The sequence below is a fragment of the Durio zibethinus genome, chromosome 16 (genome assembly GCF_047325235.1).
Source record: "Durio zibethinus cultivar Kanyao isolate XHJ-2024 chromosome 16, ASM4732523v1, whole genome shotgun sequence".
Lineage (NCBI taxonomy): Eukaryota > Viridiplantae > Streptophyta > Magnoliopsida > Malvales > Malvaceae > Durio > Durio zibethinus.
Window position 1 is genome coordinate 6,567,578 of NC_143177.1, and position 144,179 is coordinate 6,711,756.

Sequence of the window (144,179 nt, forward strand, 5' to 3'; positions counted from 1 at the left end):
ACAAGAACCCAAAAGCTTATATGGATTTAAGAAAGCATGAATTCTAATGAGCAATAAGGTTCAATTATCATCAAGTCATAACAAAGATTATATAAGCATGATTTTTCAATCATGATAAGCATATATGCTATAGCAAAGAAATAATGAAAGCATAATTATTCAATTATAATCCAAATTATTTCAATGTAAAGCAAAGTACTTAACTCAAACATATGCAAGTATTCAATCATATATTTCAATCAAAATCATACAAGCATATATAAAATACATAAGCAATATACCTAATTGAAAAAATATGCAAGCATTTGGGCATAATTTGGTACTTGCCATCTCAAAGAACTTAATCAATAAACATGTATATAAATTTCAAAATTGTAAGTTCATAGTTCATAATCCATGAGTCAAGGCAATTGAAAGATCAAGAAATCAATTTATTCAACTCCTATTCATGTTCAAAGATTCAAACAAATATTCATGCAATAAAAACTATTAATCAAAGCAATCAAAGAACTAGGCATGAATATTAATCGAAGTGAATTAATCAATCCAGGCTTTTAACAATGTTAAGACAAATTCTATCAAGTAGCTTGGTGATTAATTTCTACAAAGTGTCCATAGGTTCTAGTACAACATCTCATTTTTGCACACATTCAAAGCAAGCATTTGTCAAATCATGCATTAATCATTATAAATCATAGGCACATAGCATAGATTCAATACAATTACCTCCATCCTTATCAAGCTATGTTGTTGTGCTCATTGTGGTTGAATGAGGCTTTGAATCCTCTATTCCACATCATTTGAGCTAAGTCTTTGATGTACTTGGGCTTGATTGATAAAGATGACATGCTTTGCTTGCTATGCTTAAAATTTCAAAAATGTAGGCTCATTCATGCCCATTTCAAGTTCTCTTAGCATAGACCTAAAAAAATTTCTTGACAAGGATTTTCATTAGAAGCACTAAGAAAATCAATTGATAAAAATTATACCAATTGTTAGAAAACAATTCCATATTTAAGTCATTATAGGTAAAATAAAATTTATTCACTAAGCACAAGTTGCCAATTGCAAGGGAGATATACACTCAAGCTATAGGCCATATATTAAGTTAAGCATCAAGTATCACAATATTGGCACTAAAGCTAAAGTTCTCATGTAATGTACAAAACATGAATCCTTTCTAGATCATTTAGAAATATTGAACACAAAGAAGACATATTTAATATTCATGTATATTCAATAAATAACCAAAGAATATGTCAAAATAAATTTTAGGCCATATGAAAACTAAAAACTCAAGAAAGACATATTTATTATCCAAAACATATTCAAGAAAATTTTAGCACAAAGGCACAAATATGCCTACACAAATTATAGGCCATAATGGATAGTGACTTAAGGTAAAAATAAGCATCATAAGAAAATCACTCACTTAAGTCATATTGCAAGTATGTCAAGTAAAGCTCAATCATATTCATATAAGCACACATTTGACAAGAGTAATAGATGGACTAACAACACATATCATTTAACAAAAAATAGTTCATCAATTTAAAAATACAAATCAAGAGATAAAACATTTGAGCACAAGAGCAAGTATATCACAAAGGTATTTCACAAATTAAGATATAAACAATTTAAGCACTTTTCAAATCACAAGTATTAAGGTCAAGTTGAATTATTCATCATATGAGCACATATCTTGACCAAAAACATAGAGATGAACCAAGAATCAATATATTCTATTTAAGCACATAAAGTTCATCAATTCATCAATCACAAGAAAAAAATAGATCTTGAATTAATAAGGATAAAGAATTAAAGCATATTTCAAGACTATTTCATAAGAAATCAAAAGATGAACAATCAAACATCAATATTTATGATTTAAGCACAAGATGATAATTAATTTTTAAAATCACAAATCAAGAGTTAAAACAATTTAGAATATAACAATCAAGTTTTAAAAAAAAATTATTTCACACGCTCCAAGCATTAAGAACAAATTGAGTAATTTAAATCAACATGGTCATATAGGCATATACAAAATACATCTCAAGCATTAAATGCAATATCAACAAGCATGGGGAATATATTAAAATCATATATTCAAAAATAAATAAATAAATGCATACTTAACTCAAGCTCATATTTTCTCAAGATTATGTAACATATGTCTTGTAATCAATGTCAACCAAATTTTGCATAATCAATCAAGCATTCAAATTTCATTAAGAATAGGTAACCAAATTCAAATTCTCTTCAAATAAAAGTTTAAAGGTTACCTATCTCCATTATGTGTCTAGAGTATTCAATCTTCAATCTCACATTGTGGCTCCTTGCTCTAGCACACCTACAAAAGACAATCTCATTTGATTTTTTGTACCCAAATTGCTTTGGGTCCTTGAGAGTTAGTGAGCAAGTCTCTTGTTCCTTTAGGACCCATACTTGCCTAATTCTAAATGGAACTTTTCTTTTAATAGGACAAGTATGTATAGTATGACCATGAAAATTATAAAAATTGCATTTAATCATTTTAGTACTTAATGAACTTTTTAAAAGCTTTTGTTTTTCATTCATCAATTCATTAAATTTCTTTTTCAAATCAAAATTTTCTTTTTCTAAAAATTCATTTCTACTTTGCAAGGTTTTTAAATCTATTTTCAAATTTTCATTTTCTTTTTCCAAAACATTTTTTGCATTCATCAAAAGATCATTTTCAATATTCAATTTTGAAATAATTTTCTTATGTTTCAAACACATATTTTCAAACTCAATTACTAGATCATTGTAAGCATCTTGTAACTTATCAAAAGTATAAGAGTTTGAATTACAAGAGTTAGAGGTTACCTTTGGTTCCTCAATAGCGATGAGACATGATGAATGTTGGTTGAAAATTTGTTTTTCATGTAGCTTATCAAACTTTCTCCATATCTCATTTAAGGTTGAGCATTTTGAGGCCAAGTTGAAGTTGTAATCATCTAAAGCTCCATATAGAATGCACTTGGCCTTTGCATTGTCTATTATTTGCTTCATGTATTTTACATCTTTGGAATGAGTATTAAGCCCTTTTTCTATCACATTCCATGCTCCAAAATCTTGAGCCATAATGAACACCTTTATATTTATTTTCCATTCACAAAATTTAAATTTATCAACCATAGGAGCTCTGAGGACTTCCTCACCATCTTGGAACCAAAATTGAGCCATAGGATCTTTACTCAATGTGGTTAAACCTATAAAAAGAAACCAAAGCTCTGATACCAATTATTAGCTTTATAGGTGAGATGGTGATCCAAGAGGGGGTGAATTAGATTTCTCCAAGTTTTTCTCAAACAAATGATTTCAATATAATTGAATGAAAAATAAAATAATAAGCACTTTTGATGAAAATATAATGCAAACAATAACAATTAATGAATTTAAAATCAAATATAAAAATTAATAAATTGTAAGGAGATAGGGATAGAAAAATCAAATATAATGATTTATAAAGGTTCGATCTTTCTCCACAACGCACCTACATCCTCTCTCTTGGTTGTCCACACCAAGGCTTCAATCCACTAATTAAAGAAAAATTCTTACAAGATACAAACTTATCTTGTACTAAATCTTTATCTTTTTCTTAAGACTTAGATAGCAACCTCTACCTTTACATTATCAAGAGAATACCTCTTCTCTTATTCTATTCCAACCTTTATATCAAAGGTAATTTTGCAAACAATAGAACAACCTCTCTAAGGCTAAGTGTTTGCTAAGTTTAAGTACAAGAAAACGATGAATGAACAACAAATATACTTTGGATACAATAAATACAAAGATATGGACTTTAAAGCTCTAAAAATTTTTTATTCTTTAAGAGAATGAAAATATGGCTTATTAGCTCTTTCTCTTGATTCATCAATCCTCTTAGTGTGTTGGAGTGCTCAATTTATAGAAAAATTAAAGAAGTAGCCGTTAGGGAAGCTTGGAAAGTGAAAGTAGCCGTTGAATGCATGAAAAAAATAGCCGTTGGTGTGATTTTGCCCAGATCCGATTGATCCCTTCCTTGAAGGGATCGATCATGTCAATGGCTGGGTGGTTGTCTCCTGTTTTGCACTATACTCACTAATTTGATCATATCTTGAGTTATATAAATCCAAATCACAAACCGTTTAAAGATTTAGAAACTAGACTTAAAGGGCTTTTTATCCATATAAAATTCATCTAATTCATTGAGTATGAATTATATCAAATTTGAAATTTACCCCTTATGCAGTTTTTTTGACAGCTATAGAGTATCTAGTAAAAATTCAAAATCTTTTCTTAAAAAATTTGGATTTTAATTTTGTTTAATCCATTAGAAAGTAGACTCAAAGAGCTTTTCAACCATATAAAATTCAAATATTAAAACATTGTAAATTAATACATAAAAATAAAATAAGTTCAATGTTGAAAAACTTTGTTCTTGTAAAATAGCTTTCTTAAGTTAATCTATTTCTCAAAACCAATATTGTCAAAATTGTATTAAGTCCAAAATGAATAAGTTCACTTTAAAAAAAACAATTGAATTTTCATTTACGCTCAAATAAACAATCTTTAAAGGTAGATTTGGTTTGAGAAATATGAAAACAAAGAAAGGTTTGTTTAAGCTTTGAAAATCATATTATTTATTTAGTACCAAAATATAAAACTTAAGAAGATGTACTAAATAAATCTTTTTCAAAATCTTGATTAAACTTATTTAACTTAATGTTTTATCATTTCAAAATAAGGATCAATTCAAGGCTAACAGTATAAATGAATAAAAAGTGTTGTAACACATATTAAGAAAGAGCTATAACAATTCTAAACATATAGAAAGTAAGAACAACTGTAAAAAGATATTATAGTCATGTAAATAATTAAGTAAGCAATGCAAAATTTTAATTAATTATTGTTTTGTAAATATATAAGAAAAATAGGTAAAATTTAAAAAAAAAAAAAACAAATAGGTAACGTAAGAAAAAAGTGTAAAATTCATATCATTTGTGTAAAATGGGTAAAAAATGTCATAACACACTAAAAAAGAATTATGCCAAATCTAAACTTATTGGAATGTAAGAACAAGCATAAGAAAATATTATTGTAACATAAATAATTAAGTTGGTAATGTAAAATTTTAATTAATTATTATTCATGTAAATATATAAGAAAATTATTTAATAAATAATAATAAAAAATTTGGTAACTTAAACATGTGAGAGAAAATATAAAATTCATATCATTTGACCTAAAATATGTAAAAAGTCTCTTAACTCAATAAGAAAGAACTATAATATTTCTAAGGGTAATGCATGGTAAGAACAGTTGTAAGAAAATATTTTTATAACATAAATAATTAAATCAGTAACGTAACATTATATTTTAATTAATTAATATTTTTGTAAATATATAAGAAAAAGAAATAATAAATAAATTTTTTTTTAAAGTAAACAAGTGAGAGGACAGTAAAATTTCTCTCATATTTGAAAGCTATCATTATATCATTTTTAGTCTTAAAATTTTATTAACGTAAATATTTGTGTAGTAATTTTTTCATTGCATAGTAACAATATTTGTGTAGTAATAAAAAGTGTCACATCTTGGTCAAGTGGCATTTCGTATATACTGAATTTTTTTTATAAAAAAAAAAACAAAATTTACAATTAAAGTATCGATAAAAAAAATTTATACAAATAAAATGGTATAATGGTAACTTTTATTTATATGATTTATGTTAATAAATTTTTAAGACTAGAAAGAAAAATTATACAAATAAAATCATAAAAAATATAAACAAAACAACTAAAAAATAAATTAAAAATTAAAAAAGACAATATAAAATAATTGATTTTTTAAAATTAAAAAATTATTTATATGAATAATAAAATTTATATTAATTATTGTTGTAGTATTGTTATTTGCTAATAATGAAGAAATACCAAATTATTATTTATTAAAATAATATAAGACATAATTATAGTTGAATTTTTATTTTAATGTTATCCTTTATAGATGAAAATAAGTATAAAATATGTAATTTATAATATTTTTTATTTGTTAGAAAAATAAAATGAATAAAATTATTTTTATATGTTTTTAATTTACATGATAACCTATTCTACTATTTTTTATTATTTTTAAAAATTTTATAATTTTTCAAATTTTCATAAAATATCATAATATTTTATGATCTAACAATAAAGTCGATAAACTGCAACCTTACTATAAACAAATCTGTTATTCAAGCATTGGCAGATTTTATTTAAAATTTTAAAGAAAAGAAAAAAAAAAAGAAAAAGAAAATCACTCAAGCCGCTTGTGTTGATTATAGGAATTCAAAATCATTGCACACTTTACATTTACACTCCCTTTGACCGAAAGGCAAGACATTAACCATAAAATAGGCTTAGATGCAGGACCATTTTCCCAAAATGTACCAAAATCCAACAACCCAAGAATCCGTTACTTTCCGCTGAAAACATCAAAAAAGAAAGCCATTAACAGCAAGACCTCAAAACTAAACTGACGCATTAATTTTCATGATAATATATATAGTACTGGTAGTGGTTGTAGCAGGTAGTGGTTGTAGCACTTTTTTACTTTTGTGGCAGCTATTAAAAGAAGTAACCCGATGAAGAACCCAAATCGAATCCGTCAGTTGCCGTATCAGGAACCCCTGGCATCTTCCCAAAAAGTGGGCTGTGTTGCACAAACTCGTAAGAGTTAAAGCCCATATACGGTCCACTCATTCCTGAGTCAAACCCATTTGATGCTTGATCCGAGAGCCCGAAAAGTCCTGTGTCATTCCAAGCTCCATAACCCATATTGGAAGCATCAATTCCAGACCCATAACAAGTAGAGGAGACGTCAGGAGGCAAAGGTGGCAGTTCAGAGTCATCGCTGAACTGTTGTGAACCACCATTTCCCGCATCTGTGACACCAGTAATGGGCCTGTAAGACCCAACCGTATCACTTTCTTGGGTCCACCCATCCCCTGCTGCTAACCCGGAAGAAAACTGGCATGCATTGAAAGGGTCTTGAGTGAGGAGAAGATGGTTCTGGTTAGCATCATTTTGTTGGTGGAAAGGGGGATTAATCGAAAAAATGGACGACATGTCATGCTGTGATTCGTCAGGGGAGATGATGGAGGTGACAGATGAGCCAGCTGGCATATCGGAATAGACAAAATTGGTTCGAGCCTTGGAGCCACGCATGGAGCGAGCGGCACGGTCGTATGCTAAGGCAGCTTCCTCGGCAGTGTCAAAGGTGCCAAGCCAATGCCTTTCTTTTGTGGAAGGGTCTCTTATCTCAGCTGCGTATCTGCCCCATGGTCTTCTCCTTACCCCCAAGAATCTTGTTTCTTGTTGCTGTTGTTGCTGCTGAGGTTGCTGCTGCTTTCTTTTATTTTTAGAAGAGGAAGGTGAGTTGGTTTTTGAGTTGCTGAAATCCATGGAGATAAAAGAAAGCTTTGAAGTTGATAGACCGTTAACAAAGGAAAAATTTTGTGTTTCTGCCTTTCTTTTGCTCTGTCTCTGTCTCTCTGGGCTTTAAAGGGCAGTTTTTTTTTGGTCTTAGACAGACAGAAAGACAGTAAAAAGGGCGAACTCTTGGTCTTCTCTTGAATGGAATAGAGCAATATTAGATTGGTGATTTTAAGAAGAGAATGATAGTTGGCCTTGTTTATCACCCGTTTGCATGTTGGGTGTTTAAATAAAGAGATTGTACCATCACATTCTTCCCCATTTTTTTACCAAAGTTGCCCTTGGAGAAATTTTCAAATGTATTCATGGTTTTCTAATCCAAATTATGAGTGAGAAATGCTTGCTAATGATCCTAGTGTGGGCCCTTGATTCTGATTGGACCATCATAAACTCGCATGATCAGCATAGTTGCCCTTCATTCTGAATCATGAAGTTTTGGGCGTTTAAATAACAAAAAACAGCATAATTAAGCATTAATTACACGATAAACGCTTTCTTCATATGCCAAACTTCCTCAGATCAGTTATCTCCTTTCAAAAGAAGTTAAAATATGAGTTAATATTTAATGTATTGATAGGATATAAATATTATATATTGTAAATCAATTATATAATGACACCTTAATAATAAATAAAATAAAATGTAACTAGATTTTTAAAAATAATTATAAGGAAAGTTATCATATACTTTATTAATATTTAATTTTAAAGGTTTGATTATTTTTTATTTATTAATGAAATATTATCATATGATTGATTGATAGTATATAATATTTATATATTATCAATGCATTAAATATTAACTTTTAAAATATTTAATCTATTTTGCTTATATTTTAGTTTGGCTAATTAAGATAAGAGAGGTATTTCCAATTTACAATAATCAGATGACGCATACAAACAGGTCATTATTCATGGCATGAATATGGCAAAGATATCATAATTGACCTGTATTCATGGGCTTCGAGGATCAGGTGATTTGATTAGTCCCGCTCATTATTCATCTACCTGGAGTTCAATTATATATATCTCCCTTGGGCCATAAGACTAAACTTTCTGATGATTTCTCCTGCAGTCCTGCCCACTGACCATTCAGTGCAATCATGGGCTCATTAGCAGCTTAAAATCTACCCATGATTGACATGTGCTTGCTCCTTCAATGAACTTTTCTTGCAATTTTTTTTTTTTTAATTTTCAAAGATTCTGACATGCGAGCTTGGACGAAAGACCGAGAGAGTCTCAGTTGAATCAGGAACTAATGATGGAATGTAGTAATAAAATCAATAGTATTTATGAGCATGCATGACTCTGAATATAACTTTATCCAGACTCAAAAAGGTTTGTAATAGACTAACCTGCACCGTACGATTGCCTAATGCATGATCACAATCCAATTATCATTCCCATGATCATTCAATTGTCAGAACCCATCATTTCCACATGTATATTTTTTACAAACCTTTTATCTTTCAGCCTTACAATGCATGTCTTAAAGCTTTTTCTTTCTGACAGAAAACAACACAATCTATACGATATATAATTATATAATCTAAATTAGTCCTCTCCTACATGGAAAAGGTCATATTGCCCTAGACTAATGCAGATGGAGCCTTTCTAAGTGGGAAAAAAAAACACATGGAATATCATAATCTCAGCCATGTGCATCCAATTTAAGCCAAAGATAATGATAAGTTCCACAATCTTCTCAGCTTTTGAAGCTAAAATGTGTGCTTTTTTCATCTTTTTCAATCCAATAGGAATGCCTTTTCCCCTATTTTTATAGCATTTGTGAAGTTTTGGAGCATCCTTGTTGCACATTAGTATGTATGAACACACACAAATCAAATGAAGGGGAAGGGATGTTGGGTTGCATGTGAGAAGGATACGTAGGCATGCTTTTTTTGAGCAAAACGATTCACTATGAAGACCTATACTTAACTAGTAATTAAAATCACAAGAAGATTAACCAGCATGCAGCTAGCATGCTTTGACCCAAAGGGACCCACATAAATATAGCTAATAGTAGTTTTCTTAATATATAATTTCATGATTTTTTCTCTTTATTTTAAAAATACATACAGTAAAAAGTAAACTTTAAATGAAGAAATTGAGGTGTATTATCTCTGCTTACGGAATCCATGTGGCTAATAAAAGAAATTCATACAGCCTACTATTGTCAATCCTCATTCTAAGATGAATTGCTTAAGAATTAAAAATGATGATGATGAAAAATAATTTAATGAGAGCTAAGCTCGTTTAATCTGATTAATTTTTCATGTTCTAAGGTTAATCTTGAAGAACATATATACATTATCAGAAAACTTATTAACTGTAATAATAAAAGCAATTCGAATTCAAGGTTTAATTCAATTATTCATATAATTATTTTAAAAAAATTATATCTAATAAATTTAAATTAAACTTTGACACATAATTTTTTTCTCATATATTTACTCTACAGCTCATTTTATTTAAAAGAAAAGGAGTGACCATTAATCAGGATACAAGAGTTTTTCTTCTAAAACAAATTTTTTTTCTAAGCAGCATCATATTTCAAAAAGATGTGTCCCAATCCAATAGCATATACGATTCTAGATAATGTATTTTCAAAGAGTTTATATTTAATGTATCATATTTTATGTATTGTTAGTATATAAATTTTATATACTATTAGTAAATTAAATGATATTATCTTATTAATGAAATAAATCAAATGATGTTACATTATTAATAAATAGATTTTTTAAAGTATTAATTTTTATATATTTATTTTAAAAATTAATATTTGTTCATTTATGAGATATTATCATATGTTTTATTAATAAAATATATAATTTATATACTAATAATGTATTAAATATAAATTTTAATTTTAATTTATAAATTAATAATGTGATAACATATAATACATTAACAATATATAAAATAAATATATATATATATATGTGTGTGTGGATAATGCATATCTATAAACTCAATTTCAAATACGGGAAACCGGGTATCCCATGTTAGACAAACGACTTTGGGATCCTCTTTATCATTTGCAGTACATGGCATGATCTGATTCCAATAGACCACCCCCCCCCCCCCCACCCCAAACCAAAGTCATAGTATAGGTCAAAAATCTGCAAAGACTTTTGAGGAGAGACATAATATCTTTTCTATCAAAATGAGCGCCAAATTTTGTGTAAAGATGCGTTGGGATTTGGATTAAGAGCATGCATGCATTATCTTCTCATCATCTAATTATTGCCACTTTGTCTAATTATTTTCTTCAATTTTAACCTCTTTAATTTGGTTTTCCTCAAATAATACCTTTGTTTCCACAGCCCATTAGGTCCATTACTTTGTCTATATGTTATTTTTATTTAATGGTCATTTTTATTTTAAAGATTGGGAGCTTACCTGTTTGAAGTTAACCATTTTCTTGTTTTACTTTTCATAAAACATGTTGTAAGAAAGATTGTTAAGTAAACAGTTAATTGTAAAATAAAATTAAATGAAAAAAAACCCTGGTATCACATATTGTATGGAGAAAATTCCTATCTAATTGAAAAACTATTATATTATAGCTTAATTGATTAATATAATTATTTTTAAAAAATAATATTTAATAAATTTAAATTTTAAATATGAGTACTTATAACTTTTGCTTTTATTTCTAATCTCTTATATATATATATATATATATATATATGTATATTTATATATACAAACTTGAGATTATAGAAGCAACTTTTCAATCCTGAGTATCTAACTTTGGAGTAGCTAGTAGTCGTAATAAAGAAATAGAGTGGAAAGCCAAGCATAAGATTTTGTCCCTCAGCGATACCTAACCTAGTTAACTTTGACTATATTAAATGGCAATGTTGCATTATTCATTATAGGATATAGAAACCACGCGATAGAGGAATATTATATTTCTTTATCTGTCAGTATGACTAAAATTCAAAGATGGGCGACTACAACGAGTAAATTTTATTGAGTTGCATTTGACTGAGAATACTGTAACCTGAAATGATTTTCTTTGAAAAAAGCAAGTTGAGAGCCTTTTTTATAGGCTACAGTATTTTTTAGTAGAAATTGAAAGAATAATTTGTTTTTAAAGCCTCACTTGGTCTATCCTCAGAACTGTGAAGAATATTAGAATCCGATGATACTGCCCCTTTTCTATACTAGCTACCAGCTTCTGAGGTATATCCCTTCCTTAACACAAAGGAAAAAAAACTAATAATGAACCCAAAAAAAAAGAAAGGAACATTGTATGCTTACAGCAAAACACCAAGGTTTGATAGTTCTGTTTATGTCTGTCTTTGAGATTTCCTAAGCGAAAAATGTTCAGGATGACATAACAGACATTAACAACAAAAAAAATTTGCCAACAAGGGTTGATTAAGTTAGAAAGTTTCAAATATTTCACTTATAAAATTTAAATTCAAATTTTGTTGTCAATAATTTCCTTTGATCTATAAATATAATGTAATATTCTTTAAAACCTATGATTTGTCCAAAAATGGAATGCATCTCAACACCCTAATTTTTTTTTTTTTTTTTGTAAAAAGGAAAAAATGACGACTACAATAATAACAATAATAATAAAAATAATAACAACAACATAATAATAATAATAATAAATAAAAAAAAAAAAGCAAGCAGCCATGCCACAACGTGGAAATTAACATGTCTAGCTAGAGCTAGTCTAGCTACCATTAATCTAAATATTGGATACGGATCAGTGGTTCTCAAACATTGGTTCTCGTACATTCCCTTGTAATTAAGATGTAAAACAATGGCCAAATCTGTGCGGGTAAAATGAAAATTAACGTTTAAGGAATTGCACAATCAATTATAGCTAGGTAGTTTTTTTCATAATTTAATAGTGGTCAATTTGATACTTAAAGAATTGAGATCATCAAGACAAAAACAATAGGTGGGAAATTCAAATGAGGCAGCCAACTTGGTATTGTTCCCCTTGAAAATCCCATGAATCTCAATTTCCTAGGTTCAAATAAAACAGATGATCATGTTAAAAGATGTGTTAAAAAAGGAAGAGTCAAAGGGGAACCTCATCCCTTATTACATGGAAGTTGGAACAAACGGTTATCTTTGACAGAGAGGCATCAGTGGAAGTCCATCTGGAAACCGCGCACAATCCTTCCCTTGGCGTTATTTTGCTGGTTTCCTATTTCAAACCAGGTGCTTGTAGCGTTTCCATTGAAGAAATTGCTACTAAGTATGGAAGCTAAGACCGAAGCAACATTTAGGTAGAAAATTCAACACAAGAACTAACTAATGGCATTAAAACAGTCTTTTTTTTTTCATTTTAGGATACTCTCCACTGCTTAAAATTAGTGATATCTCCATTGATTTTACAAACCAATCTATGGCTAATATTATTCCATATCGAATTTTTATTTTATTTTACCTTAACATTCCGTTTCACTAAACTTAATCCATTTGCCCAACTTCATCATTTCTCCCAATTTACCGCTTCTTTTCCTTTAGCTCTATTATTCGCCGAGCAGTATATGTCATGAAAGAAGCACCGAAGTTAAAATTACATGTGCACTTCCGTATATAAGGAAAGTAGGGAGCCCGCCGCTTGCACCATTAAGTTTGTCAAAATATGATACAGTACCATAACATCCTGTCAACAGAATTGAAGAAAAAAAAAAAGCACATTGGGTTTAAGTAATAAGCAAATTGAAAAAAAAAAAAATCAAATCGAAGATTCATTGACAAAAAAAAAAGCGCAAACACCTTAAAGACATAACTTTTATTAGGACCCGAATCTTGTATGACTAAATAAACACTTGGCCAGAATTTATCGAAACACAATCAAGGGACCGTAGCGCTAGCTTTAAAACAATTTAAAACCAAGGAAGGAAAAAACAACAGCCCATTAGCACATGAATCACCATGTAGACCAAGTTTTAAAGACAAACGATCTTAATGATTGAATGTATACTCCAAGAAATGTATTTATAAATTAGTGGTTATTTTTTACATATTTTCTCTTGTCTGTTAATGATGTTAACTCCATGAAATTTTGATCAATAATGAAACAAAAAGTACTCAGGCCAAAAATTATGCACAAGAATTGAGTTGGAGCAAAAAAAAAAAAGTGACCAATGACTAGGAAACTTAAGCCCCGTCAGAGCCTTGGTAATATTCTGGCGAAAGGCTTTGTTGATCTCTGTATTATGATCTTGATGGTTAGAAAAAAAAAAAAAGTAATTCTAAATTTATTAGTTTGAAAAAAAAATATTATATTGAGTTATCCTCATAGCATATAAATCCATAAATCTATAATTAGATTTAACAAATAGAGTTGCTATCAATATTTTTATTAGATGTGATTAGCTACCTAATGAATTTATTTTTTTAAAAAGCTCCTAAACTTGACTAAAGATTCCTAAAAAAATTGTTCTAACCTTCTGAACAGAATTAGATTTGAGAGTTCAATTAAGTGTGGAGAAGATTATAGCACCCCACAACGCCCATCCTAAGATGATACAATTTAATTTTAAATTATCCTAACAATTACTTTGGTTCTAATGGTTTTTATTTTAATATTTTAATATTGAAAATAATTTTTTAAGATTTCTCCATCAATTTGAAATAATTCTTAAAAAATACTTTATCATCTCAAGAGTATTCAAGAATTTTATTTATTTTCTTAAAAAGGCTTCGTCATCGAAAAAATATTTAATCATTTTTTTATTAAAAATATTTCTAATTCATCCATCATTTAGGTCAAAATTAGAAATATTTTCTCACTTATAAATTTTTTAGATAATCAATCATTTGCGATTACTAAGAATTTCATCATCGAAATTTATTTTTATTTTTATTTTTCATTTCTAAATTTTTCACAATTTAGGCTAATTTAGAAATTTTCTTTTTGATTTTTAAATTTTTCACCATTTGGTCAATTTCGAAATTCTTTTTTTCATCCTTTTTGTTCAATCTTTGGAAAGAAAATAGAATGACAATTATTTTCTTGAAGTTTCATTTAAATTTTTCCTCAATTTGAAACAAATTTAAAGAAATTTCTCACCTAGAATTTTTTTAGAAAATTTACTATTTGAAATTTCTAAGAATCTTATCCTTAGATAATTGTCAAATATTTTCAACCAAAATTTTTTATTTGAAAAAGAATACAATTACTTTTATTGAAATTTCATCTAAATTATTCCACAATTTGAGACAAATTTAAAGAAATTTCTCACCTAAAGATTTCTTAGAGAATTTATCATTTGAAATTTCTAAGAATCTCATCATTGGATAATTAATATTTAATTCCAAAATTTTTTAATTTTTTATTTATTTTGTTTTTTATTTTTTAATTGAAAATAAATATTAATCATTGCTATTGAAACTTTATCTAAATTATTCTATCATTTGGGATAAATTTTAAAAAAAAAAATTCTCACCTTGGAATTTTATTGAAATTTATCATTTGAAATTTCTATAAATTTCATCATGGATAATTATTATTTATTCTAAAAAAACTATTTTATATTTTCCTATTTTTTATTTTTTTCTAACTTTAATCATACAAAAATATTTTTTTTAAATAAAAAAATTAATTAATTAATTAATTTAAAAAATACCAAAAAAAAAATGGCTTGGCTTGATGGCTACGACGCGGCTCGACTTCAAGAAGAAAAGCTAGAACGGCTCGGCTCAACTCGACTTGAGACAAAGGTTGACCACAGGTCAAACGGGGGTCAAAGATCAAGTTAGGTTACCCAAATGTAAAACATGCGGATCTTGATTGAATAAAACATCCAAAACGATATCATTTTGAGATGATATAAAAGGCTAATTTTTAGCTTTTTCTTTAGATTTCTCTTTTTCTTCTATCTTTGCTTCTCTTTGCTTTCTTTCTCTCTCTAAAAATCAAGAAATCCGATTGAATCGACTCATCCAAAATTGGAAAACCCTATTAGAAACTGAAAATTTTCACCAAAAAAGATTAATCTTGTCGAAAAACTCGTCGGAAACTAGAAATTTTTCAACAAATTTCTAGAAAAAAAGTTTTACCAAAAATTTTGCTAAAAATTTTCACACTTCTTGAATGCTTTTGCTTTCTCTTTGATCTCTTTCTCTCTCTTTATGTTTTGTGTATTTTCAATTTTCTCTCTATGATCTTTCCCTGATCACTTTTCGTGTCCCCATTGTTATGAATTACAATGATTTATAAAACCAAGCTTATAGAGTTTCAACTTAATTCTAATTAGTGTCCAAAGCTAAAGATTAGCACCTAATTATACTTTTTGATAACAATCATCACCAAGCCTAATCTCAAACTTCTAGCTTTTTTATTAATTAGATAATGAAGAAAGAAAAAGAAATTAAACTAAAGATAGACCCTAAAATAAATATGATAAATACAAAATAAAATCTGAAATAGTAATGAATAAAAATCCCACAATCGAACTTGGATCGATCTCAATTGATGAAAAACTTCAGACAAAATGAGATATCTAAGCTGTCTCTCTTTACACATTTTTTATGCAATAGGAATTGTGTAAAAACAAAGACACTTCATTACGTCTGGGTGCGACTTAACAACAATTACAAAATCTCAAAACTTTCAAGATTCACAATTTGAAGTATTCAAAAATTTTATAATCTGACATTTGTAATTGACACTCAATGATTCACAATTTGAGTTCAAAATTCAAAAGTTCATAATTCAAAGATTCGTAAGAATTTTCAGATTCGCAAGAACTTTCAAAAAATTTTCAAATGCAAAGATTCATAAAAATTTGATTATCAAAATTTTAGATTTACAAGATGTTTCAACTTTGCAAGAATTCAGATTCATATTTGCGAAATTCACATAAAAAATTTTAATTTAAAGATTTGCATGCAAATCGTAAGGCTCATACTCACATTTTGAAGATTCACACTCAAAAGTTAAAGATATATATTTTTTTAACTTTAAGGATTTACTTCTAAGATTTAAAAGATTTTGATTCAAAAATTTATCATTTAAGAACTTTAGGATTCATCCAAAGTTTCAATGCTTCTCATTTGAGTTCAAAGATTCACATTCGATAAATTTTAGAGTCTCACATCTAAAATTCAAAGATTCTCATTCAAAAATTTAAAGGTTCACATCTAAGAGTTCAAAGCTTGTCATTCATGTTCAAAGATTCACATTCAATAAATTTTAGAGTTTCACATCTAAATTCAAATATTCTCATTTAAAACTTCTTAAAGATTTTCATTTGAAAACTTAAAGATTCTTATTTGAAAACTCAAAAATGTTCATTTGAAAACTTAAATATTCCCATTTGAAACTCAAAGATTCTCATTTGAAAACTCATAATTTTATCTTAAGAGATTTCATCAAAAGATTCAAAACTTCTATTCCAGATGACTTTCAAACTTTTATCAAAGTTAAAATTGTATGCAATGAATGTCATGATCAATGATGCAAATGCAACAATCTAGATTTTCACAATAATGTAGATGCTATATTTTAAGCCACAATTCAAATATTTACTACTTGATGCATATCCAAACAAAGTTTTAAATATTTACCAAATTATGTGCATGTATTGTTTAAACGACGATGCAAGCATAATGCATGTAATGTAGATAAATGTCATGAAATTCTAATTAATTGTGGTAATATGGTTCTCAAGACTTTTCTATCTCATATCTTTTCTTTTTAACTGCTCAGCACTAGCTATCCCAGAATAAATTCTATCAACTGATCCATATCATTTGATCACTACTCACAAGTTATATCAACCAATCCATCACCATATTCATCATTTGGTCATCCTAAATGTCTTTTCAAATCATCTTCTTAGGCTTCTTCCATCATTTTTTTTTTGCCCCTATCATTCGGGATTTCTTTTTAAAGGAATGCAATAATCTTTTATAAACATCATCATTTATCATTTCAATTCTTGACAAATATAATGCAATCATACATTTTCTCGATTGATTCTAGGGATGCAAAAATAAGAGAGTACAAGGTAAATTGGGAGAAAGATAATCAATGAACAAAGGAACAAGTTCAAAGCATGTCATTAGGGATGGTATTGAATGGTGTAACAATGTCTAAACAATGAATATTCATATAATTCTTAACATTAATCTAGAATTTTTTTCAAAAACTTATTTTATTGACTTTCAAAATCATTTAAGCTTATTAAAATTTGCCCTAGCTTTGGAGGGATCTTCAAATATCTTTGATCTTTCATATATTTGAACTGTCTAACCAATTTTCAGCTTAGAGGTTTTTCTACCCAAATTGCTCTTCAAGTTTTTAATTTGAGTCTTCCTTTTCTCTTTTTTTTTTCATTTTTTCTTTTTTTTTTCACTTTTTCTTTTCATTTTTTATTTTTTTATCCATTGTTGATATCTCTCACACATCAATCTTTGAAATATATAGCATGATTTCATTATTTTATCATAAGCATGCCTTAGCTCAACATATGATTATTCAATTCGAATATTCATATTTGATCAAAATAGACATTTAAAGGTTGTAATATAGGCTATGGTGAGGGGTAATGGAAGAAATGGATAAAATAAGCTTAAAATATATGTTTAAAGGGTTCAAAACCAAAGGATCATTTCTCATCATTTGATGCAATTTGATATTTTACCTCATTTTACATCATTTCACTACTTTTCTTTTTTATTCATCTTATTCCTCACAAAAGAATTATCATTACTTTGTCCCAACTTATTTATGGCATTCGTTTTTTCTTTTCTCTCTTTTTTTTCTTTTTTTTTTGGTAAAGGGTTCTTTTTTTCTTTTTTTTTTTCTTACTCTACATTTGAGACCTTTTATGATCTTTTACCTCTTTCCTTTTTCAAGCATGTTCTTATCAAAATTTGCTCCCCACTATAGAGGGTAATCCTTGGTTGTGATTCTTTAGAAAAAAAATTATAATAGGCTCAAAAAGGGGTAGCAATGGATGGTTTTACGAATAGTAAAAGAAATATGACCATTTTTTATCTCAAATATGAATGCTTTCTTTAAAAATCATCTATTGAACAAAAATAAACTTATGGATCTTTATAAAAGACTACATATCTTCAAAACATATCTATTTCATATCTGCTAGCAGCTTGCTTCCTTTGCTTAAATTATCTTCACAGATTATTGTGAATGAGTTCTTAAAATTAAATCTCATAATTCTTGTTATCATTTTCTAAACATTCATCATTTGGAATTTAAGAATAAGGATAAAAGATATGACAAATAACAAAGCATAAAATAATGACTTGGATGAAAAAAAAAATGTAATGAAATGCATCATACTTACCTTTTATTGAAATGATAAAAAATGAAATCTTATTACATAAAAAAATTCTAACATTACTCTGAAAGAAATCCTACAATAATAAGCAACTTTCAACCAGCCTTAACATTCTTTTCAGAATTTTACCCTATGTGATGAAGTGAAACATTTTTATTGACATCTTTTCCATGATTCGTCGAAGCTCACCAAGCTTTAGGATCAAACTTTGCACCTTGTGTTTGAAAGCAGGGCAAGTTTCAATAGAATGACCTACTCCCATTATGAGAATCGCATGTGACATTAGCATCGTACCATTTTAAATAGGTTGGCTTCAATGGTTTTAGAATGACTAGAGACACCAAGTTGTTTTTAACCAGTTCTAGGAATAACTCAGTATAGGTCATGAGGATATGATCAATGTGCACCCTTTTTTAGTTATTTTGAGATCTCTTTAAACCACTTGCTTGGTTGTTAGGCTTTGAAGCTGATGTAATGATATGACTAGACCTATATGTAGGTACATAAAATGCTGATTGGTAGGTTGATGAGTAAGCTGGTTGTGGATACAGTTGGTAAGGCACCTATGTAATATTATTAACTATGGGATAGTAAACAGGATAAACTGACGATGGATATGAAGCATAGCTTCTGTATCGTTGCCTATCAAAATTTATAACTTGGGTTTTGATTTTTTTCTTTTTAGTCAACCCTCATTTCTTAGTGATTTTTCCTTCCTAAAGCTTGCCACTCTTGATAGTATTTTCAATAATTTCTCTTAAAATTATCATATTAGCAAAATTGTTTGTTGTATTCTCTATCATCTTTTCATAATATGAAAATTTTAAAGTGTTTACAAACAATACTGTAGTCTCTTTCTCCATCAAAGGTGGTTGAACTTGAGTAGCTATATCTTTTCACCTCTAGGCATACTCTTTAAATGATTCAGTCACCATCATCTCTATATTTTGTAAAAATAGATGATCATGAGCTAAATCTATAATATACTGATACTGACTGATGAAGTCACGAGCTATATCACTCTAGGATTAAATACAAGTCATGTCTAACTAGACATATCACCTAGCAGTAGAGCCAATAAGGCTATCTTGGAATACATGCATTAATAGATTTTTATATTAGCAAAGGCAGTCATCTTTCAGTAGTTCATGGTGATATGAGTCTTTGGGCACTTTGTACCATTATATTTCTTAAACTTTGGCACCTTAAACTTTAGAGGAATAACCACATCTAGGACTAAACAAAGCCTAGCAACATCCATAAAACCATAAAAACCAATTCCCTCCATTGCTCGTAACTTTTCCTTTAACAAGTTCAACTTCTATTTAGCTTTTAAACCTTTTAAATTTTTATTCTCCTTAGGCCTCAGCTTCTTTTTCTCTTTTGGATTATCCAAGTTAGGGATTGGTATTGTTTCTACTGCCTTCTCAGTAAAGACAGGATTTATATAACTCTAGTATTGCCCTAGATTTGAAGCTAATGGTATTTTGGGTATATGTACCCAATAAGGTATGTGTATTGTTGTAGTGATGCATTTTGTGTGGACTGGGCTTGATGAAGCCCAAAACTAGAAGGGTATAAAGAGTCAATCACCTCTTGTGATAGATGGTCCTGCATTTTTTTCTACATTTTTTCCTTATTCAATTTATTTAAAGATTCTAAAATCTTACTCAACTCCCCTTTAAACTTTTCTTGGGCCTTCTCTATCTTCTCGAGATGATTAAAATTTTTTTATTTCGTTTGCCTAGCTCGAGCTCTTATATTATATTGGTGAGTTGATTGTGTGGGGTTCTTGCTTAGTAGAGCTACCTTTGAATCTTGAGTACCACAATTGCATTAGAAATGCTATGGTTTATGTTGCATGTATGTAATGTATTAAGTACATTTTTGTGGAGGCATGTATGAAATTTGATATGTGGCAAATATTCCCTATATAAAAATGATGCAAATGCATAATGTTAAATATGACAAAGAAAATTATGCATGACATGATAATGTAAATACACAAAATCAAACAAACAAAATGATTAGATCACAAACTGTTCCTTCTTGTGTCATAATTTTGGGTTACATTTATTAATGGGTAGGAAGGGTTCTATCTTAAGGATGGCTTCTTAAGTGTAGATTATATACAAGGTTATGTGATTTTGACCACTAAAGGTTCCCAAATTATTTTTTACATTATTGTCCATCACAGACTATTAAGGCATTCTAATCCTCACCCATCATAGGCTACAAATGGAAAGGATTTAATTTAAGTGAGAGTATTTCGCTAGCCATTATGGGGATTATCATCTCACAAGAGTGTAGGTACTTTACTCCCTCCTAAGAGGGATGGAGCCTAGGTATAGAGCTCATGTAATACAAATGCATGTGATAGTGTGTGTAAAGGAACATATAGGTTTTCAAACCCCATAAATAAAATAAAAGACAAAAAAATGTTAGTAATCAAATAACATAATCAGTACACTTTAAAACCATTAGACCAAAGGATAGGATAAATTTAAAATTGTTATGGCCTAACTCTCTATAGCAGTCCTCAGTGGAGTCACCAAACTATCATAATATATAAATTCGTAAATCTATAGTTAGCTTAACAAATGGAGTTGCCACCAATCTTTTTACTAGGTGTGATTGGCCACCTAATGAATTTATCTTTTTAAAGAGCTCCTAAACTTGACTAAAGGTTCTTAAAAAATAGGTTCTGACCTTCTGAACAAAACTGGGTTTAGGAGTTTGATTACGTATAAGAAAGGTTATAGCACCCTCACAACGCCCATTCTAAGATGGTGCCATTTAATTTTAAATTATCCTAACAATTACTTTGGTTCTAATGGTTTTTATTTTAATATTTTAATATTAAAAATAATTTTTTAAGATTTTTTCATCAATCTAGAAGAATTCTTAAAAAAATACTTCTTTACCTTAAGAGTATTCAAAAATCTCATTTATTTTCTTGAAGAGGCTCCGTCATAAAAAAAACTTTTAACCATTTTTTTATTAAAAATATTTCTAATTCATCCACCATTTGGGCCAAAATTAGAAATATCTTCTCACCTAAAAATTTTTTAGATAATCAACCATTTACGATTACTAAGAATTTCATCCTCAAAATTTATTTTTATTTTTTCATTTCTAAAATTTTCGCCATTTGGGCCAATTTAGAAATTTTCTTTTTGATTTTTAAATTTTTCATCATTTGAGTCTATTTAAAAAAAATTTTTCCTTTTTATTCAATCTTTGGAAAGAAAATAAAATAACAATTATTTTCTTGAAGTTTCATTTAAATTCTTCTTTCATTTGGGACAAATTTAAAGAAATTTCTCACCTAGAAATTTCTTAGAAAATTTACTAATTTCTTAAAAAATTCACCATTTGAAATTTTTAAGAATCCCATTCTTAAATAATTGTCAAATATTTCAACAAAAATTTTTTATTTGAAAAAAAATATAATTACTTTTATTGAAATTTCATTTAAATTATTTCACTATTTAGGATAAATTTAGAAAAATTTCTCACCTAGAGATTTCTTAGAGAATTTATCATTTGAAATTTCTAAGAATCTCATCATTGAATAATTAATATTTAATTTAAAAAATTTTTAATTAATTATTTATTTTTTTAATTGAAAATAAACATTAATCATTGTTATTGGAACTTTATCTAAATTATTCTACCATTTGGGATAAATTTAGAAAAAATTTCTCACCTAAGAATTTTATAGAAATTTACCATTTGAAATTTTTATAAATTCAATCATTAATTACTATTTATTTTAAAAAAATACTATTTTATTTTTTCCTATTTTTTATTTTTTTCTAAATTTAATCAAACAAAAATACTTTTTTAAAAAAATTAATTCATTAATTAAAAAATACCAAAAAAGAAACAGCTCAGTTTGGTGGCTACGGCACAGTTCGGCTTCAGGAAGAAAAACAGAAACAACTTGGGATAATGGCTTGGCTCAGCTCGGCTTGAGATAAAGGCTGACCACGGGTCAAACGCAAGTCAATGATCAGGTTGTGTCACTCGAATGCAAAATGCACAAATCCTAGCTGAATAAAACATACAAAACAACGTCATTTTGAGACGGTATAAAAGGCTAATTTTTTGCTTTTTCTTCAAATTTCTCTTTTCCTTCTCTTTTTCCTTTTCTCTTTTCATTCTTTTTCTCTCTAGAAATCAAGAAATCCTATTGAATCAACTCGTCAAAAATTGGAAAACCTGTCAGGAACTGGAAAATTTCTTTGAAAAAGATAAATTTTGCTAAAAACTCATCGAAAACTAAAAACTTTTCAGAAAATTCCCAAAAAATATTTTTGTTACCAAAAATTTTTCTAAAAATTTTCACACTTCCTGATTGCTTTTGCGTTCTCTTTGATCTCTCTCTCTCTGTGTGCTTTGTGTATTTCCATTTTTCTCTTTATGATCTTTCCCTAATCACTTGCCATGTCTCTATTGTTGTGAATTGCAATGATTTATAAAACTAAGCTGATAGAGTTTTAACTCAATTCTAATTAGTTTCAAAAGCTAAAGATTAACATCTAATTATGTTTTCTGATAACAATCATCACCAAGCCTAATCTCAAACTTTCAACCTTTTTGTTAATCAGATAATAGAGAAAGAAAAAGAAAATAAACTAGAGATAAACCATAAAATAAATATGATAAATATGAAATAAAATCTGAAATAAAAATGAAAAAAAATCCCACAATCGAGCTTGGATTGATCTCAATTGACGAAAAACCCCTGACAAAATGGGGTGTCTACATATAAAGAAGATTATCATTAACTAAGAAAACAATCTTATAAATTATTGTAATCATATAGTAATTCTAATTATTATAATATCATAATCCCTAATATTATGTTTGATTACATAATTATATAATATTATAGAATATTACATTAACACTCCATTCAAATTACAGATGTCAGCTTGAGTTTGTTAATTAACTCTTAAAGACAACAAAAAATATATGTCTTGATAAAAATATCATCAATTTGATTTAAAGAAGATATAGAAGTTAAAAAAATAGTCTTATGTGTCACATGATGGTGTATAAAATGACAATAAGTCTCAAAATGTTTGGTGCACTCATAAAACACATCATTATGAGCTATCTAAATAGCATTGCGAATATCATAATAAAGTATGGTGACAGATGATGGAGGATGCCCATATCTTCTAATAAACGTTGTCGTAACGTCTAGATCCGGGGATCTATCGCTAGACATTGACTTTCAGGGAGTCGCCACCAATCTTTTTTATCTAGGTGCGATTGGTCACCTAAGGAATCTGTCCTTTTAGGGAACACCTAAGTTTAAGGGTCCCTAGAAGAATAGGTTCAGGTCTGCTAACCAGAACAAGGTTCGGGAGTTCGGTTACGTGTGAGGAAGGTTATAGCACCATCACAACGCCCATCAAAAGATGGTACCAGCTTGAATTTGTGTTATCCAAAAGCCTTAAAATTTTACCAAGTAATTAATTATTGAAAACTTTTCTCAATTGACTCTAATACTTTTAGCAGAAAATTGAGAAAATTCCCTCACCTCAAGAGTATGCAAGAAAAACTACTGTTTCACTTACAGAGGCTCCGTCGTCGAATTATTTAAAGAAAAAAAAACAAAATCAAAATTAAGATAGAAAGGAAGGAAAGAATGATTTTTTTTTAGGGAAAATTGATACTTTCAACTTTTCCCCAAAAATATTTTTTGGAAATTTCGATTTTCAAGGAAAATTGATACTTTCAACTTTTCTTCAAAAACCCTTTTTTTTGAAAATTTATTTCTAAGGAAAATTGATACTTTCAATTTTTCCCCAAAAATATTTTTTTTTTGGAAATTTATTTTTCTTTTAAGGAAAATTGATACTTTCAACTTTTCCCCAAAAATATATTTTTTAAAATTTTTTTATTTTTATTTAAAGAAAATAAAATAATAAAAAATAAATAAAAGGAATATTACATAAACCTAATCTAATAAATAAAAAATAAAAAATAAAATAAACAAATAAACAAAGAAATAAAAAAAATTCAAAAAAAAAACCTGATGCGGCTCGGATCGCGGCTCGGCTCGGCTCGGCTCAAGGAAGAGAAAACGGCTCGGGGGAGCGGCTTGGCGGCTCAGCTCGGCTCGGCTCGGCTCGGAGGGGGGCTGGCACGCGCGGGTCAGAAAGCGGGTCGACGCCCGGGTCGGGTCGGGTTCGGCAAAACGCGCGGATCCTCTGGGTTACTTAAGGCCAAAACGACGTCGTTTTGGGAGGGTATAAAAGGCACCTTCCTCCGTTTTTCGGCAGAACGCTCCCCCCCTCTCTCTCTCTTCTTCCTTTTTCTCTCCCTTCTCTCTAGAAACTGAAGAACACCGGTGCCGGATTCTGGAAATTTTCGCCGGAATCTGGAAATTTCGTCGGAAGTTGGCCGAAAGATGGCCGGTTTCTGGGATTCGTCGCCGAAAACTGGGTAGGTCGCCGGAAACTTCAAAGTTGGCCGGAATTGTAGTCGAAAAATTCAAGTTTCGCCGGAATTTTCGCCGGAATCTGGAAATTTCCCAGAAATTTCCAGAAAAATTTTTCGCCAAAATTTCTAGAAAAAATTCTCCTCACTCTCAGAACACTCCTAAACCTTTCCTAGCTTCCTATACGCCTTTTTCTCTCAAATCAGTAGCTTTGCTCACTGTTTTCTCTGTTCCAGGGAGATCCCTTTTATAGGGGTTGATCAGGAGTTCCTGATCAATCCCAATTCCTCCTTGGACGGGAATTCAGTCTTTGAATCCAACTGGACTCTTCTGATTGAATTCCCCTCCAGAGTGGGATTCTTCAACTTTGAATCTTAGCCATCCAGAATTAAAATCAAAATAAATAAATAAAAAATACTAGATAATCAAAAGATATGATAGTATTAAAATAAAAAAATAAAATCAGATAATTCAAAAAAAAAATCAGATAAAATTAACAGATAATAAAAAAAAATAACATAAGATAAACCCAAAAATATATTACAAAAAAAAAAAAGATAATAATAATAATAAATATATAACTATATACATACAATACATATAAATCTAATCTAAATAAAAATAAATACACAAAGATATACATAATAATAATAATAATGAAATACATAAAATACAAAAGAAGAAAAAGAAAAGAAAAAAAAATACAGGATTGAAATGGGCCTTACCCCTTTGGGCCAGGCCCAATTGATCTGGGCCCGGACCCAATTGGGTGTCTACAGCTGCCCCTCTTTGCACATTTTCTGTGAAACAGAAATTGCGCAAAGACGTAGACACCCAATCAAGACTCAACTCAACATTTTTATTTTTTGATTTTTTTTTTTAAATTTTTGTATTTTGTTTTCTGTTTTTTGTTTTTTGTTTTTTTTTTGTTTTTTTTTTGTTTTTTTTTTTTTTTGCCGAAGTTCCTCTAAACAGAGGCACCACGACTTTGGAAAAATAAATTGCTCCTCTCAACAGAGGCACCACGACTTTGAAAAGTAAATTGCTCCTCTAAACAGAGGCAACGAACTTTGGAAAATAAATTGCTCCTCTCAACAGAGGTACCACGACTTTGAAAAAATAAATTGCTCCTCTCAACAGAGGTACCACGACTTTGGAAAAGTAAATTGCTCCTCTCAACAGAGGTGCCACGACTTTGAAAAAATAAATTGCTCCTCTAAACAGAGGCACCACGACTTTGGAAAGTAAATTGCTCCTCTCAACAGAGGTACCACGACTTTGAAAAAATAAATTGCTCCTCTAAACAGAGGCAACGGAACTTTGAAAAATAAATTGCTCCTCTAAACAGAGGCACCACGACTTTGAAAAGTAAATTGCTCCTCTAAACAGAGGCAACGAACTTTGAAAAGTAAATTGCTCCTCTAAACAGAGGTACCACGACTTTGGAAAATTAAATTGCTCCTCTAAACAGAGGCAACGAACTTTGGAAAATAAATTGCTCCTCTAAACAGAGGCAACGAACTTTGGAAAATAAATTGCTCCTCTAAACAGAGGCAACGAACTTTGAAAAGTAAATACTCCTAGACGATCATGTCTGAAGGAGTTGAAAGTTGTGTTTGAGGGAACTTCAGGAGATTATGCCCAAAGGTCTTATAAATCAACCCTGATACCAAGAGACATCCTATTTCAAGGATTAGGAACTTACCTGACAAGTTTCTTCTCAAACTTGCAAAGTCTTTTCATATCTGTCTTTTCCATGTGGGATGTTGGAACACCCCTGCTTCTTGAATTTGTACACTATACTTTCCTGAAAGTAGTGTATGCTATGCAAATGCATATGAATTTCAATGCATGCTATGCAAATGTTGGCCAATTAATTCCTGTTCAATGTATGGTACTCAAGTTTCTCAAGCTCTTTTTTTTCTTTCTTGGGTGTCAAGCCCTTTGATTCCTCAAGGATCTAATTGCACTGCTCTTCTAAGATCGAACCAGTGTAGCTCTCAATTGTCCTTTCCACTCACATTCTTTCCTTGTTCTGTTTTTCAATACTCTGGAATAAGCTTCATCAATCGATCATCCCTTGACCATCATTCAATGAATTTCTCAGCACTAGCAAATTTTAAAACAAATTTCATCCACCATCACTGGGTCCTTGTCTCAGCATCAACCATTCCAAAACAGACTTTGTCTACTGATTGTCTTCATCATTCAATCATATCTTGCAAGTCATATCGATCAATTCATCACTTTTCAAGATTTGCCCCATCATCTCTTTTAGGTTTCTACCATTTCTTCATCATCTTAGATTTCTTTTCAAATGAATGTAAGATTCTTTTAAGCACATATTCATTCATTCATTATCATTTCAAATTTTGACAAATACAATGCAATCAAGCATTTTCTCAATTCATTCTAAGGGTGTAACAATAAGAGGACAGAAAGTGAATTATGGTAAAGATAATCAATGGAGATCTATTTTGGTAGAAAATAAATGGGAAAGGAAATAAATTGGATGTCATTGAGGTAAATGGTATGTCCAAATGATGAATATTCAGACAATTTTCAACATTAATCTAGGATTCTTTTTCAAAAACTCATTCCATTTACTGTTGAAGTCATCTTGAGCTTGGCGAACTCTGCCCAGTCTTTGAGGGATCTTCAGATGTCTTTGATCTTTCATTCATGTGAGCCATTTGACCCGGATCTTTTTTTTTTTTTTTTTGGGTACCAAAATCACCCTTTCAGGTTTTCAATTTGGATCTCTTTTTTCATTTTTTCATTTTTTCATTTTCTCATTTTTTCTTCTTTCTTTCTTTTTCTTTTTCTTTTTTTTTTTATCATCTTTTTTTTTTTCATTCTTCACCTATTATTGACATCCTTCATACATCAAACTTTTAAGGTAATGTAGCATGATTCCATCGCTTCATCATGAGTATGCCTTCGCTCAACATATGATCATTCAAGTTGAGTATTCACACTTGATCCAAATGGACTTTTCAAGGTTGTAATGTAGGTTAAGGTGAAGGGTCATAAAAAAATGGATATAATAGGCTCAAAATATGTATTAAAAAGGTTCAAGATCGAAGGATCATTTGATGCAGCTTGGCATTTTGCCCCACATCGTTTCACTATTTTTTCTTTCCTCACACAAAGGATTCTCATTACTTTGCCCCAAGTCATGTGTGGCATTTATTTTTTTTCTTTTGCTTTTCTTTCTCTTTTCATCTTTGAGACCTTTTGTGGTTTTTTTTTTTTTTTTTTTTTTTCAAAAATTATCCTCCAGTGTAGAGGGTGATCCTTGGTTGGGGTTCTTCAAAAAAATGATAAGCTCAAAGGGGTAGCAATAAATGGTTTTTCAAATGGTAAAAGAAAGATGGCCATTTTTCATCTCAATTGTGAATACCTTTCTTGAACATCATCTATTGAACAAAGCTCATGAACTTGTATAAAAGATTGCACACCTTCAAGACATATCTATTTCACCTTCAGTAACAGCTTATTTTTTGCTCAAATCATCTCCTCACATTGACGTGGATGAGTTCTCAAAATTAAATCTCAGAATTATTGTTATCATTGTCTAAATATTCATCATCTGAAATTTAAGAATGAGAATGTGAAGTTATGGAAGGTAACAAAGCATGGAGTAATGGTCAAGTGAAAGAGAAAAATGTAATGAAATGCACTGACTTGCCTTTATTAAAATGATAACAAGTGAAGTCATATTGCAAAAAAAATCTAACATTGTTTGAAAAAAAAATCCCAAAATGACAGAAGAAACCTTCAACCAGCCTTATCTCCATTGATATCTTGCCCCTCAATTCATTGTGAATCTCCGGATCCTTTCTGTTCTTGACTTTCGCTCAGTACGCTAACATGAGGTGTTGTTATTTTTCCCTGATCAAAACTTACCATTCCATCATTGATCAACCGTTGCACCTTATACTTTAAAGCAGTGCAATTTTCAGTAGAATAGCCAGTAATTCCATAATGATAGTCACAACGGGCTGTAGGATCATACCACTTTGGATAGGGTGGTTTAAGTGGTTCCACATGGCTGGGGGCAATCAAGTGGCTATTATAGAGTTCTCGATATAACTCTGTATAAGTCATAGGGATTGGATCAAATACAGGTTTTTCTCGAGTAGTCCGTTGTTCTCGTGAGCCACTTGCTGGATGAGTAGGACGAATTTGGGTTCTTACAGGAGCTTGAATGTTAAGGCGGTAAGTGGATGAATAAGATGGTTGTGGAGCTAGCTGGTAGGGGTAGGATGAGGCATTATTCACAGCAGGATAGTATGGAGAGTAACCTTGGGATGGATAGGGTTGATAACCCCCGAATTGTTGTCTATCAAAGCTCACAGCTTGAGCTTCAGCTTCTTTCTTTTCTGATGTCTTCTTGGTTTCTCCTCCTCTCAACTTGCCATTTTTTATGGCACTTTCAATATTTTCTCCAGAGATTACCATGTCAGCAAAATTTTTTGTTGCATTCCCTATCATCTTTTCATAATAGGGAGGCTTTAAAGTGCTAACAAACAGCACTGTGGTCTCTTTCTCTATCAGTGGAGGTTGTACCTGTGAAGCTATATCCCTCCATCTCTGGGCGTATTCTTTAAAAGACTCATTTGACTTTTTCTCCAGATTTTGCAAAGATAAACGATCAGGGGCCAAATCGATGATGTGTCGATATTGGCTGATAAAGTCATGTGCCATATCGCTCCAAGAGCGAATACGAGTCCTGTCCAACTGAACATACCATCTGGCCGCAGAGCCAGTAAGACTATCCTGGAAGACATGCATCAAGAGTTTTTCATCATGTGCATGAGCCGCCATCTTCCTGCAATACATGGTGATGTGGGTTTTAGGGCACTTTGTACCGTCATATTTTTCAAATTTCGGTACTTTGAATTTATAGGGGATAACCACATCAGGAACTAAGCAGAGCCCAGCAGCATCGACTGACCCATAACAGCTAAATCCTTCCACAGCCCTTAGCCTCTGCTCTAGCATGCTAATCTTGGAACTTTCCTCAGCTTCCACCCTTATCTTTTCCTGTTCCTTTTCTTTTAAATCATCTAGATCAGGAATTGGTTCTACTGCCTTTTCAGTGAAGACAGGATTTATATAGCTATTATAATGTCCTGGGTTGAAAGCTGATGGCATTCCAGGATGTGCGAAATGTTGTGGCAGGACCTCTTGAGCAGACTGGGCCTGAGGTGGACCAAAACCTGGAGGGTATAAAGGGTCAGCCACTTCTTGCTGGCTTGTACTTCCTTCAACTCCTTTTCCTTTATTCATATTATTGAGGGCCTCCAAAATCTTGCTTAGCTCACTTTCAATCTTCTCCTGAGCTTTTTCTAGCTTTTCAAATCTATGAGAACTTTCTTCTTCCATTTGCCTTGCTCTGGATCTTGTGTTGTATCGATGGACAGGATTTTCGTTAGATGGAGCTATCCTGGAGCCTTGAGTACCATACTTCTGATTAGAAATGTTATGTTGTGCCTTATGTATTATGCTTTGATACACAAATGAAATGTACATTTTTTGAATGAAATCTAGTATGAAATGAATGCAAATGATTGTGTTAAAACATGGTCATGAAAGTAATGCGGATGCATACAATCAGACAAACAACATAGTTAGTTTCATGAATGAAATGAAAGTGATGCTGATGCATAACATTACAAAAAATAATACACAAAGTTAAGCAATCAAAATGATTAGATAAACACCTTTTTTGTGTCCTAATTTCAGGGTATATCTATCATTGGGTAGAAAGAGCTCTATCCTAGGTGTAGGCACTCTTAAAGTTCACTACATGCGGTTTTAAGGTCAGAGTCTAAAGGTACTCAAATTGCTCCTTACATCCCTGTCCATTACAGACTAGTAAGGCACCCTAATCCTCACCCATTACAGGCTACAAGCGGAAAAGGTTCAATTTGAGTGGGAGTATTTCGCTAGCCACCACGGAGGCATTAGACCTCACGAAAGCAATAGGTACTTTACTCCCTCCTAGAGGGACGGAGCTCGGGTGTAGAGCTCATGTTATGCACATGCACATGAATGACATAATTAACAAAGTAAATAAAATATGAATGAATAACAACACATATATACAACAAGGTTCAATTTCATTTGGCTTTTGGATAACACAAATTATTTGCTGGCCTGACTCTCAAGGTCCCCAGTGGAGTCGCCAAGCTGTCGTAACGTCTAGATCCGGGGATCTATCGCTAGACATTGACTTTCAGGGAGTCGCCACCAATCTTTTTTATCTAGGTGCGATTGGTCACCTAAGGAATCTGTCCTTTTAGGGAACACCTAAGTTTAAGGGTCCCTAGAAGAATAGGTTCAGGTCTGCTAACCAGAACAAGGTTCGGGAGTTCGGTTACGTGTGAGGAAGGTTATAGCACCCTCACAACGCCCATCAAAAGATGGTACCAGCTTGAATTTGTGTTATCCAAAAGCCTTAAAATTTTACCAAGTAATTAATTATTGAAAACTTTTCTCAATTGACTCTAATACTTTTAACAGAAAATTGAGAAAATTCCCTCACCTCAAGAGTATGCAAGAAAAACTACTGTTTCACTTACAGAGGCTCCGTCGTCGGATTATTTAAAGAAAAAAAAATAAAATCAAAATTAAGATAGAAAGGAAGGAAAGAATGATTTTTTTTTAGGGAAAATTGATACTTTCAACTTTTCCCCAAAAATATTTTTTGGAAATTTCGATTTTCAAGGAAAATTGATACTTTCAACTTTTCTTCAAAAACCCTTTTTTTTGAAAATTTATTTCTAAGGAAAATTGATACTTTCAATTTTTCCCCAAAAATATTTTTTTTTTGAAAATTTATTTTTCTTTTAAGGAAAATTGATACTTTCAACTTTTCCCCAAAAATATATTTTTTAAAATTTTTTTATTTTTATTTAAAGAAAATAAAATAATAAAAAATAAATAAAAGGAATATTACATAAACCTAATCTAATAAATAAAAAATAAACAAATAAAATAAACAAATAAACAAAGAAATAAAAAAAATTCAAAAAAAAAACCTGGTGCGGCTCGGATCGCGGCTCGGCTCGGCTCGGCTCAAGGAAGAGAAAACGGCTCGGGGGAGCGGCTTGGCGGCTTGGCTCGGCTCGGCTCGGAGGGGGGCTGGCACGCGCGGGTCAGAAAGCGGGTCGACGCCCGGGTCGGGTCGGGTTCGGCAAAACGCGCGGATCCTCTGGGTTACTTAAGGCCAAAACGACGTCGTTTTGGGAGGGTATAAAAGGCACCTTCCTCCGTTTTTCGGCAGAACGCTCCCCCCCTCTCTCTCTCTTCTTCCTTTTTCTCTCCCTTCTCTCTAGAAACTGAAGAACACCGGTGCCAGATTCTGGAAATTTTCGTCGAAATCTGGAAATTTCGTCGGAAGTTGGCCGGAAGATGGCCGGTTTCTGGGATTCGTCGCCGGAAACTGGGTAGGTCGCCGGAACTTCAAAGTTGACCGGAATTGTAGCCGGAAAATTCAAGTTTCGCCGGAATTTTCGCCGGAATCTGGAAATTTCCCAGAAATTTCCAGAAAAATTTTTCGCCAAAATTTCTAGAAAAAATTCTCCTCACTCTCAGAACACTCCTAAACCTTTCCTAGCTTCCTATACGCCTTTTTCTCTCAAATCAGTAGCTTTGCTCACTGTTTTCTCTGTTCCAGGGAGATCCCTTTTATAGGGGTTGATCAGGAGTTCCTGATCAATCCCAATTCCTCCTTGGACGGGAATTCAGTCTTTGAATCCAACTGGACTCTTCTGATTGAATTCCCCTCCAGAGTGGGATTCTTCAACTTTGAATCTTAGCCATCCAGAATTAAAATCAAAATAAATAAAAAAAAATACTAGATAATCAAAAGATATGATAGTATTAAAATAAAAAAATAAAATCAGATAATTCGAAAAAAAAAATCAGATAAAATTAACAGATAATAAAAAAAAATAACATAAGATAAACCCAAAAATATATTACAAAAAAAAAAAAGATAATAATAATAATAAATATATAACTATATACATACAATACATATAAATCTAATCTAAATAAAAATAAATACACAAAGATATACATAATAATAATAATAATGAAATACATAAAATACAAAAGAAGAAAAAGAAAAGAAAAAAAAAATACAGGATTGAAATGGGCCTTACCCCTTTGGGCCAGGCCCAATTGATCTGGGCCCGGACCCAATTGGGTGTCTACAAACGTCGAAACCAAAATAATTCTGAAATAGTGTCAACAAAAGTTTGATATTCTGATTCAACATTAAATTAAACAATTACAATTTATTTTTTACTTCACCAAGAAATGAAGGAATCCAAAAAAAAAAAAAACAATAATCAATGGTGGAACAATGATCTATAAGATCTCCCTGCTAGTTAGATTAGAAGAACTAGATAAATTAAAGAAGTGTGAAAAGAAAATCCTGTGAAATAGTTTGCCTTTGACATAGTGAAGAAGTCGTAGAATAGCTAAAAATTGAGTTGAACAAGGAATAGCCATAAATTGGCTATATAGATGAACATTATAAGCAATATCAAGTCTAGTTATTGTGAGATAAATTAGTCTATCAACAAGTTGGTGATACAAAGTAGGATCAAGGAACATAGTACCATCCATCGAAGTAAGCTTAATATTAAGCTCCAAAGGGCTACAAATAGTTTTACTATCAATAAGACCAACCTGAAAAAGTAAATCATATGTACATTTAGCTTGAGAAAAATAATAACCATCAAAATTAGATGATACTTCAAGTTCTAAGAAAAAACTAAGAGAGCCAAGATCTTTTATTTCAAATTGTTAATGAAAAAACTGTTTTAATTTAGCAATACAAGATTGACCTTATCATATCATCCACATAACGAAAAAGAAAAAGAAGAAAAAAAAAGAAAAATGCCCTGATTAGTATGTCAAACAAATTATGTTAAGTCATTTGAGCTCGAAGTAAAACCTACCTAAGCAATAAAAAAACTGAATTTTATAAACTAAGCTTTGGATGCTTGTTTCAAACCATATAAAGCTCACTAAAGTTTACAAATCTTATGCGGTGGATAAGAGTAACCAAGTGGAGGCAACATATATACATCTTAAAGGTCATCATTAAGAAAAGCATTTTTAATAACCATTTGAAAAAGCTTTCAATATTTAATGGCAGCAATGGCTAACAAGCTTCGAACAAAAGTTATTTGAGCCACAGGGGTAAAGGTTTCATCATAATCAATTCCATATCCTAAGTGTAACATATAGCTAAAATATGTAAAGTAATCCAAAATGGAGTGAATTGGATTATTAAATTTTTAAGCAAATTCAAGCTCAAATATTAGGAATAGATACAAGTGAAATAAATAATAATAAGTAATAAAAGAGTAGAAAAAAAAGATAAAATGCAATTGTATATAGAGATTCGACCCTTTTCCAACAATATGCCTATGTCCTTTCCGTCAACTTTCCTAGCAAAGTTTCAAATCCATTAATAAAAAATTGTTTTACAAATTACAAAGTCTATATTTTCAAGGTTCAAGATAACCTCTACCTTTGATAGGATTCTAGCCAATCTCATAACAAAATTTTCAAAAGGATATCACACCTCTTGCTAACTAATCTTCTTTGGATACAAAGGTTTTTGCAAATTAGTAAAAACCTCTAATCGGTGATTGTTTGCTAAATTTAATATTAGAGATAAACATATTATACGATAAGAATTTTGGCTTGAGTGATACAAGGATTGGATTTTTGCAGTTAGAATGTCAAAAAAGGAATCAACAGGTCAAAAGTACTAGGAAAATGACCTATCAAAATTGGTGACATGGCATATGGTGATGTGGCAAGGTAGGTAATGATATGTCAAATGCTAACATGGCAGAGATGCTGATCTGGTAGATGATGTTGTAGAGTAGGTGCTGACTTGTCAGATGCTACAGTAACTAAGCGTATCGAATTCAGGGCATTGTTTATGAGCAAAAACTATTTTCTTTCAGGAATTGCAATCATAAAAGAATCTATATCCGACGCTAAGGATTTGTTTGGCCTAACTGAAGCATCTACAGGGAACAAGAAATCTTATCGTAATATAATTATTTTAAACGTATTGTAAAAAAATTAAAATAGTATTTAACAAATTTAATATAAAAATGATAAAATATTAAAAAAATTATTTTATTTTTTGTATTTTTAATAAATAAAAAATAAAATAAAAATATTTTTGTTAATTTTAATAAAAAAATAAATAACATAAGAAGGTAATTTTATTAATTATAATTAAAATAAAATGAGTTAAATAAAAAATGAACCATATAAAAAAACAATGCAAAATAATATAATCCTTTTTATAATTTCGTGAATTATTGAAAAATAAAATCAGTATATAAAAATTTTCTTTGAATACTTATTATTAAAATTAAAACTTCTTGAAAAAAATTTTGATTCATATCAACTTCCGGCATGAGCTAAAATTTTTAAAAATTTTACTTTTGCAATGGATAAACATTTCTATAAACAGAAGCAAACACTTACTAAGTAGCAAGAAAAAGGTGTGTTTGAAGGCTTCGAAACTGTTTGATAAAGAGTTTCTCTAAACATTAAAAAGCAATTTTGTGTAAAAGGAATGTGTGGACAAAAAGCCACGTGCAACACATGACTTATCGATGAGCACACCCTCGGAATGAAATTAATCCATTAATATTAACAAGTATTTCCAATTTATTTCTTCTCTACATTTGCTATCTTTTTACAGAAATTGTAAAAGCAAGAGGAGAACAGAAGACTGAACGTGACAAACAGCTAACTGATCATGACATTTGTCTAGGACTCATTAACCCTGCACAACACATTTACTAGTAAAAGACTCTTCAAGATGCTGAACGCTGGATGGTTTTCCGGAGCAACCAGCTGATAACATCTGATGCTCTGCCCGGGCATCCGACGCTGGGAACATAGGGAGCTCCACCAACTTTTCTGCCCTCCCACTTATCCTGTCTTTCTCCATGGCTGTCAAAAATACTTGAAGAGCATCTCTCATCCAATCATACCGACAAAATTTATTAGCTTCTTCTGGGCAAAGCTGTAAAAGACATCAAACACCTCCCTCATGAACATATTTCAAATATGGCTATATGATCATCAAATTGGCAGAAATAAAAGGTAGTAATTAACTTCAAGTGCTCAAAAGGGAAAATTCATCTTGTAGACTGTTCCTCCAAACATGTTAACAAGTAACCTAGCCGCCAAGAAAATGTTCCATTTCGGGCATTTTCAAGATGATTTATCATAATAGGTAAGGCAATCTTCCCCATATGACCAATACGTGCGATGTGCATTGCTAAGAAAACCTAAATTTTTCTTACTGACCCATTTCCTCTTGTAATTAGTCTGCTCTGCCCATGAGTCAAGTTCTTCAGTCACTTCCAAGGCGAACATATAACCTCTACAACCACCTTCCAGACTGCAGCTGTTCTGTCTGCTCTTGCTTCTAAACTCCCAGACTCCCAGTGGATTCTCCTGAATAAAGTGAAAATGACTCCATTATATATTGAAAACGGATATTTATGTAAGGAATGTCAGTCCATTACAATATGATACGTCAACTGCATCTGTCTCTGTCAGCAGTTAGCAATGATTTTGTGCAGTGATGTACGACATACAAATACTGGCATGTAAATAATGAAACTAAAACCTCATATAGATTTCTACAATATCAAACGTGGATATTGGTAACAGATTACAAGACCAAAGCAAACCAAATTCCACTTTAAAAATATGGAAAGCAGGAACTATTTTGAATGTTCTTGAAACTTGTGCACCAAATGCTGAGCTATGTGTTTTCGATTACGAATGGGAAGTTGCTATATAGATTCATATTAGCATGAGTGGCACGCATATTTCAACAGCTCATTATCATTGAACTTGCAAAGAGAACAAAGATGTGCAGCGGCAGCATAACAATTTTGACTGCATCAAGAGCAGTTGTCCAAAACTGTATAGCTGCCTCAAGTCCCATTTTCCTTTCTAAGACAATTTCATCTCTTTTCATTTTTTTTGTCTGACCATAATCAATGATCTCATCATGCGATAGAGCATATACAACCTGATAAGTAAAACTTATGTTTCCATCCATTCATAAGTAAATCACCATTTTCATCAAATTCTATACCCTCCAATTGCAGGTACTGACTGATTATAACTGAAACCAGTCAAATGCTTTTAGAAAATATAATTCTCGGAAGAGGCAGGCATATGCGAACAAGAAATTTAGATGGATTAATGTATCAAATAAAGCAAGATTAGTCAGCGCCACTAAGTGAGCATTAACTTCATACCAAGAATTAAGGAACAAAAAATAGGTCCTAATCACTTGAATGAATTAACATCTTTTGGCTTATCTGGACATGACTGGTAAAGTCTAAACTGAATATTTCCCCATTACTTACTACCTTAGCCAACAGCCCATGGCAGTTTAGAAAGACATTATATATTCCTTAGATGACTAATTATAGCTGTACTGTCGACTACATGCATGAACTGTGCAAGTCAATTTAATAACTATTAGTTAAAAGGAGAAGTTAGACAACTCCAGTATGCTTTATATGAGTATTAAAAAATAAAAATTTCCTTCTAGTTCTTGATGGAACATTAAATTTAATAAGCAAGAGTAGATAGTCATGCCTACACCAAAAAGAGATATTCAAACCTACATCAAGTATTCCTTTTACTCCAGCTTCCTCCAAGGCCTCACGACATGCTGCTTCATGAACAGTCTCATCATCTTCCCATCCACCCTGACAGTCACATAACGGTGTCAACCTTGACATAACAATCTCATCCAAAGTACGGTTTTCATAACACATCAGATAGACTAAACAGTTTAGCATCCAATGTGGGAACAGATCGGAGTGGGAAGATAAGTATATACCTTAGGGAACACAAGATCATCACGATTTGACGTGGAAATCATGAGAACAGTAATCCTGCTCGTCACATGACTATTTCTATCCACAACATCATTCTCGAGTCTGTATGGAATACACCTATTTTTTGCACCAGAAGGAGCAACTGTGAGTGAAAAAGACCGCAGAGAACAGAGCAGGTTTGCAGCTGTTCATGAAGAAGAATGCATCTACAGAAAGTAGTGCATGAGGTAGCTGCTGACATTACGCCACTTCTTAAAGATTCCAATAATCAATCTCTTCAAGATACTTTGTACTAGCTTATAAATTGAAAACAGGGGTGCTTGTCATCTGCTATATATGATTCCAAACAGAAACTCTAAAATTTAAGAAAGGTAACATGAAAAAGTAAGCACCAAAAACAATATTACCCACTTCAAAAAAAATTTCAAGTGATCAGTGCCTCTAATTTATGCCAAGAAAACCTTCTTTAGTGTGTCCGTTCTTCATACTCATAGTAACAGTAAAGAAGCAGCAGAGTAAAATAACAAAAAAGCCTGTGAAAAGAAAGTTATTAGATCAATCTCATCATTTAAATAGACCCCTGTGCTATTCAACTCGGTCAATCCTGCATTTTTCCACCCCCACCTCACCGCCTCAAGCAAAAGAAAAAATACATAAATAAAAACCTTTAATGCATCAAACAATTTTATCATATCTTTCTGTTTAAAAACATGGCCACTGGTATCGTTCTTCTTTTTATTTTATTTTATTTTTTCTTGAAGTCCTTGTGGAGAAATTCAATATCAAGACAATGACAAGGGCCACAGAAAGTCAAGGCAAAGGCCCATCTCTGTTTTAGTGTTTATCAGCGAAAGTTGACATACAAGCAAAACCACTATCAGGTTAACCACGGTAATTTGGCACTTCTTATTGCAAATTTGCTCTCTTTCTGTTTGAAAGAAGAAGCACTAAGACAAAGAACGATGCTAGTCACTAATTCTTAACACCTTTAAGGGAGACATAGGCACCCTATTCACCTGGATTATGTTGTTATTACCAACACTAAGAAAATGGTTACTACAATCATATTAAATGAGCAGAATCCAACTAAGAATTTCAATTTTCACAGCCTAGAAACAAGGAAAGAAATTTAAAACTAGAAAGCATTGAAATATTGAGATTACCCAGCAACAAGCCTCATGTGATCCTCGTACCGTTGTCTCTGTCTCCCTTTCCGTGCTGGTAAAAACGACATGGTATACTATCTGCAGCATCCCAGAACACAAAAACAAAAGTTTATGAAGAAAGATGATCAGTTCTATTCTTATATTTACTAATATAAAAATATATAGGAACAATATATTAATAAAACTAATAAGCTCACAAAATTATATATATTCTATCAATTCATAAACGAGCATCAAATAATTAATTTTATTTAAAATTATGAGTGATATTTTAAAAAAAAATAATTTAAAAATTAAATTTGAACTAAATATTTTACCAATTTTTTTTTCATTTTAATTACATGAGAGCCGGGGAAGCTATCCCAGATTTGAAAATCTCAATTTATATATATATATATATATATATATATTTAATCTACAGGTAGCCCTTAAAAAATAAAATATGGTCTCCCCAGGTAAAAAATTATTTTTTTTTCTAATTATAAAAATTTATTTTTCAAATCTTAATCACTTTGTCAAAAAACTAATGGTTGATTTAAAAAAAAAAAAGCCTACCAAAAATAGCTTTGTTGATAATATGATCCATATTAAACTTTTTCAAAGGTTCTAAACATCTATTTAGATGGACGATAAAACTATTTTAAATAAGATTGAGATTGAAATTAATGATGAAAATATATATTTAGATATAAATACAATAGCGACGATAAATTAAGTTGTAATGAAAAAAAGGTAATTATTATGATATTAAATTAAAATTTATATATAATAAAAAAATTTTAAATTATTTAATATTTATAAAACTTATTTATTATATAAAATTTGTTAAGAAACAATAAAATTTATTTAAATTATTTATTAATATATTATATAATAAAATTTATTTATTATATTAAATTAAATTAGTTATTTTTATAATTTTTAAGTAAAAAATCAAAATAAAAAAATTGATTCAATTAGTATTAAAATAATATTTAGAGGACAAAAATAAAAATAAAATAAATAAAACTAACCGATACTCACTACATAAAAAAAAAAAAAAAAAAAAGAGGAAAAGTTGGTGACCGGCCTTCTCCGTATGGTAACTAACCCCTACGGATTGGTCACTTGCATCCAAACGAAGGTTAAGTAAAATAAAAAGTGAGCTTTTGGGAAAAACAAGAAAAAAAAAAAAAAAGGAAAGTGAGCTTGGAAGAGAAGAAAAGAAACACAAACTTTGAACCATAAAGTTACCGTAATCACTGTAAAAGAATGTGTAATCTTGTCTTTTTAAAAAGTTCATCACGATCACGATAAAACAGGATGATGAAAACTTCTTCGCAGGATAAATAAACTTTTATCTTCTGATCTTAAGTCATTAATATATACATATATATAATAAGTTATAAGCTTTTTTAATTTAAAACAAATTATCAATATTTATGATAGAATTGTACAAAATTGAGTAGAGGTGACAAAGCTGAATCGAGTCTGAAAATTTGTCCGAATAACTCGAATTGATTAAAAAAAGTTAAAAATTGAAATTTTAAAACATTTGATTCAAAAAATTCAAAGATCAAAAAATTTCAAATTCAAAAAATTCTGAATTTAAAAAAACTCAAAACCGTTATAATTCGAATCCGCCATAACTTGAATCCACAATAATCTTAACTCGAAATTAATTTGATATAAAATCAATAAAATATTGAATTATAATCTGAAAAAATCGAAACTATACTTATTTGATTTTTTAAATAAATAAAAAATAAATATTTTTCTTAACTAAAATATTTTTCTTATCTAAAAATCATCTAAATCCAAAATTATCTGAATTCAAGACGATCTAAACCCAAAATAAATCCTAATATGAAAACAGCTCAGTCCAAATTTATCCAAACCAACTTGTTTGCCATCTCTAAATTGGAATATACACATATAAATAAGTATGAAAACTAATTGAATTTTATTACATAGAAAAATAAAAATAAAAAATCATATTATTTATATAATGGAAAAAATTTTGTTTGATTATATAAGTTTAGCACTCAAAAATATTTTATATATTATTCGAGTAAAGTGTACTTATAGTCCCAAGCCTCTTATTTGAGTTTCATTTTAATTCTTAAATTTTAAATTATTTCATGATAATCTTAAATTTTTTTCAAATGGGGTCAGTACGGTGTTCTTTCATATTTTGCAAGAGAATTACAGTTTAAGATAATAGATTCAAAATTATTACCCTTGGTGTCATGCTAAAAAATATTTATTAAAAAATAAATGAATTTTTTAGAAATGAAACAAAACTATCATTTTTGCCCTTCATTTTAAAAATTTAACTTAAAATCACGAGAGAAATGATAATTTATTTTTCTTCATAAGAAATATAAAAATGTTATTTCTTTTCTAATAAATATATTTTGTTATAATAGTAAAAAGTAATAATTCTAGACCCACCATAATTTTATTTCCTTTCTTTATTTTTGTTTTATCAAATTTTATATTTCCTATATTTTATGAAATTTAATCAAAAAATATAAAGTTAAATCTTATTAAATATAAGCTAGAATTAAAAGAAATGAAGGAAATGAAACATATCCAAATAGTGTTTTAACACTTAACTTAATAGAATTAAACAATAATTAATAATCTTAGAAAGTATTTTTGTAAATTATTACTAGTATAATTTGAAACTTTTTAAAATTATGCCAACTTAACAGAACTAACTTATTTACTACTATAATCTTTTGAGAAATTATTTTATTAGAAGTAATTCATTCAAGATCACTTAACAAATGAGTATAATTAGCTTAGTGCTTAAGTTTAAAAATATAGTTGTAATGTAAATTTTATTTACTAAGTACTTTAGTACATACAAGTTTTTTAATTTTTTTTTAAAAATAAATGTCAATCACCTGAGAGTCAAATTATTTGCATATATTTTTTTGTTAAAAATAATTCCTAACTTTATTATTAAGAAGATTTAATTTATATTTTTATCAAAATTTATAAATATTGGGGAAATAAAATTTAATAAAACAAAATAAATAAAATAAAATCTAGATTTGAAATTATTATTCTTTGCTATCAGACAAAAATGTATTTATTAAAAAAATAAAACTTTTATAATTATTATGAAAGAAAATAAAATACCATTTGCCCTTGATTTTAATTTGAATTTTTAAAATCAAGGCAAAAATGATACTTTTTTCTCCTAAAAATTTTAAAATTATATTTCTTTTCTGATAAATGCATTTAAATTATTTGGATATGCTTCAATTTTTTTTGTTAAAAATAATTTATTATTTTTTAATTGGACTTAATTTTATATTTTTCATTAAAATTTGTAAATATTGAGAAAATAAAATTTAATAAAATAAAATGAAGATATGAAACAAATAAGGATAATTGACTCATAATTATTATTCTTTACTATTATACCAAAAATATTTATTATAAAGAAAATAATCTTTTTAATTATTACAAAGGAAAATAAATTATTATTTTTATCTTGATTTTAAGTTGAATGTTAAAATTAAGAGTAAAAATGATAGTTCTATTTTATTCTTAAAAATTTTAGAAGTTTTATTTATTTTTTGATAAATACATTTTAGAATAGTAATAATTTTGAATCTATTACCTTAAGTGATAATTCTTTTGCAAAATCTGGATCATTTTAAAAGGTTTGGAATTATAATAGAATAATTTAAAACTTAAGGATCAAAATGAAACTTTATTTGGGACAACAAATGTATTTTACCCTAAATTATTAATTTAAAATTTGTACATTATGCATATATGTTGAGAAATTATTTAATGCATTATTTATTGTTTTTTAAATACATTATTTATTTTTTTGATTGTTATGGAAATGCCATATTTTTTCTTTTTGGAATTGAAATGTCATATTTCATATATGATTTTTTATAACTTCTCATAAGATAACAGAATACAAATTATAAGTTATATGCAAAATTAAATTTTTTATGTTAGATTATTTTATTTTGGCCTAAGGTGTAAACAAAACAAATTACTTGAGTTTGATTTAACGAATATTCAAGTTTAATCCGTTCATTATCTAATTAAATTCAAGCTATTTAAATAACAAATTCAATTGACTTCGAGTACCTTAATTCTTGATTTCGATAGATTTGTGAGTTTAATTGAATTTTTTTTAATATTTTTATAATTTATATATATATGTAAATAACAAAAATATAATATTTATTGTCCAAATTTATAACCTACTAATGGAGTTTAATCAATCCGATCTAGTCGAGTTTGAGCAATTTAAGTAAATTACAAACCTAACTCAAGCATGACAAAATAAAATCTAATCGAGTTTGAGTCAAGTTTTAAGCCTTTAGTTTTTGAATCGAAATGAGCTCGAACCTGTAAATGTATTAACTTAATTTGGCTCAATTATATTTCTAGTTCGAGCGACTTAAGTAAATTATAAACCAAAGATAAAAAACAAAATTCAATTGAGTTCAATTATAATTAAACTTAACATAAATTTAGTAATGTGTGGACTCAACTTGACTCAATTATGAATAATTATTGATGGATAGATAAATAAAAAATAATAATATGATTTTAATTTTTTTAAATTACAATGTATAAAATTATATTAAAACAAAAAAAATGAACAAACAAACATTTAACTTGAGGTGTCAATTTAACTTTATATATATATATATATATATATATAGAGAGAGAGAGAGAGAGAGAGAGAGAGGATCAACTTAGACCAATATAAAATTTTTTTTAGTTTTTATATTTTTTAATTATTAATTGCCATAGATCCAAGGATGAAAGACAAAAGTTTTAAAAAAAATGATTTAATCTCATCCTTAGATCTGTTGAAATTAATTATTAGACAAATTAAAACACTTTTTCAAATTAGTTATTTTAATTAATCCTAGAGATGAAATTAAACTATATTTCTCTTTGTAACTTGTCTCTTTTATCTTTTGAATTTATTGAAACTAATGGTTAAAAGAAGTATAAAACTAAAAGGTTTTATATTTTTTTAATAATTGATTTTAATAGATATACATGATGAGAGAGATAAGTAAAAAAAAAAAAAAATTAATCTCTTTAGATTTATTAAAATCAAAAATTAAAAAAATAATTATTTTTTTGTATAAATTGATCTCTTCTCATATACATACATATACATACATATATATATATATATATAGATATATAACACACTAGGAGATTACAAAATTTTGGGGGCCAAGAATCCCCTGATTACCGTTATGATCCACCCTCCAAGATGATTAAGTTAACAAACTACAGCAAAATATTAAAAATGCAAAGAAAGAGTGGTTACCTGGATTGTTCTTTGGGTGATCAAGAACTGCATTCAGTGCGACAAAATCAGACAAAAGCGGAAAACAATGAAGCTTTTTGGTTGAAGATAAGAGCAACGGGACAAAAGCATAAAAAATGAGCAAAAACTGTTTTTTCTTCTCTGAGAGTCAATAACGGCAACGGTAACACTGAACCTTTGCAAATATAAATATATATATAAATTTTTGGTGAGAATTTTGAACAGAAGGGAATGTTGGATTGCTCTTTCACTGAAATTATCTTGTTTTACCAATTAGCAGCAGGGGAGGAAGGAGAGAGAAGGTTTCTGCGGGAGGACCAAATCAAAGGAACCACCGTCACCAGGTACTACGGTTTTTCAAAACTGTGATTTTTCTGGGATGATTGAATCATGAAACATGATCCTCATATTTTCTTCCAAGGCCAAAAAAAAAAAACAAAAAATCTTACAGCTTCCTTCCAATATTTTCCAATTTGCTTTCTACTAATCTGTTGTTTTAATAAGGCGAGGGACGTCCTCTGTCATGGACAAATGTCACTGGGCCTTTTTGGCCGTGTATTTTAAGTTGGAGCACGTCTCGGAATGTCCCGTCTGAGTCATCATTGTTTTCCTTCAAGACTAGGGGTTGACTTGGGCGAACCTCTCGTAATTCTTCATTAAAAAAAAAAAAAAAGGCTGGTTTATGCTTTGATAATGCATTTGACATGCAAATCTTGAAATTATGAAATTCTTAGAACACAATTATCTAGTGCTAAAGTGGGGAAGTTTTTTCTTCTCCAGAAAAAGGCTGAGACCATATCTTCCAAAATGAAGGAAAAATTTTGTTTGCTTTTGAGCAAAACAAGAAACAACGAAGGAATATATATTTTAATATTACTATGTCATTTTAGAGGGGAATAAGAACCATAAGCCAAAATGCCAAGAGGAAACAACAAAAAATACTTCCATCAACAAGCGTGTTAAAAAATTGTCCATTACTTATGGCACCAAAGTAGTAGTTAACAAAATTTTCGTTTGATAACTATAAAAAGTAATAGTAGGTGATACAGTATTAGAGGATATCAATTATAATTTTTTATTATAATTTTATAATTATTCAATCATAATAAATATAAATTATGTAAAGATTTATTGAATAAGATTCCAAAAGGAATTAATGTTGATATGATCAGTCTTTTAATACACGACAAAAGCGTTTACTCTGGCGTCAACTCCTGAAAATATATATAACAATTTGGTTAAATTATCGAACTAGGCCGGAAATAGGCCCAAATACTCAAACACGAGCAAACTTGGGGGCCCATGCTTTGTTGCACCTGTCCAGTCTAGGCCGTGATGTCAATATCCAATGTCAAATTTTATGTCGTTAACTTACAAAGTCCAAATTGCCATTACGTATGAATTCCCATCATGTAAACATAGAAAATTAGAAATTCGAGTAATGACAAGTCCTGGCATAGCAATTTCGTCATTAGAAAATTGAGAAGGAGCTTTCAAATGTATTTAGCGTGGGTTATAATATCCTAATAGATAGTCTTGATAATTTAAAATATAATAGATGATACAACATAAATACGATAAAAAAATAAGAGACGAATGTGATTTAGTTTAAAATTTTAGTAATAATTATATATGAATTTAATAAAATTTTAAAAAATATATTTTATATTTTTATGTCGATATAAATTATAACACATAATTTTCGTATAAAACATAATTTGAATATATAAATTTCAATATTTTTATATAATATAAATACATAAATCGCTAGATCTACCAATAGGTGATGTGCCTCTTGTTTTCCTCCATATAAAATTTAGTGATGGGGCAATAGGAAAAAGAAGTAATAGTATAAACATGCAAAAGATGAAAGAAAGGGCCAAAAAAGAATGTTTATTACTATTAATTCTAGCAAGAGCTAGATTTTTTACTAAAATGATGAATCGATTTCGATCTTTGATGATAATTTCTCACTTAAACTTATTTGAAACATGTTTCATTAAACAATGACAAACATAAAAAAAAAAAAATCAAAGATTCTTTATGACTCCTATGGTTCTTCTACTATACTATGTTTGGACAAAGATTAGTGAAGGAAAGGAAAGGAAAGTGAAATAAAGAAAGAGAAGGTTTTTTTAAAAGGGAAAGGATACATATAAGCTAAGAAACCTAAAAGCAACAGCTAACTTTTCGCTATGATAACAAAGACTTTGCTCATTTTCTTCAATGTCATGTAACACATTGCATGTATAAGGATTATAACCTTAAACTCTAAGATCATTAATTATTGAATTCAAGAATTCATTAATTTCCTTGGAGTTAGGATGTGAATTGTCTCCCAAAACAAACTCATAAACTATCTCCTCCATACAAAGCAAACTATAGCCTAACTTTCTTCCCCTTCACCAAATTTCTCACATTTTTGGATTTATATAGCTTCCATGACACAATATAGCAATCGCTATTTAACAATAGTGTTGACCTTTGCCACCATTATTCACCGTAATTAAGGTGTGAATCATCATTCACACAAATAGTTGTATATTGCATCAGCAAATAATGGTATAAAAAAAATTTACGGCTATAATGAACACAAAAATTGTTGTTTATGCTTTTCTTTAATATATTTATGAATTTTATAACATATTAATTTTGAGTTGTAACTAAAATATGTGAAAAAATTATTTTAACCTATAAATGTAAGATTAAAATATCGTAAATTACTTTAAATATCATCAATAAATATTATTTTATCAAACTACTCTTTGGCTTCATTGTGAAAAATTTTTAAAAAAATTAATGACTGCAATGAGTGTGACTATTGCTATCTCATCCATTGTGTTCGTAATTACGATAAATGCTATGTGATTGAAAATGCACCTGTGACCAGATTTTAAATCCATGTTCACATTTAGAGATGGCAATAGGTTGGGGAAGGACATATTTTTGTTTTCCTCGCATCCGACCCAAAATTTCAGTATTTTACTTGATCTTGACCTACCTCCGCTTGGAGGTTTTATTTGTAAAACCTGACCATGACCCACTAAGAAAGGTGTTTCCCCAACCCTGACTTAACCTGACCCGAATTTAATTTATCACAAATTCAAACTTACTGCATGAAAACTTAACAAATCATAGTTTAGATATATTACAAGCATTAACAAATATAACTAAACCAGCCATAAATTCATCTTGTCACAAACATCCTTTTACACTAATGTAAGAACAAGCAGCCCACCTTTGTTTAGGATTCCCACCATAAATGATGGAATTATGGAATACATAAAACTTGGTAAACTAAAATTCAAACATTAAACAAACATAAGTTAATAACTAAAATTTAAACATAGCACATGATACAAGATAAACACCACAAGTCCAAATCACCATAATAAAAAAGTTAAATTGTTTAAACATCTTTTCATCCAACATGGTGAAAATCTCTAAAGACAAAAAATCATTTCATCATAACTATGCTCCATATCCCTATTGTCCTTTAGCCACACTAGTCCTATAAAATAAAACAATAAGATGAATAAATTGATCACATAAAATAATATATTTGAAAACAATAATATAAAAATGAATTAGTTAAAAAAGATAATATCATTTATCAAACTAGTTATCTTTTCTTCAATCTCAATCTCACTCTCATCATCATCTTCATAAAATAGGCTTTCCTCCCAATGAAATTGATCCTAAAAATGATAAAATAAAATATTAACAAATAATATATAACAACAAAACAAAATAATTAACAACATGCTAAAACAAAAAATAAAATTGCATAATATGCATTATTGTACTTTCTTTTTCAACCCGTAACCAATTTTGACAACACGTAAAGCTTTTATAGTTAATGGATGAAGTCTATTATGTTACACACTCACCAATGTCTCTTTAGTACTAAAATTAGACTCTAAAGCAATGGTAGAAACTAGTATGGCATAGATATCTCTAACAATAAGTTGTAAGGTAGGAAATTAAGGTTCAGTTAGTTTTCACTAACTCAATAATCAAAATTTCCTTTTCTTGGTATACTTTTTCATCCAAATAATGATCTAACTCTAATTTTATTTTAAATTTCTTTAATTTTTTCCTTGAAAACAAATCATCATAGTCTTTTAAAATTTTTCAATTTAGTAACACCAACACCATCCAAAGATGAAAAGTTTGAAGTAAAAAGTCCACCTTTCTTCTCCAAAGCCAATTTCTCCCATACTCCTTATTCAAATCTTGACATATTTGCACTATCCTTTTAATTTCAAATTTAGTATTTTCTCCATAAATCTTTTCAAAGTAATACTCCAACAACTCTATTTTGTATCTCAGATCTAAAATTGTGGCAACACCTATTATACTATGCACATTATTCTAATATTTTTTAAATTTACCTAACATGCTCACTACCATAAATGAAATAATTCTATTGCTAAATCCATTCATTCAATGCCAATTTGATTTTGAAAATATTAGGAAAATAAAAATTTGTAGTAGTATATTTTTTACCAAAAAACCCTTAAGTGATATCATAAAATAATTTCAACTTCTCACAAATCTTAACCATCATGATCCAATCATTTTCAGTCGACAAACATTTGTACCAAGGGTCACCATGTAATTGTACACAATGGGAAAAAATATCTTTATAAAACAAAGCTGTTCAAAGCATAAAAAAAGTAGAGTTCTATTGTGTTTTGACATAACACAACTTTTTTTAAGTTGTAATGTGCAATTGATGCATTGCCTTTTCTAAATTTTCTTACCTTTTTGGTGTAGCACCCTAAAAAAGGATATTATCATGAATTCTTTTGATTCCATCTCCAATCACACTTAATCCATCTTTCACAATCAAATGCAAGATATTTTCACAACAACATATATGAAAAAAAACCCTATTGAGCGACAGTGCATCACAACCAATTCTATCAATTAGCAACTCAATAACACCATTATTCACACTATAATTATCCATTATAAGAGATGAGAGTTTCTTATTAATATTCCAATCTAAGAAACATTTCATCAAACTTGAAGTGATAACCTCTTTCATATATGGAGTTGGCACATATTCAATCCCTCTTAAACAATCAATTATTTATACTAACTTAATAATTAATTCAATAACAATACTTAATAAAAAATGAACACTATCAAAATAAGCTAATTAATAAAATATACTTGATGATGTGTTTTTGTAAACTCCATTCATTTCGATGTAATATGTAGTGATAGCCATGTATCCTATTTTACATGATCAGCAGCCCACATATTAATTGTCATAGCAATTCTCCCTTCATTAGCTTCTAACTTGGATATTCTTTTTGTCTTTTCCTCATTGAAAATCTTTACAATATCACTCTTTATAGTATTTCAAGAAGGCATATTAAACAAAGGTTAGAGACTAGAAAAACACTTTGTGAATTGCACATGAGCAATAATTGATAAAGGATATTTGTGCATGATTATCATGTTGGCAAGCTCCTTCATTGTGATACTTTGGTTAAAGGAAAATTTTTTTAGTGTTACTTTTTCATCTGCCTTCTTTTGATTAGTTACTAGAACTTGTTGACGAATATCCATTTGAAATCGCTTGTTGCACCTCTCTGAATGCTCATACAAATAACTTGTCCCATTCTTAAAAGCACCACTAACATTTTTTTTTTTACAATAATTGTATATTGCCTTCCATTCATTATTGATCTTTTCTATTTTAAAATATTTTTACACTTCTGATTTTAGTTTACTTGAGTTATACTTACTATCATCAACGTCAGCACCCTTGTTAGTCGCATTTAATGTTGAAGTTGCATTTTTATTAGATGTTGGAATGGGACTTTGTTGAATTGGTAATTGATGCGAGGTAAAAGTAAAAATGGTCAAGAAACATGAATTATCTCCCAAATTAGACATTTTAACTTCATTGATAAAAAGAAAAATTAAAGTACTTACAAGTCACAAAATTAAACAAGAAATATGAAAAAGAAAAGAAATGCAAATTACATTTAAATTGTATTGAATATTTGTTCAAATTTAAGCAAATTCAAGTTTCACTTCAAAGTTCAGAGTATTAGTATAATTCAAGAATCAACTAGAACGAGAAAAGAATGAGATCGTTTTTTAGCCTAACAAAACATACGTACAAAGCATTAAATTTCAACTAAAATTAAAAGTTATATATGTTGAGTCCATAAAAAACATGTGCTTTTGTGACATGAGGAAATGATAAATGATGGTTCAATTTAGTCCAAACTAATCAAATAGATCATATGTTCAACTAATATAATAACATGGTTTTGTTAATTTGGTATTGTGGTTTATTAATTTTTCATGGTTACTATATGCAAGATCCAACCACACTGCCATTACTTTGTCAAACAACCTCCATTAAACACTAGGGCTTTTATGGCAAAAGAAACACATTATTGTTTATATATATATATATAGGCATCATATATATAAGTTTAAATGTGTGTTTCATTCAAGATATTTACTCAAAGCTTTGAAAGCATATACACTACCAATGGATTGTTATATACCATCAAAGCTATTAACCAATAAATACAAGTTCATTCACCATGGCAAAACTTCAAAAAGACTTTGATTCCATAAAATGAGAAAAAAGAGATAAAAAAATAAAAAGCCATCAAAAGCTTTAAATGGTTAAATTTCATATTAATTCCTAACAAACAAAACTTACTATTTGACTTGGAAGAGATACCTAAAACCAAAAAGGAAAACATGGGCACACAATATGAATGTGCAATCAATGACATACTGTTGAAGAGTTGTAACCAAAAAGAAAAAAAAAATACATTCTATTGTAGTGAGATTTAATTTAGTCAAATTTTAAGCAGCATTCAACATTTTTATTGTTAAAGATTTCAAACCAATTCCAAAAGGTAGCATATATAGTTAACTCTGTTAGTTAAGAAACACTGAATAAAAAATTAAGATACCTAAAGAAATCGCTTTTCAATTTTCAGTACAGGCGCACGAAGTAAACACATAGAAATGCTAGTTTTGGCCTAAAAAATAGCATCTTAATTACCATGACACTGAATACCTAACCACAAAAATAATTTTTTTTCCTAAGGCAAAGGTCAATGCAAATTAATAAATAATGTTGATATTTCAAGCCAAAAAAAAAGAAAAGAAAACTATCACTCTAAGCAAGAATGAAGGAATCAAAACTTAATTTTTCTAGTTACATTTGAGTTAGTTATCATAAACTTTAACAAATTATTAGTGGCATGTTAAACTGATTTTGCATTTATTAATTAATTTTGCTATGCATATAGCTCAGCTAATTACATGCATTAGTTAATTACCTATAAATGGAATGCCACGGGAAAACTTTAGCATACAATTGCTAGTTATAGATTTAGTTGGACTAACCAAAGATTTAACCTTGTTTTTTTCACCAAACTTTAGATGAAGCAATAGACCGAATATTAAGTTGTTAAAGATATTTTATGAGAAACATAATGTTATAATTTATTGAGACAAAAAATCAAACACTCTAAATGCTTAACAAAGAACATTAAAAAAGAAAAAAAATCTATGAGAAAGAAAGAAAGGGGGACTAACCATGAATGAACCAAGCTTTTGGTAAGTGGTGACCCATTTCTTTTAAATGAAACTATTAGAAGGGAGGTTGTTCGATAGATGGAAGCAAACCCACTAGGACAATACAACTATTCATTCCAAGTTTTTTTTTTTTTTTTTATAGATTTGAGAGATTGAACTAGAAGGAGGGAACAAATGGATGATAAAGGTTTTAGAAATGAATGGATGGGTAACGCTCTTAGAAATGAAGCTCGTGGATTGGATGGATGGATGGGAAAAAATTTGTAAAGTTGAGAGAGACAGCTATGGAGGTTGGGGTTAGAATTATGAAGTAGGAGCCAGAAAGAAATGGAAACCTTAAAAGATTTGCATATAAATATATACAAAGGTATTTTGGTAAATAATCTAGGTCGAGGTAAGTTTTATATAAACCTGCATCTGACCTGACTCCAATGTTTTTAAAAAATAAAGCCAACTCAACCCAACCTGAAACCTGTTTTTAAAAAATATAACACTATAGGGTCAAGTCAGGGTGGAACCCGATGACTTCAGGTTGATTTGCCTTCCCTACTCACATCTGCTTTTCATCCCATCTAACAATTCCACCATATGCATTTGATAAAAGTACATAATCACCATCATGATTAGTATCAAGTTTATAAATCCTCTCATTTGCTTTAATAGCTAACTTAAGCTTTTTATGTTTCACACAAACTCTAAGCAAAGCCCTTCGAAAAACTGCATTCGATCTAGAAGTCATTCTATCCACAAATTCAAAAGCTTTATGAAAGCAACCATGCATGATCAAGTAAATCAACCACACTATCGTAATGTTTAACCGTAGGTTCCATCCCATAATGCATCTTTATTCTTTAAAAAAATCCCCATCTTTTGTCTTTAAGAGTCAAGTCCCCATGACTATATGGCACTAAAATCCCATTGAAAGTAACATGATAAGACTTTAAACTAGTTTTTTTTCCATCTCATAAAACACTTTCAATGTTTTTTTAATGCATTCATGAACAACTAGCTCTTTAATCAACACCATCAGGTCAAAACATTTTTCACAAGCATTTCGTTAAAAACTTTTATACAATCATCAGTAAAGCCATATCTAGAATACATATCAATCAATGCAGTATCCAATGAAATGAAGTGATTCAATCTAGTTCTTGAAATAAAATCATCAACTTAGTTACCTAATTTAAAGTACCTAAGCTTGTAACTGCAAACATTACACTGAGCATAGTAACTCCATCAAGCTTAAAATATTTTTTCAACTACATTACTAAAACACAGCTAAAGCTTCATACCCAAAATTATTTTATTGAATACGTCGAGTGCCTTGCCACTAATCCAAATAATTAGTGTGTTTTGTATATAAATGTCAAAATCCAAACCAAGTTTGATTATGAGTGCATGAATGTCATGACCTCTGTGGAGACTGGCACAGGTTTTAAAAATGAAAGGAAAAGTCAAGTGATCTAGGGATAAGCTATTACAACACATGGTGGAGAATAGAAAAATAATATGAGGAGAGAAGTGAGGTCAGCCTAATAATTGTGTTGTAAATAAAGGTGTCAGAAGTGAGAATGCGAGTGAAAATAGAGTGTGCATAGAATAATGATGTAGAGATAGAGGCAATACAAAGTAGTTGGAGGGGACAAAAAAAGAAGGGATTATTTTGGAGGTCGATTTTGATGAGGTGAGCATAGAGCTTGTAAACATTATTTGTAGATAGAATGACATACACATTATCAGGTCTATCTTTTTAGTTTCTTTTTCTTGATTTCTAAAGTTAATTGGCCTGGGCTTATTCGTGTTGATTATTGTGTTGTTTATGTCGAGATGCTGAGATAATAAGAGCACTAAAATTTTTAAGAACACCTAAAATAAATTTAAAAAAGATAAAAAGTTAATGTTGAGAGGTTAGTGTTAGGGGCATTTTATGGTCCAAAGGGTAAGATGAACATTTTGCCTCAAAGTTATAAGTCATCAATTAGACAAGGGCAATTTGGTTGTTTTGATCATAGCTGATTTGTCGAGCCTACCTAAAATTTTGAGATCCATGTCAATTTGGCCATTTTAACTAACTTTCAAATGGCACAAAAAAATGTTAACTTGTGACCTTTCAATTGGGTTGTTGATTGCTAGTTTAGGTTGAACCAGCAACGTCAACCTTAACTCAGCCACTTAGAGCTTGGGTTACTTAGGTGTAGCACTTTCACCATATAAGTATAAATAACTGATAACACTAAAATATATAGTTTTTACAAGTCATTTTGATGCAAAAATTTTAAAATTTGATTGAATATGATGCCTTTAACATTTTTTTTCTTGATCATTAGGCATAATGCACATAAGATGTGAATTTCATGTAAGATCATATAGATTCCTTGCAAGATTAGGTTTATCCTAATTCTTGTTATTTTCGACCATGTAAGAGTGAATATTAGCTAAATCCCAATGATGTTAGGACTCTTAAATTCCCTTGGAGAAAGGAATCCTACTTGCATTATAACTCTACATACATTTGGCTATTCCACTGAGAGGAGTTCTATATACACTTGGTATTTAAAGACTTTTACTCGAATAAGAAGTCTTAATTGTATTCAACCAAGAAGAAATCTTATGGAGCAAGAACTCTTTAATTATCTTGAAAGAGTTTTTATGCAAGATAAACACTTTTTAAGAGATAAGGTTAGAGTTTCTATTCAAGAATGATTCTTGAATATTTATCTCAAGAGTTTGAACATAAAGCAAACATTTCAAAAGGATTGCTCTTGGAGTTCATGTTTACCCAAAACTTTTAAAGGATAACAAGATAAAGATTACATGGCAAATCATATGGGAAATAAAGACCAATCAAGAGACTTAATTTGGCCACAGAGGCTCTACCTCACCCTTTTGAAGACTCTCATTTGGCTAAGACACTTCATGCATAAAGATCCCTTGTTCTGTCAACTTTCTTAAAGATTAAGATAATGCTTATCATATAGAGTTTGGATAAAACAAGAACTTGTAATCCCAATCCCCATCTTGGGCGAAACTACCACTATAAATAGGAGGTTCTCTCTTGTAATCCCAACATTCTATTCATTCCCACACTTTTTCTTTCTTTTTTTTTCTTTCAGTTTTTACTAGTTTTTTTTTATAAATTGGCTAGGGTGACAGATTCGTCCAATTCTTTTCTAAATTTTTTATAATTTCTTTCATTCTTGGTTAAGGTGACATACTAACCATAGATTTATTTTTCAAATCTATTTCTAATACAAGTTTATTCTTATTCAAATATTTCTTTCTCTATTTTCTCACACAACATTCTTTTCTTTGTAGGCATTCACATCTTGATTTTATGCTTTCTTTTACATTCGACCAACATTCAAGCATTTTACTTTATTTTGTTTCCTTTTATCTTTGGCCAATTCCTAAAACTACCAAGTGATAGTTGGATAGTTTAGCTTTTTGCCTATACATTTATATTTAAAATTGTTTTACTTTTACTTTCAATGAATCAACCTTTTGGATTGTCTAAATATAAATTTAAAAGAAAAAACTTCCTGTGGTACTTACTTTTGCACCCCATACATAATTCTCATGAGAACGATACTTTGCTTACTCACTTTATTACTTAATATGATCTATGCACTTGTTGGTTATACAAAAAACAATAATAAAGTTTTTGACACTGTTGTTGGTGATTATATATGTGCAAGAATATGAATATCAATAACACTTCTTTTTATTTTTTAATTTAGACTTTTATTTTTCAGTTTCAATGTGTTCTTTCTTTTTCTTCTTTTATTTTTGACTTCAATTGTATTAAGGCCAAAATCTTTTTGGACTATGTTGAGTCATTGTTTGATTATTCCCACATCCAATCATAGTTTCAAAATCCTAAACTATGGTGCATTATTAAAAGGCATGATAAAGATCCCCTTACAACCATAACCTTACAATTAGCCTATTTGGTTGAAAAGGTAAATGCTCTTGAAACAAAATGTAATCTTAGACATGTTCAGTTAGTTCTGAGCACATTTTATAATTATCATGGTTATGAGGGCAATACTATAGTGATAAGTGTCAAGAGAACCATTAGTCGAACACCTATATTCAAGGTTGGGAGAGTCATTCTAGTTACCCATGAGAATTATAGACATTGAATTTTATTCGGGTTTTTAGAGTCGGGCCTGATTTCAATTTATTTGGGCCCAAAGCCCAATTTCATTTATTGGACCTAAGCTCACTACTTTTATTTTATTTTTGTTTTATTATTTGGTTTTATAATTAAATATTAAAATACAACAACATTAAATAAAATATTTAATTAATTAAACAAAAAAAATGAAAAAAAGGGAAATAACGAAAGGCATTATGCTGTACATGGCACCAACCTATCCTAACTACCAATCTGCTCCATTGGCACCCATACCCTAAGTTGACCCAATCACCTAACTTGCTCGCACCCATACTTTGCTAGCCATCAACCTCATTTTCCCCAACTACTGCTGGCTCTCTTGCAACGAAGATTGCAGCTAAAAAAGGTGCAAACCCCATTGAGCTTTATAAATAGAGCTTTAAGAAAAAAAACCCTTTGCTTGAAACTCTACCTAAAAGCCTTGTTAAAAAATACCCATAAAAAAAAACTAAAGAAAACTTTGTAAAAAAAAAAACCCAAAAACCACAACTAAACTCATAAAAAAAAACTAAAAAAAAAAGCCAAATACCATAAATAAAAAAAAGTTCTTTAGGAACGGGAAACCCAACACCAACATAAAAAAAAGCAATAAGGAAATTAAAAAAAAGGGGAAAGCAAAATTTTTTTGGTTTTTCTAGTGAAGTCGAAGGATCTTGATTAGATTTAGGAAGCTTGGGATAGTTTCAAGCCAAAAAGGGTTTAGAACGGGGTAGAGGAGAATAAGGAAGTTTTTTGATGTTTTTTTTAGGTTTTTAGGTGACCGACATAATGGCTGGCAACCATTGATGGTGAACTAGGCCGAAGACTGCACAATGCTGGGTAGCTAATTTTTGGGAATGACTGGCCTTTGGTTTTTTTGTTAAAAGGATTTTAAAGGTTTTTTTTGGAAGTAGAAGAAGAAATAAAGTGAAAAAAAGTGCCTTTTATATGGGAAATAAGACTCTAAAACAACATCGTTTAGGCCATCCAAGATTCGCGAATTACCCAATGACCAAACCTGAGTCTACACAACTCAACCCATAACCCAACATTCATTATCCCTTGATCGATCTAGCTAAACTAATTCAAACTACCTTAGACCGATGTTAACTAGATCGTTGATTGGTCTAGTTCAGGTAAATTTTTTTTGAAATTTTTTTATATTATTTTTGTCATTTTGAGTTTTGTTACTATTATTTATACATGTTTAAATTTTTTAATTTGTTAGAATAAATATTTGTTACTTTTACAATAATAATAACAATAATGAAAACAAAAAAATATAAACCATGAATAATAAAAATTAAAATAAACCTTATAAAATAAAAAAATAATAATAACTAGATAATAATAATAACAATAATAAAAATGAAAATGATTTCAAAACTTTTGATTTTTTTAAATTTGAAAGATAAAGAAGAATAATAACGAATATATATATATATATAATGATAATGAAAATAGAATAATAGAAAAGATGTTTTTTCCCTGCCTAGATAATAGAAGGAATAAAAATCATCTTTTAAAAATAATAATAAATAATTCCACTATGATATTAGGGAATTATTAAATAATAAGAATAAAAACAAATAAGTAATAAACAATAATGATAATAAATTTTATAAAAAATTGAAAGATTTTAAATAATTTTTGGAAATCATAAAAATTGAACTTGTTGTAAAGTCCACCTAGATGTTAAAGATTTTTATAGATGTTCGTATTTTTAAATTTCAAAACCCTAAAACTCTTAAAACCTTAAAATTTCAAATTTTGAAAACCCAAATTTGGAAAACCCCAAAACCCTAAACTCAAAAACTCAAAACCCTAATATTTCCAAACCATAAATTTCAAAACTCTAAACCCTAAAACTTGAAATCTTAAAATCATAAACCCTCAAAACCCTAAAGTTTCAGAACCCTAAAATCCAAAACGTTAAGCCTTTAAAACCATAAAGCCTAAAACTTGAAACCCAAAACCTCAAAATCCTAAAGCAAAATCCTAAAAACCTCAAACGAAACCCTAAATTTGAAAAATCCATCAAGACCTTAAATTTAACACAAATCCTAAATTCAACACATTACCTAAAATTGTCACCCAAAAATAATTCAAACCTTAAAGCCCTAACCTAAACCCATACCCAAAACAATTACAAAATTTTAAGGATACGTGTGAAAATCTCATGCGGAGGAATTTGTTCTTGAATGTCACTTAAAAGATAGGGTATGTAAGGAATTTTATTTCATTAAGTTTTTCGTATGAGCTTCAACCCATGATAATAATGGGATTAAATTAAAGGAAAAAATAAAATGAGATCTTCGATATAAACAGTTGCACCTAAGCATTATCTAGATGTTAGGGAGTTAGGGTGGTCTTATTATATTTAAGAAGCCAATTTGAAAATTGCATTTCCTTACCTTGCATAACATCCATTGGCACACATGCATCTATTCATTATTGTTTGTACTCATTTTGCATGTTTGCACCTTTATTATCATTTGTTAGCTAATTGTACCATCATTAGTTTCTTTTGCATAAAAATGTTTTTTTAATATAGTTTAAAATTGTGAAATTATAAAGTAAAATAAAAATAACATTCCGAAGGAAATAATTTTTTGTACTTTGCCTAGATGTCGGAGAGTCACTAACAATTATATTCTAGAAAGAGTGTTATTTCATTTTTATGGAATGTTATAATAATTCTTAGATGGAAAGAACTATCTTTAAATTCTGCCTATATGTTGAGAGTTTTAAGATAATTCTTTATCCTAAAGATTTTTATAATATTCCTAAATAAAGGACTAATAAAATTGATTTTTTTTCAAAAATAAGGGGAATTATTATTAAATTTCCAATCAAAATAATTTTATCCAACCCTGAAGATAAAGTGTGATTAATTGGTACAATTTTCATAGGTATTATGGGGTGCTAATCCTTTCACGAGCGTAATCGACTCCCGATCCAAATTTTGTTTTCACAGACCAAATTTATCATTTTGATAAACTTTAAACTTGTTTTATCATTTCATTAAAAGGATAAACTTTTGGGTGGCCAATACACCTAAAAAAATATTGGTGGTGACTCTTTCGTTTTTCTTAATTTTAAAATTTTAAACATTCAGCGGTTTCAAAATTGTTATGATAGCTTGGCAACTTTATTGGAAACCTTTTTTTAGAATCGAGTGAAAACTTAATTATGTATTATCCGAATTGTTGGATTTATGGTTTTAGTTGATATTTTATTTTAATTCCTCTATTGTAATTCTTTCAAAAAGAAAAACATTGCATTTAACATCCTACCTTGGTTTTGTCATTCATTTTTCTCTTATGTTATTTAATTGATATATTCTCTGTACACACTTTGCATATTCACTCGCATGCATGAGTTCTAGACTCGGGTTCTATTCTTTTTAGAAGGAAGTAAAGTAGCTACGTTCTTATATAGTGATAACCTCTGCATTTGCTAGCAAAATACTTCCACTCAAATTGTACCCTTTTCATTAGTAACCTATGATGGGTAAGGATTAGGAAGCCTTGATTGCATTAAAAATTTTAGCTTCTTAGTGCTTAATTTTAGTACAATTTGATTATTATTTAAGCTTGTTCTTTAGCATTGCTTAGCAAAAATACTTTTGAAATCATAATTGTCTATGTGTAGGTAAAATGAAGAAAATGAGGAATTTTGGTCAATTTAGATACATTTTCAAGGATTTTTTGTGCAAATTGTGAAAATGGCCTAAAACTAGTGTCATTAAGTTAGATTGATTTTGAGGGAGTTTTTTTAAACCTTTCTTCGATGAATTTTTTTTAGCATTATTTCCAGCATTTCCATTAAGTTTATTGTTAAATTTTCTCCTGAAATACTTGAATATTTTTGTAGCAAAAAAAGAAAACATACATGCATGCAAGAGGCTTAACAAGGAAAAGATGGTGCACTAGTGATATGGAATGCGACCTTCATTTGCATGAGAATTAGGCATCACATTTTAGCATTCAAAGGAAGTTTTCAAAAGGTGATGGCATTGCATATGATAAAGCTTTTATTGGTCACAACTTTGACTATTTGGAAGTTGAAAAATGCATGAGGAAGGCTTGCAATTAAGGAAGAACAAAGAAGCCTACAAACAACCATGCACCAAGTGCAAAAACAAAGAGAAAAGAAGTCTTTAGAAGCTCATCTCATTGTAGATATTTTGGAGAGATTTTTTGGGCTCCATTCACCAGTCACCTACCTATAAATAAGAGTGGAGCCAACCATTTTAGAGAGACTTTAGCTTAGGATTTTATTTTTCTTGTTTTTCAATGTCTGCACTTTACTGCATTTTATTTTCCTAGCAACAACACGGCTCTTGATCGTCATGTTTTTCTATTGATTTTGATTGTAATTTTACATTTCCTCTAGTATTTTTCAATGTTCTTTATTAATTTGGCAATAAAACTTGCAAATTTTGTTTAATTCTAGCTTAAATCTACTAATTTTTCTTTGATACTCAAATTTATTTTTAAATCTATTGATTCTGACCTACCTGCCATTTTTTATGATATCTTATTCAAATCTTATCTTTTCTTGCTCAAAAGTTTTTTCATAGTTTTCTAATTCAATTAGCTAGAAGATATTAAAAATTAAACCTCAAACCTATACCACAGAGTTCCCAATCAAGCTTGGAAAATTCATCTAGATGTAGGTGACAGGTGCATATCATATGTGATCAATCAATTTTGGCATGGAGCTGCTTTCTCGTTGGTGAGTTGTTTGTCTTCTTTTCATTCTAATCCTTAGTTTTACTTGTTTACTTGTTGATTCTTGTTTGATCTAGTTTATTTCTTTATATGTCATTGCTGTTTGGCTAGCATTTACAGTGCATGATTGGTTTTTTGCATTTTTGAGTGCTTTTTAGTTTGCTCGATGGTTGAGCTATTTTTCCTTTATTTTGCTACGAATTTTTTGTTGAAATCTATAGTAAAATTATTGTTTGATCTTGCTTTGGTTCAGTTTAAGCTCATGTTCATTAGAAATTTTTAAATCTACATTTTTAGTTTGTGAATTGTTAAAATTTTGTTTTAGCAAAGCTGCTATTTGGTTAATTTTTTAATTTCTTCATGCGACTTTTCTAACATTTTTTATTTTTTATTTTCTTTTTTCTTTTTCATCTTTTTTCTTAGTCAAACTTTAAATTTTTAGTTCACATTAAGTTTAGTTTGCATCATTTTAGAGCTAGAATTGTAGTTTCAAATTTAGTTTCCAGATTTTACTATACTTTCAATTTTCATGTTCTAGCTTAGATTTTGCAAATTTTTTTATTGCTTGTATTTCAAATATGTTTTTACTTTAAATCATGTTTAGTTCATTGCATTTAAATTTACCTATTTTTTGCACTTTATTTTACTTGTTTACATTTTTCAATTTTACACCATACTATATTTGTGTTACATGCTTTGGTTGATTTTTTTTTTTAGTTTGCTTTCATGTTCATTTGTTGATCGAGCCAACTATAGAAGGGTATGGGGATAAAAAGTACTTAGCTTAGGAAGTTCTACCTAATCTTTATGGGATCAACATCTTGACTTTTATAGTTCTATTATTACTTGAATGGTCTGTGTACTTGCAATTTTCTCAATCAAGTTTTTAGTACCATTGCCAAAGATTAGCATTTAAGAGTCCTAGGTTAAGATCATTCTTCACGATACTTTTTTATAGATTGGTTCCTTTTAGTGTACATACCTTAAGCTAGAGCTTAGGCTTGCTTCTATTTTAGGTGTATATATCCTAGGTTCTGTTTATGATCTTTTTTTCCTTAGTTGTATATACTTAGGTTTCCATTTTATAGTAGTTTGCTAAGTTTAGTGTTCTTAGGTCCCATGTATGCACTCTGTTAGGAATCATGAGTTGATCCACTTAGATTTTAAGCTTGAGGCTACTCGTGGGAGGATTAAAAGGGAGAGACAAATCGATCCTACTATCACTATGATCGAACAAAAAACTAGAGCTCTTAAGGATTATGTTGTGCCCAATCTTCATGGTTTTTAGCCTAGTATTAAGAGGCCAACTATACAAGCCAATAATTTTGAGATTAAACCTATAGTCATCTAGATGATACAACAGTTGTTGCAATTTAGTGGTCATTTGAGTAAGGATTTGAATGCTCATTTTTGGGATTTCTTGGAGATATGTGATACATTTAAACAGAATGGCATTATTAAGGATGTGATTAAGCTTAGGTTATTTCCATTTTCCCTTAGAGATAGAGCTGAGAGTTGGTTAGCCTTGATGCCACTATATTCCATCACCACTTGGGATGATTTAGTGCAAAAGTTCATGGCTAGATTTTTTCCTTTGACCAAGACTACCAAGCTCTAGAATGAGATCACTACATTTGCCTAGCATGACTAGGAGACCTTGCACGAGGCAATGGAAAGATACAAGGAGCTCCCAAGGTGGTGTCCACACCATGGACTACCAAAATTGTTAAAGATTTAGATTTTTTTATAATGGGTTAATGCTTAACACTAGGACACTTTTAGATGTAGCATCAAGAGGTGCTTTGATGAGTAAGATTTCTAACATAGCTTATGAGCTTATTAAGGATATGGTGACTAATAATTACTAGTGGTCTAATGAGAGATAGCACTTTAGGAAAACATTAGGGTTGTATAAGGTTAGTGAGCTTATAGTGCTTAGTGCTAAGGTAGATTCTATAGCCAAATTTATAGAGTCTCTACATTGTAAGATTACACCTTCAGAGTTGAGTCCTAGTCATTCTAAGTATACCCATACCCATAGTTCTTTAGCTATGTGTGATGTATATGATGTAGTACACCTGGAGGAGTCATGTTCGAGCACCTATCTAGAGAGTATCCACTATTTAGGATAGATTGCTAGGCAACCCAATAACCCTTATGTTCCCACGTATGGCCCAAGTTGGAGGAATAACCCTTTTTTTATCCAGTCCATTCAAGTACCATAGTAGCCTCAATACATTAGACCATATTACCCACTAGGTTTTTAGTAGCCATCATATTAGTAGCAGCACCCATAACACACACTTCTACAACCATCTATGCCAACCCTTAAGAAAAAACTCTTAATCGAGGATCTTTTAGGTTTTTTTATTAAGGCTTAGACCTAATTCATGTAGAATTAGAACACCATATTTCAAAAATAGTCTATGTCCATAAAGTTTAAAGTCCGTATAGAACTTAGAAACCCAGATTGGTCAGTTAGCAACTCTTCTTAGTACCCAACCATAGGACACCTTACCTAATAACATAAAGGTCAACCTTAGAAGAGAGGGGAAAAAACATTATAAAGCAATCACACTTAGGAGTGGGAGGTAGGTAGTTAGTGGCCAAGGTTCGATAGGTTTTTAAGATGTGGCAAATAAGGAGTTTGATGATGAGGAGCCTAATAAAGACCTAGTTCATGATAAGGGGAAGGGTAAGAAAAAAGATGAGTGTAGTCCCTGTTCATACCCAATTACCACATATACCATCCTCTAATGTTATACCGAGTTCATCTAGGCTTACTTCTTTTAAAGTTGAGCCATTTAGACCTTACATTCTTTTCTTTTAAAGGTTTGAAAAGCAAAAAGGAAAAAAGCAATTCTCTAAATTTATTAAGGTGCTTAAAAATCTGCACGTTAATATCCCATTTACAGATGCACTTGAATAGTTACCTACTTATGCAAAATTCATAAAGGACATTATCTCTTAGAAAAATAGATTTGAGGATTATGAGATAGTTGCACTTCTTAGTGAGTGCACATCAGTGATTCATAGAGGATTACCTATGAAGCTTAAAAATCTTAGTAGCTTACCATTCTATGTACTATAGGTAGTATGTCATTTGATAGAGCCTTATGTGACCTAAGTGCTACTATTAACTTGATGCCTTGGTCCATTTTTCAAAGATTAGGCATAGAAAAGGCTAAACCCACCTCAATTACTTTACAATTGGCCAACAGGTCACTGAAATACCCTATAGGGATTGTGAAGAATGTTTTAGTTAAGGTAGAGAAATTCATTTTACCTGCTAACTTTATGGTTCTAGGTATAGAGGTGGATCATGAGATCCCAATTATTTTAGGGAGACCTTTTTTAGACACTATTAAAACTTTGATTGATATGCAAAAAGAAAAACTGACTATACGAGTTTAGGATCAAAAGGTCACTTTTCATGTTTTTAAAGGCTTTACCATTCCTTGATGATTTTGATGAGTGCTCAAGGGTAAAGGTTGTTAATGATGTGATTCACGATAATTTTCACCAAAATCACTTTATTATGCATTTTAAAGAGTCCCTTATAGTTGAAGAGGTAGAGGACATGGATTTGAGTGATGATGATGATGATGAGATATATTGATATTCTCTACTTTTCAATTTGCACCACCTTTTAGTGGTGAGCATTTCTGACACTCTCCCTATAGTGATTAGACTTTTAGATCTAGATTCATTAGATTATGAGACATTCTATTTTGATGATACTTATCAAAGTCTTGAGAGTGATGGTCCAGTTGTTATTGATGGGATCTCATTTTTAGTTAATTTACCGATCTTTGAGCACTTTTAATTTAATCATACCTATCATAGTCTTTCTAAGAGGGATGGTATGGCTATGTTGCAAAAAAGATATGATATGGGTTTTTTTGAGAAGTTAACTACTACTTCTACTTTTCCACATGATCCAACATTAGATGATAGTCTGGATAAGATGGTAAAGAGAGAGGTCTTAAAATGGTTGGATTCGAGAATCAAGTTTGAAATGATCACTATGAACATATAGTGTGAGCTTGTTCTGATAGTCTAGCTTTTGACATTAAATAAAACACTTCTTGGGAGGCAACCTAAGCTTTACATTTCATGTTTTCCTTTCATATATTTTGCTTACCTTTTCTTGTACATATTGATGTTTGGTCTTGGTGTAGGTATTTTCTTTTGTTTTATAGGTGAATAAGAGCTTGAAATGGATACACTAGTTTTGGCCAAAGCTTTGATGGGAGATTCAGTCACCATGCCTCCACGATGATAAGGGAGTTTCCTTGTTCCTCTATTTTAAACTTTGTTGTTTGATGCTTACACATTGGGGACAATATGTTGTGTAAGTTTTGGGGGTATGGGAAAATTGCTCAAAATCTGAAAATTTTTTTGAATTTTCCTTGATTTTTACCTTGAAATTAAGCTTAACATGATATAGCTTGAATCACTGTTATACTTTCTTTGATTAGTTCTTCATGAAGCCAATGATAGGTAGTGATTGATACTGAATATAGCTTTAGAAAAAGATTGAATGTGTGAGAAATATGAGGTGATACTTAGGTTTAGTGAATTCTTGAATATGATATTCATTTTTAAGTGATGCTTTGAACATTGAATTGCATTTTTTATCTAGTGTTGATTATGTAAGCATGAGATTGTTTTTGAATTAGTCTTTAAAGTTATGTTTCATGATTCTAGAATTTGTTTTGATCATTTGTCAAGGCGAAATCCTGAGGACACATGATTAGGGAAATGATATAGGCCATTTTTGGATCAATGGGGCCTTTCGAGCCAACCTTGATACAATATTTTCATAGTCACCCCTTTTAAGCTTTATTATTCCATTTCTTTGTTTTGAAACCACATTACAAGCCCATAGCCTTATTTTGATATTTCCTATCTTTTTGGTCCTTTGCCTTAAATGCATTAGGACATTTATGTACATTTGTTAGTTATGCATTATTAGGGAGGAAAGGTGGAGCTTGGAAAAAAATGGGAAATTGAAAAAAAATTTTCGAAAAAAGAAAAAAAAAGGAAAGGAAAAAATCAAGCTGGCAAAAACAAAAGAAAAAAATAGTGAAAAAATAAATAAATAAAATGGTGAAAAAGTAAAGAAAAGAATAAAAGAAAGAAAAATGGGCAAAATTCAAAGTTTGGGGGAATGATTCTTTAGCCAAGCTTACCTTTCTTACCTTGAGAGCTCAATGATGAATGATCCTTGACATGTGATGCATTGTTAAGGTACTTAAGCCTAAATGACTTTTATCATACCTAGACCCCAACCTTTCATCACAAGCTTATTAAAGTCCTAAATGATCCTTGGTAATGTTTATCTACATGAGTAGAGAGAGATGTGATAAACAAACTTATGGAACATGAGCATGCTTTATTGATCATTGTTATAATGTCTCATCAATTGTATAATATTATTAGATTTCATGCAAGAAGATGTGAAAAGTGTTGCTTGCTTGTTAAACCTTAGTTAGTAATGCTCTCAACCAAGTTAGATTCTTATGTAATAACACTCATTCATGATTTTACTTTAGTTATATTTACTAATCAATCCATGAGGCTATAGTGTTGAATGAAGTATTGGAAATATAATGTGATTCTTGCTAAATCTTATTTTGCTTGAAGATAAGCTAAAGTTCAAGTTTGGGGGTTTGATTGCATTAACAATTTTAGCTTCTTAGTGCTTAATTTTAATGCAATTTGACTATTATCTTTAGCATTTCTTAGTAAAAATACTCCTAGAATCACAATTGTCTTACGTGTTGGTTAAAATGAAGAAAATGAGGAATTTTGGTCAATTTAGATACATGTTAGAGGATTTTTGGTGCAAATTGTGCAAATGGCCTAAAACTAGTGTCATTAAGTTAGATTGCTGATGAGGAAGTTTTTTAAACCTTTCTTCCATGAATTTTTTTGGCATTATTTCTAGCATTTTCCACTGAGTTTATTGTTAAATTTTCTCCTAGAATACTTGAATATTTTTGTACCAAAAAAAAAAAACATACATGCATGTAAGAGGCTTAACAAGGAGAAGATGGTGCACTAGTGGCATGGAATGAGATCTTCATTTACATGAGAATTGGGCATCACATTTTGGCATTCAAATGAAGACTTTAAGAAGTGATGGCGTGGCATATGGGACAGCTTTTATTGGTCACAACTTGGACTTTTTAGAAGTTGAAATATGCATGAGGAAGGCTTGGAATTGAGGAAGAACAAAGAAGCCTACAAACAACCATGCACTAAATGCAGAAGCAAGGAGGAAAGAAGTCTCTAGAAGCTCATCTCATTGTAGATATTTTAGAGAGATTTTTTGGGACTCCATTCACCAATCACCTGCCTATAAATAGGAGTGGAGCCAGCTATTTTAGAGAGACTTTAGCTTAAGATTTTATTTTTCTTGTGCTTTAATTTTTGCACTTTACTACATTTTATTTTCTTAGCAAACAAATAGCTCTTGGTCTTTGTGTTCTTTTATTGATTTTGATTGTAATTTTACATTTCTTCAAGTAGTTTTCAATGTTCTTTATGATTTTGACAATGAAACTTGCAAATTTTATTGAATTATAGCTTAAATCTACTGATTTTTCTTTGATATTCAAATCCATTTTTGAATCTGCCAGTTCTAACCTATCTGCAGTATTTTGATGATATCTTATTCAAATCTTACTTGTTTTTGCTCAAAAATTTTTTCATAGTTTTTTAGTTCAATTAGCTACAACATGTTAAAATTTAGCCTCAAACCTGTACCATAGAGTTCCAGATCAAGGTGGGAAGATTCATCTGAATGCAGGTGATATGTGTATATTAGATGTGATCAATCAACTTTGGTATGGAGCTGCTCTCTCCTTGGTGAGTTGTTTGTCTTCTTTTCACACTAAATCCTTATTTTTACTTGTTTACTTGTTGATTCTTGCTTTATCTAGTTTATTTCTTTACATTTCATTGCTGTTTGGATTGCATTTGTAGTGCATGGTTTGTTTTTTACGTTTTTGAGTGCTGTTTAGTTTGCTAGCTGGTTGAGCTATTTTTCCTTTATTTTGCTTTGAATTCTTTTCTTGAAATCTATAGTAAACTTGTTGTTTGATATTTATTTAGTTCAGTTTAAGCTCATGTTCATAAGAAATTTTTAAATCTACATTTTTAGTTTGTGAATTGTTAAAATTTTGTTTTAGCAAAGTTGCTGTTTGGTTAATTTTTTAGTTCCTTCATGCAACTTTTCTAAAATTTTTTATTTTCTTTTTACTTTCTCATCTTTTTCCTTAGTCAAACTTTGAATTTCTGGTTCACATTAAGTTGAGTTTGCATCACTTACATACATGCATGCGAGAGGCTTAACAAAGAAAAGATGGTGCACTAGTGGCATGGAACATAACCTTCATTTGCATGAGAATTGGGCATCACATTTTGGCATCAAAGGAAGACTTCTTGGGAGCTTTCATTGGTCTTTACTTGGGCCTTTTGGAAGTGGAAACACGCATGAGGATGGCTTGCAATTGAGGAAGAACAAAGAAGCCTACAAATAGCCATGCACCAAGTGTAGAAGCAAGGATGAAAGAAGTCTCTAGAAGCTCACCTCATTGTAGATATTTTGGAGAGATTTTTTGCGACTCCACTCATCAGTCACTTGCCTATAAATAGGAGTGGAGCCATCCATTTTATAGATACTTTAGCTTATGATTTTATTTTTCTTGTTCTTTAATTTCTGCACTTTCTTTTACTGCATTTTATTTTCTTAGCAAACAAATGGCCCTTGATCTTTATGTTTTTCTATTGATTTTGATTGTGCTTTTACATTTCCTGTAAGTATTTTTCAGTTGTATTTATGATTTTGGCAATGAAACTTGCAAATTTTATTGAATTCTACCTTAAATCTACTAATTTTTGTTGATACTCAAATTTTTTTTTTAATCTACCAGTTCTGACCTGCTTGTGGTTTTTTTAAGATATCTCATTCAAATCTTACTTGTTTTTGCTTAAACTTTTTTTTCATAGTTTTCTAATTCAATTATTTCTAATGTATTAAAAATTCAGCCTTAAAATCACACCACAGCATTCCAGATCAAGCTTGCAAGATTCATTTGGATGCTAGATGCAGGTGACTGGTGTAGATAAGATGTTATCAATCAACTTTGGTGTGGACCTACCCTTTCTTTGGTGAGTTGTTTATACTCTAAATCCTTAGTTTTACTTGTTTACTTGTTGATTCTTGCTCGATCTAGTTTATTTCTTGACATTTCACTGCTGTTTGGATCACATTTGTAGTGCATGCTTTGTTTTTTGTGATTTTAAGTGTTGTTTAGTCTGTTAGCTGGTTGAGCTATTTTTCCTTTATTTTGCTACAAATGTTTTGTTGAAATTTGTAGTAAACTTGTTGTTTGATCTTGCTTTAGTTTAGTTTAAGCTCATGTTCATTGCTTTTTTGAGTGTTGTTTAGTCTGTTAGCTGGTTGAGCTATTTTCCCTTTATTTTGCTACAAATTTTTTGTTAAAATCAGTAGTAAACTTGTTTTTTATTTGCTTTAGCTTAGTTTAAGCTCATGTTTATTAGAAAATTTTAAATCTACATTATCAGTTTGTGAATCGTTAAAATTCTATTTAATCACAGCTACTATTTGGTTCATTTTTTAGTTCCTTCATGCGACTTTTGTGAAATTTTTTATTTTCTCTTTCCTTTCTCATCTTGGTCCTTAGTCAAACATTAAATTTTCAGTTTATGTTAATTTGAGTTTGCATCATTTAGAGCTAGAATGGTAGTTTCAAATTCAGTTTTCAAATTTTGCTATACTTTCGGTTTTCTTGTTCTAGCTTAGATTTTGCAAATTTTTTGTTGCTTGCATTTCAAATATGTTTTTACTTTAAATCATGTTTAGTTCATTGCATTTCAATTTACCAATTGTTTGGCACTTTATATTACCTGTTTACATTTTGCAATTTTATAACATAACATATTTGTGTTACATGCTTTGGTTGATTTTATTTTTTTAGTTAATTTTCATGTTCATTTGTTGATTGAGCCAACTATAGAAGGGTATAGTGATAAAAGGTACTTAGCTTAGGAAGTTTTACCTATTCTCTATGGGATCGAAATCTAGATTTTCATAGTCTCTATTATTACTTGAACGGCTTGTGCACTTGCAGTTTTCCCAATTGGGCCTTATTAGTCTATAATGGACGATGATGTGATGAATAGTCTAGGACCTTCAGATGTATAAATCCTAACCAATCATATCGCGAGCCGTAAGAATCTAACCTATGATGGAGCCATCCTATCCTTTTTTAGAGAATTACCTAAAGCTAGGACACTATGTATATTCTGCTCTATTATATGCAATGCTTGATTATTTATTTATTTATTTTATGTATTTTATTAACATTACTAACATATTTAATTATTTTGTTGCCCTTAATTTTGCTGCAAGCATCATATAAGCATCATATTTCTTAAAAGTGTATTGTTTTGGGCTAATCTTTAGCAAGGGAAACTCCCATGAAGCCTACAACGGTATCATCCATGTGTAAAAACTATTTAGAGGTTAAAAACTAGTCCAAAAGTACCTAGGAAAAATAAAGGGACTATTTAGGAGATGGTTATATCTCGACACTTTCGTAGTCAGTGTATATGGATCTTAGTCAAAATGACATGTTAGAATCAGAGGTTATTTGGAAACAATGGGGAATAGAGAGAAAGGAATCATTTTTTCAGAAATACGGGGATGTGGCATTGCTTATGTTTGTAAAAATCAATGAATAATTGATTAGAGTCATGGTGCAATTTTAGGATCTGTCTTATCAATGCTTTGTGTTCAATTAAAAAGATTTGGCCTCTATGATTGACGAATACTCATTCTTGCTTTAGATAGAATCCGTTGATTAAGAATGATCTACTAGAAAGAACAAAAGACAATCGGGTTTAGAAAGAAGTTGGTTAGGATCATGGAAGTTTGGATCAAGGAAATTGATAAACATAAGAAAGAAAAGAAAGGAATCAAGTGAATTCCTTCAACTTTTTTGCTAGAGCACATAAAGAAACATTTGAATGATGATTACGCGCAAGACATGTTTGCTTTGGTATTCTATGGGTTGGTAATATTTCCTAAGGTATTGAGGCATGTAGAAGTGTTAGTGGTTGATTTCTTTGAGTAATTAGGCAAAGGCATAAATCCATCTCCAACCATCCTAGCCGAAACCATCAGATCATTAAATTACTATAGAAGGGAAGGTGAAGGCCGATTCATAGGATGTGCTCAACTACTTTACATTTGGATTCAGAGTCACTTTTGGAGAAAACAAAAAATGTCATTTCAACCTTTCTCTACTTAGTTTGTCCCAATCAAGGAGTATGTTACTAAGGAATGATGGAGAGATTGGACAAAAAAGCATTGGATGCAATTTTTTTGAATCTTACGAGTGAGGCCATAACATGGAGAGCATCATGGACACTTATTTTCCCCCATATTATATAGTTATGGAGACAAACCATGGGTCCCATTGCTAGGGATGTGGGGAATAGCTAGCTATGCACCTCTTATGGTCCAAATACAACATGATTCTCGATAGTTTATTCCTATGATTCATGGACTCAACCTACTAGAATTTGATTATGGTGCACCTAATTATATGATGAAAGTTCGGGAAGTCATCAAAGCTTGGAAATAAATCAATCGAATGAATCCAGCTAGGTATGTTAACAATATGGCGAAATGATATCTTTTATAGAGAGTAAAAAGAATCAATGAAGTTAGGCTATTGCCAAAAGATGTTTCAAAATAGTTGCCTACCCCACGTCGAAGCTAGTGTTGATTACCCTCAAGATTGCCTAGCAAGAATTTGAGGTAGAAAGGAAGAAAATGGAGAAAGAAAAAAAATGGCTATGTTAGAACAAGTTAATCAATGAGAAATGATTTGATGATGAAAGATGATGTATTGTACAAGCTAGCCAATGAACAAAAGGTGTTGAAAAGATATTTGAAAGATCTCTATCATGAAAACAAAAAACTAAGAATGGATGTTGGGCCTTTAAAAGGATCCAAGAAGGAAATTGAAGATTTTAGGACAATGATGAAGTACTGGATAGGTAGAGCCAGAGAGAACAAATAAGCTATTTTCATTTTCACTCAGGACCAACAAACATGGAAAGACAAGTTTTCTTGAGTTGCTAAAGAAAACAAGCAATTAAAGGTCAAATTAAAAGATGAAAAAAAATAAGAATTCCATTGTGCAAAAGATATTGGAACAAAAGTTGATATGGCTGGAACACTAACTGGTTGAGAACCAAAACCACATGGACAAGATTTTGATGAAGTGGCAAGAAAGGGAGAACGAATGGGCTCATATCTATAAAATGAAAGTAAAAGCCCGAGAGATGTGGAGAGTGGAAAGCTTAGAAAGGTAGTAATACATAGAACACATGACCTCTCAAATTTATAAAATTGTCCAGAAAGTAGGCAAAATGGTTGAGAAAGCGAAAGAAATTGAACGGGAGACTATATCAACTCAAGGCTATAGTTAGCGATTGTTAGACTTTTATGTGAGGTTAGAGAGCAATATGCTGAAGTTAAATATTTTTACAGTTTTAATGTAAGGATGATCCGATGATGTACAAGAATTCCTATGGTTAATGAAAGTTTCTTTGTTTGGATTGATCAAAAACAATTCCCTAATTTGCATTACATTTATTCCATGCATGCAATTTAATAACAGCAAAGATTAACAATAATAACAATGATATTGTATAATGCACTCTAATTCATAGTTAATAAACAAAGGTTTAAGGACAGCGAAGTCAAAGAACCTAAGTCAATCAATCCCATGTAGATATAACAATTGTTCTTAAGCTTGAATCATGGAAGGAGAGAACACTGATAGGTTTGAGAGGGTCAAAAGGGCGTAAGAAGAAATAAGAGAAATGGTAATGGAAATTCAACAAAGTATTGAGGCATAGATGGCTAAACTAAGGTAGTTGTTATCTAGTTCATTAATGGGTAAAAAAGTTGCTAGTACATTAAGACCAAGGGAAGATATTAATATAGAAGAACTATTATACCCTCCCACCTCAAGTTCAATCTTCTCATGGCATACATGTGTAGGCACAAATGTACAACTTTACCCTTATATCAATCCTTGTACTAATCAATCACAAATTCACTTGAATGCTAACCCTAGATCTATCCTTATTGACCCCATCTTAGTACTAAATCTAGATGACTTGATCAAACAAGAGAAGTCATGTCAAATGTTGGAGCTAATTATGAATTCAAAAATATAAAACAAATATGACCAACTTTAAGAAAGGTTTAGAGCAATAAAGGGTAATGATATCTATGGGGTTATTAATGCTAATGAGCTTAACTTGGTGCTGCCTGATTTATTTATCCCAACAAAATTTAAAACCCTAGATTTTAAAAAATACGACAAAACAAAATGTCATTCTGCTTACATTACCATGTTCTGTCAGAAGATGATAGGTCTTATTCAAAATGATAAGCTCCTGATACATTATTTTCAAGATAGTTTAACCAGATCAACAGTAAAATGGAAAATACAACTAGATCAAAGCTGAATCCATTCATGGAAGGACTTGGCCAAAACCTTTATTGCCCAGTATAAGCGTGTCCTTGAGAAAAACCCTGATAGGCTATCTTTATAAAATATGAAGGAAAATTCAATAAAAACCTTTCAAGAAAACACGCATTGATGGAAAGATGCAGTAGCCTAAGTCTAACCATTGCTAACTAAAAAGATCATTATGCTATTTTTCAACACACTAAAAGCCCCATACTATGATAAGTTGGTTGGAAACACAACAAAGAATTTCTCTGATATGGTGATTTTGGGAGAAATGATAGAGAACACCACGAAAAGCGATAAAATTGATGAGCCAAAAAAAAAAAACAGCAAATCCAAAAAAAAAAAAGGTGTGAGACACATGCAAACACTTAATAAAATTCTTTATGTTGTTTCTTTATTCCATATAATCCAAACCCACCATGCCCTCTCTATTACCCTACTACCAAAAAAATTTCCCAATAGCCATATTATTACCAAACACCCCAACAACCACTATGCAGGTCGAGCTTTAGTCCTTAACCACCCAATTACACCCCCGTACCTCCAACTCAATCATTCACCCAACCAACCCTTCGAACCAATAACCAAAGAAACTACAAAACAACAACAATCGAGAAAAGCCTCATTTTGACCTAATTTTCATGTTTTACACTGATTTGTACCCCTAATTATCGAGAGGTCACCTTATTGCCCCTACTCATGTGACACCATTAAAGCCACCCTACCTAAATTGGTATGACCTTAATGCCAAGTGCTATTACTATTATGGTGTAGCAAGACATTCCACTGAAAATTGCATAGCACTTAAACATGAGGTACAGGGCTAATAAAGAAGGGGCTCATAACTTTTGATACTAAATTCAAGCTAAATGTTAGTGGAAAACCTTTACCAGACCACATTGAAGGGAAGATTAATGTTATGGGTAATGGAAAAGATGTAAGGATCAAAAGATGCATGGATGAAGTAAGTACCCATTTTGAATAGGTGTATAATTGTTTGAGTGAGATAGGCATGATTCAGTTGATATCTTTAGATGAAAATGGAAGCCATGAAGACCACGACTAGGTTTGCAAGTACCATAGAGGAATGTTTGGACATTCGATCCAAAGATGGGAAATTTTTTTATGAATATCGCAAAGTTTCATGGACATAACTATAATAGAGTTTTTATGATGAGTATGATAAAAGTAGTGTGAATATGATGGATGATAAGCCCTCTAGTAAGTCTTTTATCCCCAAACCTCTAATAGTATTCTATGATGAGAAACCAAAGCCTACAATTGAGAAAACTATCTCTTTTCTTAGGATGACAATAACTATTTATATTTCTAGTTTATTCCCTTACCAAATGATAAAGTAGTCCCGTGGAAGTATGACTATAATGTCATGGTTTGAGGACCTAATATGATCTCAAACAATCTAGGTATAGGGAATACTGCAACCATAATAGGCACAAGAAAAAAACCTAAAGTGGTAGGTGTTACATTCAAAAGATGTCAAAAAGGGCCAGTAAAGGGAAAGGTAAGGTCATAGGAGAAGATATAAGGGAAAGTCAAGGTACTTAGCCGATAGTAAGCCTAGAAGTGAAAATTAAAGTTCCAGTATCAGAGAAAGAAGCCTGTGAGTTCCTAAAAATCATCAAGCATAGTGAACACAATGTGGTTGACTAGTTTAACAAATTACTAGCTCGTATTTCTTTATTGTCACTACCGCTAAGCTCAAAGCCACACAAGAATGCTTTACTGAAAATGTTTAACTAAGCTTAAGTTGAACACATTATTTTTGTTGACAAAGTACATATGGTTGGAAAAATTATAGCCCCTAACTTCATTATTTTTAACAATGATGAAACATTGCCAAAGGGACAAAGTAGATTTAAGGCCTTGCACATCATTATTAAGTGTAAAACTCACACTATGGCCAAAGTATTGATTGATAATGAGTCATTTATTAGTGTCATGCCTATGACTACATTATCAAAGCTTCCAATGGACCCCTCCCACATGAGAAACAACCATAAGATCGTAAGGGCTTTTGATAAAGCTCGAAGAGAGGTGATCAGTGATATAGAGATTTTATTACAAATTGGCCTGAGTACTTTCAATGTCCTAATTAAGGTGATGCATATAACACCTACATATAGCTGTTTACTCAGAAGACCTTAGATTCATACAATTAGAGTTGTACCTTTATCTTTTCACTAAAAGGTAAAGTTTATCATTGAAGGGAAGTAAGTATATCTAAATAGTGAGGAAAACTTATGAGTAACCAAAACCTTGACCACTTTTTATGTTGAGGTTGTTGAAGCAACAATCGAATACTTATTTAGAGCTTTTGAAGTAGCAAATGCTATTTATGTCAGAGAAAGGTAAAAGATATCGATCCCTCGATTGTCAAAGATTATAGTTATGGTGATCAAGCAGACTATCAATAAAGGTTAGCAAGCAAGATAATGTTTGGGAAGGGCTTTATAAGGAATCTAGAAGGTGTTAAGCATGACTAAAAATAAAGAAAGATAGGGCTTAGACTACAGGCCTCTACTACTGATAGAAAAAACATGATGCTAGAGAAGAAAGATAAGAAATGTCACACCTTAAAAGGCATGAGTTAGTGATGAAAGAATGGTGTTTCCTTATTTATATGAGACATTTAGCTTTGGTGGATATGTCCATCCTAGATTATCAAAGGTTGAAAGGGTGAGCCAGCAATGAAATTAAATAAAGCCTTCTCTCAAGTTTAGATTGGTATAGATAAGAAAGTTGTGTAAGATGAAAAGATGTTCTTTTTTCCTTTTCTAGGTTAAAAGATCCAAGAATGATGTACTATTTTTGTTATACTTGAACTTTTCAAACTTAAAAATTTTAATTGCTTCTACCCAAAAGCATGCGAAGGTTAAATGTATGGGCTTATTTTCATTATCCTAATAAAATGATGAATGCAATGCATTTCACATCCATTATATTCTTTTTTTTTGTTACTCATATTTTTCTTACCTTTGCTAAAATCAATCTATATTTCTTTGTGATTGTACCCATTTTTAGGTTTTCTAATAATGAACATTATGGATGACTGAGACAATAATGCCAAATATGATTTCAAAAATTTGATTCATATTAGCAAGCTTGATAATGATGTTGATTTGGAAGACTATGATTTACTTTATGATCTGTTAAAACAGATGGAACAAAAGAAAAAAATTATAAAACCCCTTTATGAATCCGTTGACTTGTTGAATTTGGAGGATGGTGAGAATAAGAAAGAAATTAGGATCAATACTTCAGTATCACTAGTTGAGAAATAAAAAGTAGTGGATTTGTTGCAATAATATATGGATGTATTTGCATGGTCCTATCAGGATATGCTTGAACTTAGCAAAATTGTGGTCGAACATAAACTACCTTTAAAACTAGATTATCGACCAATACAACAAAAGTTGAGATGCATAAAGCCTAAAATGTTGCTAAAGATAAAGGGGGAAGTGAAAAAAAAGTTTGATACAGGTTTTTAGAAGTAGCCAACTACCTTGAAGCCAATATAATCCCAGTTCCTAAGAAAAATGGAAAGGTTAGGATATGTGTAGATTATCAGGACTTAAATAGGGCCAACCTAAATGATAATTTCTCATTGCTTTATATTGATACCCTTATGGGTAACACTGCTAAGCACTCCACCTTTTTGTTCATGGATAATTTTTTTGGCTATAACTAGATCAAAATGGCCTGAGAAGATATGGAAAAAACCATGTTTGCGTCAATATTGGGTACATTTTGGTATAAAGTCATGCTTTTTAAGTTAAAGAATGTTGGTGTTACGTATCAAAAAGTGCTGGTCACTTTTTTTCATGATATGATGCACAAAGAAATAGAAGTGTATGTTGATGATATAATAACTAAGTCTCAAGAAGGTGAAGATCATGTTGCTAATCTCAGAAAGCTCTTTAAAAGGTTGTAAAGATAATGGCTCAAGCTGAATCTAGCCAAATGCACATTTGGTGTTAAATCTAGAAAATTGATAGGGTTTATAGTTAGTGAGAAAGGTATAAAAGTGGACCTTAATAAGATTCAAGCTATTCAAGAGTTATCAGTGTTGTGCACACAAAAGGAAGTGGGAGGCTTTTTGGGATGATTGAATTATATTTCCTGCTTCATATCTTAACTCACCTCAAAATATGGTCCAATCTTTAGGTTGCTTTGTAAAAATAATCTTGGTAAATGGGATAAAGAATGCCAAAATGCCTTTGAAAAGATTAAAGAGTATTAAACAAGCCCATCGGTGTTAGTACCACCAGTTGTATGAAGGTCATTGATTTTGCATATAACGGTGTAAGAAAAATCGATGGGATATGTATTGGGGCAAATGGACAAAACTAGAAAGAAAGAGCATGCTATCTATTATTTAAGTAAAAGTTTATAGAGTATGAGGCTAAGTATTCCCAAATAGAAAAAATATGCCATGTCCTAGCTTGGACTACTTGTAGGCTCAGATAGTATATGCTCTATTATACGACTTGGCTGATATCAAAGTTAGATCCGGTGAAGTACATTTTTAAGAAACCATCTCTATCAGGTAGAATAACGAGATGGTAGGTCATACTTTTGAAATATGATATTATGTATGTGGCACAAAAATCCATAAAAGAAAGTGCGATAGTTGATTTTTTTGCTAACTGAATTACAAAAGATTATGAACCCATGAAGTTTGAATTTCTAGATGAAGACTTAATGGTGATGATCTTCTAGGATAAATATAGAGAGCCTATAAAAGAATTGTGAAAGATGTTTTTTGATAGGGTATCCAATATAATAGGGCATGGCATTAGGTAATGTTAATATCCCTGGAAGGAAATTACTACCTTTATACTGCAAGGTTGGATTTTAATTACATAAATAATGTTGTTGAATATGAAGCATGTGCCATGGGTTTACAGATGGCCATCGAAAAGAAGATTGAGGCACTAGAAGTATATAGGGATTCAGCCTTGGTAATTTACCAACTAAAAGGTGAATGGAAGACTAGGGACCAAAAATTGGTGTTATACCAAAGGCATATAAACAACTTGATAAAATAGTTTAAAAAGATCCAATTTCAACATGTTTCTCGAGAGAAAAATCAGATCACTGATGCCTTGGCTACTTTGATAGCAATTTTCAAGTTAAATGATAATACGAGAATCTAGCCCATTAAAGAATAAATGAGAGATTCACTAGCCTACTATTCGAATGTGGAAGAGGAGGTAGATCGGTGACCATGGTATTATGACATTTGTAGTATATTAAGTGACAAAACTACCCCTAATAGGCCTTAAAAAATTACAAGAGGATTATTTGGAGATTAGTAGCAGGGTTTGTACGTGATGGAGAAATCCTGTATAAGAAAAGCTAAGACTAAATATTGCTAAAGTGTATGGATGCTAAGAAAGCAAGAAAGATACTTGAAGAAGTAAACCATGGAATTTGTGGAATACCTGCCAATGGGCATATGATGGCCAAATAGATTATGAAAGCAGGTTGCTATTGGTTTACATTAGAAATTGATTACATCTGTTACACCAAAAAAATGCCATAAATGCCAAATTTAAGTGGATAAGATTCATTTTCTTCCTGTCCCACTACATGTCTTGGCACCACCATGGCCTTTCTCTATGTGGAGAATGGATGTGATTGGACCTATAACCCCAAAAGCCTCGAATGGGCAATATTTTATCTTTGTAATAATTAATTACTTTACTAAGTGAGTGGAAGCAACTTCGTATGCTAATATTATGCAATCATTGGTGTGCAGATTCATAAAAAGTGAGATAATATGTTGATATGGGCTCTTAAAAAAGATTATCTTTGATAATGCTAGCAACTTGAATAAAAAATGATGAAAGAGTTATGCATGCAATTTAAGATAAAGCATCATTATTTAGCATCATGTCACCCAAAAATGAATTGTATGATGAAGCTGTGAATAAGAACATGAAAAGAATATAAGGGAAGATGACTGATATATATAGAGACTAGCACAAAAAGTTACCCTTTGCCCTACTTGCTTATAGAACATCAATTCAAACCTCCTTAAGTGCAACCCCATTTTCACTAGTGTATGAGATGGAGGTTGTATTACCAATCAAAGTGGAAATTGCTTCCCTGAGAGTTTTGATAGAGGTAAAAGTGGATGAAGTAGACTAGGTTCAAGACTATTTTGAACAACTAAATCTCATTGAAGAAAAAAGGCTTTCGGCACTCAACCGTGGGTAAATGTACTAAAAAAAATTATGTGAGCACATGACAAGAAGATACAACCTCAGTATTTTAATGAAGGTGAATTGGTTTTGAAAATCATCTTACTGAATCAACATGATAGTAGAGGAAAATGGACAATGAAAGGTCCATTTGTGGTAAATAAGGCATTTTTTGGCAGAGCTTTAATCCTTGTAAAAAGTAATGGTGATGAATTGCCAAATCTTATCAATTCTAATGTGTTAAGAAATATTTTGCTTAAAAAGAAAAGGAAAAAAATAAAAAAAAAAGAGAAAAAAGAAAGCAAAAGAGAAAAATAAAATAAAAGGATACAATTCAGACTGAAAACCCAAAAAAAGTGGTTTAAACCAAAAGAGGGATCATTTAAGCTGAAAACCTAAAAAGGCAGCTTAAGTAAAGCTGTAGCTAGAAAGAAACTCTTCAAAGAATGAAATGATGGCACACAACTGGATGAATCGGTGTCAAAGTTAAGAGAAATTACTTTTGGGGGGCAAGTTTCCATTGGTTGCAAGTATGGGGCAAGGATTGGTTGTATGAGATCAAAAATATCGCAAATGTAATGAGTTTTTGGGAAAACGAATTGGTCTAAGTGGGATAAAGTCATTCAAATGTTCATTATTTAAGAACTGATATTTGATTCTCAAGATATTTTTGAATTACTTGTTCTTTGTGTTTCGAAAAAGCTAATTTTTCTCTTTCTAAAACTAAAACAAAAACCCCATTATTAACTAAATCTCATATTCAACCTTAAAGATAGAATCATTGCATTTGTCATTTAAAATTAAGATAATGATCGATAATATTCATGATAGACCAATATGTCACTAAAAAAAGGTGTAAGGAAAACGAAAAAAATGAAATGAAAATTTATTGATAACCAAAAGCAAAAAAGAAAAAAAAAGTGAAAAAGGTAAATAAAGAATTTGGATGAGGTTTTAAAATAAGCAAAAGTCAAACAAGTCTATCAAAAGTCAAGATTTTGAAATAAGAGGAATGAGAAACAACTAGATGAAAAGCAAAAGATTCAAAAAAATAAGAATATGGAAATGGCTTTTAAAGTCTGAAAAAAGTGAACCAATCTTAAAAATTGAATTAACATGAATAAAAAGGGCATGGTATAAATCATTGATTACATCTTCATCTTTCTGATTCATTATAATCATTGTATGCATCACATACATTTTTACAATAAGTTATATTACAGGTCTCTTTATGAGAAATTAAGAGGAATCAGGATATGTTTCTTTTCAAAATAAGGATGATAATTTGATTAAAAGAATTGGCCCTAAATATGAAAGGCTACCCTTAGCATGATTTTCAAAACTTTGACTATCGATTTATAGAGCACCCAAATCACTTTTTGACTTATAGTTCAGTCTTGGTCATATTTATTCTTTGACTTGAGGCTCAATTGCAATCATCTTTATTTTTCAACTTATGGATTAGTCCTGGTTATCTTTATTCTTCAACTTGTTGTGCAATCCCAATCATTGTCATTTTTTGACTTGCAGCTCAATCTTAGTCATCTTTATTCTTCTTGACTTACGACTCAGTCCTAGTTATATTTATTTTCGACTCACAATTCAGTCCTGATCATTGTTATTTTTTGACTTGTTGCTCAGTCCTGATTATCTTTATTCTTTGACTTGTGGTTTAGTTCTGATCATTTTCATTTTTCGACTTGTGACTCAATCTTGGTCATATTTATTTTTAACTTGTGGTTCAGTCTCGATCACTTTCATTTCTTTAGTTGCAGCTCAATCTTGGTCATATTTATTTTTGACTTGCAATTTAGTCTCGGTCGCTTTCGTTTCTCGACTTGCAACTTAGTTCTGATCATACTTATTCTTTGACTCTAGTTCAATCTTGGTCATTTTCATTTCTCAACTTGTGGCTCACTTCTAATCATACTTATTATTTGATTCGTAGTTCAATTCTTGTCATTTTTATTTTTCAACTTATGGCTCAATCATGGTCATATTTATTTTCTACTTACATTTCATTTGTTACTTACGGTTTAATCATAGTCATATTTATTCTTTGACTTGTGGTTCAATCACAATCATTTTCATTTCTTGATTTACAACTTAGTCTCAGTCATATTTAATCTTCGATTTATGCTTCAATTTTGATCATGTTCATTTCTCAATTTGTAGCTCAGCCCCGATCATATTTATTCTTCAATTTATGGTTCAATTCTAATCACGTTCATTTCCCGATTTGTAGCTTAGCCCTGATCATATTTATTCTTTGACTTACAGTTCAACCTCGATCATTTTCTTTTTCTGAATTGTAGCCTAGTTTTGATCATATTTGTTCTTCGAGTCATGATTATATTTGTTCTTTGAGTCATGATTCAATTTCGATCATTATATTTTTCAACTTACGTCAATTCAGATCATTTCCAACGTCGCATGCCTTTTTTTAAAAAAAAAAAACTTTTGACTTTGGACAAAATTGTTGTCTATCTTTGCCTTATTCCTAATTCTCAATAATGTGCAAAAAAAGGCAGTTCTAGACATCAAATTTTGTTTAGGTTTTCGAAGTCAAACCTAATAGATTTATTTGGGCCGAAGGCCCAACTTCATTTGTTGAGCTTGAGCCCATTGATTTTATTTTTATTTTTATTTGGCTTTATAATTAAATATTGAAATATAACAACATTAAATAAGATATATAATTAATTAAAAAAACCAAAAAGGGGGAGACAAGGAAAGGCACAGTGCCATGTATGGCACCGACCTATCCCAACTACCCAACCCACTTCATTGGCACCTATACTTTGAGTCGACCTAATCACCTACCCTGCCCATACCTATACTCTACGAGCCACCAGCCTCATATTCCCCAATTGCCACTAGCTCCCTTATTGTGGGGATGATGACCAAAAAAGGTACAAACCTCACTAAGCTCTATAAATAGAGCTCTAAGGAAACCCCTACCGAAAACCTTGCCTAAAAGCCTTGCCAGAAAATACCCACCAAAAATACAAAAGAAAACTTTGCAAAAAAGAAACCTAAAAACCACCACCAAATTCATAAAAAAAAGTCAAATAATAGAAATAAAAAAACCTCATGGGAACAAGGAACCCAGTGCCAACATAAAAAAAGGCAATAAGGAAATTAAAAAAAAAAAGAGGAAAACAAAATTTTTTGGGTTTTTTTAGTGAAGCCGAAGGAATTTGTTTGGATTTAGGATGCTTGGGATAATTTCAAGCCAAGACAAGTTTAAAACTAGGTAGAGGAAAGTGTGGGGAGTCTTTTGGTGTTTTTCTTAGGTTTTTCAGTGACTAGCACGGCAGCCAGCGCGATGTTGGATGACTTATTTTTGGGAATGACTAGCTCTTTTGTTTTTTGTTGAGAGGATTTTTGAAGGTTTTTTTTTTTTTTTTTTTTGGAAGTAGAAGAAGAAATGAAGTGAAAAAAGTGCCTTTAATATAAGAAAAAATATCACAAAACAATGTCGTTTAGGCCATCAAGATCCATGCATGAGCCGGTGACCTAATTCGGGATCCACAAAACCCAACTCGTGACTTGGCAATCTTTAGCCCTTAATCGATCCAATTGAATCGGTTCAGACTGCCCCAGACTGACGTTGACTGGGTTATTGATTGGTTCGATTCAAGTAAATTTTTTTGAATTTTCTAACTTATTTTTTATATTATTCTTATCATTTTGAGTTTTATTATTATTATTTATGCATGTTTAAACTTTTAAATTTGTTAGAATAAATATTTGTTGTTTTTATAATAATAATAAAACAAAAAATATAAACCATGAATAATAAAGTTTAAATTTTTGATAATTTTGTTAAAAAATTAATATAAACCTTATAAATTAATAAAATAAAAAACTAATAACTAGATAATAATAATAACAATAATAAAAATGAAAATGATTTCAAAACTTTTGATATTTTTAAATTTAAAAAATAAAGAAGAATAATAACCAAAAAATAAATAAATAAATAAATATATATAGATATAATGATAATGAAAATAGAATAATAGAAAAGATTTTTTTTTCCTATCTAGATGATGAAGGGAATAATAATCATCTTTTAAAAATAATAACAAGAAATAATTTCACCGAGATGTTAGGAAATTATTAAATAATAATAATTAAAACAAATAAGTAATAAACAATAATAATAATAATAATATATTTTATAAAAAAAGAAATATATGAAAATTTTTAACTAATTTGTGTAAATCATAAAAATTGAACTTATTTCGAAAGTCCATCTATATATTAGAGATTTTTAGAGATGTTTGTATTTTTAAATTTCAAAACCATAAAACTCTTAAAACCATAAAAATCCAAATTGTGAAAACCCAAAATCATGAAACCCCATAACCTTAAATACTCAAAAACCTAAACAGTAAAACTCAAAATCCTCGAAACCCAAAAATTTCAAAACGCTAAAATCCAAAAATTAAAATTGTAAAATTTGACACCTTAAAACTATAAACCTTGAAATCTTAAAATCCTAAAATCCAAAACCTTTAAATCTTGAAACCCTCAAATGAAACCCTAATCCTAAAAATCCATCAAGAAAATCTAACCTAAATCCTAAATTCAACATGCAACCCTAAATCATCACTCGAAAATCATTCGAACTTTAAAGCCTTAGCCTAAATCTATACCCAAAATCATTCCAAAATTCTAAGGATACGTGTGAAAATCTCACATAAAGTAATTTCTTCTTGAATACTGCCTAGAATATGGACGGTTTAGGTAATTTTATTTCATTAAGTTTTTCATATGAATTCTTAACCTGTAATAATAATGGGATTAAATTAAAGGAAAAAATAAAATGGGATATTAAATAAAAATAATCGCACTTAAACTCTACCTAGATGTTGAAAAGTTAGAGTGGTCTCATTATATTTAAGAACTTAATTTCAAAATTGCATTTCATCACCTTGCATAGCATCCTTTGGCATACATGCATTTATTCATTATTGTTTGTACTCATTTCACATGTTTGCACCTTTAATTATCATTTGTTAGCTAACTATACCATCATTAGTTTCTTTGGCATAAAAATGTTTTTTTTTAAATGTAGTATAAAGATGTGGTATTACAAAATAAAAGAAAAATAACATTCTGAAGGAAATAATTCTTGGTACTCTACCTAGATGTTAGAGAGTCACCAAAAATTATCTTCTATAAAGAGTGTTATTCTCATTTTTAAGGAATGTTATAATAAATGTCAGGCGAAAAGGATTATCGCAAAAATCTTGCCTAGATGTTGGAAAGTTTTAAGATAATTCTTTATTCTAAAGATTTTTACAATATTCCTAAACAAAGGACTAATAAAACTGATTTTCTTTTCTAAAAAATGAAGGGAATTATTATTAAGTTTCAAATTGAAACCATTTTATCCAACCCCTAAGATAAAACATGGTTAATTCGTACCAATTTTTATAGGTACTATAGAGGTGTTAATCTCTTCCTCCATATAACCGACTTTCGAATCCAATTTTGTTTTCATAGACCAAAATTATCTTTTTGATAAGCTTTAAACTTTTTTTTCTATTTCATTGAAAGGATAAACTTTTAGGTGGCTAATCACACCCTAAAAAAGATTGGTGGTAACTCCCCTAATTTTTTTGATTTTAAAATTTTAATCATCTAGTGATCCTAAAACTGTTATGACAAGAACATAGTCAAGAATAGCCTTATAATGTAACATCCATGTATATCCCTCTTAATCCTATTGACTTTCCACCACCACAATACTATTCCTTTATACAATATACTCCTCCACCTTAATAAAAGGAACTTTCCCCAAAAGAGATGTTAAATCAAATGCTTCAAGAGCAAACTGCCATCATGCTTCAAAGCTAAGTTTCTCTTAAATACCTTGAGGAAAAGGGTCAATAGTTAGTAATTGCCCTGAGCACACACCTTTAGGAGATTGTACCTAGTAATTTTAAATTTATCATTGTGCGAGAAAATGAGGAGTACTATATGGAGCAACCATTAGAGGAAAATGAAGAATGGTGTAATGACCTTAATGAGAATGATAAGAAGGAGATGATATTGACCATAGGTGTGGTATGGAGTTGCATAGTGATTTTGGATAGTTTAGGTCTATAGAAACCATAAAGGATGATGGATCAATTAAAGGACATGAATGTTAATAAAAAGATAGCATTAGTCCTAATCAAAGTATTTGTGAGCCTTTTAGTTCACTTGTGTCATTTTCTTAATCCAGTGAAGATCAATTACAAGATAACTTGGAGATGACTATGGTGGAGAAGTTTGTTGATGAGGGTTTGCAAGTTAAAAACTTGTTTGAATCTTTAAAAACACCCTTCACTAAGCTTAAGGAAAAAGATAAGAACACACTCTCTTGCACTCACCTAAATTAAACTAACCATAAAAAAACCTTTAGATTTAGAGACCAATCCTATAGTTTCTATGGTTATACCTATTTCAATGGTATTGAAGCTAGTACCCACCTATCGTAGTCTAGTTAGTGTTTTAATAAAGACATTGCTTGGGGTAGGACACACATTAATTCTTACCACAATCACTAAGCACCATTTAGAATTTATTATAAATATTATAATGAGAAGAAAGACCATTAAGTGGATAGATTTTGGTGTCATATGTGGGGTAGTTATGTAACCCCATAAATAAAAAGGTATGGTCAAGCTTAACCAAAACTAGTGCTACTTGGGAGGCAACCCAAGTTTTACATTTACAAGTTTTTCATTTTAAAGTTTTATACTTTTTTTGTTTAGGACTAGTAGGCTTTTATCTTTTCGTTTATTTTTGAAATGTTGTTGAGATGAAAAGAAGCAAAAAGGTGCTTAGGAAGAAGTCTAGATTCGATTTTAAGAAGGAAAGTAAAGATAGAGGAAGTATTTTTGTTTCCTAGTTTTTAAATGTTTTGTTTAAAATATTGTTCAGTGTAAGTGTGGGGGAAAGGAAAACTCTTTTTGAGCTAAAAATTGTTTTTGAAAATTTTTCTTATATGTTTTGTTTTCAAACCAAATTAGCATGTTATAGCATGCTATAGTCTCTATGATGCTAACTTAGTTGAATCTTCATGTGTTAATCAAGATTGACTTAAGTATGATATAAGGAGAACTATAAATATAGTGAACCATGAGATGATTTTTTTAGTATGTTTTTCGATTGAGTATGATTTTTATGTTCTATGCATTTTGATCTTGATCTTTGATATGCATAAATTTTAGTGAAAGCATGTAAGATATTAAATTGTATAGAAATTTTAAGGTGTGAGTATAACTTTAGAATTTACCTACTTAACCCTTGAGGTAAAATTCTAAACTGCATTCGATTCAAAAGATGATCTAGGCAATATTTGGATAGTTTGAGTCTTTTCAAGCCTACCTTTTATGAAGCATCCTTAGTACCTTTATTTTTGAGCTTATATATATACATATATCATTTTCTTTGTTTATGCAGCCATACAAATAAGCCTAAGCCTTTTCTTTGAAATTACCATTTTTTATTGTTTTACCTAACCAATGTTACTTGTACATAATTTTGGACAAGTTTTTATATTTGGGTGGAAAGAGGTGCAAAGAAGTGAAAAAAAAAAAAGAAAAAAAGGAAATGACAAAAGAAAAGTAAAAATAAAAGCCAAAATGGCTAAAGCCAAAAGTGGCTATAAAGAAAAATCCCAAAATAAAAATGCCTAAAGTCTTGAAAAAGTTTCAAAGTTCTTAAGTCAAATCATAAGTCCAAGAAATCAAGAAAATAAGCAAAAAAGGTTATTGAGCCTAAAATTTCCTTTTTCCTACCTTGACCTAAGCCTTATATTATAAGCATTAAAGGTCATTTGATCTTGAGTCAAGTATATAAGTCTAAAATTAGTGGAAAAAGAATGAAGAACGTAAATATATAAAGTGCATTCTAACTTTAAATTGATATATGATGGCATATGTTGCATTCCTTTTGCTTAGATTGTATGTATGGATTAGAGATGGATTAACTTCATATGCATGAAATTTGAATGAAATTAAAAGTTTACTTTTGAATGAGTTTCTTGTTATCTATGTTTGTAACTATCTTTGTATTATGCTATAGTACATGATTGATGATTTGTGTAATTTTAACTTTGTGTACATATACATTGATTATTAGTATTGTTAATTTGAGGATTTTGCTTGAGGATAACAAAGAGCTAAGTGTGAGGGTGTGATAGCCTAAAATATATAGTGTCTTACAAGTCCTCTTTGGTGCAAAAATTTTGAAATTTGATTGAATATGATCCCCTTAATGTTTGTTTTCTTGATCTTTAGGTATAATGCCTGTGGGATGTGAATTTCATGCAAGATCAAGAAATTTCCTTGCAATATTAGTTTTATCCTAATTCTTGTTATTTTTGGCCATGCAAGAATGAATATTAGCCAAATCCCATGATGTTAGGACTTTTAAATTATCTTGAAGAAAGGAATCCTACTTGTACTATAACTCTACATACATTCGGTTATTCCATTGAGAGGAGGAGTTTTATGTACATTTGGCATTTTAAGACTTCTACTTGGACAAAGACTCCATGTTGTATTTGACCAAGAAGAAATCTTATGGAACAAGGACTTTTTAATTATCTTGAAAGAGTTTTTATGCAAGAAAAACACTTTACAAGAGATAAGCTAGAGTTTTTATTCAAGAAGGATTTTTGAAGATTTATCTTAAGAGTTTGAACTTAATGCAACCACTTTAAGAAGATTGCTTTTGGAATTCATGTTTAGCCAAAACTCTTAAAGGATAACTAGATAAAGATCACATGCCAAGCCACATGGGAAGTGAAGAAAATTAAGAAGCTTTATTCAACCACATAAGCTCCACATTGCCTTTTGAAGACTCCCATTCGGCTAAGACATTTCATGCATAAAAATCCTTTATTCGACTAACTTCTTTAAAGATCAAGATAAAGCTTATCATGTAGAGTTTGGATAAAATAAGAACTTGTATTCCTAATCCCCATCTTGGTCGAACCTACCAATATAAATAAAAGGTTCTCACTTGTAATCCCAACATCCCATTCATTCCCACACTTCTCTTTTATTTTTTTTTCTTTTTAGTTTTAGATAGTTTTTCTTTTTTGTAAATTGGCTAGGGTGACAAACTAGTCCAATTTTTCTCTAAATCTTTTGTAATTTGTTTTACTTTTGATTAGGATGATAGACTAACCATAGATTTATTTTCCAAATATGCTTCTAATACAAGTTTATTCTTATTCAAATATCTCTTTCCTTATTTTCTTGCACAAAATTTTTTTTACAAGCATTTAAATCTTGGTTTTATGCTCTCTTTTACATTTGGCCAACATTCAAGCTTTCTATTTTATTTTTTTCCTTTTATATTTGGCCAATTCCTAAAACAACCAAGTGATGTTGGATAGTTTGGCTTTCGATTTATACATTTAAATTTACAATTCTTTTACTTTTACTTTCAATCAATAAACTTTTTCAATTGTCTAAAGATAAAGTTAGAAAAAACTTCCTTTGGCACTTGGTTTTACACACCATACATAATCCTCATTGGAACAATATTCTATTTATTCTATTACTTGATGCGATCTATGTGTTTGTAACCTTTATAAAAAGTAGCAACTTATAACCCCTCTCAAGTATTATTGAGCAAATTTAATTTCCATATTTACTTTCAAGTTTTCTCATCTGTTTACTCTGTTTCCAAGCACCAATTTGAGTGTCAGAGCATAAACACTGTAATAACCTATGGCCTTTGCTATTAATTGACCTCCCATCTTATGATTTCAAGCTTTTACCCCCCAAAACCTAGAAATACCTAAACACACACCACCACCCAAAAGTCCAAATGAACCACCTCAAAACTATAACCTAATAAAGATTTAGAGGCTTATATAGAGGCAATGGAGAAAAAGCTGAAGAATAAAACCTTCGCTTTTAATAATGAGCTAGAGTTCTTGAAAAATTTTCCATTTACTAAAGACATTAACTGAGTTCTACCACTTACAGAATTCAAAATGTCAATTTTGGAAACTTATGATAGTACTTCTAATATCTTTGACCACTTTGGGCTTTACAAAACTAACATGTTAATATAGGAGGCTGACGAGCCATTCATGTACAAAAGCTTGCCACAATGCTCAAAGGGATAGCTCGATCATTGCATACCAATCTCAAGTTGAGGTCTATCTCTTATTTCAAATAAGCTTGATTGCTTTTTCTTAACCCATTTTATTAGCAACTAATGAAAAAAAAGATTACATTGAGTCTAGCATCTATCTATTAGGGAAAAAATGAAACCTTGAAAGAGTATTTCACACATTTTAATGTTGAAACTCTTTAAGTTAAAGATCTAAAACAAGCTACAGTAGTGGCTATAACTAACGGGTTCAACGATAAGGAATACCACTTTAAGCTCATGTTCTCCCAAAGCCACCAAAGACTTTAGTCGACATACTCCTAATCATCAAGAACTACATCCATGTTGAAGTTACAATGAAAAATAGTCAAGGTGAAAGAGGCACATCCTATCAACTTTGCTCCAAAAGAAGAAGAGAAATCAACTATCCCTTAAGAGGGAAAAATTTGAGTTGTACCCTATAATAAGAAGCCCGAGCAAAAGATATAATGACCATACTACATTGAATGCCTCTTGAGAGAGGACTCTAAAGCAAATAGAAAAGAACTTTGAGCTCAAATAGCCTAAGCCACTAAAATAGAACAAAAGAAGATATTCAACCAAAAGATGTGCTTTCCACAAAGATTTTGATCACAACATCGAGGATTATATGAACATGATGAATGAAATAAAAAATTTGATTAGTAAAGGTTGACTGAACATATTTGTGTACCAAAGAAGGTAACAACAGAGGAGATGATATTTCAAAAGTAAAGAAAGAGGAGAACAATCAAGAAGAAACCACAGATTTATCTTTGTGGTGATTGATTACTTTACAAAGTAGGTGGCAGTAACTTCAAATACTAGTGTGTCATGATTGGTTGTATGCAGATTCATAAAGAAAAAACTAATTTGTCAATATAAGCTACCAAAGAGAACCATCTCTGATAATGCTAGCATTTTGGATAATAAATAATGAAAGAAGTATGCATACAATTCAAGATAAGCCACCATAACTTAGCATCTTACCATTCAATTATGAATGAGGTAATAAAGGCCACTAACAAAAACATCAAAAAGATAGTGGAGAAGATGACCGATACTTATAAAGATTGAAACAAGAAGTTACCTTTTGCTTTACATGTATATAGAGCATCTATTTGTACTTCCATCGAGGCTATCCCGTTTTCATTGGTGTATAAAATAGAGGTTACTTTACTAGTTAAGTGAAAATTCTTTCTTTGAGAGTCTTGATGGAACTATAGTTAAAAGAAGTAGAATAGGTTTGTAATCACTATGAATAGTTATATCTTATTGAAGAGAAAAGACTCATGGCACTCAGCCATGGTTAGATGTATCTGAAGAGAATGAGACGAGCACATGATAAAAAATTACAACTTCAATGTTTTTATGAGGGTGAATTAGTTTCGAAAAGGATATTGCCCAATGAACATGATATAAGGGGAAAATGAACACCAAATTTGGAAGGCCTATATTTAGTATAGAAAGCATTAACAAGATGAGCCTTAATTTTGGCCAAAATGGACAGGGATAAATTATAAAACCTTATGAATTCAGATGCTGTCATGAAGTATTTTATGTAATCAAATAAATTAATAAAAAAACATAAAAAATTAATTAAAAAAAGAAAAAAAAGAAGGATCTAGATTGAAAACCTAAAAGGGCAATTTGAGTCAAGAAAAAATGCTTAAGTTGAAAACTCGAAAGAGCAACTTAAGTGTAAAAAAAGAATTAGGGAAGTGATCGAGTTACAAATCAAAAATAGAATGGGATATGGAGAAATAGCATGATTGATTTAAAGGTAGCAAAAGATAGGTCATTGAGTCTCGAATTAGGGGCATAGCTACAACTTGATGAGTCCACATTGGTCATGGTTATCATTAGGATAAAATTTTTGAACTACAGATTAGGTATACATGATCTAAGTTCATCCTGATGTTCAATATTTGGAAAGTTGAAAATTGATCCTTGATATTGTCTCAATTATTTCCTTCATTTTTAGAACCAAAATGTATAATCATTTTTCAAATACTCTACAAATCAGATTTAACCCAAATTATAATGAATACTTTTTACTTTTTCCTATTCAAATTATTTTTGTTCATATCTTTATCAGAAATGACATTGCATTTGGCTTGTTATTGTTGGTATTGATTGATAATACTCATAGTAAAACTTTAATCATTATCACAAAATGTTTTAAGATAACGAAAATAGACAAGAAAAAAGAGAAAAAAGGAATGATGATGAAAATGATGATTGATGAAAATGAATGACAAAAAATGATTATGATGCATGATGAATGAATGAAAATGAATGATGAACAATAACAATGAAGAAAAAGAAGAGAAGAGGCCTTTGGTAGAAACTAACAGATGATTACTTAAAAGATCAAGGGGAACAGGAGAAAATAAAGGGTGAAAAAAGAAAAAAAATTCAGATTATGGATAAAGTTCCAATCAAATGAGAATATTGTTCAATTGCTAAGAATTTATCTAGAACTAAGAGCTTGAAAACTAATAACGGTCACAAAAACCTTGTTACCATAATTAGGACTGCATGATGTGAACAACAAGTTTAAATCATATGCACTATGTTTTTGCATTCATTACATCCATTTCATGTAGAATAAAATTGAATTATGGAAAAACAAATAGGCCATTTAGAAAATGAACACTTGTTAAGAAAAATAAAAAAAGAGGAAACAATTTTTAGGAGAAGAAAATTCTTTGTAAAGACTTTAGGTGCAACTAACAGCTTTTCCAAAGATGAGATGTTTTTAAAGTTTCAAAACCTTTATTTTGAGGAGCTTTCTAAAATGAGATTTTTAAAAGTTTCAAAGCATCTCTTTAGAGGAGTTTTCCAAAGATGAGATTTCTAAAGTTCCAAAGCCTTTGCTTAAAAGAGCTTTCCAAGGATGAGATATTTTTAAAGTTTCAAAGCCTTTATTTTGATGAGCTTTCCAAGATGAGATATTTTTAGTTTCAAAGTCTCTATTTATAGAAGCTTTCCAAAGATGAGACTTTTAAAGTTTCAAAGCCCCTGTTTAGAAGAGCTTTCCTAAAGATGAGATATTTTAAAGTTTCAAAGCCTTTGTTTAGAGGAGCTTTCCAAAGATTTTAAAGTTTCAAAGCCTTTATTTAGAGGAACTTTCCAAAGATAAGATATTTTAAAGTTTGAAAGCCTCTATTTGGAGGAACTTTCCAAAGATGAGACATTTTAAATTTTCAAAGCCTCTGTTTAGAGGAACTTTCCAAAAATGAGACATTTTAAAATTTCAAAGCCTCTATTTAGAGGAGCTTTCCAAAAATGAGACATTTTAAAATTTCAAAGCCTCTATTTAGAGGAGCTTTCCAAAAATGAGATATTTTTAAAGTTTTAAAACCTCTGTTTAGAGGAGCTTTTCTAAAAATTAGATATTGTAAAGTTTTAAAGCCTCTGTTTAGAGGAACTTTCCAAAGATGAGACATTTTAAAATTTCAAAGCCTCTGTTTAGAGGAACTTTCCAAAAATGAGACATTTAAAATTTTTAAAGCCTCTATTTAGAGGAGCTTTCCAAAGATGAGATATTTTTAAAGTTTCAAAACCTCTGTTTAGAGGAGCTTTTCTAAAGATTATATATTGTAAAATTTCAAAGCCTCTGCTTAGAGGAGTTTTCCAAAGATGAGATATTTTAAAACTTTAAAGCCTCTATTTAGATGAGCTTTCCAAAGATGAAATATTATTAAAGTTTTAAATCTTCTGTATAAGAAGAGCCTTTCCAAAGATAAGATTTTTTTTTTAAGTTTCAAAGACTCTGTTTAGAGGATCTTTTCAATGTTAAGATTCCTTTTAAAAAAACCCCTCAAACTTTAGTCCTAGACAAAGTTGATTTCTTTGTCTTTATTTTTACATTATTTCTTATTTCAAAAATATGCAAAGAGAGAAACTGTAAACACGTAATTTTGTCAAAGAAAATTCTAGCTGGTTGTGAAGCTTTAAAGTAAGACCTAGTTCATGACCAATATTTGTTTAATATTGACAAATTTTCAAAATTGAATTTTGGAACAAATTGACATGACTGTGATATGGCCATATTTGATCAAACTTAGTCAAACAAAGTCAAATTTAGCTAAAATTAGTCAAATTTGGTCGGGCTTAGCCCAACGCTTCGAAACTCACAACTAAATAGGATTATTAAGGCTTGTGATTAACAATTTTGTGATTTTAATGCACTAAAAACCATGATTGCACCTTGAGAATGTTAAATTATTGAAATACCCTTTAAGGGTATTTTCAAATTTTGACCTTCTCAAGGTGGACTTTTTATGAAAACCTCTAGATTACGTATTGATATAATTTCTTGATTTTTGATGCATTAAAAACCCTTATTGCACCTCAGGAGATTTAAATTACCAAAATACCTTTTATAATTAGACATTATTTTATGATTTTTGGTTTATTAAAAGCCCTACTCGTTCATTGCAAAGGTTGAAATTACAAAAATACCATTTAGGGGTATTTTCGTAATTTGATCTTCCCGAATTTTAATTTTCACAAAAAGCTCCAAATCATGATTAAGTATTATTTTATGATTTTTTGTGCATTAAAATCATAAAAACAAAGGTGGGTTCATAAGTCTTTAAGAAAATCATGTAACAGGGTTAAATTTCTAATAAGGGCAAATTAGTCTTTTCCCATCAATTTAGCTACACTAAGAGTCGCATTTTGTGTTGAATTCATCTTAGGCCATTAATATTTCAAGGTTTAAAATCTATAGGTCAAAGGTGGTTGCTTAATGAATAAACTTGTAGGAAAAAAGAAAGCCGTTGACTGAACTTTGATGCAAGGGCTAAAGAAACTTTGCTTGGCCTTTATATTCTTCATATAGGGATGGAAATGAGGAGAGGAAAGGCAGCCAAACAATGGCATAAAGGTGGGAGAAATAGGAGGAAAAAAGGAAAAATTGGGAGAAGCTTTGAAGGTATAATCCTTTCATCGCTTTCATGCATTTTCATGTAAGCTTTCACATTCATTCATATTAGTTTTCCCTGATTGTTGTGATTTTTCAAGAAGGAATAACTCTCCCCATGGTTGTTTTCCTCCATATATCCATGCTTGATCCAATAAATTCAACCAACTAAATCAATAGTATGGTTTGAAGTGAGAAAAATCAAGAAACAACTATCTTGTCCACCATTAGAGGTTCGGCCAAGCTCTCCCTTACCAAGGCCGAATCTTCTCTTGGCTTATTAATGACATTTGCTTGCTTGGATTGATGCATGTTGATGTCTTTATGGTTGTAATGATTGTCAACTTCATGCTAGTTTATTACTTTGATGAGTTATGTTAGTTGTTTGGTAAGTACGCATGTTTCTAGTATTTTCCTTTTTAGTAGTTCCTTACATGTTCGATGAAAGTCCTTTGATAATAAAATACCCTTATAAGTTAGTTTTCTATGTGTTTGATAAGTGTCTTAGCTAAATAAATGTTAGAGTGTTTATGGAGGGACTATGGGAAGGTCTCAACCTAGCATTCCCCATTGGTTGGCTGAGACTTCCAATCTTGTTTTTCATGGCTAAAAGTTGATGTTTTATGATGCTTGATTTTGTTCTTGGTTAGAACTTTATGTTTTCCTTGTGTTTGATAAAATTTTTAAAAGATAAAAAGTGTTGAATGAGTGATTTTTCTTAGTAAGTCTAACCTTGTTTTTATGTGTTTATGTTAAAATGAAATGATAAATACATAGTCACCAAGGTTTGGCCAACACAAGGGATGATTAATGGCTATGCAAGTTTCGATTTAAGCTCATTCCATAGCTTGGCTAAACCTTGCTTCTTTCCTTGACCCTTGGTATTTGATTTATCTTTAGTAAGGTTTTTGCATGCATGTTTAGTTTATGATATGTTTGTGAGTTTGCTTAAGATATGTCTTTCATGTTTAGTGCCATTTCATGCGTTAAATGTTGCATTTCACATTCCTATGTTTATTTTGTCACAGGCACTATCCAACCCAAACCCTAAACCAAAACCCCAAACCTTAAACTAAAACCCTAAACCCTAAACTAAAAACCTCAAATCTTAAACCAAAACCAAACCAAATATTACCCTAACCTAAATCAAACCAACCTCAAATTGAACCAAACTAAACCAACCCTAAAACCTTTAAATCGAATCTTACCCCAACCCAAATCAAACCAACCAAATCGAACCAACCTAAACCGAACAAACCTTCAACTGAACCAAATAATACCCTAAACCAAATCAACCGCAAACTAAACTAGATCGAACCCCAACCAAACCCTTAAGATTCAACCTTAAACCCCAAACCTTGAACAAACCTTAAACTCAAAAAGCCAACCCTAGACCCATTTTCATGCATTCACATTGATTGGGACTTTTTGCAAGTGCACAGGCCATACAAGTAATAATAGAGTCTATAAAGGACTAGATATTGATCCCACATGAATTAGTTAAAGAGATTCCTATCCTAAGTACCTATTATCTCCACACTCCCTCTAAAGTTGGCTCAATCAAAAGGTTGGTATGAGACTAAGCTAACCAAAACAATTAAAGAAAACAATGTATGAAACATAATTCTAGCAAAGAGTAAACTTACGATATGTAAAATAAGTAAACTAGAAAAATGTACAAAAACAGTAGCTAAAATGAAAATGAATTCAACATGAGTTAAATGTAATCCTAAGCCAAAGAATCAAAAATTACAAAAGTATTTAACAAGTAAAACAGTAGCTAAAAGAGTTAAATCAAAATAACTAACTAATAACTGAATTTAACTAGCTTAACTAACTTCTAACTTTCATAAAAAGAAACATCTTGAAATTTCTTAGAACTTGATCCAAACAAACTAGAAATTGCAAAAATAATAGCTAAAATAAAATCAAACAAGATTAAAATGCAATTGAATAGCAAAAATGCAAGATTAAAGAAGAACAAGCAAAACCTAATGTAAAATTCAAATATGGAATTTATTGAACTTGTTAAAAAAAAATAGATCTAGACTTTTATAAGTGGAATAAACTTAAACTGAGGATGAGTAATCTAGATCTACAAGTTAAATTGAGGATAAGTAATCTAGATCTACAAGTTTACTATCTAAATCAACAAAGAAATTGCATGAAACAATAAAAAATTAAGCTCAATGAAATAGATTAAGAATGAATGCAAGAATAGCAAAAACATTGTTGCAACAAAATCTAGCGAAACAGAATTAAATTGCTAGAAATTTAAAGTAATCAAATGAAGTTTAACAAGTAGATAGATGAATTAAAGAGTTCAAAGTGAGAAAAAAGCAACCAATTGCCAACTAGGAGAGGAGAGTCTTGAAGTGTTGTCACTTACTCAAGCTTCAACTCTACCATTGGATTTAGCCAAAATTTTCAAGAAATTTCTAGAATTTTGTAGAAAGAATTTGATTGTGAAATATTTCATATTTGTAGATATATGTATGTAAAATTCTTAGAAAACAATTTGGCTCAAAACAAGCAAGATTTGATCAAGATTCAATAGAAAAATCACAGCTAGGTCAAGAACGTGAATTACCAAACAGATTTGAGAAATAAATGAAAATGCATCACATTGAACTTGAAAACCTAAAGATCTTGAACTTTTATTGAAATAATCTTTAAGTGAATTGAAAATAAAGGCAAGCAAAGTAAACTTTGCTAGAAAATAATTACAATTTTCTCTTAAACAGCCCTCTAAAAAAACAAGGAGGAAACTATTTGAAAGAAAAGAAAGTAAATGCAAGGAAAAGAAAAAATGTAAAACTACACTACTCTTCCTTTTATGGCCAGCCACCCTCCCTTATTTATAGACAAATGGGAGGTGCTTCAGCCTTTAAAATTGCAAAAAAAAAATCCAAGTAACTACCAACTTTCTAAATCCTTCTTCCTCAATTCCTCGAATCATTTACTTATTTATTTAGTTCCTTTAACATCACTTTCCTTCAAGCCTTCTTCTCATCATCTATTAAGCTTTAACAAATCAACATTATAACCAATAGGAAGCCTTCAAATGGCCAGCTTAGCAAATCTAATTAGTCTTGATAACCTTAGAATTTACAAATATTTATAGATCATTTGAGAGTTAAAATTTTGAATTTTTCCTAAATTTTGCTCAATAATGATGTAAATTGGTGATGTTTAGGTTTACATGAAGAAATTTATTACTTTGAATGTCAACATTAAATTCCATGCAACCCATGCCAAAGTGGCAAAGTAAGGTCATGAATGTAAAGATATAAACCATGCAAAGGTGACAAGCAGGTCCAATCCATCAAGAATTTGAATCATGAATACAAGGAGATCAAAAGCATGTTTTGCCATTTGCTAGAATGAATGCAAGAGTGAATTCTATGATCTCTTAATGAATTCCATGATTCATGCAAAATCAAGGAGATATGACGTTTTAATGATGATTTGCTAAATCATACAAATCATGGATTTTAATAATTAATAGAATGCTTTCTTGGATTACAATTTATGGGAAACAATGGTTTAAATACAAATAATGATTCTTAGATGTTCTTAAGAATCCCATGATCTATGTAGAATCAATAAGATATTGTCTTCAATGCAGATTAGCCAAATCCTTTAAATGTGGATTGTAATTTGTCCAAATCTCCCTCTTAAATTGCAAATCCTAAATAAAGGCAACAATAATGGGCTAAATGCAAGAGCCAATTTTGGCCAGACAAGAATCAATTCCATTCATGAAAATTCCTAAATCAATGGAATTCTAAGGGGTCACATTTTATAATCAAAAGTGTCTAGATTCATTCCCCTTTAGCTGAACCTTGTACTATAAATAGGCCATGCATCTCAGTTGTAAATGATAAAAGGGATTCCACATCCCACTCTTCTCCCTCTTTCTCTTTCTTTTCCTTTTATGGTTTCACTTTGTTTCCTTTATAAATTGGGATAGGGTGACAAACAAGCCTAGATCATTTCTAATTTCTTTTTACATTCAGCTAGAGTGATAGACTAGCCATAGTTTTATTTTCCAAAGCTCTTTATTTAAATGCAAGTTTATTTTCACTCAAATCTCTCTTTCTCACTTTGCATGCACAATTTTCTTTTGCAAGCTTTCAAGATTCAACTTTGTTATTTTATGCTCTCTTTTACTTTTAGCCAACATTTAAGCTTTCAACCTTTTTTTGTTTTCTAGTATAATAGACATGTTCTTTAAGTTACCATGTGATAGTTGGTCAGCTTGGCTTTCAGCCTATACATTTATAATTTCCATTTTTTCATTTTTGCTATCAACAAATCGACCTTTTGATCTATCTAAATATAAAGTTAGAAAAACTTCATTTGGTACATAATTTTGCACCTCAACATAATCCTCATGGGATCGATAACCTTACTCACACTTTATTACTTGGTTGTGACTTGTGCACTTGCAACCTCATGCAAATGAGCAATCAGGTCCTCTTTGAATCTCCAAAAGTAGCGTTACAATTCATCCATCACATGGCATAAGCATCAACAACACAACTTGAACTTTGCTCCTTCATTTTGGTGCCAAGTGTAAACAATTTTCTTTTCATTTTGCCACCAAAATACAGGCCATTAAATGAACAAATTATACATGAAAAATTTTGGAAAAACCACAAGTCCAAAAATGGCTTTCAACTACACTATGCACCTATTACTTTTCAAGCACTTGTAAAAATGCTACAAAGGTAATTGTAGACACCAAATTTTGTTTGAAACATTTCAGCAAGGTTAACCTAGGCCTATTTACAACCCATAAAGAGCCCACAAGTTGGCCTATTTAGAGACCCAAATAAAGGCCATTTGAAGCCTGTAAAAGGCCCCTTTAAGAGCTTATAAAATGCATCGATATTTAGGCCTATAATAAACAAAGAAAAAGGAGACTTGTATGATTACTGTCAAACTCTTTCACATGGGATTTATATGGATAATACCTTTTCATGTGGATGCATGAAAAAAAAAAGAATAAATGAAATGAGTAAACCCCAATGCCAACTCTGGTCAAAATTGCATACAACTTATTCAAAATGAATGGAACTAGGGTCAATCCTCAAAATTTATAACCTATTTAAAATCAATGTGGTTTAAAATTAAATTTAGTGATTTTTTAAATACTAAAAGTTTTCTATTACACTGGGGGAAGGACAAAAATACTAAAATGTCCTTTAGGGGTATTTTCATAATTTGATCTTCCCTAGCCTAGATTGTTGTGAAACTTTCAAGATCTTAATTTCATAATATTTAATAATTTTTGGGGCATTTGAAATCATAGCACTACCCTTGAAAGTATGAAATCACCAAAATACCCCTATAAGGCTATTTTTGTAATTTGGTCTTCCCGAGCTTAGATTTTCATGAAACTTTTCAGATCTTAATTTCATAATATTTCATGATTTTTGGTGTATTTGAAATCATAGCAGTACCCCTAAAAGTCTAAAATTACCAAAATACCCCTATAAGGGTATTTCGGAATTTGGCCTTCTTGAGCTTGGATTTTTATGAAACTTTTCAGATCTTAATTTCATAATATTTTATGATTTTTGGTGCATTTAAAATCACAGCAGTACTCCAAGAAGTGAAAATTATCAAAATACCCCTGTAAGGGTATTTTTGTAATTTGGCCTTCCTGAGTTTGGATTTTTTTGAAACTTTTTGGATCTTAATTTTATAATATTTCATAATTTTTTATGTTTTATAATATCAAAAATGAACATGAAAATATTGATTTCTAAGAAAATGACCTAATTACCAAAAACTTTGTACTAAGGTAAAATGGTATTTCCATGGGTTTAGAAGCTATAAAAATCTAATTTTTGTAGTGAATAATGCAAACCATTAGATCTCCTATTGAATCTTGATCTAATGGCTAAAGGTTACTCCTAAAAAAGAAAAAAAGAAGAAACTTTTGCCCTTGGATGATATTGGATCCAAGGGCCTATACTCAGAGATATTTTGGGAAAGAAGATGGAGAAAAGAAAGAAAGGAAAAAGAAAAAGAAAAGAAGGAGAGAAGAAAACAAAAAGATACAAAAAGAGAAAGCTTGGGAAAAGAAAAAAGAGCTTTTACTAAAATAAGAGGAGCTTTCAACTGAAGAAGAAGAAAGCAAGTGAAAAAGGAAACAAAAGAGGTTTAGGAATTCAAAAACTAGTTTGGTCTTGATTTCACAGCTTCCTTTTTAGGTTAGTGATTTTTATTTTTTGTTAATGATAAAGGTGGAAGGTTTTCTTCAAGTATCTAAGAGTTCCCAACAAATAAAATGAAAAAGAAGAGTTTTGAAATCTATGAGTTTTTTTTTTATTTGTTTTCTTTTGGTTATCCATGGAACCTTTGCATCTTTGATTCAGGATTATTGGTATTTTTTGTATATAAAGTGTCCTTGTGGATTTAATAGTTCTTTTTCTAGTATAAGCTGCCATGGATACAAATTATGTTCCTTTCGCTTTCTACATATAGTATACATATAGGGGCATGAAGCTACGCCATTTGTGTCCCTGCTATTCATTTACTTCAGTATGAATGTTTATATTTGCTTGACTTAATAATAGGATAGTTGTTTGTTTGTAAGAGGGAGTTTAAAGCTTTCACACCTACTCCCTTTCCTACACGGTGGCTATTTGTAAAAAAAATAATAATTAAAACTAGTCTATAATTCCTAGGTCCTACTAAGGATATCATTAAAGCTTAAAGCTTTCATAGTCCATGCTTATTCTGGATATTGATACATATAAAGAGTGGGGAGAAAACTGAAAATAAGCCATCATTTGTAGGAAAAGTTGTGAACTTTACATATTTAATATTCATCCATGTTGAAGCCATTTATGATGGAGAAGAAAACTCAAACTTAGGCCATCACTTCAAGATTCTTACTCATGTTCCCTACTCTGATAATCTTTATTCTCTCAAATAGAGGATATGCTAATTCATTACACTATTCATGAAATTTGGACTATGATAAATTATTGATAATATTCATAAAAGGTTTTACATTATTTTGTGAAAATCAAGGATAACGAAGTTAAAAAATAAAGTAAAAATGGAGAGATTTGGAAAAGCACCTATTTTCAAACTCATCAAATCAAAGTAAAAACTTGTTGGAAGTAGTGTTGGATACTAATATCAATAAATGATCATTGTAGTTCACAAGAAAGTAGCTCCTAGAATATGTAAACTTGGATTAAGATTGGTTGTTTTGGAAAAAAATGAAAATTAAAAAAGATTGACTTAAGGAACCTTGTTACCATAATTTGGATGCGTCATATTGGTTTCTAATAATAGTTGCATTACATGTATTGCATTCATTGCATTAATGAATTACATTTAATATATTCTTTAGAAAAATTTGAACTTTGATGTTTTAAGGAAGAATCATTCAAATAAAAGACTAAAGTATGAGAAAAGATTTTGAAACAATCACAACTTGTGAAACCCTCAAGCCATAACATCATGAGTCATTTTCAAACCAATTTCAAAATTAAAAAAGAGAGAGAAAAGAAAAATAAGATTTTTAAAGGTTCAAAACTTCTATTTAGGGGGAGCAATTTTCAAACAAGATTTTTAAAGTTTCAAAGCTTTTGTTTAGGGGGAGCCATTTTAAAGCAAGATTTTTAAAGTGTCAATGTCTCTTTTTAGGGGGAGCCATTTTCAAACAAGATTTTTAAAGTTTCAAAGCTTTTGTTTAGAGGGAGTCATTTTTAAGTAAAATTCAAACAAGATTTTTAAAATGTCAAAGCCTCTAATTAGCGGGAGTCATTTTCAAACAAGATTTTTAAAGTTTCAAAGCCTTTGTTTAGGGGAAGCCATTTTCAAGCAAGTTTTTCTTTCAAGCAAGTTTTTTTAAAGTGTCAAAGCCTCTATTTAAAGGGAGCCATTTTCAAGCAAGTTTTTTTAAAGTGTTAAGGCCCCTATTTAGGGGATGCCATTTTAAAATAAAAAATTTTAAAGCTTCAATGCATTTGTTTAGAGGAGTATTCAAAGATCTTGAGATTTGTAAGATCTTTGGGTGTGATCTTGTATTTTATTTACAAAAGTTGTTGAGCATTTGTTTACAAAAGTTGTTGAGCATTTGTTTACAAATAGTCTTAAAAAAAATCTAAGAAGCATCATTTGGACAAAATTGTTGTCTATATCTTTGCATTATTTTTTATTCTTAAAACTATGTAAAAAGGAATAGCTGTAGACATCGAATTTTGTCTAGAACATTTTAGCATGGTTAACCTTAGCCCCATTTACAAACCAGAAAGAGCTCATAAGTTGGCTCATTTAGAGACCCAAACAAAGCTCATTTAAAGCTCGTAAAAAGGCCTTTTAAGAGCCCATAAAATGAATCGATATTTAGGCCTATAATTAATAAAGAAAAAGGTGACTCATATGATTACTGTCAAACTCTTTCACATGAAATTTATATAGATGATACCTTTTCACGTGGATACACAAATAAATAAAGTGAGTAAACCCCAAAGTCAACTTTGATTAAAATTACACAAAACTTAGTCAAAATGATTGGAATTGGGGTCAATCCTCAAAATTCACAACCTAATTAGAATCAATGTAGTTTAAAATTAAATTTGATAATTTTTTAAAATATTAAAAATTTTTTATTGCACTAAGGGAAGGACAAATTTATTAAAATGCTCTTTAAGGGGTATTTTCGTAATTTGACCTTCTCGAGCTCAAATTTTCATGAAACTTTTTATATTTTAATTTTATAATATTTCATGATTTTTGGTGCATTTGAAATCACAGTAGTACCTCGATAAGTATGAAATTACTAAAATACCCCTATAAGGGTATTTTTGTAACTTAGCCTTTCCGAGCTCAGATTTTCATGAAACATTTTAGATCTTAATTTCATAATATTTCATGATTTTTGGAGCATTTGAAATCACAATAGTACCCTGAGAAGTGTGAAATTACCAAAATATCCCTAGAAGGGTATTTTTGTAATTTACCCTTCCTGAGCTCGGATTTTCATGAAATTTTTTAGATCTTAATTTTATAATATTTCATAATTTTTGGTGATTTAAAATCTCAAAAATGAGTATGAAAATATTGATTTATAAGAAAATGACCTAAAAATAAAAAATTTTGTACTAGGAGCAAAATGGTCTTTCTATGCGTTTCGAAGCTATAAAATTCAATTTTTGCAGTAAATAATATGAACCATTAGATTTCCTATTGAATTTTGATCAAATGGCTAAAGGTTACTCCTTGAAAAAAAAAAAAACTTTGGCCCTTGGATGAGATTGGATCCAATGTCCTATATTCACTAAGAAAAAAGATATTTTAGGCGAGAAGCTATAAAAGAGAAAAAGGAGGGAGAGGAGTTCGCCAAGAAAAGAAAAAGAAAGGAAAAAGAAAAAGAGGGAGAGGAGAGAAAAAAAAAAAACAAAAAGGCATGAAAGGAGAAAGCTTGGGAGAAGAAAAAGGAGCTTTTACCAAAATAGGAGGAGCTTTCACTAGGAGAAGAAGAAAGCAAGTGAAAAAGGAAACAAAAGAGGTTTAGGAATTCAAAAACTGATTTGGCCTTGATTTCATGCTTCCTTTTTAGGTTAGTGATTTTTTTTTTCTATTAATGACAAAGGTGGAAGTTTTTCTTCAAGCATCTAAAAGTTCCCCACAAATAAAATGAAAGAGAAGAGTTTTGAAATCTATGAGTTTTTTTTTTTTCGGTTTTTTTTTTCTTTTGGTTGTCCATGGAACCCTTGCATCTTTGATTCAGGATTACTGGTATTTTTTGCATAAAAGTGTCCTTGTGGATTTACTAGTTCTTTTTCTGGGATGAGCTGCCATGGATACAAATTGTGTTCCTTTTGCTTTTTACATATCGTATACATACAGAGGCATGAAGCTACATCATTTGCGTGCCTACTATTCACTCTTCATCATGAATGTTTATATTTGCGTGACTTAATAACAGGATAGTTGTTTGTTTGTAAGAGGGAGTTTAAAGCTTTCACGCCTGCTCCCTTTCCTACATGGTGGTTGTTTGTAAAAAAAAAAAAAGAAATTTAAAACTAGTCTATAATTCCTAGTTCCCACCGAGGACGTCATTAAGGCTTAAAGCTTTCATAGCCCTTACTTATTCTAGATACTGATACATATAAAGAATGGGGAAAAGATCGAAAATAGGCCATCATTTTGTAGGAAAAGTTGTGAACCTTACATATTTAATATTCATCCATGTTGAAGCCGTTTATGATGGAGAAGAAAGCTCAAAATTAGGCTATCACTTCAAGATTCTCACCCATGTTCCCTACTCTAAGTTTTATAGGTCACTAGGTTATATAGTAAATTTGTCTCTATATCATTTAATCTTTCTCTTTCATATTTTTTTAGTCCAACTTGAGAAAAAAAATGTAATAATGAGATAAAGTAAAAAAGATCCCATAGTAAATGTCAAAGCTTTCGTACCCATTTTTATCCATGATCCCACCATTCATGTTTCCTTTTTTCTTTTGTTAAATTAATAACTATTATAGTACATTTATCTTTTACACATATATATATATATATTTCTTTCATGCCATTAAGTTTAATTTAGGCTTAAATGTTATATATGACGATATTTGTATGATTTGATCTTTTATGTTAAATTTAATTCTATGTAATTTATTATTATTATTTTTACATTATAAGTTATTTTTAATTTGATTTTTTCCTTTTTTCTTTTATACACACTAGCTTCATGCAAAATATAATAATAATAATAATAATAATAAGATGAAATAAATAAAATCTTCGAGGATGTGATTATAAGAAAGTTCGAGTAAAGATATCCAAGAAATCTTTAGGTAAAAAAATTTTTTTAGATACCGCCAAAGTATAGAGGTATCTAGAAAAAATTTCAGTAAAAGATTTTATTTATTTTATTACGTTCTAAAGTTTTTAATGGTAATTGTGAAATAATTAAAAAGATTAAAACAAAATTAAAATGAGCAATGAAAAAAATAAATATTATATTTTTTCAGATGAATATTTTGCTTTATTATCTTGCATTATATGATCTTATGTGTAAATGAAATTTTCTATGATGGGACTCTAAAAAATTTGAGTAGTGATTCTTAAAAATTTTTTAGGTGAGAAAAGATTTCTAAAAATTACAAAAGTATTAAAATATTTAAAAATTCTTTTCAATACAAAAATTTTTAATTAATTTGAACAATTCTCGTAAAAAGATAAAAAAATACATATTCATAAAAGCATTTTTTTAATAATAATAAAATTAAGCAATGAGAACTTCCAATGATGGAATTTTAAGAAATTCGAGTAGTGATTTCAGAGAATTCCCTAGGTGAAAAAAGTCTTCTAAAAATTGCCAAAGTATTGAAATATTTAGAAATTTCTCTTCAATACAAAAATTTTTCATTTTATAATTAATTTCTTTAATTTGAACAATTTTCTTGATAAATAAGAGTGTGTTTTTAGGAAATAAATATATTTGTAGATAATTATATTATTACATGACTTTTAATAATTTTTAAAAAATAAATGAAAATCTCCAAGGATTATATCTTAAAAAAATCTGAGTAATGATTCTTTAGAAATATTTAAGTAAGAAAATCTATCTAAAATGTTGACAATGTATTGGAGCATTTAGATTAATTTTTTATAAAGATTTTTTGTTTTTGTTTTATAAATGGCATAGAAATGAATTTTAGAAACTACTATTTGTTTTAAAATTATAGATATCATATTTTATGTTTTTTAAATATAAATGCTAGAAATAAATATGAACCACCGAGGATAAGATTTTTGAGAATTTCAAATAGCAACTCTTAAAAGTTCTTTAGGTGAGACAGTTCCTTTTAATATTGCAAGAGTATTGGAATATTTTTAGGAATTTTTCAATATGTAAGGTTCTTATTTATTTTTCAAGCATTCTAAAAAAATAAAAATATGTTTTTAAAGAAAATTAATTTTTAAATAACAAAATTAAGACCCCTCTTAATAAAAAAAAAATAACAGATGATTAATTAATACCATTTTAAACAGGCACTGTGAAGGTCTAATCCTTCCCTATGCATCACTGACTCCCAAACCTAAACTGTTTTTGTAGACCCAAAAATTGTCTTTTCAATAAATTTTAATTAGTTTTAAAAGTTTATTAAGAAGATAAGTTTTAATAAGTGACCAATCACACTTAGCAAAAAAAAGATTGGTGGCTATTCTATCTTTTGTTTTCAAATTCGTCTAATGGTCCCCAAAATCGTTACGATAGTAATAATGCACTAATGAGCTAAAAATATCATTTCCAAATAAGAGATATGAGAATTAAGACTTATAATAAGGTTCCACGAAGTTTAATTGAGCTAAAGAAGTCATAGTAAAAAGGGTGAAAAAAACCCCATAAGTGGTAAGATCACACTAGTTGTGGCCTAACTCTTAAATTATCTGTAAATATCTATAAATCCTAAGGTTATCACACCCCCATACTTATCGTTTTACTTGTCCTCAAGCAAAATACTTAAGTTATTAATGCCAACACTTACATAGTTGTGCTCATAATCAAATTTCATAAGTTATCAATCATGCACTATGGTATAATATCAAGATAGTTATGAACATGGTTAGACTTAAAACTTAATCATAAGTACTTGCTACTTTCATATATGTGAAATCAAACTAACTCTCATCTATGCATGCAACCCAAGCAAAAAGTATACAAACCATGCCATCACATATTGAATCAAAGATAAAGCATACTTCATATGTTTACTTTCCTCATTCCCTTTCCACAAATGTAAGCTCACATTACTCAAAATCAAAAGGTGTTTATTGGCTTGTAATATAATACTTGGGTTAGGGTAGGAAAAAGGAAATTTTAGGCTTAGTTCCCTTTACTTCGTAAGCTTGGATTTGAGCACTTTGACAAAACTTGAGGCATTTTTTTTCATGTAGTCATTTTTGGCTTTTTCTTCTGTTTTTTTTCTTAATTTTTTCTTCCTTGCACCTTTCTACCTCTCTGCCTCCTTAATATGAGTTGTTCTCTTATCTTGTCCCTAACATACATAAGTAATGTAGGTTGGGTAAGAAAAAGAGATAATTCATAAGAAAAGCTTGGGCTTATTTGAATGGGTAAATAAACAAGAAAAATGATTTATTAGGCTCAAAGTAAAGGTACCAAGCATGATTTATTCATGGTGCGCTTGAAAAAGGCTTAAAAGATCTAAGGATGGCCTAAATCATTTCTTGAGTCAAGTACAGCCTAGGATTTCACCTTAAGAGTCAGTAGGTAAAATCTAGAGTCATGCTTATGCCTCAATTCTACATGGAATTTTATAGTCACATAAATTTTCATAAAGATTCATGCATGTCAAAGATTAAGATGGCAATTCACAATTCCACAAATAGCATACCTATGATTTAATTAATGTTTTTCACTATGCTCATACTTGTTTCAAGATCATACATAAGTCACTTATGAATACTTGTAAAAGATCAACTAAGATTGCAACATGATGATTGAAGGCATATCAACTTGGTTTGAAAACAAAGATTTTAGGGTAATCTTTTGAAAAAAGTTGAAAACGACTTTAGCATAAAAAATTTCCCTCCCCTATACTTGAATTACACAACAGTTCAAAACAATCAAAAGTTTAAGGTCAAGGAAAACTCCTTTATCTTTGTTTCAATGAGGCTAAAAGGTTTATGCTCTATTATTTATCCTTTTTCCATTTTTATTCTTAAAACAAAAGATTACAAAACAAAGCAAGATCAAGGTAAACCTGTTCTAACAAAATAAAGAAAACAAATAACAAAAGTACCAACAGTGAAAATAAAACTTGGTTTGCTACCAATCACTGCCAATTTTGGTCAGGTTGGACCAAACCTAAAAATCTGAAAGGTTACGCAATTACTCCACACGTCACACTAGCATCCACCCATTTAATGGTCTTTCTACTCACCACATGTTCAATAATGATTCTAAGTGGTGATGCTCAATGATTGTAGTGTAAATGGATGTGTATACTATCCTTAACAAGGTCTTCATTGTAGCATTAGCTAGACTAAGGTAGGTGGGCACTAGCTTCAGTACTAGTGAAATAGGTACAACCATGAAAACTATAAGGTTAGTTTCTAAGGCTAAAGTTTCTCCTATAGTTGGTAAAATTAGAGTGGGTGATGTGTTCTTTTTTTCTTCAAGCTTAATGAGGGGCATTTTTAAAGATTTAAGCACATTTTCAACTAAACAACCCTCATCAACTTTGTTATCTACCCCATCTAATTCCACATCATGAATTTGATCTCTGTAGGGCTGAGGAATTGGCAAAGGTGGATTGTAAAGCTCAAGCTCAACTTCAGTGGGACAAATGCTAGACCATACTTGAGTTTCTGATCCTAAAATTGGTTCATCCTTAAAATCTGTCTCTTCAATTGAATCTAAACTCTTCGAAAATGCCTTCCAAAATTGTAATAGCTCTTTATCTTCCATCTCAATTTCTTCTTTCTCATATTCCCCTTCAAATTCTTCTTATGATTCCTCCTCAATATATTCATCAAGTATTTTCACAAAACTAGGTTGGTTAACCACCACAAGCTTATCATCAAGTCATTACCATGAATAACTAGGCTAACTCTCCAAACCTTAAGCGTAGGTGCTTGGATAATAGTATGATTGGCTATCTTGACACCTATCACTATTTTATTTCCCCCCATAACCATGACACTTATTAAATGTGCTCTGAATTAAGTGACCATATTTAAGATTACATTTTCTTTCAAGAGCATCTATCTTTTTAGCCAAAAAAGCAAGTTGTAAGGATATGGTTGAAAGAAGGCTTTCATCATACCTTTCATTATTGCACCATGGTCCAGAGTTTTGAAATGGTAGTTAAAGGTGGGAATACTCACAAGATGGCTTAGCATAGTCCTTAAAAGTTTTGGCCTCACTATAATAGAAATTAGGCATATTGAAAGAAAAAGAAAGAACATTAGAATAGAAAAATAAAAGTCTAAATTATAAAGTAGAAAGAAGTGTTATTGATATTGGTCTTCTAGTATCGATATAATCCTCGACAATGGCACTAAAAACTTGATTGCTCTTTTTTTTTAGGCTACAATGCATAGGTCACTACCAAGTAATAAAGTGTGAGTAGAGTTGTCAATACCATGAGGATTTTGTTGGGGTGCAAAACTAAGTACTAAAAGAAGTTCTTTCTAACTTTATATTTAGATAGATCAAAAAGTCGATTAGTTGATAGCAAAAATGAAAGAATGAAAATTACAAATGCATAGGCCGAAGCCAAACAACTATCACGTGGTAGTTTAAAGGATAGGCCTATTATACTAGAAAACAAAAGAAAGTTGAAAGCTTGAATGTTGGTTGAAAGTAAAATAGAGCATAAAAGAACAAAGTTGAATCTTGAAAACTTGTAAAATAAAATTATGTGTGAAAAGTGAAAGAAAGAGACTTAAGAGAAAATAAACTTGTATTTAAAAAAAGGGTTTTGGAAAATAAAACTATGGCTAGTCTATCATCCCAGCCAAAATTTAAAGAAATTACAAAAGATCTAGGCTAGTCTATCACTCTAGCCAATTTACAAAGAAAACCAAGTGAAAACATAAAAAGGAAAAAAAAAAGAGAAAAAAGGAAAATAGTGGGATGTGGAATCCTTTTTATCACTTACAGGGTTCGGCCAATGGGGTAATCTAGACACTTTTGAATATGGAATGTGATCTTTTAGAATTCCACTGATTTAGGAATTTTCATGAATGAGATTGATTCTTGTTTGGCCAAAATTGACTTTTGCATTTAGCTTATTGTTGCTACCTTCTTTTCATGATTAGCAATTCAAGAGGGATATTCAACCAAATTAAATTCCATATTTGGGGGATTTGGCAAATTTGCATTGAGGACAATATCTTTTTGATTCTACACAAGTCATGGGATTCTTTAGAACATTCAAGAATCACTCTTTGCATTTAAACCATTGTTTCCCATAAATCGTAATCCAATAAAGCATTTTGTCAATTATTAAAATCCATTATTTGTGTGATTTAGCAAATCATCATTAAAATGCCATATCTCCTTGATTTTGCAAGAATCATGGAATTCATTAGAAGTTCACACAATTCACTCTTGCATTCATTTTAGCGAATGGTAGAATATCTTTTAGATTTCTGTGGATTCTTGATTCAAATTCTTAATGGGCTGGACTTGCTAGTCACCTTTGCATGGATCATATCATTGCATTCATTAACTTAATTTGCCATTTTTGCATGGGTTGCATGGAAATTGGTGTTGACATTTAAAGTAATAAATTTTTTCATGCAAACCTAAACATCACCAATTTACATCATTATTGAACAAAATTCATGAAAATTTCAAGATTTTAACTTTCAAATGATCTATATAGTAAAATACATATAAATAAAGTAAAATCATGAACATATGCTAATATATAAAAATCATCCTAGGCTAAGCTCATTCCTAACTATGGTTCCCAAAAGCAAGCAATACCTTTCACTAATCCTTTCATGTAATCTAGTAATGTTATCCAAACATGAAAATTCAAGAATAAAGATAAATAAAGTGTGCTCAAGTTTCACATGTTTGCTTATCATATCTCTCTCCACTAATGTTGATAGACACATGACTGAAGATCATTTAGGACATTATAAGCTTGTAATCTAAGGCTAGGATCAAGGTATGATAAAAGGAATTTTAGGCTTGAGTACCCTTACAATGCATTATTTTGCCTAAGATCATTCATTGTTGAGCTTCCAAAGGTAAAGAAAAGTAAAGCTTGTTTAAAGAATCACCAACAAACTTAGTTTTTGCTTACTTTTTCTTTCATTCTGTGCTTTTCACCACTTTACTATTTTTCTTCTTTTTTTCATTATTTTTTTTCTTTTTTTTCTTTGTTTTCTTTTTTTTTTTCAAAAGTCAAGCTAGCTTGACTTTTTTTTTTTTTGGTTTTTCCTTTTCTCTAAGCTCCACACTTCTTTCTTAATAATGCATAGCTAAAAAAAAGATACATGAATATCTTAATGCATATGGAGTAAACGACCAAAAGATAGAAAATGTACAAATCAAGACCATGGGTTTGTAATATGGTTTCATAACAAAGAAAGGTATCATTAGACTTAAATGGGGTGACTATGGAAGAATTATATCAAGGTTAGCTTGAAAATGCTCAAATGATCCAAAGATGGCCTGTATCATTTCCCTAATCATGTGTCCTTTAAGATTTCACCTCAAGAGATGATCATAACAAATTCTAGAACATGAAACACAACTTCAAAGACTAATGAAAAAAAAAATCTCATGCCCACATGATCAATCACTAGATAAAAAATGCAATTCACTAATCAAAGTATTAACTCACAAATAAAAACTCATAATCAAGAAGTCACTAAACCTAAGCATCCTCTCATATTTCACACAATATTCAATTTTTTCCCTAAAGCTATATTCATTTTCAATCTCTACCTATCATTGGCTTCATGAAGAACTAATCAAAGACAGTAAACTAATGATTCAAGGTAAAACAAGTCAAGCTTAATTTCAAGGCAAAGCTCAAGGAAAATTCAAAAAATTTTGTAAAAATTTTGAACAATTTTCCATACCCCCAAACTTAAAGAACAATTTAGCTTTTTCTTTTTCTTTCTTTTGCTTGAAACAAAATTTACTTAAATTTTTTCTTTTCAATTTCAACATCCACCCTTCCTTCCCAATGTAACATAGCTCTTATGGTTCTTTTTTGATTAATCTATATGCATATAGGTAAGGTAAAAAGATAAAGATAATAAATCAAAGGTTGGCTATTTAATGTAGGTGAAAACAAAGAAAAAGAATATATATATATATATTTAAGGCTCAAAAGGGGTAATTAGGGATAAGCATATATAAATAAGGTTAGCTTGTAAGGCTCAAATGATCCAAACACAGCCTGAATCATCTCCCTAGTTAAGTGTGGTCTATTATTTCACCTCAAAAGATGCTCAAAGAAATTTTAAAATAAGCACATAACTTCAAAGATCAATGCAACTTCACATCTATATCAACTTCAACTAAATATACTTATATATCAATGATCAAGACTAAGTGCTCAAGAATATGGAAATATTGCAATTAAAAAGAAACTAATTCAAGAAATCATTTTATGCTCAAAAATAAAAAATCTAAAAAACTTTTGAAAAAAATTTGTGCAAATTTTCTCTTTCGCCAAACTTAAATGAAACATTGTCCCCAATGTGTGCAAATAACACATAAAAGCATGAAACAAAAAAGAGATACTCCCTTAATTTTCAAAAGCCGAAATTGCCTTGTAGGAAATCCTCCATTACCGTGGCTTATTCTAGTTTCCTTGCTCCTATTTCCTACAAAAACAAAACAAAACAAAACAAAACGAAAACATTATCTATTCCTAAAACAAAAGTCAAAACAAACAAACTAAATTTAAATATACAAAACTAAACTTTAAAAACTTTGGTTGCCTCTCAAACAACGCTAGTTAAAGTCAAGCTTGACTAACTTTTTCCAAAACTCTTCAATCACTTTTGGGCTGCCCCCATTTATCTTCCATGAAATAATCATTGGTCTTTCTCTTTTTCTTTTGTGGGCTCTTATTGGTTGGCCTTGGTTTTAGCCTTGAGGGTTTCTCTTTGGCCACATTTTCCTTCCTTTTCTGATTATCCTTTACCTCATTGTTCTTCCTCCCCAAATCATTATCAACCAAATAAAAATTAGAAAACCCAAAAACAATCTTTGTATTATGAAATTTCAAGGTTACTTCCCTTTTCTCAACATCAATTAAGGCTCTAAGATGTGGCCAAGAATGGCCTTCCTAAAATAACGAGGATACCTTTATCTTTCTAAGTGTCCATAACAACAAAATCAATTGGGAATGTATACTTATGCACTTTCACAAGCACATTTTCCACCATTCATAAAAGGGTGCTTAGTAGAATTATTAGCAAATTTCAAACATGGTGTCATAGGCTTCAACTTTCTAATCCTTAATTTATTGAAAACATGTGAAGGCAACAAATTAACACATGCTCCAAGATCACATAAAGCTTTATCAAAGAAAAGATTACCAATATAACAAGAAATGGAAAAACTCCATAGATCATGAGCTTTTTTTGTAAATTCTTTTAAAGCATAATACTATATTCTTCGTTAAGTGTAGCCTCCTCCAATTCCTCTAATAACTCTTCCAAAGTGGGTTTTTTTTACTTATTTTATAAGAGTGAATTGCAACCCCCTTCTTACAGACATCTTTGGAGTTAGCTTCAATTGAACTTTATTTTCCTTTACCTTTTTAGCATTGATGACTTCTTCACTATCCTCATTCTCTTTTTTAGTTAGTTTATACTCATCATCTTCACCTTTCTCTTCACTTTCTTCCTCACTAGGCTTTTTCTCTATTTCATCAACCATGGGTTCCCCTATATAATAAACTTCCCCCAAAACCCTATTTGGCTCTTTATCTAGGATAAAAATGCTATTAACTTGTTCCTTACCTTATCTTTTTAGTTTAGTATTACTAGGTAAAGTTACTTGAAGGTTGCTATTAAAGGTATTTACAAGCTAACCTACTTGCACTTCAAGGTTCTTAAAGGCTACTTAGTTTTACAAGATCTGAATAAACATCTCTTCTAAATATGGTTTCTTTTCTTTAGGTGGTAGAGGTGGATGGTATTGTTGTGGTGGTGGTGGTGGTTAGAAACTAGGTAGGTTAATAGGTTTATTATAAGAATCAAAAGCTTGTCCCTTGGTTATTACCCTATGAAAAGTTAGGATGTTACTTCCACCTTAGATTGTAGTTATTAAAGTATGGGTTGAATTGTTGCTTGCGTTGAGCAACATAATGGACAGGCTCTACTTTAATGGGACACCCATCTAAAGTATGGTTATCCCTACAATTATCATAAGAAATAAAAGGATTTTGAATGGCATTAACAGGACTAGGAGAAGGGCTAGATCCTAAGTTCTCAATCTTTTTGGCTAAGGCTAAAACTTAAGAAGTAAGAGCATTAAGTGCATTAAGTTCATATACCTCAATAGGTTTTTTAGGTACAAACCTCTCATTGGACCACACATAATTATAAATGGTCATCTCTTTAATCAAGTCATATGTTTTATCAATAGACTTACTCGTTAAAGCCCTACCAGTAGCAACATCTATGGTATTTCCTAACCTGCCTCACTAATGCATTATAAAAAATTTGAACTTGTATCGATCTAGGTAGATCATGGTGAAGGCATCTACTTAAAAGCTCTTTGTACCTCTCCCATGCATCAAATAAAGATTCGACCTTAAATTGCTTGAAAGATGTAATGTCATTGCACATCTTGGCTATCTTAGATGGAGGAAAAAAATAAGCAAAGAATTTATGAACTAGGCCATCCCAAGTAGTAATCGAACCAAGAGGTAGAGACACGAGCCAACTCTTTGCATTATCCCTGAGAGAAAAAAGAAATAGTCTTAGTCTAATGGCATCATCAGTAACACCATTTTCTTTACAAGTATCATAAATCTTAAGGAAATTAGTAAGATGAGGATTGGGGTCATCAGTAGGTAACCTACAAAACTTAACAGAAAGAATAATATTGGTAATTGATGGTTTCAACTCAAAACTATTGGCCTAAATGGCCGGCTTACTAATGCTCAATTGAAAACCATCTAGTTAGGGGAAAACATAGCCCCTAAATGTTTTCTGATTTTCTTGTAATTGATCAACCTTGGGTGGAACAAGAGTTATTTGTGTTTTACCCTTTTTATATTTTTAAGTGTTTTCCCAATCTCTTTATCTAAGGGGACTAAACTAGAACTCTCAATTCTTGGCATACAAAACAAGAATATCCAAATAGATTGAATAAGAAAAATAAAATCTAAGCTACAAGTAGAGTGATTAGTATTGATATTACACTACTCTAAACAATCATCGACGACGGTGCCAAATGCTTAATAGGTGATCTGCAAGTGCATAGAGTTAGCACAAGTAATATAAAATGAGTAAAGTATCATTCTGATGAGGATTGTATAATATGGAGAGAACAAGTACCAAAATTGTCACCTAAACCAATACTTATACAAATCAAATCAAGATATATTATAAACTAAAGAAATTAAACCTAAAACAAGCAAACTAATATAAACCAAACTAAACAAATGCAAACCAAAAAAGACAAAAATCAAATAATGAAAAACAAGCAAAACCAAAATCAATTTATGCAAATAAAATAAAACCAAATTCAAATAAACATAAATCAACTAAACCGAAAGCAAATAAAACTAATTTAACATGTAATTAACCAGAACTCAATTACATAAACCCTAAAAAGTATAAACTGAATCTAATTAAACAATTAAACATGCAATATTAAGCTTAGGAACAAAAACTAAAATTGCTTTAAACTAACTATGCAATAACTATATGGAAACCAAAGCAATTAAACAAATAAAAAATGCAATACTAATAAAAACAAAACCCTAAATATTTTAAAACTATGGAATTAACTTAAATTAATCAATTAACATGCAATTGAATCAATTTAAATCAAAATAGAATTTAAATCAACTTAATATGTAAGAATCAAAACTTATAATCCTTAAAAATCACGCAAACATACAAACCCTAATTAATAAACCCTAAACTAATTTGAAATAAACCTAAATATGCAGTAACTAAATTAAAATCAATTGAAAAAGCAGTAACAAAAACTATTTTAAGCAATTAAATAAGTAAACTAAATTGATCATGCAAGAACTTAGGCAATTAAAACCTAATGAAACCCTAAACATGCAAACTAAACAAGTTAATAAAAAATCGAATCAATCCAACCTTAAACTCAATAACCGAAATTTTTAAACAAGATTTAAAATAGCAATTGAATGATTGATCATCAAAACAGTATGTAGCGAGATGGATTAAAAAAGATCTAATCAAAACTGCAACTTGTGTAGATTAAGATTCAAACCAATTAGCAAATTAATCCAATTACCACAAGGTCTAATGAAAACCAATTGTAAAGAAAACTTAAGATAGACTTCAATTGAATTAAAACTTTAAATAATGTGCTTAAACCAAAAGTAATCAAAACAAAATCTTAAAAGAGTAAAGAAAGCTAAAACCAAAAGTTGAAAGCAAGAAAACTTTAAAAAAAACTTAAAACAAGAAAACTAGTAAGTTGGTTTGTCACCCTAACCCTTATACACCCTTTTTATAAGACTTAACAAGGTATTTATAAGCTCAAGAAAACCCTAAAGTATTCAACCAAGATAGATCTCCAAGTGCAGCACATGTGTTTTGGTTGAACTTGGTTTTTTGAATCCAAGAATTCTTCTTGTGGTTAAATTCAAGTAGAACTCTTAAAAAAGAAAGCTTATAGACCATTATTGTCTTTTAGAGCATACCCATCTCTATTATTAACTTATGGCAACTAAAAAAATACATAAAAGAAAGCTTAAAACTGAATCTTGCTTACCCAATATTAAAATCGAATCTTGCTTACCAAAGAAGTGACAGCAGGCCAAGGTATATAAATTTTTAAAACTTTCTTCAAATTGCTTGAATCTTGAAGTTTTCTTGTAGTACACCACTTAGTATTAAATCTTAGAGAAAACTAAAGCTTTATTTCATGTAGAGTTCTTCCTTAATGCTCCATGTCCCATGCTCTTTTTATTACTTCATGCAAATCTTATTCCAACTAGAATTAGGAAAAACAAATCCTAATATGAATAAGAAAACCAAATCCAAGTAGGAAAAATAAATAGAATTGCTATCTCATCATGCCATATCATCTTTTATTTCATCTTTCTTAACCAATAAGAAAAGACTCTGTGCCATGGCATCCATTAGTAATCCCATGCATGTGCACCTTCATAAACTATCATAGACTTGCATTCACTTGAAATTACAAATCTGCCCTTATTAATTACTGAAATTATCAACTTGAATCTTTCATGAATTTTCTTCATTTTTCTACAATATTGCATAATTCCACTCCACTAAACTCTATAAAACTAATCTTGACTATCTTTCCCATTCTTTAATTTTATGATTTCCAAGAACATTAAGAACTTGCAAGAACGTAACAAAAACATTCCAAGATTCCATATTATGCATCAAGAATCATCTACGATTGATCTAGAATCATCTAGATTTACCAAGATTCATTTTTTTCTTCAAGCAAACCTACAAAACAAAAAATTAAGCCATTAGGAGTAAATAGATCATTATTTTACTAAGAACTAAGCAAAAATAACTCATTTAAGCACTAAAAATAAGTCTTAATAACTTTATTTTATAGAGTTTTCAATGAAATACGATATTAGCCTAAGACTCTTTACACCTAATCCTTAGCAATGGCTCTAAAAACTTGATTAGGACTTTTTGCAAGCGTACATGCCGAACAAGTAATAATAGAGACTATAAATGTCTAGATATCGATCCCACAAGGATTAGTTAAAGAGATTCCTAGTTATCCCCATACTCCCTCTAAAGTTGACTTATTTAAAAGGTTGGTATGAGACTAAGCTAACTAGAACAATTAAAGAAAACAATGAACGAAACATAATTCTAGCAAAGAGTAAACTAACAATATGTAAAATAAGCAAACTAGAAAAGTATACAAGAAAGAGTGGCTAAAATAAATTGAAATCAATTCAACATGAGTTAAATGTAATCCTAATCTAAAGAATCAAAAATTACAAGTTGATTTAACAAGTAAAATAGTAGCTAAAAGGGTTAAACTGAAATAACTAACTAGTAACCGAATTTAACTACCTTAACTAACTACCAACTTTTAACAAAACAAACAACTAGAAAATTCGTAGAACTTGACCTAAACAAATTAAAAATTGCAAAACAGTAACAAAACTAAAGATCAAAACAAGATAAAATGCAATTGAAGTAGCAAAAATGCAAGATCTAAGAAAAATAAGCAAAACTAGATGTAAAATTCAAATATGGAATTTATTGAACTTGTAATAAGAAAATTAGATCTAGACTTCTACAAGTGGAATGAACTTAAACTAAGCAAAATTAATCTAGATTTACAAGTTTAGTATCTAAATAAACAAAAAAAAATTTAGGTTCAATGAAGTAGATCAAAAACCAAAGGCAAAAACAACAAAAAGATAGCAGTTACAACAAAATCTAGCCAAATAGAATTAAATTGCTGGAAATTTAAAGCAACCAAATGAAATTTAACAAGTAAATAAATGAATTAAAGACTTCAAAGTGAGAAAAAAAGCAACCAATCACCTTGCTAGGAGAGGATAGTCTTGGAGTGTTGTTATTCACTCAAGCTTCAACTTTACCATTAGATATAATCAAAATTTTCTAGAATTTTTTGGAATTTTGTAGAAAGAATTTCAATGTGAAATTTTCTACATTTGTAGATATATGAAAGTATAATTCATAAAAAAAAAAACATTTGGCTAAAAACAAGTAAGATTTGATCAAGATTCAATAGAAAAACTGTAGCTAGGTCAAGAACATGAATTGCCAAATAGATTTGATAAACAAATGAAATTGCATCAAATTGAAATTAAAAACCTAAAGATCTTGAACTTTTATTGAAAGAATCTTAAAGTGAACTAAAACAAAGGTAAGCAAAGTAAAATTTTTTGAAAAATAAATGCAAGGAAAATAAATGCAATTTTCTCCCAAGCAGCCATTCAAAAGAATGAGGAAATTGTTTAGGGAAATAAGAAAGTAAATAGAAGGAAAAGAAAAAATGTAAAACTAAGCTACTCTTTCTTTTATGGCTGGCCATTCTCCCCTATTTATAAACAAATGGGAGATGCTTCAGCTCAAAAAAATGCAAAAAAAAAAAAAAATCCAAGTAGCTACTAGCTTTCTAGATCCTTCTTTCTCTATCCCTTAAATCATTTGCTTGCTTGTTTAGTTCCTTTAACTCTCCTTTCCTTCAAGCCTACTTCTCATGATCTATTAAGATTCAACAAGTTAACATTAGGACAAATAAGAGGCTTCAAATGGGCCAGCTTAGCAGCTCTAATTGGTCCTCTTTGATTCTTCAAAATGGTGCCACAATTCCTTCATCACATGGCATAACCATCAATGGCACAACTTAAACTTTGCTCCTTCATTTTGGGGCCAAGTGTAAATAATCTTCTTTTCATTTTGTTACCAAAATATAGGCCATTAAATGAACTATTATACATGAAAAATTCTAGAAAAATCACAAGCCCAAAAGGGGCTTCCAACTACACTAATGCACTTATTACCTTTCAAGCACTTGTAAAAATGCTACAAAAGTAATAATGCACTAATGGGCTAAAAATATAATTTCTAAATGAGAGATATGAGAATTAAGGTTCCATGAATTTCAATTGAGCTAAAGAAATCATAGAAGAAATGGTTAAGAAAACTCCCATAAGTGGCAAGGTAGCATAATCTTTTTTTAACTTTTTGCACCAAAAATCATCCAAAAAGATTCCAAGATTTCCAAAATTCCACATTTTCTATATTTTCACCTACACATTGAACATTTGTGCATTTAGGAGTATTTTTGTCAAAATTATCAAGGATCAAGCCAAAGTACAAGAGAAATTATACTAAAAATGAATAAGAAAATGCTAAAATTTCAGTGCAATCACATATTTCATATCAGCAACATGTTTCATAAATAAAATTCTTCTAAGAAAATGTTTTAAAAATAATAAAATAAGATAATATTTCAAACAAAAATAACCCTTTAGATCTTGCCTAAATGTAGGAGATTTTCAATTGGTATCATTTATGCAAAATATTATTTTAGTTTTGTGGGACACTTCGAAAACTCCTAAAGTTAGAAACATTTTTCAAATTTTGTCTAAATATAGGAAAGTGTAGGAAGTGTTTCTATACTTAAGATTTTCATCTTAATCCAAAATGATCACTTTCTTCTTTTTTGGAGATCAAAAATAAAAATGATTTGTTTTCAAAAACAAAGTTTAAAAGGACTTAATTGTTGGGGTGAATAAATAAAATTAAGGAATAAATTTGTAAATATTAATGTCGCAACGGTTTTGAAGATCGCTAGATGAATTTGAAAAACAAAAGATAGGGTAGCAAACAATCTTTTTTGGCTAGGTATGATTAGCCACCTATTAAAACTTACCTTCTTAATAAAATTTTAAAATTAATTAAAATTTATTAAAAAGATAATTTTTGAGTCTGCAAAAATAATTTAGGTTCGAGAGTCGATTACATGTGAGGAAGGATTAGCACCCCCACAGCTCCCATTTAAGATGGTACCAATTAATTATGTGTTATCTTTTAATATTGACTAAAATGGCCTTAATTTTGGTATTTAAAGATTTAATTTCCTTAATTTTCTTTAAAAACATATTTTAAATTTTTAGTAAGCTTGAATAAATAAGAACCTTATATTGAAAACTTCTTAAAAATATTCCAATAATCTAGTAATATTAAAAGGACCCATCTCATCTAAATAATTTTTTAGAATCGTTACTCAGAATTCTCAAAAATCATATCCTTTGTGATTCATATTTACTTTTAGTATTTATGTTTAAAAAACATAAAATATGTATCTATAGTTTTAAAAACAAATAGTACTTTCCAAAACTCATTTCTATGACATTTAAAAGAAATGAGAAATCTTTATCGAAAATTAATCTAAATACTCCAATCTATTGGTGGTATTTTAGATAAATTTTCTTAACTAAAGATTCCTAAAGAATCACTACTCGAATTTTATTAGGATCTCATCCTCTGAGATTTTTCATCCATTTTTTTAACTATTAAAAGTCGAGTAATAATATAATTATCTACAAATATATTTATTTCCAAAAAAAAAAAAACACATTGTTATTTATTAAAAAAAACTGTTCAAATTAAAGAAAATAATTAAAAAATGAAAATTTTTTGTATTGAAAAGAAACTTTTAAATATTGCAATACTTTGGTAATTTTTAGAAAACTTTTCTCACCTAAGGAATTATTGCGAATCACTACTTGGACTTTTTAGAGTCCCATAATTGAAAATTCTCATTACTTATTAAAACAATGCATGCTTTTATAAATATTTATATATATTTTTATCTTGTTAAGAGAATTGTTCAAATTAATTAAAAATTTTGTATTGAAAAGAGTTTCTAAATATTCTAATACTTTGGTAATTTTTAGAAATCTTTTTTCACCTAAGAAATTTTTAAAAATCACCACTCGAACTTCCTGAGATCCTTTCATTAGAAATTTCATTTGCATTTAAAACTATGTAATGCAAATAAGAAAGTAGAATATGCATATGAAAATATATATCCATTATTATGTTTTATATTTTATTATTTATTTTAATTATGTTTTAAACTTATTTAATTATTTTCCAATTATCACTAAAACTTTTCAAATGAACAAAGTAAATAAAAATTTTTATTGAAATTTTTCCTAGATACCCTGATACTTTGACAGTATTTTATAGAAAATTTTTCACTAGGGATTTCTTAGGAATCTCTACTCAGATTTCCTTAGAATTCCATCCTCAAAAATTTTATTCACTTTTTCCTTTCATACTTAATTAATTTTATTTTTTTCTAATTTTTAATCTTTAATTATACCAATTTCATTACTAAAAGAGTCATTACACATTATTATTAACATATATAAAAATTTTAGAAAAATAGACAAATGAAACTTTTTTGTATTGAATATTTTCCCAAATACTCAATTACTTTGATAGTATTTTTAGAAAAATATCTTTACCTAGAGATTTTAAGAAATCACTGCTTGTACTTCTTTAAAATTTCATCCTCAACAATTCCATTTACACGATTATATTATTTTGCATATATCTCAAATAAAATGTGTCAAACAAACATAGATTAAAGTATGAAAGATTAAATTAAAAAAAACATAAAATCCAACTAATACTGTAATTAAAAATGTATAAAATTAAACTGACAACAACATAAAAAAACATACATATAAGCATGATTAAACTTAAATGAATATTTATTAGAAACCAATTTTATGTCTAATAAAAGAATTCATTTAGAGGATTTCAACTAAAACAACCTAATCTATTCAAAGTCAACAAAAATATATATATATATAATGGTCTTCCTTCCTCCATATCTTCAAGCTTCAATCTTGACAAAACTATTAAGTCTAACTACAAGTCTAGACTTACTCCATCAACCAAAAAGACTACAAGAACATGGTCCCATGCCTTTGTCTTTAATGTTCTCCTATAGCCTTATCATGCACAAACAATGAAGTCAAAAAGTTATATACTATGTAACAATCTAACCATCATGGCCCCACGCCATGACTCTTTTGCCCCCTATACCATGGCTGCCATTGATAGACATTGGTTTTTCCTACAACTTTTATTAAATTAAAAATAAAAAACAAATGCATGATAGGGCCTTAAGATAAGGGTTTAGCCTTTAGACTTTTTTTCTCATGAATGATCACTTAGGAACTTGAAGTAGTAGGCATGAAGTACATAGGAAGCAACACAAGAAAATGCTTTGAAAGCTTTAAACTTTTGTAAGAGTTCACAGTGGAGGCCTTATAACAATAGTAATCTAACTTAATACTTGATTAATAACCACCATGCAAAAGAGATGAGTGAAAAAGGTGATTCTGTATTTCTACTTACATGTTACACACCTAAGGAAATTAGCGAACATAAAAGAAAAGGAAGCTTTGTTCATGGAAATAACAACATCCACATGCATGAAAACAAACTAAAAAAAGAGAAAGAATGCTAAAGAATGCTACCTTTTTTTTCTCTTTTTTCCCTTAAAAAATGCCTCTTCGCCCTTTTTCTTTTTTTTTTTATTGGAAACTTCCTCCCCCTTTTGGCAGCTTCTCCTTTAAAGAATAAGATCCTCAAAAATATCTCTTTTCTTGGTGAGTATAGGCCCTTTGATCTAATCTCGTCCAAGGGCCAAAATTTTTTTATTTTTTTGTAATGAGTAAACTTTAGCCATTGGATCAAGATTCAATAAGAGATCTAATGGTCCACTTTATTCACCGCAAAGGTTGAATTTTTATAGCCTCTAAACCCACGAAAAAACCATTCTACCTACAATGTAAAATTTTTGGTATTTAGGCTATTTTCTTAGGAATCAATGTTCCCATACTCATTTTTATGATTTTAAAATACAAAAAATTATAAAATATTATAAAATTGAGATTTAAAAAGTTTCATGAAATTTCAAGCTCGGGAAAGGTAAATTACAAAAATACCCTTATAAAGGTATTTTGGTAACTTCATACTTTTTGAGGTACAATTATAATTTTAAATGCACAAAAAATCATGAAATATTATGAAATTAAGATCTAGAAAGTTTTATGAAAATCCGAGCTCAGTAAGGGTAAATTATGAAATACCCTTATAGGGGTATTTTGGTAATTTTACATTTTTAGGTTACTGCTACGATTTCAAATACACCAAAAATCATGAAATATTATGAAATTAAGATCTAAAACATTTTAGGAAAATCTAAGCTCGAAAAGGTCAAATTATGATAATACCCTCGAATGGGTATTTTAGTAATTTTATACTTTTCTAGTGCAATAAAAAATTTTAGTGTTTTGAAAATCACCAAATTTAATTTTAAAACACATTGATTCCAATTAGGTTGTGAATTTTGAGGATTGACCCCAATTTTATTCATTTTTACCAAGTTTTGTGCATTTTGTCTAGAGTTGACTTTGGGGTTTACTCGTTTCATTTATTATTTATTTCTCGTACATCCACGTGAAAAGGTATCATCCATATAAATCCCATGCAAAAGAGTTTGATATTAATCATACGAGTCTCTTTTTTCTTTGTTTATTAGGCCTAAATATCGATTCATTTTATGGGCTTTTAAAAGGTTGTAAATGGGCTTGGTTTAACCATGCTAAAATGTTTCAAACATAATTCAGTGTTTATAGTTGCCCCTCTTTACATATTTTTTGGAATAAAAAATGATGCAAAGACATAGATAATAATTTTTTTTGGATAATGCTTTTGAGAGTTTTTTTTTGTTGTATTTTTTTTATTTTTTAGGACTTTTTTTTTTATTTTTGAAAATGGCTTCCCTTAAATATAGATTTTGAAAATCTTTTCTCTTTTTTTTTTTTCTTTAACTTGTTTGAAAATGGCTCCCCATACACAGAGGCTTTGAAACTTAAAACAATCTTGTTTGAAAATGGTTCCCCTTAAGCAAAGGCTTTAAAGCTTTAAAATTTTATCTAAAAATGGCTCTTCCCAAACACAAGCTTTGAAACTTTAAAATCTTGTGTAAAAATGGCTCATCCCAAACAAAGGCATCAAAACTTTAAAATCTTGTTTGAAAATGGTTCCTCCCAGATAGAGGCTTCGAAACTTTAAAATCTTGTGTGAAAATGGCTCTCCTTAAATAGAGGCTTCAAAATTTTAAAGTCTTATTTAAAAATGGCTCCCTTTAAACAAAGGCTTTAAAACTTTAAAATCTTGTTTTTCTTTTCTCTTTCTTTATTTTTTTTCTAATTTTTCATGATTTTTTTTTGTTTTCTTTTCTTTTTTTTGTGTTTTGTTTTTTTTTGTAATTTAATAAACTTGACCATTTGTAAATAAATTTAAACAAAAACTCAATAACTTTTGAAAATAAAACAAGAGATCATGCCCATAGGTTTTAAAAATCTTGAAATTAAAACAGATTTATCTTAAGAGACTTATGAATCATGTTTGGAGGACTTAGAAATTACGTCTGGTGGTATTAGAGATTACGCATGAAAGGCTTACAAATCTAAAAATTAAAACAAATTTAGTTCAAAAAACTTACGAATCTTGCTCGAAAAACTTATAGATTATGCCTGGAGGTCTTAGAGATTATACCTGGAAGTCTTACAAATCTAAAAACTTTTTGAATGCTCCTCATAATAGAGGTGTTGAAACATTGAAAATTTAAAATGTTTTGTTCGAAAAACTTAAAAAGTATGCCCAGAGATCTTACAAATCTCAAAAATCTTTGAATGCTCCTCCTAATAGAGGCATTGAAACTTTGAAACTTTAAAATGTTTTGCTCTGATCTTGCAAATTATGCCCAAAGGACTTAGAGATTATGTCCAAAGGTTTTACAAATCTAAAAAATCTTTGAATGCTCCTCATAATAGAGGCGTTGAAACTTTGAAAATTTAAAATATTTTGCCTAGAGGTTTTAAAGATTATGCATAGAGGTCTTAGAAATATATTTGAACGCTAGCTTAACTGGACTTAAGTCTTATCTTGTATCATATCTTTTATTTTTCATTTTTTTCAATAATCCCTCTGCTTTTTACAGATAATTTTTCTTTCAACTTTTCAAACCTTTTTGATACTTTGGTCTTTTGTCAAACTATTTTCTTTTTTCTCTCTTTTTTTCATAGTAGACTTATTTCTCTCTCTTTGTCCCCTTTTTCCTTCTCTTTTTTTTTTCTTTTTGTTTTATTCTTTTCCTTTCTTCTAATGTTTAGAAAGTTGACAAATTCAATCCTAATACAAATGTCTACTTCCATCAATTGATATGAATGCAAATGTCAATGTGAATGCTTGATACAAATACAAGTGACTTTTTTATAATGCCAATGTTCTTTTATGTAAATCCCCTACAAATACTTTTTCTAAATGCACACGATTTTCTTATGATATAAATGTGAATGCCTTAGTTAGGATACAGATGATGCAAATGTCTTTCTCATGATATAGATGCTAGTGATACAAATACGAATATTTTTTTCATGATGTAGATGCTAGTGATACAAATGCAAATGTCTTTTTTGTTTTTAGATGTGAATGCAAATGTCTTTCTTATGATACATATGCAAGTATAAATACAAGTGATGCAAATGCGAATCTCCCTTTTTTATTTTTGTTTTTTATAGTATGCATATTAAAAACCCTTCTCATGATACAAATGTGAATACAAGTGATGCAAATACAAAGACTCTTCTTATTTTTACAATATATAGATTAGATGTCTTTCTGATGATGCACATCTAATTGATGGAAATATGATTTTTTTAGCATACCAATCAAATGTCTTTTGCAATTGATGCAAATTCAAAGACTTTTTTTTATGTTTCATTTTTCTTCAAAAAATCTTTGCTCAAAATTTCAAGGTTCACTCTTTACCAAAAATGATCTCAATATCTTGTACAAAAATGCTCAACTAATCTCCAAACTTTTCTAAAGTAATCGTAAAATTGTCCCATATAAAGTGTTTTCGTAATCAATAAGAAAAGCTAAAAACACATAACTTTTGAATCTTTTGTAAATTGATGATTACTATTTGGAATGTTTATGGATGGCATGATTGGTAATTCAATCTTTTCATTGGTGGGCATATTTCAAAGATAGCTTGATGAGGGTTGCAAGGATTTCTCTTGGGCTCACAAAAAAGATAAATTTTTTTTAAAACACTTTTCTTTTATTGAAAACATGATACTTTAATGTATGTCAAAACTAATCGATATTTTTTTAGAAAGATTTGGAAAGAGAAAAGGGCTGGCTTTTTATTTTCACACTTTAGTGAAATGCAAAGTCTTTAATGGGTACTTATCCTTTAAAAGGTTTTGCATTGTGACTTGTTATTCTAGATAGAACTTTGGAACTCTAAAATTCTTTTAGGGTCTCAAGAGTGGCTGTAGCTCTAAACTGCCCTTTTTGGGTTTTCACCTTGGAGCAATATTTTTTTAACAATGAAGAACTTGGTAAAATCTTGCCAAATAATAGGTATATACAAATTTTCAAGGACATAGCTCTTCAATTCAAGTGTCCATAATTCATCAAAATGGACTTTTCAAAGTATGTAATGTAGGCCAAGGTTTGGGGTTCTGAAAGAATGGATCAATAGGCTCAAAATATATTATTCAAGGTAATTAGGCCAAGGATCTTATGGAGCATTCTCTGGATGAAAAGCCATATGTCTATCTTTCTTTGTTTTTTTTTTTTTCATTCTTTTTCTCTCTCTTTTTTATTTTGGAAACATTAGACTTCAACTTTAGCATTCTTCTTTCTTGAAATTTATCTCCTTTTTCACTTGGGATTCTAACTGAAGCCTCATCCACTTTTTACATTGGGCTCTCATCTTTGAGATGCATACCTTTCTTTTTTTGCTCTTTTTCATCTTTTTTTTTTTTTTTTTGGAAACATTAGACTTCAATTTTAGCATTCTACTTTTTTCAATTCTATTTTCCTAAAGCTTCATTCACTTATTACCCCAGACTCTCATTTTTGAAATGCATTTCTTTATTTCTTTGCTTTCTCCTCCTTTTTTTTGGGACATTTGACTTCATCTTGGCAATCAACTTCTTGAATTCTATTTTCCTGAAGCTCCATTCACCTTTTGTCTCAGACTCTCATTTCCAAAGTAAATTTCTTTTTCTCTTTGTTTTTCCCCATTATTTTTTTTGGTTTTTTGTTTTTTGTTTTTTTCGAACAATTGACTTCATCTTTAGTAATCAACTTCTTGAATTTTATTTTCTTGAAGCTTCATTCATTTTTTGCCCTAAACTTTCATCTCTGAGGTGTATGCCTTTCTTTCTTTACTCTTTTTCTTTTTCTTTTTTTTTTGAACACTTGACTTCATCTTTAGTAATAAACTTTCTTGAATTCTATTTTTCTGAAGCTTCATTTACTTTTTATTGCAGACTTTCATCTCTGAGGTGTATTTTTTTCTTTTTTAGCTATTTTTTCTTCTCTTTTTTCATGAAATATTTGATTTCATCTTTAGTAATCTACCTTCTTGAATTCTTGGGATTTAAACTGAAGCTACATTCACTTTTTACCTCACACTCTCATCTTTGAGATGCACATTAGACATTCTCAATATCAACACTTTTTTTTAAGTTGGGCTTTGAAGATATCCTTATTTTGCCCTTCAATGTAAAACACGATCCTTGGCCAGGGTTCATTTTAGGAACAATAAATTTAATAGGCTCAAATGGGTAGAAAGTGGATAATTTTTCTACAAGCGAATGATGGAGAAAGATGGCCATTCATCATTTTAAACATGATCACTTAGTTAGAAGAGTAATGTATTTGAAGAAATAGATCAAAACCTTTTCTTTGTTTTTGTTTTCATTTTCATTTTTTTATTTTTTATTATTTTATTTTTTTTATAACCATCAATCATTTTTGCATGACTGATAGCCCATCTTGTTTTCTTACTCAAGGTTCTTATGAAGGTGAAAATTAAGTCGTATAGGATGTCCAAAATTTGATTACAGAGTTCATAAAAAGGCTTATTTTTTTTCCCAATTGTTTGGCAATTTGGTAAAATAAAGGAAAAATGTATTAAGCATGAAACAAATTGTCTTAGGTGAGAAGGAATTTTGCTTCTTTTAGTCAATGTGCCTTATGACATGAAACAATGGTTACTTGTAAAAGAAAGTTCTAACATTTTCCATGTCTATGTTATCAAAAGAATTTGGATGATTCAATCATATTAGCAAGATTTAATACTCACTGAATTACCAATTAAAAATTTGAAAGAGTATATTGCTCAATTTTTGAAATTCAAAATCAATTTTCAAAATTGACCTCTTTTGTTCATTGCCCAAGAAAATATTATAGTTTCAATATATCAAATGATAACAAGTTTCGTAAGTGGAACTTCATGTCCTTTAAAGGATTATGGCTAGTGAGTAAAATTATTCAAAAGGATTGGGACACAGGAGTAGTAAAGGAAAAGTATAATGGTATTGGATGAGGTGTTTTTATTTTTATAGTAATCACCAATTACTTTGAGATTCTTGCCATAAAAAATCATAAATTTCCCTTTAAAAAAAGCCTATATTTTTTATTTGATCTTAAAAACTACTTATATGGGAATTTATTGGGAATTATTTCATTTTTTTTGTTTACGTTGTTTTTTTTAGTGAAGTACTTTTCATTTTATCATTTTGAAAATTAATTATGTGAGATTGTTATTCAAACAAATGCATAGAGATAAAATTTCATAAAAAAATAAAAGCATTCATTTCTTCCAAAATAAAGTTTAACAAGATTAATTTAAATAACTCTTAAGGACAGTATGCATATGTCATACATAAAAGGTTAAAGGTTTTAAAAAAACTATTCTATCTTGATCTTTCAGCACTTGAAACCTTCTTTCACATTTCAACTCTTCACACTTTGCAACTAGACAAAGTTGACTTCTATTGTTCCATTAGTTTTAGAGCCAAAATACCACTTTTGATAAGATCTTCAACCCTTTTCTTTAGCTATCTACATTTTTCATTTGAATGGTTAATTGCCCCCATATGATAATCACACTTGCCATTAGGATCATACCTTTTTATCGATAGATTACGTATTATTTTTAGAGGCATAGGAGTGAGTATCGACCTTCTATTAGCAAAGGCAAAAGATGAAAAATAGGGATTGAAAGTTTCTCTTGATCATTTCTTTTTCTTTTTGGATTTTTTATTGGTCAGGTGGTAGGCTCAAATGTAAGGACAAGATTTTGAATGGTCATTTAGGGATGGTGATTTGCCAAAAAACATAGATACCGGATTGGTTGGCAAAGATATGGGCTTTGATAAATACTACTTATGACTTAGAAATGGGGTTGATGAAAAAGATAAGAATTGCATGAGATGAAGCTCTTGGGTAAATGCCCTTCAAATGTGACTGCTTGCTCCCTTTTATTCTTTTCTAATGTATTTCCTTTTTCAACATCAGTTGCATCATTCAACTTAATCTTACCTTTCTTGACTGCATTTTCTATCATTTCCTTAGTAATCACCATGTTAGCAAAATCTTTGGAGATATTTCAAATCATTCTTTCATAATAAGGAGTATTTAGGGAATTAACAAACAAAATAGAAAGTTCTTTCTCTGACAGAGGTGGTTATACTTGAGCTACCACATATCTCTATCTATGTGTATATTCCTTGAAAGTTTTAGTTACCTTTTTCTTCATATTATGTAAGAACAACCTATAGGGTGTCATGTCTTCAACATACTTGTATTACACTAGGAAGGCCCTAGCCAAATCATTTTAGGAGCAAATCTTACTTAGGTCTAGCTAGGCATACCACCTTGTTGCAAACCTAGTGAGACTATCTTGAAAATAATGGATCAATAACTTATCATCATGAGTGTGGCCTATCATCTTTCAACATTACATGGTAATGTATGTTGAATGGGATTTTGTTTCATCATACTTCTCAAAATCCAAGACTTGAAATTTTGATGAAATGAAAAAATTATGCACTAGACTAAACTCATTGGCATCAACACTCCCATGGATATCATGGACTTCAATTACCTTCAATCTTTCTTCTAATAGATCATATTTGTTCTTCATCACCATTTCTTTTGATGAATTCAACACACTTTTTATTTGCTCCCATTCTTTTAGATTATCCAAATTAGGCCTATCAATAGAGTCATAAAGAGTAAGCCCGGGATTGATATTTATTTAAACTAGAGGTAACTTGGCAAAAATATCAATATAAGGTTGATAAGTTACTAGAGTGCTTGTGACATATGAGGCTCTTACACATATAGATGTGTGAACCCAGGTGGACACAGTGGTTGTTTAACTGTTGTTTCCTCCCTTGCCCTATTTGTTTCAATTATTTTTTTTCCTTTTGTCAAACCTGCTAACATTTGTCTTAATTCTGCCAACTGTCATCCATATTCTATTGTATTCCCCATAACTATTTCCTTGATCTCTCTTTGGGTCATTTTTCCATTTTGTCCATTTGACTTGCATTTTTATTTTCCATGATTTTGGTAAAGCTTGAGTACTGTAAATGCATAGATTTAACTTATCTTGTTTCCTACGATGCACTATCCTTGAACTTTTTATTGACTACCAAAAGTTAAAAATGCATGGCATGAATTATATTTTCAAAAATATCCTTTTGCTTTGAAGGTTTAGCAAAAGTATATTCACAATTACCATTTCTTGTCCTTAGTTGGCATGAACAACAATGAATTCAAACAAATGATGCATGATATGCAAGTCAAATTTTATTATTATTAAATGAGCCCAAATCCCTTATATATTCAAATTGGGATATTTAAAAATATTCTTTCACCTCAAAAGTTTGGTGAAAGCATATTTACAACAATCATTCTTTTTTACAGACTCTTTTAGGCATACCAAAATAAAATTTAAATAGAGACATCCATTCATAGAAAATTTAAAAGTTTTCCTTTATTCCCAAAAGTTTCAACTTTACAAACCATGAACCATCCTAAGACTAGGGTCAAAAAGTGCTAGACTAGCTCTTACTCCTCCTTGCCTTGCCAAAAAAATCCAAAATAAGTTGACTAGAATTTCTACTAAGGATGACTTTTTGCCTTAAGGCTTCTTCTTTTTATTCATCAGCTTGGCTAGTTTGACTATCATCTGTAGCACTAATTCCTATCTCAACATGGATCGATGAAGGATTCCTATAAATAGCTAGCTTCATTTCAGCATCAAAACCTAGATATCCAACTTTCATCAGTCCTTGTACACTATGTTTCAAAGATGTCCAATCTTCCAGAGAATGGCTTGCGATGTCAAGATGATATTCACTCAAATAATTTCTAACATATGTGACACACAGCATGTTTTAAAAAATGTCATGAAGTGCAAATATGCCTAAGATAATGGATTTTTATATATAGGCCCCAAATGGTAAAAGTTTCCTCATCCATGAATGTGTATGCAAGGAATGTAATTAATGCAACCTATTTATATGGAATGTATGAACATATGAAGTGCACAAGATATGTCTACATGGAATGCTTGTGTTATGTCGACCTAATGAAACTAACAGTTCTTGAAAATATGTAATCAAATGGAATGCACACACTACCTATTAAGATGCGTATGGGAGGCATGTATCATTTATTAGCATGTGCATAAAATGGGATGCATGTACTATCCATTGATGTGGATGGGATGTAATACGTGTATTATCTTATTATGATGTGCATCAAATGGGATGCATATACTATCTATTAAGATGCATGGGATGTGGCATATATACTTTTCGATTATTCTTTTTCTTTTTTAACATGATGAAAAATGCATGTAAAAGATCAAATGAAATGTGAAGAACAAAACATCATTCAAATTTAAAATTCTTTTTCTCTTTTTTTCTGGAAAAGGAAAAAATTTTAGAACACACATTTTTTTTATCATAAAAAATAATTGGATTTGAAGATTTTTCTCTTTTTTCATTAATTTTATTTGGCCAAAAAAATTTAAGAAAAACCTTTATTTAAGAAAATTTTTGTTTATTTGTTGTTTTTGTTGGATAATGCTAAAAATTTTTTTCATTTTATTTTAAAACATTTCTGAAATTGCAAATTTTGGATAACCATAAAATGAATGAACTATGTGTTAAAAGAAAATTTTCTTTTTTCTTTCAAAAAAATGCTTCCCTTTTTAATTTTTTTTTTCAAAATTTTAAGATATCTTTCACCATGTCTAAAAAGATGGCCATCATGCACAATTGGAATATGGCTAGAACATTGGGTATTCTTCTAAAAGCAAATGTACTATATATATATATATATATATGTGAAAATGGTCTTTTCTTGGTCTTATGGAGTTATGGCTGTTTGATTGTAGCTAGAGTACCCATCAAGTATATGATAATATTAATGACCAGCTAGCCTATCCAACATATGGTCTATAAAAGGCAATAGGAAATGATCTTTGTGAGTTTTATTCAATTTCCTAGAATCCATGCAAACTTTCCATCCCAAAACAATTTGAGTTGGAATCAACTCATTGTGCTTATTGGTGACCACTGTCATTCCTCCCTTCTTTGGTACATATTGGATTGGGCTCACCCATGTACTGTATGATATAGGATAGATGATCTTATCATCTAACCACTTGATAATTTCTTTATTCACTACCGCTTTCATGGTAGGATTTAGACACTTTTGTTATTCAATTGTTGCTTTGTGGTCATCATCTAACAAGATCTTATGCATGTATATGGCCGGGCTAATTCCTTTAATTTCTATCATTCATCCCTTCTTTGGTACACATTAGATTAGATTCAGCAATGTATTATATGATATAGGATAGATGATCCTAGCATCTAGGCACTTGATAATTTCTTCACTACCTCTTTCATGCCAGGATTTAGACACTTTTGCTATTCAATTATTGCTTTATGGTTATCGTCTAATAAAATCTTAGGCATGCATATGGTAGGGCTAATACTCTTAATGTCTACTATCGAGCAAACAAATGTTTTTTTGTGTTTCTTTTACACTACTAAAAGCTTATCTTCTTACATCTTGCTCAAGGCTGCAAAGATAATGAATGGGATAGTGGATGTTTCACCAAAGAATGCATACCTAAGGTGAGATGGAAAAGGCTTCAACTTTAATGTAAGGGGCCTCTCAATAGATTGTTTGAGACTTTGAGCAAGTGAGAATCCCATCTTAAAGTCATTTCTTAGTTCAGAGCACATTGTTATGAGTCCAGCTTCTTCAAAATCTTTTTGAGCTTTCACCTTTTTGGATAGCTTTGTGTTGAAAATCTCCTATTAATCATGTGCTTTCATTGTCAACTCCCTTTTTTGCATGTCAATTATGGCCTTTCTAGTTCTCAAAAAGGCCTTCCTAAGATAACTAGAACTTTGGCATTTTCTTGCATGTCCAAAACTATGAAATCCACAGGAAGCATAAAATTTCCCATTCATACCAGCAAGTCCTCTGCTATGCCCTTAGCATGTTTCAAGGATCCATCAGCTAGTTAGATCATCGTCATGGTTGGTTCAAGATCTTTTTTACCTATTTTCCTAAAAGTAGATAAAGGCATTACACTAACAAAATATTGATTATCAATAGTACAAGGGATAGTGATACTCGTTAGATCCTTCAGTTTTAGTGGTATCCTTTTTTGTAAAATAGTACTGCATTCTTGAGCTACCATTATAGTTTCATAATTCTCCCATCATCACTTTTTGGATAAAATCCTTGTTAGAAATTTTGTGTACTTAGGCATGTGCACTATGACTTCAACAAAGGAAATGGCAACTTAGAGGTTTTTGAAGATATCAGCAAATATTGCAAATTGTCTTTTTTCTTTTTATCTCTGTAATCTTTGTGAGATGGAATTATTGGGGTAGTTGAAGTTTCTTCTGATGGAGGCTCATTTCTTTTACCATTTTCCATTATTATTTCTTCAATTGCTTTCTTAAAAGTCACCTTTTAAGTGATAGGTTGTTTAGCGAAAGTCTTTTTGCTTTTTAAAGTTATTCCTACTACCTCTTATTCTTGATTTAGGAAATTTAAGGCTAAAAAGGTAACTTAAAGTTCTAAGTTCCTAATAGATTTGGCTTGATCTTGTAAGGTGGCTTGTTGGCACACTATTGTTTCAAGGATGGGTGACTATCCATGGCTTGAATGATATTGAAAAAATTGGACTGTATTTTCCTTATATTGGCACTTGTCACTTGAGTGGGGTCTTCACAAATACCACATAAGACAAAAAGGCTTTTGAATTATATAAACAGGGTTAGGTTGAGATGGAGATCCTTAGGCTTCTATCTTTTTTGTCAAGGTTGCCAACTAAGAGTTAATGGATGAAATAGCATCTATCTCATAAAGACCACTAGAATTTTTATGTACTTTTTCTCCATGCCCTATTGATAGTCCTGGTCGCCTCACTTTGACTTGTGGTTTCATTCCAGTTACTTGATCTTGGCTCAGTCTAGATCATTCCTTATGACTCGTGGTTTCGTCCTAGTGATTTACTTTCGACCTTGACTCGGTCCTGGTCGCCTCATTTTTGACCCGTGGTTTTATCCCGGTTACTTGATCTTGGCTTAGTCCAGATCATTCCTTATGACTCGTGGTTCCGTTCCGGTCATTTATTTTTGACCTGGACTCAGTCCTGACCGTCTCATTTTTTACTGGGGGTTCCGTCTCAGTCATTTATTTTTGACCTCGACTCGGTCTTGGTCACCTTTCGACTTGCGGCATCATCTCAGCCTTTTGATCTCGACTCAAGTTAGATCATCTTCAGACCCGATCTTGGCTCAATCCAGATAATTTTTTATGGCTCATGATTTCATCATGATCATCCGATCTCAGCTTTTATTCCCAAACAAAATATATGTCTTTTGTCTTTGTACAATTTCTGTTCCACAGAAAATGCACAAAGAGGGGTAGCTGTAGATACCATATTTTGTCTGAAAAATTTTTGGGATAAAAATGGACCTTTAACCATTAATTGGGCCCGATTGAGAAGCTTTGGGTCTAATAAAAAAATTTTAATTTGATTTGGTTTTGATTTTACTTGTTTTTCAAAAATAAAATTAAAAATTAATAAAAGGAGAAAAATCAAAAGAAACAGAAAAACGTGGTGCTATTGTGGGCTAATTCTTGGTGATTTAATCTTGAATTTATTGGAATAATTGGTGATTCAATCACGGATCCATTGGAGCATGATTCTTGGTGATTCAGTTCAGATTGGTTTGGCATAATTCATGCAAAGAATCAAGGGGGAGGAGCCTAAAAAAGGTTGAATCCACGCCCAAAAGCCAACACAGAAAGCCTCATATACAATACCTAGAAACCTCTACCCAAGACTCCATCAGAAAAACAAGGAGAAGATCATTCTCCAACACCACCACTCGCGTCCTTTTTCTCTGTGTTTCTTCCTTCAGGGTGGCCCACCAGCCATGATTTTCGAACGAGGAAATGTTGAAGCTTAAACAGGAGATGGTTTTCCTGATTCTGGAAATTGGGATCATTTTCCATTCAGTGATAATGGGGTAGAAAACTCTCATGGTGACTGCCGAGAAATGCTGTCTCGTTCTCTAGGAGGCGGATCGTGCAAGACCAGGGCTTGCCTGGAAGTTGTACTTGGCAAAGGCATGACGGAACGCGTCCCCACCAGTATCCCACGGTTTGCGCTTGGATTCTGGACAAGATGGTGTTTTCAGAGGCATGCGCGCGTGCGGGCCTTTTCAAGGTGGCGTAGGATTCTTTCTTCGATCCTATACGATCAGATGCGGCTAGGCTGTTGAGGCTGAGGCACCCCGGGAGTGATCCACGTGGTCCAGGCTTTGGATGAAAATAAGAACGCGATGGCGATAGTTACCAAGCCATTGTTTGTGTCGGTGGCTAATGCGCTTGGGAATGGCCTTCCATTATTTTGAATGTGATATTGAAAATTCTGTGATACCTCTTCAACCACCCCCTCCAGAAAGAAAAATTTTTTTCTCCCACACTGCATCGAATCCAGCATTACAGCCATCCACTGCCAAGACCCTGGTTAATCGGCAAAAGGCCCTCGCCAAGCAACCTCCATCACAATGCGATGGGGGCCGTAATTGCAGATTTCATGTTTGTTGATCTTCCTGCTCCTACTCTCTCTCAGCCACCCTTAATCCCTTCCCAACTCTGCACTAATCAGAAATGATAACCGCTTTAAAAAGAACCATAAAAAACGTGGCCACGCGACCGCTAGTCATAGCTGCATCGACAAGCATCGCAAGCACTTGAGGGGTCATGAAAACGCTGGAGGCATGCACCACCACAGGATTCTCTTCGACAAGTACCACCCTGGCAAGGCTAGGATCATCTTCCAAGACAAATATGCCAGACGAAAAACGGTGGTCGTGAAGTCCTTCAACGAAGGCATACGTGACCGCCTCTATGGTCACTGTTTGGTTGTAGGAATGAAGAAATATTTAAGCAAGGTTATCTGCAAAGATTCTGCCAAGAAATCACGCGTCAGGCGCTTCATCAAGCTCAAGCCTGCCACTCCAACTTTTGGTGATCTTAACCACCTCATCTCTGCTACCATGAGTGGTGTGACATGTTGTCTGCGGTTCCCTGGACAGCTGAACTCTGATTTCGGTAAGTTGGCCGTTAACCTTATCCCCTTCCCACGACTACACTTGTTCATGGTTGGATTTGCACCCTTGACATCCAGAAGATCGCAGCAGTACCGGGCCCTCACTGTGCCTGAACTGACTCAGCAGATGTGGGATGCCAAAAACGTGATATGTGCTGCTGACTCACGCCATGGCCGATTCCCTACTGCTTCTGCAATGTTCCATGGTAAGATGAGCACTAAGGAGGTTGATGAGCAAATGATTAATGTCCAGAACAAGAACTCATCATACTTCGTAGAGTGAATCCCTAAAAATGTCAAGTCTAGTGTTCGTGATATTCCACCAAAGGGTCTGAGGCTGTTTCCTACTTCTGTTAAGAAATCGGCATCAATCCAGGAGATGTTTAAGAGCGAAAGGGATGCAATTGCAACTTTCAGTTCTGCCTGATGATCTTTATTAACGGTCATGATGTCTCGCCAGTTGGAAATTTTTTTTTTTTTTTGAGAGTGGAATTCACAGAGTTCAGCGTGTTCCTCTGACAGAGAAGTCTGGACGTATCCACACTGGTGTGGTATCAGTTGCTATTCTCCCTCAGGCTGATAAGGTAGATGTCCAATTAAGGAATGAAGATTTGAGAATTGATACTTACAGGTCCGGTTGTTCTGGTTGTCAACATTCAAACACCACCAACAGTGCAGTTAGAACACACATTTGCCCACTGGTATTACAGTATCCATACAAGATAAACGATCCCAGCATATGAGCAAAGCCAAAAACACTTAAAGTACTCCGTGCAAAACTGTACGAAATGGAGAGGTCCTGACCCACGCGTGTTTCGGTTGATCCGTGCGTCTATTTGCTTTCAAATCTGAACTGTTTTGCAGGTTTTTTTTTTTCTTTTCATTTTATTTTCATTTTTATTTTATTTTTATCCATTTTATATTTTGAGTTTCTTATTTGAAGTTTTGTTTTCTTTCATTTATTTTAAATTATTGGGATAATTTTAGGGTTAATCTTCAACATTAAATTATTTGGTAAATCATAAAAAATAATCAAGGCTTCGATAATTTGGAATCAAATCGGTACCATCCTTGGATGGGCATTGTGGGGGTATTATAACCTTCCTCATGCGTAATCGACTCTCGAACCTAACATTTGTTTTCGTAAACCATAATACGTTTCAGGTGGCCAATCACACCTCACCAAAAAAGATTGGTGGCAACTCCCTTTCATTATAAGTCTAACGATAAGTCCACGGATCTACTAGTTATGACACCAAATTCTTGAAAAAAGAGATAATATGTTGATATAAACTTCCAAAAAGGATCATTACTGATAATCCTAAGAACTTAAATAGAAAAATGATGAAAGAAGTATGTGCTCTATTCAATATCAAGCATCACAATTCTGCACCCTGTCAACCAAAGATGAATGGAGCAATAGAGACTACTAACAAGAGCACCAAAAGGATTTTAGAAAAGATGACTAATACCTATAAGGATTACCATGATAAGTTGCCTTTTGCCTTGCATGCTTATAAGACCTCCATGCGAATATACATTAGAGCTACTAAATTTTCACTAGTTTATGGTATGGAAACAGTGTTGCTAATTGAAGTAAAGATTCTTTCCCTAAGAGTTCTTATGGAGGTTGACTTAGAAGAAGCAAGATAGGTGAGAAATCGCTACGAACAATTGAACCTCATTGAGAAGAAAAGAATGATAGCATTGTGTTATGGTCAATTATATCAAAAAATAATGATGCAACTACACGAAAAGACGATTTAACCTTAACAATACCAAGAAGGAGAATCAGTCTTAACAAAGATCTTTCTAATCCAACAAGACAATCGAGGGAAATAAACACCAATTGGGATAGTCCATATGCGGTGAAAAGAACTTTTTTCTAGTAATGTATTAATTCTAGCTAAAATAGATGGGGATGAATTGCCAAATCTAGTCAATTCGATGCTATGAAGAAATATTTTATTTAAAAAAAAGAAAAAATTAAGACAATGACTCAAGGTGAAAACCCAAAAGGGTAGTTTGAGTAAGAAAGGAAATATCTAAGTCAAAAATCTGAAAAAGGTAGCTTAGATGTAAGGATGGAACATCATCATAAAGAACTCGTCACACAAGCGCAAAGTTAGTGTGATAAAGCCTATCATGGTTAAGATTATTGATAGAATAGGCTTTGAGAAAAGAATTTTAGATTAGATTGCTCAAGATTGTTGGAATGTTCATTGTTTGAATAATTGATATTCATTTAATTGTTGATTAATCATTGTCCCTATTTACCAAATTTGTTCATTTCAATAAATAACCTTTTAATTTTCCATGTTGCCTTATTTCTCTCCATTTTGATTGAGGAAATACATGATTGCATTGTGTTTATTGTGATATTGTAATAATGATGAGTAAATGAACAAAATTCATAAAAGATCTCCATATTGTGTTAAAAGAAGATTTAAAATAGTAAGGGTAATATGGAATGGTAAGAAAGATTGGAAAATGTCAAATCCCTACCAATTCAAAATAAAAATTCTTGAGCTCACATTGAAAAATAAATCTTTGAAATTGGATGACAAAATGGATGAGACTATAATCCATGTTGTAAACTATGAGTGTTGAAGGGTTAAAGAAAATGAAGAGAAGATATGGAAAGAGCTTTGAAAACCTTCTAATTTGCCACCACTGAAAAGATAAATAAATCGCATTGCAAGCATTACATTCACTACATTCATTGCATTCATTGAATTTATGCATTACGTTCATTGCATTAATTATGCATGTTCGAAACATAGAAAAATTAAAGTTCAAATTTTGAAATTAAATTTGAGAATTTTACAAAATCTTTTCATTCATTGCATATACATGAAAAGTATGAAGGAGAAAGTAGATGTTGAAATGATTTTGAGAAGAGACATTGGTAGATGGTTAATGATGAACAGGTTGAGATGAAAGGAATCATTTTAAAGTAAGAATATTTGTTAAAGTTTCAATGCCACTGTTAATGAGGAACTTTTTCAAAGATGAAAATGACCTATAAGACCTTAGAGCATGATATTGAATATCCTAAATATCTCTTTTATTTTTCAAAAGTTCCAAAGGCTTCGATGGGTAAAAGTGTTCATGGGCTGAGCCGGCTCGGGTTTGGGCCCGACTCATGCCTGGTATTAATAGCTTATATGCTTGCCCAGGCCCAACCTAACCCAAAATTTTAGGTCTCAAAATTTTCCCAAACCTCCCAAACCCACCCATTTAACTTAATTTATATAATAAAAAATTAAAAATATGTGATTAAATTTAGTTTAAATGGATTATATTTAAATCACATATATATAAATTAAAAATAAGAATTATATATGTAAAAATAAAAAATAAAAATCATATAAAATAAAATTTAAGTTTAATAAAATATATAATTTTTAATATTTAATTTTTACATATATGAGAATTAATTTTTATATAATTCATATATATATATATAAATAAAAAGTTTATATATATTTAAATTCGGGTTGGGTTGGGCTTGGGCTTGAAATAGTTTATCCAAGACCCAACCCAAATTTTAAATGGGCCTAAAAATTGTGTCTAAGCTCGTTTAATGAGCTTTAATTTTTTGTCTAAGCCCATTCAAAACTTGGATGGGCCTCTAGGCTTGGGTAGGTTGTCTAGCCCTTAAGCAAGTCTACTGGTTGAGGGAACATTTTATTTTTTTAAAAGTCTTAAAGCCTTTGTTGAAGGGGAGTTTTTTTTTTTTTTTGAAAGTTTCAAAGCCTTTGTTGAGGGAAAGTATTTTATTTTTATAAAGTTTCAAAACTTTTGTTGAGGTGGAGTATTTCATTTTCAAAAGTTTCAAAGCCATTATTAAAGAGGAGTCTCTGTTATTTTCTTTTTTGATTTTTCTTGACCTGAACAAAATTGATATCTTTTATCTTTGTATACTGCCTATTCATAAAAAATGTGCAAAGGAAGAGAAATGTAAACACCCCATTTTGTTCAAAAAATTTTCTGGTATAAATGGGCTTTGATTGTAAATTAGGCATCAATTTGAAAAATAAATTTTAGGTCCAAAAAAATTAAAAGCCCAAATTTGTATTTGTAATTTTAGTTTAGTTTTTTTTAGTTTAACTTTTATTCTTGTTTTTTTTAAGTCAACAGTCAACAAAGTCAGCAAAACAAGAAGTCAAAAAAGCCAAAGAAAAAACAAGTGATATTTTGCAAAAAGAAATTGGCCACTTTTTGGATCCAATTATGATTAATTGCCTATGGAAATTCTTGAGCTTCAATCCATGGAAAAAAGGAAAATCACATAGAAATAAAATCTTGGAAATTTTGTCTAGATTTAGTAGGACTTGGAAAATTTCTTAAGTGAAAGAGGTTTGATCCTTATGTAAAGAACAAGCAATACATAATTAAAGGGATAGGCAATCAAGCAAATTAGAGCATACAAAATTTTTTGGGTTAGGATTTGGGATTTTAAAATTTGAATTTTTTGGTCTTGGAAGATTTTGGGATTTTGTTATGGGATTTGGGAAGTTTCAAGTTTTTGGTTTTTTATTTTGGGATCTCCTTGCAATTTTGGGACTTTGGGCTAGGAATGTTTGGATTCTAGTTTGAATTTTTGGGTTTTAGCTTGATTCTTGAATTTTGGGTTTTTTGGGAAATTTTTGGCTTTTTTCTTTGAATTTTTGGAATTAGATTTGAATTTCTAGGTTTTCTTTGAATTTTTCTACGGGGTTTAAGTTTTTTAGATAAATTTACGTTGGTTAGAGGAAGGACGGGTGATCATTCTCTAGGTTTGTGAACTTTTCAGAGAAAAGTTTTAATTTTTCAATAGTTGATTGAATTTCCCTACACTAGAATTTCGGTTGCTTAGCCAATTTCTAGAATTTGTTAAATTTTTCAATGGGATTGTAGAAAAAAGGTAGAGAGAATTTGGCTTAGAGAGAAAGAAAGAGAAGGAAATATCTAGGAAAAAAGAAAATTTTGGCTCTTATAGTAACGTCATATGACACCATTTAAAGAAGCTAAGATCCGCGTGTAGCCAATGGTGACCCATGCCTCAACCCACTTTGGATCTAACCTGATCGTAGGTTTTTATTTTTATTTTTCTTTTTCTTTTTCTTTTCTTTTTGTCTTTGTTTTTGTTTTTGTTTTTTATTTTTGTTTTATTTTATTTTCTATTTATTTTCTCCTTATTATTTTTTTTATTTATTATTTTAATTATGTGATTAAATTAAAGTGATGAGGAAAAAAAAAAAGAGTTTGGTAAGATTTTTATGGTTTATTTGCATGATGTTTTTATGAATGTAATTTATTTGCGTGATTTTTTTTTTTGCATGAATTTGATTAATTGCATGATATTTTATATTATGACATGATTTTTTTATTACATGATATCTTTGCATGTTGTTTGGTATGATATAATATTTTTATATAATATTTTTTGTATGATTTATTATATATTTACAAGGTTTATTGCATGATTCTGATATTTGCATGTTTTAATAGTATTGTATGTTTTGATTCTAATATTTGATCATGATATTTTTTATAAAATTTTTGTATGACAATAATTGTAAATAAATAAAAAGAAGCTGGAATTGATTTGTCAAATGATATTTAATAAATTTGACGATAGAGCATTTTCATGTAAACAATGAGTTTATCTTGAATACTCTTGAGGTGAGAAAAATTTCATTTAAGCTAAAAGCCTAAAGACCTTTTTCCAATATTTAAATATCAAAATTCATAAAAAGACCATCTTTGATTAAGGTTTTACTAAGATAACATATGATTAATTTGGTACCAATTTTGGGTGTAATAGGGTGTTAAAACCTTCCTTACATGTTATCAACTCCTAAACTTGATTTTATTGATGTAGACCAAAACCTATTCTTTTTAGGAACCTTTAGTTTATACTTAGGATAACCTTAGAAATGGTATATTCATAGAGGTGCCCAATCACATCTAGGTAAGAAGGATTGGTGGTGCCTTTATAATTTTGTATCTAATAGGCAGGTCTTCATACTTAAATGTTATGATAGCAAGTACACCATTGGATAAATAGTATTTTTTTGGTCTCCACTATTTTTTTTGAAAGGCCTCTTATCCCTTTCAAATTAGCAAATCTTTAATCATGAAGTACATTCACAATATAATTATCAAGTTGATTTCTTAACACTATGAGCTCAACAACAAAAAACTCATATGGATAAAATTCATCCATCTTTAGCAACTTGTTCATATCAAATGCACTAAAAAATCACTTGAAAATAAGCAAGCAACACAAATAAGCAACTTGGTGTTCATTTTACTAAAATGATTGTTAAGCTCAT

The 144,179-nt window shown here is 30.3% G+C and overlaps 3 protein-coding genes, 2 non-coding genes and 1 pseudogene across 6 annotated transcripts; 2 read left to right on the plus strand and 4 right to left on the minus strand.

Annotated features, from left to right (window-relative positions):
* Positions 1–6,308: 6,308 nt before the first annotated feature.
* LOC111298470 (ethylene-responsive transcription factor LEP-like) lies at positions 6,309–7,550 on the minus strand. The gene has a single exon (XM_022893182.2). The coding sequence runs from the start codon at positions 7,452–7,454 to the stop codon at positions 6,618–6,620; it is 837 nt and encodes a 278-aa protein (XP_022748917.2). The 5' UTR covers positions 7,455–7,550; the 3' UTR covers positions 6,309–6,617.
* Positions 7,551–35,922: 28,372 nt separating this feature from the next.
* LOC111298469 (nudix hydrolase 12, mitochondrial-like) lies at positions 35,923–45,547 on the minus strand. Of its 2 annotated transcripts, XM_089745248.1 has the most exons (6): positions 44,650–45,547; positions 39,333–39,413; positions 38,172–38,286; positions 37,954–38,037; positions 36,611–36,760; positions 35,923–36,323 (listed from the first exon to the last, which is right to left on the minus strand). In XM_089745248.1, the coding sequence occupies exons 2-6, from the start codon at positions 39,401–39,403 to the stop codon at positions 36,075–36,077; spliced, it is 669 nt and encodes a 222-aa protein (XP_089601374.1). In that variant the 5' UTR covers positions 39,404–39,413; positions 44,650–45,547; the 3' UTR covers positions 35,923–36,074. The 2 variants fall into 2 exon arrangements, with proteins under 2 accessions (XP_089601374.1, XP_022748916.2); XM_022893181.2 differs by lacking the exon at positions 44,650–45,547 and having other exon boundaries at positions 39,333–39,435.
* A 7,242-nt stretch (positions 45,548–52,789) lies between these two features.
* On the minus strand, positions 52,790–109,515 carry LOC111298246 (pentatricopeptide repeat-containing protein At2g02980, chloroplastic-like; annotated as a pseudogene).
* On the minus strand, positions 62,741–62,847 carry LOC149514251 (small nucleolar RNA R71). The gene has a single exon (XR_016328869.1). It is a non-coding gene; the product is annotated as a small nucleolar RNA R71 (small nucleolar RNA).
* Positions 109,516–115,278: 5,763 nt separating the features above from the next.
* On the plus strand, positions 115,279–115,382 carry LOC149514252 (small nucleolar RNA R71). The gene has a single exon (XR_016328867.1). It is a non-coding gene; the product is annotated as a small nucleolar RNA R71 (small nucleolar RNA).
* Positions 115,383–136,444: 21,062 nt separating this feature from the next.
* LOC111298245 (tubulin beta-3 chain-like) lies at positions 136,445–138,941 on the plus strand. The gene has a single exon (XM_089745004.1). The coding sequence runs from the start codon at positions 137,525–137,527 to the stop codon at positions 138,137–138,139; it is 615 nt and encodes a 204-aa protein (XP_089601130.1). The 5' UTR covers positions 136,445–137,524; the 3' UTR covers positions 138,140–138,941.
* The last annotated feature ends 5,238 nt before the right edge of the window (positions 138,942–144,179 follow it).

Coding starts and splice junctions, on each gene's coding strand:
- LOC111298470 (XM_022893182.2), bottom strand. CDS start 7,454: ATGGATTTCAGCAACTCAAAAACCAACTCACCTTCCTCTTCTAAAAAT.
- LOC111298469 (XM_089745248.1), bottom strand. CDS start 39,403: ATGTCGTTTTTACCAGCACGGAAAGGGAGACAGAGACAACGGTACGAG. Junction 38,287..39,332: donor CACATGAGGCTTGTTGCTGG/GTAATCTCAATA, acceptor TGCAAAAAATAG/GTGTATTCCATACAGACTCG. Junction 38,038..38,171: donor ATGATCTTGTGTTCCCTAAG/GTATATACTTAT, acceptor TGTGACTGTCAG/GGTGGATGGGAAGATGATGA.
- LOC111298245 (XM_089745004.1), top strand. CDS start 137,525: ATGCACCACCACAGGATTCTCTTCGACAAGTACCACCCTGGCAAGGCT.